The sequence below is a fragment of the Bufo gargarizans genome, chromosome 2 (genome assembly GCF_014858855.1).
Source record: "Bufo gargarizans isolate SCDJY-AF-19 chromosome 2, ASM1485885v1, whole genome shotgun sequence".
NCBI lineage: Eukaryota > Metazoa > Chordata > Amphibia > Anura > Bufonidae > Bufo > Bufo gargarizans.
The window spans coordinates 545850628-545994806 of record NC_058081.1 but is presented as its reverse complement, the minus strand read 5'-3'; the positions used below and the strand labels follow the sequence as shown (position 1 = coordinate 545994806).

The window sequence follows — 144179 nt, the reverse complement described above, 5'->3', positions numbered from 1 at the left end:
AGCTGACGTTCATAAAAATGAACCAGGCATGGATCCCACAGGACCTGTCCGTCCCTTGTCCAGATTAGACATTAACTACCTCCCCATAACCATATATTATTGGACTCCAGGGCACTTCCTCATTCAATCCTATTTTTATTTTCATTTTACCATTATATTGCGATGCTACCCAAAGTTGAATGAACCTCTCCTCTGCCTGTGTGCTAGGCCTAAATATATGCCAATGGACTGTTGCAGTGGTGGCTGACATGAAGCCTGATTCTCTGCTATGACATGCAGACTAATTCTCTGCTGACATGAAGCCAGATTGTCTGTTACGGGACCTCTCTCCTCTGCCTGGGTGCTGGGCCTAAATTTATGACAATGGACTGTTGCAGTGGTGGCTGACGTGAAGCCTGATTCTCTGCTATGACATGCAGACTGATTCTCTGCTGACATGAAGCCAGATCCTCTGTTACGGGACCTCTCTCCTCTGCCTGGGTGCTGGGCCTAAATTTATGACAATGGACTGTTGCAGTGGTGGCTGACGTGAAGCCTGATTCTCTGCTATGACATGCAGACTGATTCTCTGCTGACATGAAGCCAGATCCTCTGTTACGGGACCTCTCTCCTCTGCCTGGGTGCTGGGCCTGAATATATGCCAATGGACTGTTGCAGTGGTGGGTGACGTGAAGCCTCATTCTCTGCTATGACATGCAGACTAATTCTCTGCTGACATGAAGCCAGATTGTCTGTTACGGGACCTCTCTCCTCTGCCTGTGTGTGTGCTGGGCCTAAATATATGCCAATGGACTGTTGCAGTGGTGGCTGACGTGAAGCCTCATTCTCTGCTATGACATGCAGACTGATTCTCTGCTGACATGAAGCCAGATCCTCTGTTACGGGACCTCTCTCCTCTGCCTGGGTGCTGGGCCTAAATTTATGACAATGGACTGTTGCAGTGGTGGCTGACGTGAAGCCTGATTCTCTGCTATGACATGCAGACTGATTCTCTGCTGACATGAAGCCAGATCCTCTGTTACGGGACCTCTCTCCTCTGCCTGGGTGCTGGGCCTGAATATATGCCAATGGACTGTTGCAGTGGTGGGTGACGTGAAGCCTCATTCTCTGCTATGACATGCAGACTAATTCTCTGCTGACATGAAGCCAGATTGTCTGTTACGGGACCTCTCTCCTCTGCCTGTGTGTGTGCTGGGCCTAAATATATGCCAATGGACTGTTGCAGTGGTGGCTGACGTGAAGCCTCATTCTCTGCTATGACATGCAGACTGATTCTCTGCTGACATGAAGCCAGATCCTCTGTTACGGGACCTCTCTCCTCTGCCTGGGTGCTGGGCCTAAATTTATGACAATGGACTGTTGCAGTGGTGGCTGACGTGAAGCCTGATTCTCTGCTATGACATGCAGACTGATTCTCTGCTGTCATGAAGCCAGATTGTCTGTTACGGGACCTTTCTCCTCTACCTGGGTTCTGGGCCTAAATTTATGAAAATTGACTCTTACAGTGGTGGGTGACGTGAAGCCTGATTCTCTGCTATGATATGAAGACTGATTCTCTGCTGACATGAAGCCAGATTGTCTGTTACGGGACCTTTCTCCTCTGCCTGGGTTCTGGGCCTAAATTTATGAAAATTGACTCTTACAGTGGTGGGTGACGTGAAGCCTGATTCTCTGCTATGATATGAAGACTGATTCTCTGCTGACATGAAGCCAGATTGTCTGTTACGGGACCTTTCTCCTCTGCCTGGGTTCTGGGCCTAAATTTATGAAAATTGACTCTTACAGTGGTGGGTGACGTGAAGCCTGATTCTCTGCTATGATATGAAGACTGATTCTCTGCTGACATGAAGCCAGATTGTCTGTTACGGGACCTTTCTCCTCTGCCTGGGTTCTGGGCCTAAATTTATGAAAATTGACTCTTACAGTGGTGGGTGACGTGAAGCCTGATTCTCTGCTATGATATGAAGACTGATTCTCTGCTGACATGAAGCCAGATTGTCTGTTACGGGACCTTTCTCCTCTGCCTGGGTTCTGGGCCTAAATTTATGAAAATTGACTCTTACAGTGGTGGGTGACGTGAAGCCTGATTCTCTGCTATGATATGAAGACTGATTCTCTGCTGACATGAAGCCAGATTGTCTGTTACGGGACCTTTCTCCTCTGCCTGGGTTCTGGGCCTAAATTTATGAAAATTGACTCTTACAGTGGTGGGTGACGTGAAGCCTGATTCTCTGCTATGATATGAAGACTGATTCTCTGCTGACATGAAGCCAGATTGTCTGTTACGGGACCTTTCTCCTCTGCCTGGGTTCTGGGCCTAAATTTATGAAAATTGACTCTTACAGTGGTGGGTGACGTGAAGCCTGATTCTCTGCTATGATATGAAGACTGATTCTCTGCTGACATGAAGACAGATTCTCTGTTACGGGACCTCTCTCCTCTGCCTGTGTGTGTGCTGGGCCTAAATATATGCCAATGGACTGTTGCAGTGGTGGCTGACGTGAAGCCTCATTCTCTGCTATGACATGCAGACTAATTCTCTGCTGACATGAAGACAGATTCTCTGTTACGGGACCTCTCTCCTCTGCCTGTGTGTGTGCTGGGCCTAAATATATGCCAATGGACTGTTGCAGTGGTGGCTGACGTGAAGCCTCATTCTCTGCTATGACATGCAGACTAATTCTCTGCTGACATGAAGCCAGATTGTCTGTTACGGGACCTCTCTCCTCTGCCTGTGTGTGTGCTGGGCCTAAATATATGCCAATGGACTGTTGCAGTGGTGGCTGACGTGAAGCCTCATTCTCTGCTATGACATGCAGACTAATTCTCTGCTGACATGAAGACAGATTCTCTGTTACGGGACCTCCCTCCTCTGCCTGGGTGCTGGGCCTAAATATATGCCAATGGACTGTTGCAGTGGTGGCTGACGTGAAGCCTCATTCTCTGCTATGACATGCAGACTAATTCTCTGCTGACATGAAGACAGATTCTCTGTTACGGGACCTCTCTCCTCTGCCTGGGTGCCGGGGCCTAAATATCTGAGAATGGACTGTTCCAGTGGTGGGTGACGGGAAGCCAGATTCTCTGCTATGGAACCTCTCTCCAATTGATTTTGGTTAATTTTTATTTATTTAATTTTAATTTTAATTCATTTCCCTATCCACATTTGTTTGCAGGGGATTTACCTACATGTTGCTGCCTTTTGCAGCCCTCTAGCTCTTTCCTGGGCTGTTTTACAGCCTTTTTAGTGCCGAAAAGTTCGGGTCCCCATTGACTTCAATGGGGTTCGGGTTCGGGACGAAGTTCGGATCGGGTTCGGATCCCGAACCCGAACATTTCCGGGATGTTCGGCCGAACTTCTCGAACCCGAACATCCAGGTGTTCGCTCAACTCTACTCACCTCCTTGCAAATCAGGAAAGCAGTTTGAGCTCCAAGTCATGCAGCAGTCTGTTATGCTTTTTGATGACGCTGCTGGCAGGGTTTCCGTGGGCCAGCCACATAGCCCTGCACCAGAAGTGGAAGAGATTGAGTGTACTGATGCCCAACAACTTATGTTTCAGGATGAGGACATTGGAAGACCACCACAGCATGTCTCTGATGATGACAAAACACAGGTGCCAACTGCTGCGGCTTTCCACAGTCTGCAGACCGACAAAAAGGGCAGGGCTAAAGAGTGGGTGGATAGGTGGAAGATGATGTGGAGGATGATGAGATACTAGACCGCACATGGAATCAAGGTCATGTGAGTGACCTGTCTAGTTCAGAGGAAGAGGCAGTGATCACACAGAGGCACCAGCACAGCAAAAGAGGGAGCAGGGTGCAAAAGCATCTGTTACATTCTTGGGTGACATTTTACAATTTTTGCTGTGAATAAACCCCTGCTCTACATAGGTGACAGGGACATAAATTTCAAAAAATCGTCTGTTATATTGTCAGGTGACATTTTACCAATTTTGCCGTATACAAACCCCTGCTCTGAATAGGTGATATGGACCTAATTTTTTAAAAATCGTCTGTTCAATTGTTGAGTGACATGAACACAGTTTTGCTGTGAATAAACCCCTGCTCTGCCTAGTTGACAGTGACCTAAATTTTTTTAAAATAGTCTTTTCCATTGGTGGGTGACATCAAATCATTTTTGCCGATGAAAAAACCCTGCTCTGCATAGGTGACAGGGACTTAAATTTCTAAAATCTGTCTTTAATTGACGCGTGCCACCTCCTTTCATTCAATCCTTCCGCTTTAACAACTTGTCCAACATTTCCGCTAGATCACATTTTAGCCATTGACCTCCCTTGGATGTGGTGTCCCTTTCTAACGCTCCCTCTCCGGCCTGGAACCCTGATTTGCCGCTGTGATCAACATGGTAGGCGCAGAAAAGAACAATAAAAGTTGATAGAGAAGATATCCAATTGGATCGTGGACGTCACGAGGACATGTGAAATGGTTGAGCAGTATGTGTGCACACGCCTACACGTACTGACTGATGGGTCTGCCCCTTCAACTTCTGGGTCTCCAAATTGGGCACATGACCTGAGCTTGCCCTTTTACGCCTTGGAGGTGCTGACCTGCCCTGCAGCCAGTGTATTTTCTGAACGTTTGTTTAGCACGGCTGTTCAGCGGTAAACGTACAATGTTTTATATACATTTTTGTGGTGTATTAATAAGAATAAAAGTTTGTCTTATTAGCCGTTTTGCTGTGAACGTGCATTTCTTTATAGACATTTTTGTGGGGTATTAAGAAAAAAAACTAACGTCTTAATAGCTGCTCAGCAGTGAATGTACATTGTTTTATATACATTTTTCAGGTGTATTAATAAGAAAAAAACTACAGTACTTCTTTTTAGCCATTCAGCAGTGAACGTACATTGTTTTATAGACATTTTTGTGGTGTATTAATAAGAAAAAATTTACGTCTTATTTGCCTTTTTGCGATGAACATGTATTTCTTTATAGACATTTTTGCGGCATTAAGAAAAAAAAATTACATCTTATTAGCTGTTCAGCAGTGAACGAACATTGTTTATCCATTTTTCTGGTGTATTAATAAGAAAAAAACTACGTCTTATTAGCTGTTCAGCGGTGAACGTGCATTTCTTTATATACATTTTTGTGTTGTATTAAGATTAAAAAGTACATCTTATTAGCCGCTTAGCAGTGAACATACATTGTTTTATAGATATTTTTGTTGTGTATTAAGAAAAAAACCTACGTCTTATTAGTTGTTTTGAAGTAAACTTACATTGTTCTGCTACCATTTTGGGGGTGTATTAATTTACTTTTAATTGAATTGAATTCTTTTATTTTGCAGTATGTCAGACAGACAAGTAATAAGTCCTTTAAAGAGAATGGGCAGTGGCCCAAATGTTTCTGGCGCAGGCATAAGTAGCTAACACCAACCAGTACCTCAGATAACAATAATCCTGTTCCTAAGGGGTCTAGTAAATCATACAACACAACTTACAATAGAACCAACCAGCAACCCCGCAATGATACGCATGAGATAATGTATAAAATATAACACAAACATTTATTAAAAATGATAATACATATACATTGGTGAAAGCAAATTGTGGGGCGAGAGGTGCTTTCCCAAGACTGCTTTACCAAGAGCTGATCTACAAGAGCATTGGAGATATTCAGGAGATACTCAGGAGGTAATCTGGAGGTGGATACAATCTAAACAAGTAAGATTTGTTTGTTTAAAATCTTTCCCCTCTTTACAATGGCAGACCTGGTTCTGTGCAGGAATTGTGCTTTTATTTCAGGTTCCACTTTTCAGAGGTTTGGATACTGTCTGATCCACTAGACAGCTCTCCATAATGCAGCAGGAAATTACCTTTTTGAGATATGAGATTTTTAAATTAACCACTAAACAAACTCAGGCTGAGAACATTGCAATGCCACTGCCACAGAGCCCCCTAGAAATGGAAGATGGGTTACTGTAGGTTCTGGTAGACTGAGAGTTGTGGATAGAAGGCATGTCCCACAGTCTGTGGCTCTCCATAATTCATTTGCAGCACTTTCAGAGTGCAAGAGCAACATGGAGGATGGCTCAAGCACAGTGGGTGAGAAACAATCATCTCCCATGCCAAGTATGTAAGACTGCAGCCAAAGACAAAAAGGAGAAGGTGAGGATTGATAGTAAGCAGCTGTTGGTGGGCGATTCCATCATAAGAGGTGTGAAGTTTGAGGAGAATGGTGTTGTGAGATGTCTCCCTGGTGCTACCGCTAGCAGGGATAGACGACGGATCCTTAATATTGTTAGGCAAGCAAAACAGGAAAGGGAAGTGGATGTTATTCTCCATCATGGGACAAACGATCTGGCTTGCAATGAGGTTTCAAAGGTGAAAGAAGCTTTTCACACACTTGGAAAGGATATACGGGAGTTTGCATCAACTGTTTCATTCTCTGCAGTTTTGCCTGTGCATAACCTTCAGCATGACAGGAAGATGTGTATTATGGCATTCAATGTTTGTGTCTCATGTTAGCTCTTGTTGGAATGGAAAAGAACTGTACAAGAAAGATGGTTTGCATCTTTCTCTCAAGGGAACAAATGTCCTCGGTGAACAGTTCCAAGTATTTGCTAAGAAGCATTTAAACTAGGAAAGGGGGGCAAAAGAGTGATAATCCAGCAGTATGACTGCCCCCGGAACAATGCCAGAAAAGGCCAGTAGCACAAAGGTTAAGAAATAACAAGCTCAGAGTCTTGTCTACAAATGCTCGCAGTCTAGGGAATAAGATCAATAAACTTGAGGCTATAATGGCATCTGAGAATATAGATGTAGTGGCTGTTACTGAGACGTGGTTCAAGGGGAGTAATGACTGGGATATATCAATACCAGGGTTCTCTCTATACAGGAAAGACAGAGAAGGCAAGAAGGGGGGGAGAGGTGGCCCTGTATGTCAAAGATAGCATAAAATCTAATTTGATACAAGTTAGCAAGAACAATTTAGAGTCAGTTTGGGTTACCCTGCAGCTTGATAATCATAAGGTAACTCGTGTAGGTGTGATATATAGACCACCTAGCCAAGTCAAAGAATTAGATGATCTACTAGTTGAGGAAATAGCTAAAATGACATTGAAGGGGGAAGTTATCATTATGGGACACTTTAATCTTCCAGATGTAAACTGGAAAACCAAAATAGCTAGTTCTGCCAGGAGTACAGATATTCTAAATTCCCTACTGGGATTATTTCTACAGCAAGTAGTGGAGGAGCCAACCCGGAAGGAGGCCATTTTAGATTTAGTATTTGCAAATGGGAATTTGGTATCTGATATTACTGTAGGGGAAAGCTTGGGATCTAGTGATCACCAGTCAGTGTGGTTTACTATAAGTACAATGACTGAGTCACACTACACAAAAACAAAAGTTTTAGATTTTAGAAAAACTGACTTTTCTAAAATTAGATTAGTGGTATACGAGTCCCTATCAGACTGGAACAGTTTCATTGGAGTCCAGGAGAAATGGGACTACTTAAAAGTGGCACTATTGAAGGCAACAGAAAATTGCATTAGGCTTGTCAGTAAAAGCAAAAAAAAGGAAGAGACCACTGTGGTACGCAGCAGAAGTGGCCAAAATAATTAAAAACAAAAAGATAGCATTTAGGAATTATAAAAAAAGGCGAGTGGCGTGGGAGCTGGTGTTGCTGTAAGACATGTACCGGGGTGGGCTCCCCAGGATACAACGAAGTCACTGACAAGAAAAGCGACACAAACTCCAGCTTTTAGTAACCAATAAAATGTTACTAAACATTGACAACCAACATAAAGATGTTGGAATACACAAGGTAATATTCCCCACCCCTGAGTCCTGTCCTAGTCTGGCTAGCCGACCCTAACTCGGTGGTGTGCACAGCAGAGCCTGAAAAGTCGATACTGTGCCGTGGAATAAAACAACCCTGACCGATGGCACCCACAGCAGAGCCTGAAAAGTCGATACTGTGCCGCAAACAATCCCGGGCAGCCTGCCGAATACAAATCCTACCTATCTAATTTCAGGTACAAGCTCAGTTTTTTAGGTACCACCAAAACAGTGCGATGAACACGACAAAACCCGGGTTCACATACCTGATCCCATCTGGTAACAGAGGATGTCTCTCTTCAGGATAGTTCCAAGTCTGTAAGCACACCTGCGGCCTTGCTGAGTAGATGTCCTTTTCTTTCAAAGCTCCAATCAGCTCTGCTGGAGACAATCCCTTCTCCTGAGGATAGGATCTGAGTACAGAACGGATGACAGTCCCTCTCTACTATCACCCCGATCACTGCAGGACACTCCAACGCCGTGATGAGACCGGCTTGTGTCTCACACACACCATCCTCCCAAGATGTCTGACTCTCTCCTTTCTGTTCTTCTCAGAGTAAACAGCCTGTATGAGTCATAAGCATGAGTCATCAGCTCCTTTGCATATTCAAATCCAGCAGTAACTTTAGCTGTGTGGGGAAACAGCAGCTTCTAGTGCCCGAAATGCCAAATGACAGTTCAAATGCAATTATGCACAAACATTATACAGGAAGAGCTGTTCCACAATCTCACATACCACCCCACTAGAGGTTGTCATTGTCGGCAACTCTCCCCATACAAACTCATCCTGTGCATAGCGCTGTGGAGGCACACCAGCATTGGGCCTCGCTGACCTTCTCAGGTTGAGGGGCTCAGAAATACTGGGCAGGCATATTTGACAAGGGAGGAACTGTTCACTGCCCAGCATTGCACCTGGGTGGCAAACCTGCCACGGCCGGAACCTCTGTTGACACCTGGGCAGGGACAACCCACCATTCCTCCTCTTCCTCATCTGAGGGTCTCTCCTCCATACTCTGAGCATGAGGAGGCACCCCCTCCATGCACACCTGCTCATCAAAATTGCAATATCTCACCATATTATGGTGCAGGTTTCATGAGGGTCCCCCTGTCCCTACTAGCTCTACCTCATACCCTTCACTTCACAGTGTATGGCAAAGTTTCCCACTGTCCATCCATCTTCCCAGACGGCTGTTTGGCATCACCCAATGCTTACCCATCTTTCTGCACTGGTCTAGGGTTAGGGTGCACCACCTGTCCCAGTCACTCCTCCACAATCTTGTTAACCACTCTCAGCCGGCGGAGGTGCTCCTGCACCCACATGGTGGTACTTCTCGTGGGGTATCCATCGGGTTAGGCATGTGGCGATCTTAAATCTCCCGTCCGATTCTTCCAAACATGAGCATTTGTGGAGAGTATCCGGTGGTACTGTGTACCCTGTTGTTATAGGCCCACATTAACTCGGGTAGGCACGCGGGTCACCGGGCTTTTTGATTGTCTTCCAGAGTCCGCAGCATCTGAAGCAAGGTGTGATTGAAGCATTCACAAGCCCTGTTTCCTTGTGGGTGATACGGAGTTGTGTGGGAGAGTTCAATCCCATACAGCTGGTACAGTTTGTTCATTAGAGTACCCTGAAAGTATGCTCCTTGGTTAGAATGTATCCTCCGTGGACACCCGAACACCTGTATAAAGTGTTTACAGACAGCTTTAGTGGCTGACTCTGCGGTTTGGTCTCTGGTGGCACAGCCACCGCATACTTGGTAGAGTGATCTGTCATGACTAGACAGTATGAGTGTCCCGAGGGAGAGTATCCAATCTGTATATAATCGATCATCAGAAGTTCTAGGGGCGCTGAGGTGCGGATGGTCTGCACAGGAGCCCATATTCTTATTCAGCCCGCAGGATCGACACTTAAGACATGCCGCGACCACCATGTCAGCCAGATCTGGACAGTATACCAGCCGTTGGAGCCACTTGAACGTTTTGTCGCTCCCGAAATTAGCTCCCTTTTCATGAGCTTCCCTGGCGGCCTCCGGTCCCAACGACATGGGAATGACAATCTGTTGCCGATACTGCAGCTCTGACTGTAAGTATATGGTACAACACAGGAGGCCCTGGGTAATTGTCAGCTTGTTCCACTGCCTCAACAACTTCTAACCCTCTGCGGTTAGAAGGGCTCGTTCTTCTGGCCGAGGCCAGATCTTTCTCCAAACCCATTCTTTCACTTTCCACAAATCCCGGCAGCAATTCTGGATTCTCTCCCAATCAGCCAAGGTTTTCCCCAGCACCAGGGTCATTCCAGATGCCACCCCACTTGAATGTGCCACATCCGGGAACAGAGGTAAGGGACTAAGGTCAAGAGTTTCAGTGTCCTCTAACTCCTCATCGGCTCTCTGAGTCAACTGTCCTACTGGAACTCGGGAGAGTGCATCGGCGTTGCTGTTCTCCCTACCAGACCAGAACTTGATGTGGTATTGGTACTTAGAAAGGCGGGCCAACCATCTTTGCTCGAGTGCACTGAGCTTAGCATTCTCCAGGTGTGCCAACTGGTTGTTGTCCGTCATCATGGTCACTTCTGCACCAGTCAGGTATTCTGCAAACAATTTGGTCATGGCCCACACCAGTACCAGTAGTTCCAGTTTAACCACCTCCCGACCGCCTAACGCAGGAATGCGTCCTGCGGGTGGCCGGGTTATTCCTCCTGGACGTCATCTCGATAGAGGTGAGATTTCCTGTGAACGCGTGCACACAGGAGCGCGCGTTCACAAGATCGGAAGGTAAACCAGTTGATCTACTGCCTGCCAGCGGCGATCATTCGCTGGCAGGCTGTAGATGTGATTTTATTAACCCTTGAAAGGTATATCAGACGCTGTTTTGTTTACAGCGTCTGATATACCTGCTACCTGGTCCTCTGGTGGTCCCTTTTGCTTTGATCGACCACCAGAGGACACAGGCAGCTCTGTAATAAATAGCACCAAACACCACACTACACTACACCCCCCCTGTCACTTATTAACCCCTTATTAACCCCTGATCACCCCCCTGTCATTGATCACCCCCCTGTAAGGCTCCATTCAGACATCCGTATGTGTTTTGCGGATTCACAGATCCGTGGATCAACAGATCCGCGGATCCGCAAAACACGGACGCCGTGGATCTGCAAAACACGGACACCGGCAATGTGCTTTCCGCATTTTGCGGATCTGCACATTGCCAGAACTATATAGAAAATGCCTTTTCTTGTCCGCAATTGCTGACAAGAATAGGACATGTTCTATAGGCTCTACAAAAAATGCAGTGTTCGCCAGATCAGGCCTGATCTTGCGCGCACACTTGCGTTCAGTCCACCCCACCGCAGTGACAGAATTATTATTTTTCTGATCACTTCAAAAATACTGTAAAATCGTTGCGGCGCTATAAAGATCACTTTTGAGGGGCATGGCGAGCTCATAGAAGATTTTTTTTATTTGGCAAAATTTAGCGGAAATTTATTATTTTTTTTGTTTTTTTGTTTTTTCTTACAAAGTCTCATATTCCACTAACTTGTGACAAAAAATAAAATCTCACATGAACTCACCTAACCCCTCACGGAATCCAAATGCAGAAAAATATTTTTGACATTTATATTCCAGACTTCTTCTCACGCTTTAGGGCCCCTAAAATGCAAGGGCAGTATAAATACCCCACAAGTGACCCCATTTCGGAAAGAAGACACCCCAAGGTATTTCGTGTGGGGCATGGCGAGTTCATGTAAAATTTTATTTTTTGTCACAAGTTAGTGAAATATGAGACTTTGTAAGAGAAAAAATATTAATTCTACTAACGTATGCCAAAGAAAAATACATTCTAGGAACTTGCCATGCCCCTCACGGAGTACCTTGGGTTGTCTTCCTTCCAAAATGGGGTCACTTGTGGGGTATTTATACTGCCCTGGCATTTTAACCACTTCAGCCCCGCTAGGTGAAACCCCCTTTATGACCAGGCCACTTTTTACACTTCGGCACTACACTCCTTTCACCGTTTATCGCTCGGTCATGCAACTTACCACCCAAATGAATTTTACCTCCTTTTCTTCTCACTAATGGAGCTTTCATTTGGTGGTATTTTATTGCTGCTGACATTTTTACTTTTTTTGTTATTAATCAAAATGTAACGATTTTTTTGCAAAAAAATGACATTTTTCACTTTCAGCTGTGAAATTTTGCAAAAAAAACGACATCCATATATAAATTTTTCGCTAAATTTTTAGTTCTACATGTCTTTGATAAAAAAAAAATGTTTGGGCAAAAAAAAAAAAATGGTTTGGGTAAAAGTTATAGCATTTACAAACTATGGTACAAAAATGTGAATTTCCGCTTTTTGAAACGGCTCTGATTTTCTGAGCACCTGTCATGTTTCCTGAGGTTCTACAATGCCCAAACAGTATAACTAACCCACAAATGACCCCATTTCGGAAAGTAGACACCCTAAGGTATTCGCTGATGGGCATAGTGAGTTCATAGAACTTTTTATTTTTTGTCACAAGTTAGCGGAAAATGATGATGATTTTTATTTTTTATTTTTTCTTACAAAGTCTCATATTCCACTAACTTGCGACAAAAAATAAAAAATTCTAGGAACTCACCATGCCCCTCACAGAATACCTTGGGGTGTCTTCTTTCCAAAATGGGGTCACTTGTGGGGTAGTTATACTGCCCTGGCAATTTAGGGGCCCAAATGTGTGAGAAGAACTTTGCAATCAAAATGTGTAAGAAATGACCGGTGAAATCCGAAAGGTGCACTTTGGAATATGCGCCCCTTTGCCCACCTTGGCAGCAAAAAAGTGTCACACATCTGGTATCGCCGTACTCAGGAGAAGTTGGGGAATGTGTTTTGGGGTGTCATTTTACATATACCCATGCTGGGTGAGAGAAATATCTTGGCAAACGACAACTTTTCCCATTTTTTTATACAAAGTTGGCATTTGACCAAGATATTTTTCTCACCCAGCATGGGTATATGTAAAATGACACCCCAAAACACATTCCCCAACTTCTCCTGAGTACGGCGATACCAGATGTGTCACACTTTTTTGCTGCCAAGGTGGGCAAAGGGGCACATATTCCAAAGTGCACCTTTCGGATTTTGCAGGGCATTTTTTACACATTTTGATTGCAAGGTACTTCTCACACATTTGGGCCCCTAAATTGCCAGGGCAGTATAACTACGCCACAAGTGACCCCATTTTGGAAAGAAGACACCCTAAGGTATTCCGTGAGGGGCACTGCGAGTTCCTAGAATTTTTTATTTTTTGTCACAAGTTAGCAGAAAATGATGATTTTTTTTTTTTCTCTTTTTTCCTTACAAAGTCTCATATTCCACTAACTTGCGACAAAAAATAAAAAATTCTAGGAACTCGCCATGCCCCTCACAGAATACCTTGGGGTGTCTTCTTTCCAAAATGGGGTCACTTGTGGCGTAGTTATACTGCCCTGGCAATTTAGGGGCCCATATGTGTGAGAAGTACTTTGCAATCAAAATCTGTAAAAAATGACCGGTGAAATCCGAAAGGTGCACTTTGGAATATGCGCCCCTTTGCCCACCTTGGCATCAAAAAAGTGTCACACATCTGGTATCGCCGTACTCAGGAGAAGTTGGGGAATGTGTTTTGGGGTGTCATTTTACATATACCCATGCTGGGTGAGAAAAATATCTTGGTCAAATGCCAACTTTGTATAAAAAAATGGGAAAAGTTGTCGTTTGCCAAGATATTTCTCTCACCCAGCATGGGTATATGTAAAATGACACCCCAAAACACATTCCCCAACTTCTCCTGAGTACGGCGATACCAGATGTGTCACACTTTTTTGCTGCCAAGGTGGGCAAAGGGGCACATATTCCAAAGTGCACCTTTCGGATTTTGCAGGGCATTTTTTACATATTTTGATTGCAAGGTACTTCTCACACATTTGGGCCCCTAAATTGCCAGGGCAGTATACCTACGCCACAAGTGACCCCATTTTGGAAAGAAGACACCCTAAGGTATTCCGTGAGGGGCACTGCGAGTTCCTAGAATTTTTTATTTTTTGTCACAAGTTAGCAGAAAATGATGATTTTTTTTTTTCTCTTTTTTCCTTACAAAGTCTCATATTCCACTAACTTGCGACAAAAAATAAAAAATTCTAGGAACTCGCCATGCCCCTCACGGAATACCTTGGGGTGTCTTCTTTCCAAAATGGGGTCACTTGTGGGGTAGTTATACTGCCCTGGCAATTTAGGGGCCCATATGTGTGAGAAGTACTTTGCAATTAAAATCTGTAAAAAATGACCGGTGAAATCCGAAAGGTGCACTTTGGAATATGCGCCCCTTTGCCCACCTTGGCATCAAAAAAGTGTCACACATCTGGTATCGCCGTACTCAGGAGAAGTTGGGGAATGTGTTTTGGGGTGTCATTTTACATATACCCATGCTGGGTGAGAAAAATATCTTGGTCAAATGCCAACTTTGTATAAAAAAATGGGAAAAGTTGTCGTTTGCCAAGATATTTATCTCACCCAGCATGGGTATATGTAAAATGACACCCCAAAACACATTCCCCAACTTCTTCTGAGTACGGCGATACCAGATGTGTCACACTTTTTTGCAGCCTAGATGCGCAAAGGGGCCCAAATTCCTTTTAGGAGGGCATTTTTAGACATTTGGATCCCAGACTTCTTCTCACGCTTTAGGGCCCCTAAAAAGCCAGGGCAGTATAAATACCCCACATGTGACCCCACTTTGGAAAGAAGACACCCCAAGGTATCCAATGAGGGGCCTGGCAAGTTCAAAGAATTTTTTTTTTTTTCGCATAAGTTAGCGGAAATTGATTTTTTTTTGTTTTTTCTCACAAAGTCTCACTTTCCGCTAACTTAGGACAAAAATTTCAATCTTTCATGGACTCAATATGCCCCTCAGCAAATACCTTGGGGTGTCTTCTTTCCAAAATGGGGTCAGTTGTGGGGTGTTTGTACTGCCCTGGCATTTGAGGGTCTCCGCAATCATTACATGTATGGCCAGCATTAGGAGTTTCTGCTATTCTCCTTATATTGAGCATACAGGTAATGAGATTTTTTTTTCCGTTCAGCCTCTGGGCTGAAAGAAAAAAATGAACGGCACAGATTTCTTCATTCGCATCGATCAATGTGGATGAAAAAATCTCTGCCAAAAAAAAAAAATGGAGGGGAAAGGCGTCTGCCAGGACATAGGAGCTCCGCCCTACATCCATACCCACTTAGCTCGTATGCCCTGGCAAACCAGATTTCTCCATTCGCATCAATCGATGTGGATGAATAAATCATTGCCGGGATTTTTTTTATATATATATATATATATATATATATATATATATACAAAGTGCTTGCCAAAGCATAGGAACGCCGCCTCCTCCTCAGCTCGTATGCCTTGGCAAACGTATCTGTCACTGCAGAGGAGAAAATCCCGTCTTGCAGCGCCGCATACACCGACTTGCGTGTAATCTGACAGCAGCGCAATGCTTCTGTCAGAATGCACATCGGTGCTGCAGCTAGTAGATCGGTTGGTCCACCTGGAAGGTAAAAAAACAAAAAAAAAAAAAAAAAAAAAACAGGCCACAACGCAATAATTTTATTAACTTTGGAACAGAACATGTAACTTTAACTTTTGGAACTAAACATTAACCTGTTTGCTTACCTGTTTTTTTTTTTTTTCACCTTTATAGAACAAACCTCTCCTTCCCCATGGGTCAATGTGCAAAGCGCAAATCGCCCAAAGATGTGGCGAAGTGCGTTATGCACTTTGTCCCATGTGAAAGGAGACGTTTGCAGCAGCAGTGAGTGAATGGGCCCTAATAGCCCTGTGTGCCTGTCCTGGTGAGATGATCCCTATGCTAATAGTGTACCTGTGAGTGGTACTTCCGGAAACACTCTCCAAAGCATAGGGCAGGGTGGTCCGGACAGTCAGGACAGAAATAGCGGGTGTCACGCCTTATTCCACTCCTGCTACAGACACGACATCTTTTTCGGGGTGACGGTTGGGTTGAGGTACCAGGAACGACATTGGGGAAATGTCGCTCGTGTAGACGGCTAACTACACTGGTGGTTGGGGCCACGGAACCTCCTGGATACAGGAGGTTCTCGATGATCTCTTCCTGAAATTTGAGGAAGGATCCAGTTCTCCCAGCCTTACTGTAGAGAACAAAACTATTGTACAGAGCCAATTGAATTAAATATACAGACACCTTCTTATACCAGCGTCTGGTGCGTCGGGAAACTAAATACGGAGACAACATCTGGTCATTGAAGTCGACCCCTCCCATGTGGAGGTTATAGTCGTGGACTGAGAGGGGCTTTTCAATGACACGGGTTGCTCGCTCAATTTGTATTGTCGTGTCTGCGTGAATGGAGGAGAGCATGTAAACGTCACGCTTGTCTCTCCATTTCACCGCGAGCAGTTCTTCGTTACACAGTGCGGCCCTCTGCCCCCTTGCAAGACGGGTGGTAACGAGCCGTTGGGGGAAGCCCGCGCGACTAGTTCGCGCGGTACCACAGGCGCCAATCCGTTCTAGAAACAAATGCCTAAAGAGGGCCACACTTGTGTAAAAATTGTCCACATAAAGATGGTACCCCTTGCCGAATAAGGGTGACACCAAGTCCCAAACTGTCTTCCCACTGCTCCCCAGGTAGTCAGGGCAACCGACCGGCTCCAGGGTCTGATCTTTTCCCTCATAGACCCGAAATTTGTGGGTATAGCCTGTGGCCCTTTCACAGAGCTTATACAATTTGACCCCATACCGGGCGCGCTTGCTTGGGATGTATTGTTTGAAGCCAAGGCGCCCGGTAAAATGTATCAGGGACTCGTCTATGCAGATGTTTTGCTCTGGGGTATAAATATCTGCAAATTTCTGGTTGAAATGGTCTATGAGGGGCCGAATTTTGTGGAGCCGGTCAAAAGCAGGGTGGCCCCTGGGACGGGAGGCGGTGTTGTCACTAAAGTGCAGGAACCGCAGGATGGCCTCAAAACGTGCCCTGGACATGGCAGCAGAGAACATGGGCATGTGATGAATCGGGTTCGTGGACCAATATGACCTCAATTCATGCTTTTTTGTCAGGCCCATGTTGAGGAGGAGGCCCAGAAAAGTTTTAAGTTCGGAAACTTGGACTGGTTTCCACCGGAAAGGCTGGGCATAAAAGCTTCCCGGGTTAGCGGTGATAAATTGTGTGGCATACCTGTTTGTTTCGGCCACAACTATGTCTAAAAGCTCCGCAGTCAAGAACAGCTCAAAAAATCCCAGGGCCGAACCGATCTGAGCCGTCTCAACCCGAACTCCAGACTGGGCAGTGAAAGGGAAAACTACAGGTGCGGCTGAAGTTGGGGACTGCCAATCAGGGTTTGCCAGCACCTCTGGGATTCTAGGGGCTCTACGGGAACGTCTTTGCGGTGGCTGCGACGGGGTCACTACTGCACGTGCCACCGTACCAGCTTCAACTGCCCTTCTGGTGCTCGCCACTTCACCAGGTTGTACGGCAGTGCTGGTACTAGGTCCAGGGAGGGCTGGGCTGCTGGTGTATGCCTCACCACGTAATCCGACAGCACCAGCCCCACTCTGCTGCTCTTGAAGCGGATCCTGCGCAACCTGCGGTCTAGCGACACGGGGCCGGGTACGCCTGGTGGTATCAGGGACCTCAGCCTCCTCGTCCGAACTTTGGGTCAGAGAGCCACTGCTTTCTACAGGTTCGTATTCTGACCCGCTGGATTCATCAGATGAGGGTTCCCACTCCTCATCCGACTGGGTCAGAAGCCTGTAGGCCTCTTCAGAGGAATACCCCCTGTTTGACATGTGGGCAACTAAATTTAGGGGTATTCCCTTAGACTACCCAAGAAAAAAAAAGCAAGCCTGTCTTACAAAGGGGAGGCTAGCGAAGTACCGGAGGCCGCTGCGGTTGATAAAAAATATCAAAACTGATTTTTTTATCGCCGCAGTGCGTGTAAAGTGAATGTGCAGTGATCAAAAAAAAAATTTTTTTTTGTCACTGCGGTGGGGCGGGTGTGGGCGAACGCACGTGTGGGCGACCGATCAGGCCTGATCGGGCAAACACTGCGTTTTGGGTGGAGGGCGAACTAAAGTGACACTAGTACTATTATAGATCTGACCGTGATCAGTTTTGATCACTTCCAGATACTATAAAAGTACAAATGCTGATTAGCGATACGCTAATCAGCGAATAACGGACTGCGGTGCGGTGGGCTGGGCGCTAACTGATCGCTAACTACCTAACCAAGGGACCTAAACTATACCTAAAACCTAACGGTCAATAACAGTGAAAAAAAAAAGTGACAGTTTGCACTCATCACTTTTTTCTTTTCACTTGTGATTGACAGGGGTGATCAAAGAGGTGATCAAAGGGTTAATAGGGGTTCAGGGGGGTGATCAGGGGCTATAGTGTAGTGTTTGGTGTACTCACTGTGAAGCCTGCTCCTCTGCTGGATCCAACCGACGAAAAGAACCAGCAGAGGAGCAGGCAGCCATATAACAGATCATATTTACAAATATGATCTGCTATCTGGCACTTTGATTGGATTTTTTAAAAATCAGCAACCTGCCAGCCACGATCATTGGCTGGCAGGTTGCTGACGAAATACCTCTCGATGAAATGCCGGCGCGAACTGCGCACGCGCGGGCGCATACTCGCGTCATCTCGCGTCTCGCGAGATGACGCGTATATGCGTGACTGTGCGCCAGCCTGCCACCTCCGGAACGCACATGTACGTTAGGCGGTCCGGAGGTGGTTAAGGGCCCTAAAGCATGAGAAGAAGTCTGGAATCCAAATGTCTAAAAATGCCCTCCTAAAAGGAATTTGGGCCCCTTTGCGCACCTAGGCTGCAAAAAAGTGTCACACATGTGGTATCCTCGTACTCAGGAGAAGTAGGGCAATGTGTTTTGGGGTGTATTTTTACATATACCCATGCTGGATGAGAGAAATATCTCTGTACAATGACAACTTTGTATAATAAAATGGGAAAAGTTGTCTTTTACAGAGATATTTCTCTCACCCAGCATGGGTATATGTAAAAATACACCCCAAAACACATTGTCCTACTTCTCCTGAGTGCAGCTATACCACATGTGTGACACTTTTTTGCAGCCTAGGTGGGCAAAGGGGCCCCAATTCCAATGAGTATCTTTACAATTTCACAGGGCATTTTTTACGCATTTGGATTCCAAACTACTTCTCACGCTTTAGGTCCCCTAAAATGCCAGGGCAGTATAAATACCCCACAAGTGACCCCATTTTGGAAAGAAGACACCCCAAGGTATTCCGTGAGGGGTATGGTGAGTTCATGTAAAATTTAATTTTTTGTCACAAGTTAGTGGAATATGAGACTTTGTAAGAAAAAAATAAAAAATATATATATATATATCATTTTCCGCTAACTTGTGACAAAAAATAAAAACTTCCATGAACTCACTATGCCCATCAGAGAATACCTTAGGGTGTCTACTTTCCAAAATGGGGTGTTTCTACTGTCTGGGCATTGTAGAACCTCAGGAAACATGACAGGTGCTCAGAAAGTCAAAGTGCGTAAATTCACATTTTTGCACCATAGTTTGTAAACGCTATAACTTTTACCCAAACCAATAAATATACACTTATTGATTTTTTTTTTTTATCAAAGACATGTAGAAAAATACATTTTGAGGAAAATTTATATAGAAATGTAGTTTTATTTGAAAAATTTTACAACAGAAAGTGAAAAATGTCATTTTTGTTGCAAAAATTTTGGTCAATTTTGATTAATATCAAAAAAAGTTAAAATGTCAGCAGCAATGAAATACCACCAAATGAAAGCTCTATTAGTGAGAAGAAAGGAGGTCAAATTAATTTGGGTGGTAAGTTGTATGACCGAGCAATAAACCGTGAAAGTAGTGTAGTGCAGAATTGTAAAAAGTGAAAGTGGTCTGGTCATTAAGGGGGTTTAAGCTAAGGGAGCTGAGGTGGTTAAAGGAGCTATAGCTATCAGGGTTGTGTTCTGACTCTCTTAAGGACTGGCTCCCATAGGCGATAAATCTCTATAGGCTTCCGTCAGTATACAGCAGGAATGGGGTATCAAACGGGGCGTTGGTCAGCGCCTCTTTTACCGCTTCTTAGCAATTCATTTAATTGGCCCACCAGATGAGCGAATTTGGGTATAAACCTCCTGTAGTAGCCGCCCGCACCTCTCGTAGTGTACTTGGCTGGGGCCACTTCTTAATGGCCTCCACCTTGTTGGGGGCTGGTTTTACCCCATCCTGGGTAACCACATGTACTAAGCACTCTATCTGCTGTCGGAACAGCTGGTACTTTTTCTGCTTGCTTGATCTTGAGCCCATGGTCTCGTAGCCGTCCCAAGACTTGTCGCAGCTTCTGGAGGTGATCTTCAAAAGAGGCCCCAAACACTACTATGTCATCCAGGTATATCAATACTGATTCGAAGTTGAGGTCCCCCAGACAGTGTTTCATCAATCACTGGAATGTCCGCGGAGCATTCGAGAGGCCCAAGGGCATCCGGGTGAACTGGTAGAGTCCCATAGGCAGAATGAAGGCCTTCTTAGCTTTGTCCTTCTTTGCCACCGGCACCTGTCAGTACCCACTAGCCAGGTCAAGAGTCGAGAAGAACTTTGCTTGGCTTAGGGCTGACAATGACTCTTCAATCTGCAGAAGGGGTAGGCATCCCGGACGGTCTGAGCACTCAACTTCCGATAATCCATGCAGAACCGGGGACTCCCATCTTTCTTCCTCAACAAGACTGCCGGAGCAGCCCACGGACTTTGACTCTCCTGAATCACCCGATTCTCCAACATGCTGGCCACCATATCTTTCACCTCCTGGTACATCTTAGTAGGTGAAAGATATGGTGAGTAGCACATCCATAGGCCTCCTCAAATTCCCAAAGGGTGTCTTCCAGCAGCTTTTGTTTCCCCGGGGTAGGGTTCTACAATCCACCCTCATCTAGGCCATGATCACTTGACCGTTCCTCTCCGCTGTCGGGGTTTCCCTTGAATGGATCTCCACAGCATAGGTCCAGGCTGATCTCCTATCAGGCTGTAGCGTGAAGCCCCTTCGTCGAGCGATACCCCCTTTGGACACATAAACTTTGGCCAGCAGGGTGTTTCGAGGGACAGTTAACTTGCAGACCTCAACATTACAGCAGCATACAGGCACACATCTGTCCTTCACAATGGCGAGGGCCCGGGCTACCAGTGGACGAGTCTGCGCTTCTTATTGATAAGCGGGCTCAATCAGGACCTCCTGTCCATTCAGTTGTCGTCCAGCCCCCACCTGCAGCATCAATATTCACTCTTGTTGAAGTGGGATCTTCAACTGAGTCCTCCGTAGCACCCTAACATCTCCAATGGCCCGACCGGACAGGTTACTCTTTTGCAGGCTACAGCTCCTCACCAGCTATTGTCAGACCCTCTGGGTAGGCCGGTGTGTGGTGGCCCTTCCTTGGCATAGAGTTGATGGTCTAGGTCTCTCAGTACATTCATGCCCAGGGTCACGTCCATTCCTTTCCGGGACGAATAGTCCACCAGCATGACCCCTTTCTTGCCGATGTCTTGCCCAAACAGTTGGACCCGCATCCAGACTATCCCTCGAACATTCATCTCTCTGTTATCGTCAGCTGTCAAACTGATGACGCTCCCGTCTTTGGGCTCCATCATATGCCTGAACTGCCTCTCGAAGAATTCCAGAGGCATAAGGGTGCACTCTGATCCTGTATCGACGGGGCAGCAGACCTTCCGGCCTTCCAACTCGGCTTCTAATACGGGGCTGCTAGCATATAGATTATGTTCTTTACGCAGAGGGCTTAACTTCTGGTGCACTCTGCAGAACGCCCAGCTACTGCAGCAGTTGGAAGTTTAACGTCGGCTCAGACACTACCAGTACTTTTGGCAAGCCCAACAGAGGGGCCCTCTTCTGACCGGCCCCCTCATCTGGGTTGTTCTAAGCGGAGTGGCACAAGGTACGGGGACCGTTTCCAGGGGCCGGGAAGGCTCTGCGTTCATCTGGGACACTTCCGGATGAAGCTCTTTCAATTCCGCCTTCAGGGCCTGGACCGCATCCTTTAAGGACTCCGATTCTTCAGACCCCATTCCCTTGTAACATGCGTGCTATTCACTACTCTCACCACCGCAGGTATGGGCTCTTCCTCTCTCTCTACAGTGGCTAAGTAGACACTGTAGAATGTTATGTCGGCCATTGTTCGGGTCATCTTTTGTAATTTATCTTGTAAGAATTTATTGGAGAGCCCCACTGTGGGGAAACAGCGGCCACTAGCGCCCGAAATGCCAAATGACAGTTCCAATCGAATTATGCACAAACATTATACAGGAAGAGCTGTTCCACAATCTCACATTGCGAGCAGTCAGGCTTATGACCCAGAGACAGTTGAGAAGGACATCAGTGATGTGCAGACACTACTCGATGATGATGATGTAGATGATCGCACTTGGGAGCCGGGTGAAGAAGGAGCTTGATCATCATCGGGAGAAGAGGGTGGCAGCTTGCTCGTGAGGCAGTAGCGGAGTCAGCAAGTAGCTAGTGTGGCTGGGAGTCAGTAGGGTGGCAGCAGTGGGAGGTCAGGAGCCAAACGTGCCCGGGGTAGACCAGCCGCTTAGCAGAAGCCTACCTGCCTGGAAAGTAGTGGTGCAGGGGCAAGGGTGCCCTGCATCAACATATGCAATGCCGCCATAAAGTGGCCTGAAAGAACTGTGGTTCCGATGTGGTGGTCCAGCCTGCCGCAGCAACCGCTACATAACCCAGTGGCATGCACCCGATTTCAGGCAGTCAAGGCTCCACCACCTCAGCCGAAGGAAGCTGTCTGTCCTTCCCATCATCTGCTGGTCATCATGCTCCTGCTCCAAGCTCTTCTGCTCCTCCTAGTCAGTCATTCCATCAGCAATCGATCACCGAAGCGATTCCCAAGAGACAACAGTATGCATGCACTCATCCAACGGTGCGGAAGCTGAACCTGCTCCTGTCCAAGTTGCTGCTGCTGCAGTCCCTCCCTTTCCAAGTGGTGGACTCTACACCTTTCAGAGAAACGATAGCTTGTGCCGAGCAAAGGTGGAGAGTCCCAATCCGTCATTTCTTTGCCAAAAAGGCAGTACCAGCCCTGCACACACATGTAGAACAGAAGGTGGGCCAGTCCTTGAGCCTGTTGATGTCTGCCAAAGTGTTTGGCAGCGCCGACGTGTGGAGCTATAACTACGGTCAGGGACAATACATGTCCTTTACGGCCACTGGGTGAATGTGGTTCCTGCACAGCCACACCAGCAACTTGGCCAGGCAATGCCTCTTCTGCCTCCATGGTGCCACGCCGTTGGTCCTGCGACAATGTCCACCTCTGCCTCCTCACCCTCCACCGTGTCCTCAGCCTCCACTGCAGGGACAATTCACAGTGCTCCTCCAGCATACCACATGTGCAGGGCATGGCGGTGTCATGCTGCTCAGTACCTCGTTTGCCTGGGCGAACAGAGTGACATAGGGGAGGAACTGCTCAGTGTCCTTCATCAAGAAATCGAATCCTAACTTTCTCTGCGACAACTCAAAATCGGAACCCTGGTGACCACCAACAGGAAGAACATGGTGTCTGTGCTGCGTCAAGGAGGGCTGAGCCATGCGTCCTGCATGGCACACGTGTTCAATCTGGTTGTCAAGTGGTTACTGAAGTCTTCCACCCATCTGCAAGACATCCTAATAAATGGCCAGGAAACTTTGCATGCACTTCAGCCACTCGTACATCACAAAGCACCCCCTCCTTGAGCTGAAGCGGCAGAACAGCATCCCCCAACCTAGGCTGATATGCGACATTTCCACCCGTTGGAATTCCGCCCTCTGTACGAACAGAGAAAGGCCATAAACGATTTCCTGATGATTCAAGTGGACAGGAGTATTCCCCTGTGTAACTTCGATGTCAGTAGCAGCTCATTAGTGATGAGCGGCAGGGGTCATATTCGAATTCGGGATATTTCGCGAATATTTTTTAGAATATTCGTCGAATATTCGAAAATTCGAAAATTCGTAAAAAAAAATTTCTTGCTAAAAATCGGCAAGGTAATGATTGTGTAATATGCGAATTTTCGCAATTCGAATTTTCGGATTCGAATTTTTATTGCGAATTTTTCAACTTTAAGACAAAGAAGATTATAGCACTATGTTAGCTAAATTGCTCTATATTCGTTTTTTTCGAATATTCGCTATATTGCTATATATTCTTGATTTAGAATATTACAAATATTCGAAAAAACGAAGTTATAGCAATATAGCGAAAATTCGAAAAAAACAAATATAGAGCAATTAAGCTAATATAGTGCTATAATCTTCTTTGTCTAATAGTTGTAAGTTAAAAAATTCGCAATAAAAATTCGAATCCGAAAATTCGCATATTACATTTGCCGATTTTTTTCAAGAAAAAAACCCAAAAGATTATAGCACTATATTAGCTAAATTGCTCTATTTTGGATTTTTTGAATATTCGCTATATTGCTATAACAGTTTTTTCGAATATTCGTAATATATAGCAATATAGCGAAAATTCGAAAAAAACGAATATAGAGCAATTTAGCTAATATAGTGCTATAATCTTTTTTTTATAGTTGTAATTTTTTTCCAATCTGAACTTCAGATGAGAAAAAAATTACAACTATTAGACAAAGAAGATTATAGCACTATATTAGCTTAATTGCTCTATATTCGTTTTTTTCGAATTTTCGCTATATTGCTATAACTTTGTTTTTTCGAATATTTGTAATATTCTAAAACAAGAATATATAGCAATATAGCGAATATTCGAAAAAAACGAATATAGAGCAATTTAGCTAACATAGTGCTATAATCTTCTTTGTCTTAAAGTTGAAAAATTCGCAATAAAAATTCGAATCCGAAAATTCAAATTACGAAAATTCGCATATTACACAATAATTACCTTGCCGATTTTTTCAAGAAAAAAAAATCGTGCATTTTCGAATATGACCCCTGCCGCTCATCACTACTCCTAAAGTCAAGTATATTGCAGCCTTCTTATTGGCCCACAAGCTAGAAGCAGGAAGGGATCATGTGTACTGATTAAAAAAAAAAAAAAATAAATCGGAAAAAACGAATATTCGAAATTACGAATATATATAACTATATTCGAAATATTCGCGAATTTTCGAAGTGGCTATATTCGCGATAAAAATTCGAAATTCGAATATTCGTGATCAACACTACAGCTCATGCGTGACACCTGCCGTTTGCTCAGGCCCTTTGAGGAGGCCACGTTATTTGTTAGTCGCCAGGACTACAGGATAAATGATGTCATTCCACTTCTTCATATCCTAGAAAAGATGCTGGTAAATCTGGCTAGTCAGGGGACTGGAGACGTGGCTCCTAGATCTCATGGCCACATGAGCCCTGTGGGGGCTGAACTGGAAGAGGAGGATATTGGAGCGCAAGCAATGTGTAGTAAAATTTGTGTTTTTTCTACACAGGTGACAGGAGAGGAGGGGCAGGAAGAGCAGGACCAGCCAGTGGAGCTACAGGGCGATGAGGCAGAGGACCCAGACACACAGTGGCAGTATGCAGTAGAGATGGAGGCAGGGAGTCCCTTTGAGTCACTTGCACAAATGGCTCAATGCATGCTCACTTGCTTGCGTAGTGACAGCCGAATTGTCACCATTCGGCAGAGGGGTGACTTCTGGCTCTCCACCTTGTTGGACCTTTGCTACCGATCCAAAATGGGGGCCTTTTTTACACTCGCTGAGAGAGATGACAAACTGAACTGCTATAGAGATATCCTATGTAGTGAGTTGGCCGCTGCCTATCTGCGCCATCGACCATCCTTTTGTAGTTCTGCCTAGAGTCGCTGATGAACAGCCTTCTTATTCCGCCTAGTAAAGAAACTACTCACCAGAAGCAGAAGCAGCTAGACCTGGAGCAGGGCCTGAACCAGCAGGTGGTGGCATACTTACATGGACATAACCCTGCCACCCCATATTGAAGATCCGCTGGACTACTGGGCAGCCAAACTGGATTTGTGGCTGCAACTGGCAGAGTTTGCCCTGAAAAAGCTGTCCTGCCCCACCAATAGTGTGGCATCAAAGCAGGTGTTTAGTGTGGCGGGGGTCACCAGGTCCCTCTGTGGTCTCCTGATGCTGCTGCCACCTCCACACTATGCCACCTTGCCACTCTGTAGTCTCCTAATGCTGCTGCCACCTCCACACTATGTCACCTTGGCACTTTGTGGTCTCCTGATGCTGCTGTTACCTCTACACTATGTCAACTTGCGACTCTGTGATCTCCTGATGCTGCTGCTGACACCTCCACACTTTCATTGTGCCACCCTGTAGCCTCCTCATGATGCCGCCACCTCCACACTGTCATTGTGCAACCCTATGGCCTCCTCCTGATGCTTCCGCCACCTCCACACTTTGTCATTGTGCATCTCTGTGGCTTCCTGATCCTGCCGCCACCTCCTCACTGTCATTGTGCCACTCTGTAGCCTCCTAATGCTGCTGCTGCCACCTCCACACTGTCATTGGGCCACTCTGTGTTCTCCTCATGCTGCTTCCACCTCACCACTATGTCATAGGGCCACTCTGTGGACTTCTCATGCCGTTCCCACCATCCCCACTTCTTGACTGGGCCACTATTTTGCCTTTCGGCCTGGCTGACATCATCATTTATTTGACTCTTTTTCTGATCTGTCAGCGGGAAGGAAAAATGAGATGCACAACGGATCCTGTCTATGTAACAGCTGTAAGGCCTGCATGACAAGGTCCCTATTTTGCATCAGACTTGGCTTATGATTTGGTAGCCAAAAGCAGGATTGGGTACAAAACACAGAAGACATGCAAATATTCCATTCACATGTAATTTCTGTTTTGGATCCACTCCTGTTTTTTTTTAGGCTTTAGCAATACTGATGGATTACTTACCAAATGCTGACCGAGTGAAGGTGTATGCTCCACAGACAGGATCCATTTTTTGTGGGTTATTGTTCTGATGGATCAGAGGAAGGGCAAAATAATCAGTGACGTCAACACAAACTTACTGCTGACACCCTCTCCACTCTGTCGGGGGGCTCTACTTGTATAAGCGTTTAATAGAACAGGTTCTGTAGACAGCTGTGGAATCAGCTTCTGAATGTTTAAAAGGAGTGTGCTTCTTCCTGACGCTAACATTGACTTGTAAGGCTGAGTTCACACTTGAGTTATTTTGTCAGTTTGGGCCCTGTGACTGCCCAAATAAGTGAAGTGTGCAGTGATTCTAAGAGCAACGCCTGTCATCTGCATGTCATACGGACTTACAGTATTGTTTTACTACCACAGAAGACTCCCTATGCAGACTCCCCAAGGCACAGTTTTATACACCATTATAAAGGCTCTCTGCAGCCTGGAAATGGCAGTTTATTAACGCGATTTGCGACAAATAAATTGGTATCGGAAAAACAAATTAGGGGATTGCGGGTGTAATCACGATCCTAAGTGCAGGTTTCAGAGTTGTCTTTAAGTGGTTGTAGGACAGTTCATAACCTTGGAGCTAGTACCGTGTCCCACCCTTTAACTGGTTTGCAGGTTGTTGTACAAAGTCAATAGCCCCGTTGGTTGATTGGTGTAATGCAAAAAGTCTTGGGCAGACAATTACTCTGGCGGTCCACACTTGGACAACAGTAGTATGAGCAGCAAGGCCTTTTTCAGGATGGCAGACCAGTGGTTAAAGTAATTTCTTGCTACGTGGCAAGCAGGTCACCAAAAGCTGCGTTTTATCACACCTAGTGTCTGTCTGGGCAGCACTTCTAGGGTTGTCATTCCTGGCTCTGCTAAACAGCTAATACAGCCTGCACTTAGGGAAGTTGTAATTAAAAACAAGCAGTTCCACATATTTTAGAGGAAATAACTCCATTTCAAAATAAAGTCCGTTCAGTATTGCTCAGTCCATGGATTTTAGCTCAGTCCATAATAACTCAGTCCATGGCAATTTAAGCTGTTGATGGGGTGGAATATGTTTTAAAACTTCCCATCAGCCCCTCATCAGATGGATTAAACCAGGGATGCTCAACCTGCGGCCCTCCAGCTGTTGTAAAACTACAACTCCCACAATGCCCTTCTGTAGGATGATAGCTGTAGGTTGTCAGGGAATGATGGGAGTTGTAGTTTTACAACAGCTGGAGGGTCGCAGGTTGAGCATGCCTGGATTAAACAAAAGAAACACAATCACCCATTATGACTTTTGTCCGTCCAAAACCTCTTATAAATAACATTGCCTAATGGAATCAAGAGGTCCCCTGCCAAAGTAAAATGCATTTTTCTAATACCTATATCTTATCTAGTTGTCTCTATATTAAGAAATAAACACATATTCTCAACATATAATTGAATATAATTCTTCAAACAAAAACAAACTGAGATATTTAACAATTAACACTTTATGGATAATACACTTCATCTTCATTCTTGATACATTAAACAATGGCAATCAATATTTTTTTCCAGTAGCCTTGGATGGCCTTTATCTCATGATAAGAATGTAACATATATCACTTCCTTTTAGTTCTATTACATCTTTATACTCATAACTTGTGATGTAAAAAAAAAAAAACACATTTGCCTTGATATCGTTTCCTTTGTGATTATCTTCTTCAATGTAAACCTTTTTACCAATAATATCAGTTTCATTTTATGCCTTTTGATTGTTGATAATAAAACTCAACACCATTACTATCAAATTTATTCATAAATCTACCCAAATTTGATTGTTGTATTTTAGTTTACCATATAATTCATACCCTTTGGTGTTTTGTTTGCTAATGTACCTAGCTTTCCCTTTATTATATAATTCATTTAAATCTTTGTCCGTTTCCATAAGAATACATATAATATAAAATGTAGTCCAAATGATCAGAAACTATATTGTCACACTTTGACCCCAAAGACTCACTTACATCAAGGGCACCCTGAACCACAACCAGGCAGGAAAACCCCAATACCAAGTTGGGCCCTGAGGTAACAAGGGTGTGCCCTCCCATCACTGTACAGTCCACGGAGTGTCCGAGTGGGAACTGCCAATGTGAGTACCAATACTCCTATCCTAAATACCACCACCACTTTTATCCTCTCCACTCTCCCCCGCAGCTTGCTGCAGATGCATCAGAATTATAAGAGATTTGTGCCTCTATCACTACTGCATCTCTGCATATGTAGAATGGTAGAATGATGTAGGGTAAAAGTCATTGTACACAGTGAACAGTAGGCAAGTACATTCATGAACTCTCATGACCTGCAATAATTATTATAACCACATACTGCTGAGTTAGCTTAAAGGCTAATGCAGTTCAGGTTGCAAAACTTTTCACAGCTAAATAAATAAATTGGTCCTTTGAGCATTTTATCTATCACAGCACTGTATTTAGCTACATCATCTCTATTTATAGCACCCGCCCTAAACCTAGAATTAAAATATACATCACCACATAGACAGTAATGTGGGAAAGTCAGAGACCATTCTCTCATTTATTTACATTCTGTTCAAAATGACCTTTAACCCCTAAAATGGATTTCTGATTGCGTTTTACTGATGACCTAACCTCAGGGTGGGGGTGGGGGTCCAACACCTGGGACCTCTGATGAACAGTTCAGGCAGCAGAGAAAGAGGCAACAGACTGAAGAGAGGCTACAGACCATCAAACATACATTGGTATACAGTAGTATGGATAACAGAGGAGCCAAGACCTGCAGTCAAGATTCAGTTTAAGAAAAAAGAACGATCATTTGATGACAGCAAGTTTGCATCTTAGACACAGAGGAGGACTTAGGGTGCATCTCTAATACCTCTACCAAGACATTTTAATCCCACTTAATAGCTTAAGTCATGCAAATGCAATTAACACCTTACCTCCATGAGTGAGAAATGAGTATTTAATGCAGGCCAATTTTCGTACAAGCCATTCTAATTGAGAAAGCAAGTTGGGTGACTAGTAAAACATCTTCAAGAAAATATAAATTCCTTTTGATTCTCATTCATTTGATTTGTCAAGATGTCAGCTTAGATCTGTGTCCAGGCAGCAGAAAGAGGGACAACAGACCAAACACAGGCTGCAGACCTATCAAACATACATCGGTATACAGTAGTATGGATAAAATGTGTCAGGTGCTCAGATTGGAAGCTACTGGGTTTGAACCTTAAATATATTTGACAGCATCTATCACTTCACAGGTAGTATTAGCCAAGTCAAGTAGTACTGCTAGAATTTAGTGATGCAATACTGGAAAATTAGATAGATTTTCATAGGTTGGGAATGGTCATTTAGTCAACAGAGTTTCACTAGTTATTGTTCAGATCAACCATTATTGGCAGCACTTATTACTATGAGTTTTTTTTATTGGAAATTATATGCCAAAGAATATTATAAAGTAACAGAAATTGATAAGTAATTGGAGTATTAAATAAAAATTGAGAACAGTTTCATACAGATGAGGTAAAGACAAGAACATGGCCTTGAAACAGTAATCACATTTGATGGTACCATGCAGTAATAAATAGTTGGTAGTTTATATCAAAGCATAATATCCATGTCTAACTGTCCAGGTGCTGTGGTTTCACTAGACAAAATGAGTAGATTGTAAGGAAGATAGAAAAGTGATATATATATATATATATATATATATATATATATATAAAAATCATGATAAAAATCTGGTAAGAAGCGTCATGCTAAGGGCTGAAACATTGAATCTGAATTTGTTCTTATTTCAGATAAAATGTCTTTTAAAAAATTTTATTACAAAGGAACCAAATTTGCTGTTGGAGTACACACAGAGGAATCTCTGGCCTATGCAGAAAATGAATTTGAAGTCCTTGATGATGACGTTTATAATGTTACCTATCCAAAATCAGGTAATTATATGAGGTATTATTGTTATATCTTTTCATAGTTCCTTTAAATTACACAATTTTAATAGTTTTCGTTTTGTTTTCGTTTATTTTCACTTTAGGCATCTACTTTTTCCCTTTATTTTTTGATTGCGCGCATGCCCTAATTCTTCCCCTGGCTGTCCCAGAGTATTTAAGGCATCTTTCCCAGTGGGAGGGCTTTAGGTTGTCTAGCTTGTTAGTTCCAAGTGAAGGCATGCTATTCCTGTCTGCCTGGCCCTCTATTGAACCCTGCCTGTCTACCAATTCTGTCTCTCTGCTGCTTGACTCCACCACTGCATGTTTACCGTACTTACCCTTGCTGCCTGCTCTGAGCTCAGATTAATTTCATTGATTTGCATGTACACTGCCTGCCCTGACCTCTATCTGTTTTCTGGTTAAGAGTATTGCTTTATCCCATGGTGCTTCACAGAGGTGTCTCTGACTCTCGTGGGTCAGTAGCCAACCACACTGAGACTATTCCAAAAGTAGCAGCCAGGGGCGGACTGGCCCTGAACCCTAAAAGGACATTTCCAGGTGGGCGGACACTTGGTAGTCCACTTGAGCCCTCTTCACTACGGCAGGCTTGGTACATAATGGTCTGATGCTTCCAGAGTTATTAAACATTGGGAGCATCAGGTACGGTACTTATGTACCTGGCCAGGGGACCACAGATGCCATCTTGCTGTTTACCCTCATAGACCACTATATGAGGCAGTGTATAAAATATGAATGGTGCAGGGACTCTGGCATCTCAAGCCTCAGGCTAGAAGGGGCCTATGGCCTGCACCAGACAGCAACTAGGACTTAGATCTAATATTTTTTCTTTCCCATTCTTTGGGGAACATACTTCTGGGAGCACTATAAGGGTCATTACTAGGGTATGTGCAGGCAGCGTGCAGAAGGTAGGGGTGGCTTGGAACTGTGACCCACATCTCACGTCCAAAGCACCTGGCTCCATATCTTAATTAGAGACACTTGGAGGAGGACAGAGCGTATCAACTCTTATCACCTTATGATTAGAGTTGAGCGAACACCTTGATGTTCGGGTTTGAGAAGTTCGGCCGAACTTCCCGGAAATGTTCGGGTTCGGGATCCGAACCCGACCCAAACTTCGTCCCGAACCCGAACCCCATTGAAGTCAATGGGGACCCGAACTTTTTGGCACTAAAAAGGCTGTAAAACAGCCCAGGAAAGGGCTAGAGGGCTGCAAAAGGCAGCAAAATGAAGTTAAATCCCCTGCAAACAAATGTGGATAGGGAAATTAATAAAAATAAAATAAATAAAAATTAACCAATATCAATTGGAGAGAGGACCCATAGCAGAGAATCTGGCTTCATGTCAGCAGAGAATCAGTCTTCATGTCATAGCAGAGAATCAGGCTTCACGTCACCCAACACTGGAACAGTCCATTGTCATATATTTAGGCCCCGGCACCCAGACAGAGGAGAGAGGTCCCATAACAGAGATTCACGCTTCATGTCAGCAGAGAATCAGTCTTCATGTCATAGCAGAGAATCAGGCTTCACGTCACCCACCACTGGAACAGTGCATTGTCATATATTTAGGCCCCGGCACCCAGGCAGAGGAGAGAGGTCCCATAACAGAGATTCAGGCTTCATGTCAGCAGAGAATCAGTCTTCATGTCATAGCAGAGAATCAGGCTTCATGTCACCCAACACTGGAACAGTCCATTGTCAGATATTTAGGACCCGGCACCCAGGCAGAGGAGAGAGGTCCCATAACAGAGATTCAGGCTTCATGTCAGCAGAGAATCAGTCTTAATGTCATAGCAGAGAATCAGGCTTCATGTCACCCAACACTGGAACAGTCCATTGTCAGATATTTAGGCCCCGGCACCTAGGCAGAGGAGAGAGGTCCCATAACAGAGATTCAGGCTTCATATCAGCAGAGAATCAGTCTTCATGTCATAGCAGAGAACCAGGCTTCACGTCACCCACCACTGGAACAATCCATTGTCATATATTTAGGCCCTGGCACCCAGGCAGAGGAGAGAGGTCCCATAACAGAGATTCAGGCTTCATGTCAAGAGAGAATCAGTCTTCATGTCATAGCAGAGAATCATGCTTCACGTCACCCAACACTGGCACAGTCCATTGTCAGATATTTAGGCCCCGACACCCAGACAGAGGAGAGTTTGTCTGTAATGACGCCCCCTGCCGTGCTGAATACACGTTCAGACAAAACGCTGGCCACCGGGCAGGCCAGCACTTCCAAGGCATAAAAGGCTAGCTCTGGCCACGTGGACAATTTGGAGACCCAGAAGTTGAATGGGGCCGAACCATCAGTCAGTACATGGAGGGGTGTGCACACGTACTGTTCCACCATGTTAGTGAAATGTTGCCTCCTGCTAACACGTTCCGTATCAGGTGGTGGTGCAGTTAGCTGTGGCGTGTTGACAAAACTTTTCCACATCTCTGCCATGCTAACCCGGCCCTCAGAGGAGCTGGCCGTGACACAGCTGCGTGGGCTTCCACTTGTTCCCCTGTGACATTTGGGAATGCTCTCAGTAGCGCGTCTACCAACGCTTGTAGTCGCGCATCTTCCTATCACGCTCCAGTGCAGGAAGTAAGGTGGGCACATTGTCTTTGTACCGTGGATCCAGCAGGGTGGCAACCCAGTAGTCCGCACACGTTAAAATGTGGGCAACACTGCTGTCGTTGCGCAGGCACTGCAGCATGTAGTCGCTCATGTGTGCCAGCCTGCCCAGGGGTAAGGACAAGCTGTCCTCTGTGGGAGGCGTATCGTCATCGTCCTGCGTTTCCGCCCAGCCACGCACCAGTGATGGGCCCGAGCTGCGTTGGGTGCCACCCCGCTGTGAACATGCTTCATCCTCATCCTCCTCCACCTCCTCCTCATCCTCGTCCTCCTCGTCCTCCAGTAGTGGGCCCTGTCTGGACACATTTGTACCTGGCCTCTGCTGTTGCAAAAAACCTCCCTCTGAGTCACTTCGAAGAGCTGGCATGAAAGTGCTAAAAATGACCCCTCTTCCTCCTCCTCCTCCTGGGCCACCTCCTCTTCCATCATCGCCCTAAGTGTTTTCTCAAGGAGACATAGAAGTGGTATTGTAACGCTGATAACGGTGTCATCGCCACTGGCCATGTTGGTGGAGTACTCGAAACAGTGCAACAGGGCACACAGGTCTCGCATGGAGGCCCAGTCATTGGTGGTGAAGTGGGGTTGTTCCGCAGTGCGACTGACCCGTGCGTGCTGCAGATGAAACTCCACTATGGCCTGCTGCTGCTCGCACAGTCTGTCCAGCATGTGCAAGGTGGAGTTCCACCTGGTGGGCACGTCGCATATGAGGCGGTGAGCGGGAAGGCCGAAGTTACGCTGTAGCACAGACAGGCGAACAGCGGCAGGATGTGAACGCCGGAAGCGCGAACAGACGGCCCGCACTTTATGCAGCAGCTCTGACATGTCGGGGTAGTTGTGAATGAACTTCTGCACCACCAAATTCAGCACATGCGCCAGGCAAGGGATGTGCGTCTAACCGGCTAGTCCCAGAGCTGCAACGAGATTTCGCCCATTATCGCACACCACCAGGCCGGGCTTGAGGCTCACCGGCAGCAACCACTCGTCGGTCTGTTGTTCTATACCCCGCCACAACTCCTGTGCGAAGTGGGGCCTGTCCCCCAAACATATGAGTTTCAGAATGGCCTGCTGACGTTTACCCCAGGCTGTGCTGAAGTTGGTGGTGAATGTGTGTGGCTGACTGGATGAGCAGGTGGAAGAAGAGGAAGAGGAAGCCGAGGAGGAGGAGGCAACAGGAGGCAAAGAATGTTGCCCTGCGATCCTTGGCGGCGGAAGGACGTGCGCCAAACAGCTCTCCGCCTGGGGCCCAGCCGCCACTACATTTACCCAGTGTGCAGTTAAGGAGATATAGTGTCCCTAGCCGTGCTTACTGGTCCACGTATCTGTGGTTAGGTGGACCTTGCCACAGATGGCGTTGCGCAGTGCACACTTGATTTTATCGGATACTTGGTTGTGCAGGGAAGGCACGGCTCTCTTGGAGAAGTAGTGCCGGCTGGGAACAACATACTGTGGGACAGCAAGCGACATGAGCTGTTTGAAGCTGTCTGTGTCCACCAGCCTAAATGACAGCATTTCATAGGCCAGTAGTTTAGAAATGCTGGCATTCAGGGCCAGGGATCGAGGGTGGCTAGGTGGGAATTTACGCTTTCTCTCAAATGTTTGTGAGATGGAGAGCTGAACGCTGCTGTGTGACATGGTTGAGATGCTTGGTGACGGAGGTGGTGGTGTTGGTGGTAAATCCCCTGTTTGCTGGGCGGCAGGTGCCAACGTTCCTCCAGAGGCGGAGGAAGAGGCCGAGGCGGCAGCAGCAGAAGAGGCCGAGGCGACAGCAGCAGAAGAGGTAGCAGGGGGAGCCTGAGTGACTTCCTTGTTTTTAAGGTGTTTACTCCACTGCAGTTCATGCTTTGCATGCAGGTGCCTGGTCATGCAGGTTGTGCTAAGGTTCAGAACGTTAATGCCTCGCTTCAGGCTCTGATGGCACAGCGTGCAAACCACTCGGGTCTTGTCGTCAGCACATTGTTTGAAGAAGTGCCATGCCAGGGAACTCCTTGAAGCTGCCTTTGGGGTGCTCGGTCCCAGATGGCGGCGGTCAGTAGCAGGCAGAGTCTCTTGGCGGCGAGTGTTCTGCTTTTGCCCACTTCTCCCTCTTTTGCTACGCTGTTGGCTCGGTCTCACCACTGCCTCTTTCTCTGAACTGTGAAAGTCAGTGGCACGACCTTCATTCCATGTGGGGTCTAGGACCTCATCGTCCCCTGCATCGTCTTCCACCCAGTCTCGATCCCTGACCTCCTGTTCAGTCTGCACACTGCAGAAAGACACAGCAGTTGGCACCTGTGTTTCGTCATCATCAGAGACGTGCTGAGGTGGTATTCCCATGTCCTCATCATCAGGAAACATAAGTGGTTGTGCGTCAGTGCATTCTATGTCTTCCACCACTGGGGAAGGGCTAGGTGGATGCCCTTGGGAAACCCTGCCAGCGGAGTCTTCAAACAGCATAAGAGACTGCTGCATAACTTGAGGCTCAGACAGTTTCCCTGATATGCATGGGGGTGATGTGACAGACTGATAGGCTTGGTTTTCAGGCACCATCTGTGCGCTTTCTGCATTAGACTGGGTGGGAGATAATGTGAACGTGCTGGATCCACTGTCAGACATCCAATTGACTAATGCCTGTACCTGCTCAGGCCTTACCATCCTTAGAACGGCATTGGGCCCCACCAAATATCGCTGTAAATTCTGGCGGCTACTGGGACCTGAGGTAGTTGGTACACTAGGACGTGTGGCTGTGGCTGAACGGCCACGTCCTCTCCCAGCACCAGAGGGTCCACTAACACCACCACGACCATGTCCGCGTCCGCGTCCCTTACTAGATGTTTTCCTCATTGTTACCGTTCACCACAATAAGAAAAATATTATTTGGCCCAATGTATTGAATTCAAATTCAGGCCTTTTTTTACAGACACCTAACACTATCTGGCTATCTATTTAGGTACCGTATTACACTAATACAGGCACAGCAGTAACGACAGATTTAGCTGAATATAAATTGTAGACCTAGTATTTAGGCGCTGGATGACAGGTATACGTTTACAGACAGAATTAGACTTGGAAATGCACGGTAGCGTGTGAAGTCATTGTGGATGACCCTATCAGCACCTTGAATCTAATATACCCTTTTATGGATAGATTTAAAGTAGGCCTGATACAGCAGAAACCACTAATTTAGGGAATTGCTAAGTTGGGAATTATATTTCAACCCAGAACAAAAACTGTGCTTTGACGGACACAAAATAACTTGACCAGCTACAGCAATAACCACAGATTTAGCTGAATATAAATTGTAGGCCTAGTATTTAGGCGCTGGATGACAGGTATACGTTTACGGACAGAATTAGACTTGGAAATGCACGGTAGCTTGTGTGTGAAGTTATTGCGAATGACCCTATCTGCACCTTCAATCTAATATACCCTTTTATGGATAGATTTAAAGTAGGCCTGATACAGCAGAAACCACTGATTTAGGGAATTGCTAAGTTGGGAATTGTATTTCAACCGAGAACAAAAATATATCCTTTGCCAGACAGCAAACAGTATTACAATTGGCTGGCCACAGCTGAAACACCAGATTTAGGGTACTGCTATTTTGGTAATTGTATTTCACCCCTCAATAAAATAGCAAGCACAGCCAAGCCCCTGATGTAGGATATAGCAAAAAAATAACCACACTATTGATGGTTAAATGGACTTGGTGGCAGCTTGCCCCTGATGTAGGCTATAGCAAAAAAATAACCACACTATTGATGGTTAAATGGACTTGGTGGCAGCTTGCCCCTGATGCAGGATATAGCAAAAAAATAACCACACTATTGATGGTTAAATGGACTTGGTGGCAGCTTGTGCTGGTGCACCACAAGACACAAAATGGCCGCCGATCACCCCAGAAAAAAGTGACTGAAAAACGCTCTGGGCAGCCTAAAAACAGTGAGCAATTGAATAGCAGCAGTTCAATGATCCACATCTGTAGATCGATCACTGACTTAAGTGTTTTTGAGGAGTTAATCACTGCCTAATCTCGCCCTAACAGTCGCAGCTGCAACCTCTCCCTACACTGATCAGAGCAGAGTGACATGCGGCGCTACGTGACTCCAGCTTAAATAGAGGCTGGGTCACATGCTGCACTGGCCAATCACAGCCATGCCAATAGTAGGCATGGCTGTGACGGCCTCTTGGGGCAAGTAGTATGACGCTTGTTGATTGGCTGCTTTGCAGCCTTTTAAAAAGCGCCAAGAAAGCGACGAACACCGAACCCGAACCCGGACTTTTACGAAAATGTAAACAGTTCGGGTTTGCTCATCCCTACTTATGATCACCATAGAAGGGAAACTTCTGGGGAAGTATTTTGTGCTGCACTATGATATTTGGTTCTGCTTAGACTGTATTTTTTGCTGCACTATGGTATTTCTGATTCCACCTACTTGTGTTGCCACGCCTTCTGTCAATTTGGACCCACCTGTAACATGGGGTCACTTTTAGTTTTTTATCCAGGGCCACTTTAAATTCTCAGTCCTCCCCTGGTGGCAGCGAAGACCAGATCCCTGTATAGGGTGAAAAACCAAGGAATTGCCAGGATAACACCCTTAGGACTAGCCCAAAGTTAAACAGGTTGGTAACTTGGCACAGTGGGTCCACATCCACTGTCCTTTTTTGCCACGGACCCACTGAAGAAGATGTGGGGAAATATCCTTATTAAAATATAACTTTTATAAGATATGCAATAAAATACAATACACCAGAGGATGCATCAACATTACAGACATACAGACAAAAAGGGGGGTTCTATGATAGATACCCCACTGCTGGTAAAGCAAAGGCAAGTAATGAAACTGCTGCGCCTGTGTAGACGCAAGCAGTCTTACCTGACCAACCAGTTAGCTAGGATCAGATTAGCAGACGTGGTGCCTGGGTATGACGGAGTCCTGTGTAGGCGTGCAGTCAGGGAAGATGATGCTGTGCCCTATCTCACCGTATACTTGGGGGAAGGGGGCTGCTCCCATACTGCCTGTCTACACAGCGCACTCGCCCTGGAAAGGGCAACCCCATCAGGATACCTGTCCCTAGTTATGGACCTGATCACTAGTACTAAAAATATTCAAATTCTACAGACCTCCCGACGTGGCACGTTTCTGTCGTGTCGACTCCTCAGGGGAAATGAGTACATGTAGGAAAAAACAATATGTACCATATGTACCCGCAGGTAAGAAGATGAAAACACTGCAGTCATATGGTTACAAAAAAGTCAGGCTCAACTAGTTAAAATTAAAGCCCAGAAATATGACATCCATGGTGCAGGACTGCCATGCTGCAGAAGGAGAGATGTTCCTCTGCTCGTTGGTGTGTGAGGATTTGGTGGTCCTCGCTAAAGGTAATGTCCCTATAGTTCAGGGGGTTCCTCAACCAATACCAGCCACCGTGATAATACATTCACATTGATAGGTTAAACAATATGATTTTATACTACATGTTTGTTACTATTAGGATGTATAATTTATGTCACGGGTGAGGATGTTTGTGCAGGTGTCTCGCATGAGCCTAATTGTCTTTGTGTCCACCCTACCTCTCAAAACTCCTCCTGGGGGGCGGAGAGATTGGAGCTGGACCCTATTTTAACTTGGAACATGTCAAACATCTCAGATCATGACTAAGAACACTATTGTTCGAAACGCGTTGATTCTCTGGGATTAAGTGGGAGACAGTACCACTGATTGCTGTATCGATATGGAACATGTTGATGAATAAAGATTGGGATTGTTGAGGTGTCTACGCTTGGTGCTGGAGCTTCCTTTTTTACCTGAATTTACATCAAGGACTGGCTTGAGTCCGCCCCGCGCACCGCTACATAGGACATCGGAGGTGAGCTGGCTATTACCCCCATTTTTTCCTACTTTTTATGAACACTGGTGGAGGTAGTTTCTCGTCTCTGGACTGAAGATCACTATCACTATTACTAATATATATATAGTACTACAATTATGTATATTACCAATATGTATATACTCTTAGGGGAATATATCTATATATATAACCTAAAATCTCACAAAAATATTGTGCCTATATTCACACCATGAATTATGAATGCGTGATAGCTGAGTACATAGTAAAAAGCTGAATACATATAGCTTAGTGCATAAAAGGCCAGTGGCGGATACAGGACGAGTCCCTCTATATACTGTATACTCAATCTAATGTTCGGCACTACAAGACTGTAATAAATTAAGGCAATATTCCCATTGAATTACAATAGGAACAAACGGCACTCCACGAACAGAAAGAGCACGTGACCTATGCCTACATCACATGATCGGTGCTATACAACGTGAGACGTCGTCTGTGTAGCGGGAACCACTACACAAATCCATCGGGGACAGAACAGCAGTGCTGCGCAGAGAAACAAGGACGGGATGGGACGCGACTGCCGCCAGCCTGCATACCAAAAGTTCTCTTGTGAGTAGAGACATAACGAACGATTAAGCAACTAATATACTCACCATACTATCCACTATATACTAACCTGTGGAATACAGCAACCTATTTACTCTGCCGAATTAGTCAGCCTAATTGCATATACTGTATACTCAACCTATGAGTACTGACAAATAGAAAGGTATATCAAAGGTTCACACTGTATAACACAGAGACTACAACCCTACCTCTTTTAACAAAGGGAAGGGTGTACTCACGTACGGTGGATTCAAGTGACATTTTTCAGTTTTTTTTTGGGACAAACTTTTTTTAACCTTTTTTTAACCTTTTTAATTATTTGTGGATATACTATTTACCGGTATGTATTTATTCTATGTATTCAGCCTTTGCCTTATGCACAATATAAGCAAATAGATTTCAATTATGTACCCAGCTATCAAATACTACTAATTTACGGTGTATATACTTAGTTTTTTGCACATATTATTCTTATTCAGTTTTTTAACTATGCACTCAGCTATTCAGCACTCATAATTCACAGTGAATCTACTCAACCTTTTATGCTCTAAACTATATGTATTCAGCTTTTTACTATGTACTCAGCTATCAAGCATTCATAATTCATGGTGGGAATATAGGCACAATACTTACAAGATTTTAGGTTATATACCTAGATATATTTCCCTAAGAGTATATACATATTGGTAATATACATAATTGTAGTACTATATATATATATATATATATATATATCAGGAAAAGATTCCACGGCACCTCCAAAGCGTAAAATAAATTCAGGCTTTATTTACCAGACACACAACTTTTCCATCCGCTCCCTGGGATCTTTCTCAAGCAGTGGCAAACTGCTTGAGAAAGATCCCAGGGAGCGGATCAAAACGTTGCGTGTCTGGTAAATAAAGCCTGAATTTATTTTACACTTTGGAGGTACCGTGGAATCTTTTCCTGCTTATTATCTGATGGGGGATCACCTTCTCAGCCGCTGGCACTCCGTCTATACTCAATATACAGCGGTGCTGCCCCAATCTCTTTATTTAGTGCTATACATATATATATATATATATATATATATATATATATATATGAAATAGTGATCTTCAGTCCAGGGATGAGAAACTACCTCCACCAGTGTTCATAAAAAGTAGCAGTAGCTCTATATTTTAATTTTTATTTTATGGGAAAAAGTATAATAAAGATATCTGTACATTTTAACTTAAAATCCAGATGGTGAGTGCCTGTTTTTCTTCTTCCTTTTTAAAAGCATTTAGTGGCCTATTTCAGTACAAAAAGAAAAAATATACGCACTTCACCGGTGCACTTATTTGTGGCAAAAGCGTTTAGTGGCCTATTTCAGTACAGAACAATTTTGTGGGCTAGAGCCTGCTACTGAGCTGACCATCTAAAAAATGTTGTGAGTGAGGGCCTGCTTCTGAGCTGCCCAGCTAAAAAAAATTGTGGGCGAGGGCGTGTTGCTGAGCTGACCTTCTAAAAAAAATTGTGGGCGAGGACCTGCTGCCGAGCTGACCCTCTAAAAATTTTGGGGTGAGGGTCTGCTGCTGAGCTGACCATCTAAAACAGTATGGTTGAGGGCAGGCTGGTGACCCTCAAAAACATTATGGGTGAGGGCCCGCTGCTGAGCTGACCCTCTAAAACATTAGGAGCAAGGGCAGCCTAATAAGCATAATGCGTTTTAGTAGACTGCGCGTATTTCAAGGTAACCACACGAAATCAGAGTATCCATTTATGCACTTATGGGTAAAGTATTAGTCTCCACAGAAATCTTTCTTCCTCCACTGATTGCTATGGAATACCAAAATCACACTGATAGTGAAGTACTGCTACTGTCGGTTGTAAGCACACCTGATATTATACTCACAGGCACACAGTAGTATGCAGGCACCTCAAACAAGCTCTATAGCAGCGAGTGCATCAAAGTCTTTTTGCACGGCTCCTGCTGTTTACCTTTGAATTGCTTAATTAAATCACTTGCGGAAATGGGCACACACGTGGCGCACCTTCACCGGTAGCTCAGGCAAATTGGGGTAGGTTTTGAGAAACCACTGAACCACTAGGTTGAACACGTGGGCTAGGCATGGTATGTGTGTGAGCTTGCCGGAAAAAAAAATATATATATTTGCCGTTCAGCGGTGCAGTTATATGTTCTAAAGCCTTTTGTGGCGTGTACTGTATTAGTGGCAAAAGTAAAATATATTTAGAACAACACATAATGCAACAGCACTCTACAAACCAAATAAAGTACTGTATTGTATTGCAAAGGCTATGCAAAAAAAATTGAGCTGCTTAGCAAATACATTTTGTAAAAAATTATTTGAGCCAAGGCATCTCTATAAGACGGGTCCTAACACTAAACTCCCCTGTTGGGTGCCATACCAGCGACCATGAAACTCAGGATGTGTAGGTCCCACATGCATGCTTGGCCCCTTTTGGTTTATGGCAAAAGTAAAATATATTTGACGTTCAGCGGTGCAGTTATACGTTCTAAAGCCTTTTGTGTTGTGTATAAGTGGAAATAGATTCTATATTTGAGTGTTATTGTGATTTTTAGAATCAGGTCACAATTGTCAGTTTCCATATATTCAGTTTCCACACGGTTGGAATTATATATATTTTTGGGGATTTGTTCAATATAATTATGGGATTTTACTAAAGTATGACGTAAAGTCATGATTTTATTAAAGACACGGAGGCGAGTATTGCTTTAACCTTTCTTTACTTCTACCATAGCAGCAAAGAGAAAAAATGGTATACAAAACGGAAACCATAGTAACAGACTCCTCCCCCTTATCCCAGTATATCCTTCCTTGTCTGTCTGAGCTCTTCCTCTTTCTTTGCGTCTCAACCAGCGCTGGTCAACCGGAACAACAGACGCCGAAACAACCGGGTAACGAAAAAAACCCTTGAACTCGTCGGCTTGGACCGCCACAACTGGACCTCCGACCGGAACTGTGGAACTCCAAAACATGAACTCGTAAGCCTCTCAACCTAGGAAAAAGGAAATAAAGAGAAAAAATCCTCTAAGAGCAAAATCCAGTGCATTAGAAACATAGGATCCACTAACTGGAAAAACAGTAATAACTTCAAAATTCTGACCATAGGGTAAATCAACATTACATACTTACGTCAAACCCCAAGGGTGGGTCCAGGGAGGGCAATACTCGCCTCCGTGTCTTTAATAAAATCATGACTTTACGTCATACTTTAGTAAAATCCCATAATTTTATAACAAGACACGGAGGCTCCTATTGCTTGTTTAAAGTTGAGCCACTACAGAACCAAAAGCATGCGAGACCGGTCGGAAATAAAACTCTCGGAAAGTGGAAGATCTGGACCAATCCGCCAACTTCATAACATCTTCCAAGCGAGCCCCAGACAACGTCATGGAAGTAGCTGTGGCACTGCGGACCGAATGTGCCGTGAAGATAGACGTATCAATCCCGGAAAGGGAAAGAATCCACTTGACCCAGCGAGATAACGTAACACTGGTAACCGGAGCAAACGGGCTGCGAAACGAAATGAATAAGTGGGGAAGAGAAAGAGACCGCAGTGGACGGGTTCTGTCCTCATACTCGCGTAAGCACGCTACAGGACATAGTTGTGGTGAAGACGGAAAACGGGGGTAAGAGACCGACCGGATACTGGTTTTCGTGCGACGGGAAATGTTGAAGTGGACCCCCTCCGGGGTGAAGGATCTAGCGTCCCAATCCAAAGCACGCACATCCGAAACCCTCTTACAGGAGATTAAACAGAATAAAGTGACCAATTTGGCCGATAACTGACGTAACGACAAAAGATCATTTGAGGGCCAACTGATTAGAAATTGCAAGACATCCGACACATCCCAGGTAGACGAAAAGCTGGGCCGAGGTGGTCGGGCCAAACGTGAACCTTTGAGCAAACGACAGACCAGGGGGTGTTGACGGCCGTCCTCACTTTTCGACGGCTGGACGGCCGTCGAAACCGTTATGTCTGGAGGAAATTGCTGACCTAAAGACATTGATGGTGCGGTAAGCCTTCCCTGCCTCGAAAAGTGAGGACAAAAAGGCTAAGATTGAATTGACAGGGGCCGCAACGGGATCCAGAGTCCGGTCGACGCACCAGCGAGACCAAGAACCCCAGGCGGCTCGATAAGCCCGTCTCGTCCCGGGCGCCCAAGCGCAGTCCAATAGAAACCTTCCTGAAAGTCCAGCGCCTCCTTCTGGACTCCCGATATCTTGCAAGCCAGGAGGCGTAGCGACCCGTCCTGCAGGAGTGGGTGAAATTCTCCTGCAGGTCCTCGGAGCAGTGACACCTGAGTGGGAAGGAGAAGCGGAAAGTCCACTAGAAGTTCCAGGATTTGAGGGAACCAGGACTGGGTTCTCCAAAACGGAACAATCAGAACCAGGTTCGCCAACTGCTGACGAACCTGGAGGAGCACCCGTGGGATGAGCGCGAAGGGAGGGAATGCGTACATCCACGCTCCTCCCCAATGTTGAAGCAGAGCGTCCACTGCCTCCGCCAAGGGATCCGGCCTCCAGCTGAAAAACCTGGGTAGTTGGGCATTCAACCGGGAAGCAAATAGGTCGACTGCAAAGGGACCCCATAGAGAAGAAATAGCAGAAAAAACCGTCTCGTCTAACTTCCAGTCGCTGGAGTCCGATATGTATCGAGAACTCCAGTCCGCCAGAGTGTTGTGAAGGCCTGGAAGGAACTCGGCCACCACAGAGATGTTCCTGTCGAGACAGAATTCCCAAAAATCCTTCGCCAAATGGGTCAGAACCACCGACCGTGTGCCACCCATACAATTGACGTACCTGACCGCAGATATGTTGTCCATGCGGAGTCTGATGGCTGAGCTGACCACACCATTGGCAAAACTGCGAATGGCAAACGACCCTGCTAGGAGTTCCAGGGCGTTGATGTGAAGGTGGGATTCTTCTGGAGACCATGGACCGCCTGTGGACACACCACTGCAATGTGCTCCCCATCCGTGCAGGCTCGCATCGGATTCTATGATCAGATCCGGTTGGGGACCCACGATCACTCTGCCATTCCACACTGACAGGTTGTGGATCCACCATCTCATCTCGTCCCTTGTCTCTGCATCCAATGAGACCAAATCTGCGTAAGAGGCCCCCGACCGAAGGTGAGCAATTTTGAGGCGCTGCAACGCCCGATAATGGAGGGGGGCTGGGAAAATGGCCTGTATTGAGGAGGCCAGAAGTCCGATTATCCTTGCCAAGTGCCGTAACGACATCTGAGGTAGGCGTAGAGCATGCTTCAACTCCTTGCGGATAGCCTTGATCTTCGAGAGTGGAAGACTGAGGGACAATTCTTCCGAGTTCACCTGGAACCCCAGGAACTCTATGGATATGGAGGGGATCAAACAGGATTTCTCCTGGTTGACAATGAACCCTAAGTTTGAAACGAGCGACACCGTCAAATGGAGGTGCCTCAACAAGAGAGCCTGTGATTGGGCCATGATCAAGATATCGTCCAGGTAGACGATCAGACGAACACCTCTGCTGCGAAGCCAAGCCACCACAGGGCGCATGATCTTGGTAAAGCACCAGGGGGCGGAGGACAGGCCGAACGGAAGGCAGGTGAAGCGCCAGGCCTGACCGTTCCACAGGAACCGCAGCAGGTCTCTTGAAGAGGGAGACACTGGGACCGTGAGATAGGCGTCTTGGAGATCTATCTTGGCCAACCAATCGCCTGGAAGGAGCAGATCCCTCAAAAGATGGATGCCCTCCATCTTGAAATGTCGGTATTGTACAAAATTGTTCAGGGCTTTCAAATTGATCACCGGGCGCATTTGGCCCCCTTTCTTTTGCACCAGGAAAATACTGCTGATGACACCCCCTCGATTCTCCGGTGCGCGTTCGATCGCGCCCTTCTGCAGAAGGTCTGACAATTCCCTCTGAAATTGGGACCGTGCCGCATTGGACAGTGGTATCGTAGGGGGGGCTGGGATGGAGCTCGGATCGGCAATCAGATCTATTGTGAACCCCTGCACAGTAGAAAGGACCCATTGGTCTGAGGTTATGCCTGACCACACATGAGAAAAGAATCGGAGTCTGCCTCCGACTAAATGGTCTAAAAAAGGAGGGGGACGAAGAACATAACTTACCGAATGGTCGACGGGAGCCTGGATTTCCTCTGAAACCTCGTGACCTGAAGGGAGCGCCTCGTGATGGAAAAAAGGACGGCTGGTGTCTCTGATCCTGGAGGGATGCTCTATAATTAAAGGAGCCTCTGCCGGAACCTCTGGCATGAAAATTGGCACGGCCGGACAGTCGGCCCCTAGAACTGCCGGCCCTGTTGGAAAAACGCCCTTGAAAGACTCGACGCATCGATGTCTGGGCTTTATCAAGGGCCGTGAAGGCTCCTACATATTTCCCTAATTCTTTAATAAAAGAGTCGCCAAATAGCAACCCCTGGGCATCCTTGCCCGCCTCAGTCAATGCCAAGTTCGAGAGCTTTGGCTCGATCTTAATTAGTATTGCCTTCCGCCTTTCAATGGCGAGCGAGGTATTGGTATTACCCGCTACGCATATGGCTCGCTGGGCCCAACCTCTCAACTCTATCGGGTCTACCTGGCTACCTGCCGCGATAGCGGACTCAGCCAAATCGAAAATTTTTGCTAAAGGACCTGTAATGTCCAGTAGCTTGTCTTGGACTGCCTTTAAGGCCGCGTCCAGCCCTTTACGGGGGTTAAACCCCGTCTTCGCCAGAAACTGGACCATCTTCGGATCCACTGATGGCGTCTCGCAGACTTTGTGGGGAATTAAAGGACGAGGGCACTCCGCCCGCAACTTATTACGCGATTCCTTACTAAGCGGATTGCGTATGCGAGCCTCCATATATTGCGCCACATGTGTGGCGGGCATCCATTCCGCGGAGCGGGGATGATGCAGCTCCTCGGGATTAAACAACGGTTCCCCAGACGGATCCAATAAGAGATCCTCTGCCGACCCCTGCTGTAATAACGGGGTTTGCGGGTCTACATTAAGAAGCGGATCCACCGCAATATCCGCCAAATCGTCCTCCACCTCATCCGTCAATTCATAGACGTAGTCATGAGTCTCCTCCTCTGACTCCCTATCAGAGTCTGACCTTGGCTCAGGTAGAGACCTGGCAGTCTTCCATGCCCGCGTTTTCTCTGCCTGGCGGGTACAAGCTCGTTTACGCGACCGAAGCGCGTTGTCTTGGGATGGGGATGGCCCATCAATCTGAGGTGTTCTGGAGACAATAGGAGGTGGTCCTGGAGGTGGGACCAAAACCTGGGCAGTAGTAGTAGGGCACGCCATAAGGGCCTGAGATATAGACTGGGTCAATGCAGATGACATCGAACCCATGGCGGTTATAATGGCATTTGATATGGATCTTTGTAGGGCCACCTCATGGTCGTCCGGGTGAATCACCTCGGACCTCCTATCCTGCGCAGGGGAACCCTGATCTACTTGGGGGGCTTCACTAGGGGCCACAGAGGCAACAGAATTTTCTCTGACAGACATTGTGAAGAAGCAAAGGCAGGGGTTAGTCACCCCGACCGGAGCAGCAAGAATAGCACTAAAGGAAAAAAGAGAAAAAAGGAATCATGAAGCCAACATAGCCAGCTAGTGGAAAGAAAGCGGAATAAAACCGAACTTACAAGTATCAAGAGCAGTGGAGATAACGCCAGGAGACGCGCTGAGCAGAGTGGAATGTCCGGTGCGTGCAGAGCGGGGAATGCAGAGAGATGGCGAAATCTCGCGAGATCTCGCCGTCAGCAGCAGCCGAATAGGGAAAGAGCGCCCGAAATCTCGAACTCGCGAGACTTCGGGCGGGAAGGAGAGGAAGAAGGAACAGAAAGCGCGCGCAATGGCGGCGCAGCCTGAGGTAACGAGGGACAAGGATGAGAGGGCAGAGAACTGACACGCGGGGGGGGGGAAGCGGAGAAGCCGCAAGAAACGTTAAACGGGCAAGCGCCTAAGCAGACGGCCAAAAAAGGTACCTGAAGGAAGAAACATATATATATATATATACGTACACTAGATAAATAAATATATACATGAGAGAAAACGCATCTCCGATAAGAGTCTAATAAGAATCTAATAGAAACCGAACGAAGGTGAAAATCCCATTAACCCAAGCACATATAAATACAAATACACCAGACCCTGAGCAACGCCACAGAGCTGGAGAGTACTTATCTGCCTGGTAGCAGCAAAGAAAGAGGAAGAGCTCAGACAGACAAGGAAGGATATACTGGGATAAGGGGGAGGAGTCTGTTACTATGGTTTCCGTTTTGTATACCATTTTTTCTCTTTGCTGCTATGGTAGAAGTAAAGAAAGGTTAAAGCAATAGGAGCCTCCGTGTCTTGTTATAAAATTAAATCTGCATATATACATGATTACTACAGCAATATATACGGTAAGGCAGCAATCTACCTCTGTGAGGCTTGACTATTAATCGTCTGTTAATGTTCATTTATTTCTTCACACTGTTAAAATAGTATTTTATGGGGGGGACTTCAATTTAATTAAACCAGCACATAGGGGATAAGTACAACAGTAAACAGACTAGGACAGCATTTTACCTGTGATTGTTAATGTGAAATTGACTGTGAGGCTTGGCCCTTAATCATTTGCTAATGCTCATTTATTTTTTGGGATTTGCTCAATTTAATTAAACCATCATTAGTGAAGAGCAGCATGGGAAATAATCATTTTCGTGATATTTCGCAAATTTTTTATCTAATATTCGTGATAAATTTGCAAATTCTAGAATTCATGATCGCCAGTCATTATTTTCTTGATTGCAATAATCTGCAAAGTAATATGCGCGGATTGCGCGTGCAATACAGGCGTGGCTCACTTTTGCTACATTTTTCAAGCTGCTAGAAGTTTCCTGAGACTGGAGAAAATGCACAGTACAGTAATTCCTATCACACTACCTAACACCCTGCACTGGAACCTATCAGCTACACTATCTGACCTACACTGACTATCTCCCTTTAACTATCTGTATTATATATACAGGTGAAACTCGAAAAATTTGAATATCGTGCAAAAGTCCATTTATTTCAGTAATGCAAATTAAAAGCAATTGCATTAATGCAGCTTAAAATTAGAATTTAGTGAAAAGGTTTAATATTCTAGGCTCAAAGTGTCACACTAATAAAGTGTCAGCTAATAAATCTATACCTTCTGAGCAAAGCTTACCTCAAAATTGTGACTTTGGGGTTTAATCCTTCATAATCATTCAAATTATAACAAATAAAGGCTTGATATATCTCGGTTTGCATGTAATAAGTCTATCTCATATGTTAGTTTCACCTTTTAAGTTGCATTACTGAAATAAATGAACTTTGCACGATATTCTAATTTTTTGAGTTTCACCTGTATATATGAGCTAACTATCTAATGTAATTGAATAAGAATCCAGATGACTCAGCAAAGCACAGAGCACAGCAATGATACACTCTCTCTCTCTCTCTCTCTCTCTCTCTCTTAGAACTGCAAAAAACTGCAGAAAATGGCTGCTAGGAAGATTCTTATATAGTAAGGGGTAGGCAACTTTCCAGTTGGTTGCTAGAGATGTTGCTAAGCTCAGACAAAGATATTGCAGCCTTCTCATTGGCCCACAAGTAAGAAGCAGGAGGGTTCTGATGAAAAAATCTAGAATATTCGCGATTACGAAGATATAGCACTACATTCTACATTTTCGCGAATTCTCGAAGTGCCGATATTCGCAATAAAATTTATGATTCGAATATTTGCGATCAACACTAACCATCGTATAGGTGATCAACAACAATACACAGGCCAGCCCAGCACACAAAAGTATCTGTGAGGCAGGGGCGTTGCTAGGGTCTCTAAAGATCTGGGGCCCAAGCCCCAATGGATATGGGCCAGTTCTCTAAATCAACCCTCCCCCCATACTTTCCTGTACATGCTATACAGAAGCACATACCTGACACATCCAGTGTCTCCCAGGTGATGTACCCTATGATGTAGATCTTCTCTGTCATTATCTTCTCCATTCGGTTCGGGCAACTTCTCTCAGCCGCCTCGTCTCTGCAGAGGGTGACACACAGACGTCTTAGCTTCCTCACGTTTCTATCATAATCCCCCAACCTGGAGTCCCCACAGTATCATCCTGCTGCTCGCTGTGTTCCCCAATACCCCCAAATACTATCCTGAAGAAAAATAAATGACTGTCCCCTATAGTAATAGTGCTCCTCATAGTCCCACTAATAGTAATTCCCTTCTAGAATGCCCTCATTAGTAATACTGCCTCCTACAGTGCCCCCAACCGTGATAACGCTCCCCAAGAATGCCTCCATTAGTAGAAGAGCCTTCCAGCATTAATAATGCCCTCACAGAGTCCCTAGTAGAAATAAGGCCCCCTATTCTTTCCCCAGTGGTAAAGAATCTCTCTACAGACCCTTCAGTAGTAATAAGGCCCCCCATAGTGCTCTTAGTAGAAATAAGGCATATCTATAAGTCCCGTCTATAGAGCCCCCCAATAGTAATAAGAATGCCTATAATGACCCCCGAATTTATAATACCCCTACAGTGCCCCCAGTATTTATAATGCCACCTACTGTTATAATGCTCACTCTGAAGTGCCCCCAGTATTTATAATGTCCCCTGCAGTGCCCCCTGTAGTTATATTCCTCCCTCCACCATACAGTCCCATGTAAATACCATCACACCATCTCTCTTGCCCTTCCAAAATACAGTCCCATGTAAATAACATCACTCCCACTCCTCTCCCTTCAGCCCCTCCAATATATAGTCCCATGTAAATAACACTATTTCCCTCCCTCCACCATATAGTCCCATGTAAATAACATCACACCATCTCTCTAGCCTACTCCAATATACAGTCCTGTTGGTTGACAGTTTAGCTTATCTGTGTCGCGTAGTTACCGTGATGGTTGCCGCCGCGTCATAATACGTGCCACCCTAGTTCTCTGTAATATATTGTGCCTACTATGATTGATCCTTCAACCCGCTGATTTCATTGTGGTGTTGATCTAGATGGTCCCACTGATGTTGTTTTTCCTATTTCTAAGTATAATAAATAAACAATTCTTGGTCACCACGGTGACCGGACACACCCCTGATGTGTATTGCAGATGCAGAGTCACATTGTCTGCTCCTTCCCCCTCTTATGCGAGTGACGTGTTCTCAGTCATCACGTCCCAGATCACGTGGATAGGAGTTCGGAGCTGAGCTGCTCGTGCCGGGGAGGATGGGGCGGGTTGTCTGGCTCTGCGCCTGCGCAGTGCACATGCAGGGACGCCAGATACATGCGGTCACACTGAACCACCAATGGTAAGATATTTTAATCAAACAATATTCTAAGTTGTAAATTCTAAAAAAATTTAACCCCTTAGTCACCAGCACGAGCACTTTAGCACTGAGACACAAGTCTACAAATCTATTTTTATAAAGATGTGATACGAATAATATGCATTCACTGTATGTATGAACCTTTCACAGTATGAGTTATTTGGTTTTTAATGTATTTATGCACTTTTGTACTGAGAATATTTATAATGCTTCTGATGTCATGTGATCATGCGTTATATCCATTATGTGTTCAATTATCCACTTAATTTGCACCATGTGATTTGTTTGCACTTTTGGCATTTGGGTATATATACCCAATTTTAATGCTATTGCATTGCTTGAAAAAGGCCTCATTAAGTAGGCAGAAACGTTGCCTGGGAAATAAATTTGGGTCATCACCCCCTCACGAGAATTTGGAGTGCTGCCTCGTTCTTTGGACGTATCTACAGTCGAGGAGAAGCCAGCCTTCCCTGAGGAGTTGCGCCCTATTCACACAGTCTGACTATGCTGCTGCTCTATCTGTGTTGTTTATATATATATATATATATATATATATATAAAAAATATCTTTTTTTAGTAATTACACATTTATTTTGTGCCATACGTTTTTCACAATTACTAAAAAACATAAAATATATAAATTGAATCTCTATTTCAGAAAAGTTTCTGCTGGTATTTGACCTCCCAAGCTTGCACATTAGCGGCAAAGACGTTAAGCACTACACTATACAGCTACATGTTAACCTGCACAGAAATTTAAAATAAGTTTTCTGCTGAATAGGAATACTCACTAAATCAGAAACTACTATGAGGTTTTTCTGTCACAGTTTTAAATTCAGCTTTATAGATGGGTGGATAAGGTTCTTGCCTCTAATGTACAAGCTTGGGAGTTTGAATCCTGGCAGAATTGTTTTAGAAATTAGATTTAAATACACTGGGGTGTCCACAAGAACTGACTCCTTATATGGATATAGCTATATATGGAGTCAGAGCCGAACTCCTAAGCCGAACTAGAGTCCCGACACCCTACCCTCTTCAGAGCAGGGGGTGCCTGGGGTTCTCCCATTGACTTCCACCCAAGCATCGTGAAGTGTTCTACTCGAGCACACAAGCACTTTGGTACTCGCTCAAAACTAGTCACCACCACTGTGTTGGTGTTTTTAACCGTTTTTAATTTATTTGTGTATGCCAATCATGTCTGTGATACATGTTTTATAAAAATGTTATACTATAATCATGATAGATGTGTGATTTGCTTGTTATTTATTGTTGAACCACATATACTTCTATTAGTGTTCTTTGCCTTCAACATACAGTCCCCTGTAAATAGCATCACTCCCTCCCACAGCCGCCATCAACATACAGTCGAATGTAAATAACATCACTCTCTCACACAGCCGCCTCCAACATACAGTCCGATGTAAATAACATCATCCCCTCCCACAGCCGCCTTCAACATACAGTCCCATGTAAATATCACCCTGCCAAAGCCCCCTCCAACATTCTGTCCCATGTAAATAACATCAGTCCCTACTATAGCCACCATCAATAAACATTCCCATTTAAATAACATCACCCTCTCCGCAGCCACCTCCAACACACAGTTCCATGTAAATAACATCACTCCCTTTAGCACTAACATGCAGTCCCAGTTAAATAACCACAACTCCTAGCATTCCTCTGCCTATCCTTCCCTCACATCATATCATGTGGCAGACATCACCTCAGCTTCTTACCCCGGGACTTCTTCTCTTCACTGACCTCCTCTCCTGCGCTGGTCACATAATGGTGACATCATTGCAGGTTCTTCTCAACCACTGCCTGTTTTACTGATCACATGACCTGTGATGTCATCACAGGTCCTTCAGATTTTCCTCAGGACGGCAATACAGCTGTATCTAGCAGGCAGACAGGACATTTGGGGCCTTTTTCACACGAGTGTGTCAGATTGGCTCCAGAAGCGTTCAGTGAAACTCGCAACAAGTTCAGTCAGTTTTGTCTGCAATTGCGTTAAGTTTTTTCCACGCAGGTGCAATGCATTTTTCACTGAAGCCCCATTCACTTCTATGGGGCCAAGGCAGCGTGAAAAATGCTGAAAATAGAACAACGCAGAACTGATGCGTGAAAAAAAAATCTCATGTACACAGACCCATTGAATTGAATTGGTCAGGATTTAGTGCAGGTGCTATGCTTTCACGTAACACATTGCACCTGCGCAGAAAATTCGCTTCTGTCATAGGGGCCTAAGGGTATGTTCGCACTGCTCTTTTTTTCAGCATGGTTTTTGATGCATTTTTATGACACTTTTTTTTAACCAGCTGGTGTTTACTTCACTACAAAACCTCACTTTCAATTTGTGGTTTTTGGAAGGAATATGCACCAATAAAAATGCTGAATATGCGCAAAAAACTTCCATGTGGAACAAGTGCTCCTTCCCATTGAAACAAATTGATGTTTTGAGCCGTTTTTTAGGGGCTGAGTTTGAGGCGGAAATGCTCAACAATAATTGCCAAAAACTTCAGTGTGAACTGACCCTAACAGTACTGTAAAACTTAAAGGGACACTGACAGGCCCAATAAGCATATTTAGATATATATATATATATATATGACTGCACAGGTCTTCTAATGTGTATTAAAATCATATAAGTATACCCCCTGTCCACCTTATAAATACAGTAAACTCATGTTTTATAACCTGAAGTAATCGCTCTTCTTTCTGCCCAAGGGACGGAGTTTCAGCTTCACTTGCGCCCAGCCAGCCTCGCCCCAACCACCGTTTTGAAGCGCCGCCCAGCTCATCAATATTCACTTCGCTGGGCGGCTTCTGCTGTCCCCGACGTTCCGAGATCCCATAGCTTTCTATTGGGCATGCGCCGGATCTCGGAAGGTCAGGGACAGCAGAAGCCACCCAGCGAAGTGAATATTGATGAGCTGGGTGGCGCTTCAAAACGGCGGTTGGGGCGAGGCTGGCTGGGCGCAAGTGAAACTGAAACGTCGCCCCTTGGGCAGAAAGAAGAGCGATTACTTCAGGTTATAAAACATGAGTTTACTGTATTTATAAGGTGGACAGGGGGTATACTTATATGTTTTTAATGCACATTAGAAGACCTGTGCAGTCATATATATATATAGCTAAATATGCTTATTGGGCCTGTCAGTGTCCCTTTAAAGCATCACTGAGTGTTCGTAAAACTTTTGATATAACATATCTAAGGTTTTTATCTATGGAATTCTAAGTGCTAACACTCCCACAAATCACTAGAATGAGGAGAAAGATGCACTCAGGAGACGGAATCGAGATGGGTTCATAAACTTTCAATTGAGTCTGTCTCCTCCAGCGAGAAGAGAGAGTGTTCTTTCTCCTATCTCCTCATTTATCTGTGGGGTTTTAGCATTGAGACCCCTCTCCCAAATCACAACCTTTGATATGTCACTACGCATATCAAAAGTTTTTTGAAAGCTCAGTGACCCTTTACCGAAATATCTATCTGGCCAAATGTGCACATTTATACAATGTTTTGTGTTAACTATTGCAGGTACTAACTGGATGATTGAAATCTTGAATTTAATTAAACACAAAGGTGATTGTGAAAAAAGTAATACTGTACCTATCTATGAGAGATCACCATGGTACGAAACGGTTGGCTCTCTAGAACTAATCCAAAAGATGGAATCTCCAAGAATATTATCTTCCCATCTACCGCCTCACATTTTTGCTAAATCTTTTTTCAAATCGAAGGCAAAAGTAAGTAAAACACGAAACTCTGCTTTGTGAGTCTAGATCCATGATTTTTTTGTTTAGGATAATAGAAATGACATTTATTGGGTATACAAATAGGAAATGGAATACAATACTGAATTCCAAATGCTTCCTTTTCATTTGAGCTCTGTATTGTTTCTTACTGGACTTAGAACCACAAATGACTTGGCACAAACTAAACTGAGCTTCAGAGGTACCAGGTGTAAAGCCAAAGGGTCAGGACCAGGTGAAGTGTAGTAGAAATTGAGGCACTCAGGTTTTTGTTGCAGTTAAGAGTTTTTTTTATTCATATGCATTATTTTCATATTCCAGTTGCCCAATTTATGCTGAAATCAGAAAATAGACAAAGCTGACCGGACGTTTCGGTCTCAAACAGACCTTCCTCAGCGGTTATAAATTATTTTATCTGTGAACAACAAGTACATAGGATATATCGTCATTGACAACCGGTATGAAAAACATAGAAAAATAAAAAAGCAAATAAAAGAATCGATGCATAATATAGACATTACAAAAAAGAAAAAACTATATACAGTGCATAGAGGAACAATCTGATATGTGTCAGGAGGTATATCATATATACATGATTGCAGGTGAATGCAGACATGATTGTAAACAAAAATTGATTGAAATATAATGCACATGATTAAGAATAAAGATATGCTGATGGCAATCAACTTGTACATGATTAAAGATAATAGCAGGTTCTGGTATCTAATCGATAGTATTTTCCATGATCATAACGGACTCCTCCTCTAATATGTGATATACAGGAATACGATTAAGTACCTGTGTGGCATATGTGGTAATCGGCAGGGCGCTGGAGGTGCGGCTTGCAGGCGTGCACGCCTTGATTTTAGAGTGTGTAGGCCGGAAATCATTCCGGTCATGTGATCGAGCCTCACGTGACATCCGGGACGCCAGGATGTGTTCCAAGAGGATGTCATGTGTGCGTAAGTGGCCCGGATTTGCGTTCCACCAGCGAACCCTGTTTGCCAGGGATGATATTCGAATGTGGACATTGTGGATACATACAGTATATTGGCTACATCACGGCGTCCGGGACCTCGGCAGTAAGCAGGGGGACAGTGGTGTACAGCAGCCACTGTTACATCAGATTAATTATATTAAGGAAAATTATCACTCTTAGTGTAATATACGCTGTCCACTAGTCAAATATAGAAATAAATATAGAAATAATTGTGCCATGTGTCCTACCTCCATTAAGGGTGTTGTCTAAGTGAACCCCTCGTTCTTCACAGTACCCCTGATGGTGGGTATAGGCTTTCCCAAGGGAAACACCAGGTCTCTACCTCTTGAGGAGGATTGGCACACGAGGCAGCTAGTCCAGACGGACCAGTAGGTACTAGAGCAAGGTACCAGAGGTACCGACGTATTCAGCACCCTGAGTCATGACTAAGAGCAACAGTGCTGCACTGAAGGATGAGGCAAAGTCAAACAAGCAATAGGTAAGGGAAGGCGGCACAGGTACAGGTACAGGTCAGGCAATTCGGATCGGCAACAGGAGAGTCAAGGCAAGCAGGCAGGGGATCAAGCAGGTAGCAGAGTCCATGTACACAAGCACCGGTCAGGTAAACAGGAACACAAGCAGACATATCAGCAACCTTTGCAGGACACTAGAACCTTGACACTCAGGCATCTGGGAAGGGGCTGAGCCACTTATATATGTGCAGGAGGGCTAGGATTGGTCAGCGAGGTCACATTATCTAACCCATAAAGCACACAAAGTGATGTGCGCCGGCCCTTAAGGAGATGCTACTGGGAACAAGCAGCAAGCATTCTGGGCCAGGGCTGAAAGGAAACTGTGGAGCGGATCCCAGAACAAACAGTACTTGCAAGGACAGAGCCTAGGACTGCAGCGGTGAATGGGGAAGCACTGAACACGGCGCCCGGGACCTCGGCAGTAAGCAGGGGGACAGTGGCGTACAGCAGCCACTGTTACAATTGTCAAGAAACGGCCAGAATGTAGGAGAGGCTGGGGTAATTGCTGCAAGAGCCATCGCACACAGACATATCTGAGACTTGGGCTACAACTGTCGCATTTCTTGTGTCAAGCCACTTATGACCCAAAAACAACATCAGAAGCATCTTATCCGAGCTAAGGATAAAAAGGGTTGGAATGTTGCGCAGTGGTCCAAAGTTCTATTTTCAGATTAAAGTAAATGATGCATCTCGTTTGGAAATCAAGGTCCCAGAGCCTCAGATGAGTGGAGAGGCACAAGTTGCTTGAGGTTCAGTTTGAAGTTTTTACAGTCAGTGATTAGGGATGAGCGAACCCGAACTGTATAGTTTGGGTTCTTACCGAATTTTGGGGTGTCCGTGACACGTACCCGAACCCGAACATTTTAGTAAAAGTCTGGGTTCTGGTTCGGTGTTCGTAGCTTTCTTGGCGCTTTTTGAAAGGCTGCAAAGCATCCAATCAACAAGCGTCATACTACTTGCCCCAAGAGGCCATCACAGCCATGCCTACTATTGGCATGGCTGTGATTGGCCAGTGCAGCATGTGACCCAGCCTCTATTTAAGCTGGAGTCACGTAGCGCCGCACGCCACTCTGCTCTGATCAGTGTAGAGAGAGATTAGGCAGTGATTAACTCCTCCAAAAGACTTAATTCAGTGATCGATCTACAGCTGTGTATCATTGAACTGCTGCTATTTAATTGCTCACTGTTTTTAGGCTGCCCAGAGCGTTTTTCATTCACTTTTTTCTGGGGTGATTGGCGGCCATTTTGTGTCTTGTGGTGCGCCAGCACAAGCTGCCACCAAGTACATTTAACCATCAATAGTGTGGTTATTTTTTGGCTATATCCTACATCAGGGTCAAGCTGTCACCAAGTGCATTTAACCATCAATAGTGTGGTTATTTTTTGGCTATATACTACATATGGGGCAAGCTGTCACCAAGTGCATTTAACCCTCAATAGTGTGGTTGTTTTTTGGCTATATCCTACATATGGGGCAAGCTGTCACCAAGTGCATTTAACCATCAATAGTGTGGTTATTTTTTGGCTATATCCAATATATGGGGCAAGCTGTCACCAAGTGCATTTAACCATCAATAGTGTGGTTATTTTTTGGCTATATCCTACATCAGGTTCAAGCTGTCACCAAGTGCATTTAACCATCAATAGTGTGGTTATTTTTTGGCTATATCCTACATCAGGTTCAAGCTGTCACCAAGTGCATTTAACCATAAATAGTGTGGTTATTTTTTGGCTATATACTACATATGGGGCAAGCTGTCACCAAGTGGATTTAACCCTCAATAGTGAGGTTGTTTTTTGGCTATATCCTACATATGGGGCAAGCTGTCACCAAGTGCATTTAACCATCAATAGTGTGGTTATTTTTTGGCTATATCCTGCATCAGCGGCAAGCTGTCACCAAGTGCATTTAACCATCAATAGTGTGGTTATTTTTTGGCTATATCCCACATCAGGGGCAAGCTGTCACCAAGTGCATTTAACCATCAATAGTGTGGTTATTTTTTGGCTATATCCTACATATGGGGCAAGCTGTCACCAAGTGCATTTAACTATCAATAGTGTGGTTATTTTTTTGGCTATATCCTACATCAGCGGCAAGCTGTCACCAAGTGCATTTAACCATCAATAGTGTGGTTATTTTTTGGCTATATCCCACATCAGGGGCAAGCTGTCACCAAGTGCATTTAACCATCAATAGTGTGGTTATTTTTTGGCTATATCCTACATCAGGTTCAAGCTGTCACCAAGTGCATTTAACCATCAATAGTGTGGTTATTTTTTGGCTATATACTACATATGGGGCAAGCTGTCACCAAGTGGATTTAACCCTCAATAGTGTGGTTGTTTTTTGGCTATATCCTACATATGGGGCAAGCTGTCACCAAGTGCATTTAACTATCAATAGTGTGGTTATTTTTTGGCTATATCCTACATCAGCGGCAAGCTGTCACCAAGTGCATTTAACCATCAATAGTGTGGTTATTTTTTGGCTATATCCCACATCAGGGGCAAGCTGTCACCAAGTGCATTTAACCATCAATAGTGTGGTTATTTTTTGGCTATATCTTACATCAGGGGCTTGGCTGTGCTTGCTATTTTATTGAGGAGTGAAATACAATTGCCAAAATAGCAGTACCCTAAATCTGGTGTTTCAGCTGTTGCCAGCCAATTGTAATACTGCTGTCTGGCAAAGGATATATTTTTGTTCAGGGTTGAAATACAATTCCCAACATAGCAATTTCCTAAATTAGTGGTTTCTGCTGTATCAGGGCTACTTTAAATCTATTCATTAAAAGGGTATATAAGATTCAAGGTGCAGATAGGGTCATTCTCAATAACTTCACACACACGCTACTGTGAATTTCCAAGTCTAATTCTGTCTGTAAACGTATACCTTTCACCCAGCGCCTAAATACTAGGCCTCAAATTTACATTAATCTAAATCTGTGTTTATCGCTGTGGCTGGTCAAGTTATTTAGTGTCCGTCAAAGCACAGTTTTTCTTCTGGGTTGAAATACAATTCCCAATTTAGCAATTTCCTAATTTAGTGGTTTCTGCTGTATCAGACCTACTTTAAATCTATCCGTAAAAGGGTATATTAGATTCAAGGTGCAGATAGGGTCATTCTCAATGACTTCAAACACACGCTACTGTGCATTTTCAAGTCTAATTCTGTCTGTAAACGTATACCTTTTACCCAGCGCCTAAATAATAGGCCTCAAATTTACATTCATCTAAATCTGTGTTTATTGCTGTGGCTGGTCAAGTTATTTAGTGTCCGTCAAAGCACAGTTTTTGTTCTGGGTTGAAATACAATTCCCAATTTAGCAATTTCCTAATTTAGTGGTTTCTGCTGTATCAGACCTACTTTAAATCTATCCGTAAAAGGGTATATTAGATTCAAGGTGCAGATAGGGTCATTCTCAATAAGGATGGTAAGGCCTGAGCAGGTACAGGCAATAGGCAATTGGGTGGCCGACAGTGGATCCAGCACGTTCACATTATCTCCCACCCAGTCTTCTGCAGAAAGCGCACAGTTGGCGCCTGAAAACCAAGCCCATCAGTCTGTCACATCACCCCCATGCATACCAGGGAAACTGTCTGAGCCTCAAGTTATGCAGCAGTCTCTTATGCTGTTTGAAGACTCCTCTGGCAGGGTTTCCCAAGGGCATCCACCTAGCCCTTCCCCAGCGGTGGAAGACATAGAATGCACTGACGCACAACCACTTATGTTTCCTGATGATGAGGACATGGGAATACCACCTCAGCACGTCTCTGATGATGACAAAACACAGGTGCCAACTGCTGCGTCTTTCTGCAGTGTGCAGACTGAACAGGAGGTCAGGGATTGAGACTGGGTGGAAGACGATGCAGGGGACGATGAGGTCCTAGACCCCACATGGAATGAAGGTCGTGCCACTGACTTTCACAGTTGGGAGGAAGAGGCAGTGGTGAGACCGAGCTAACAGCGTAGCAAAAGAGGGAGCAGTGGGCAAAAGCAGAACACCCGCCGCCAAGAGACTCCGTCTGCTACTGACCACTGCCATCTGGGACCGAGCATCCCAAAGGCAGCTTCAAGGAGTTCCCTGGCATGGCACTTCTTCAAACAATGTGCTGACGACAAGACCCGAGTGGTTTGCACGCTGTGCCATCAGAGCCTGAAGTGGGGCATTAACGTTCTGAACCTTAGCACAACCTGCATGACCAGGCACCTGCATGCAAAGCATGAACTGCAATGGAGTAAACACCTTAAAAACAAGGAAGTCACTCAGGCTCCCCCTGCTACCTTTTCTGCTGCTGCCGCCTCGGCCTCTTCCTCCGCCTCTGGAGGAACGTTGGCACCTGCCCCCCAGCAAACAGGGGATGTACCACCAACACCACCACCTCCGTCACCAAGCATCTCAACCATGTCACACGGCAGCGTTCAGCTCTCCATCTCACAAACATTTGAGAGAAAGCGTAAATTCCCACCTAGCCACCCCCGATCCCTGGCCCTGAATGCCAGCATTTCTAAACTACTGGCCTATGAAATGCTGTCATTTAGGCTGGTGGACACAGACCGCTTCAAACAGCTCATGTCGCTTGCTGTCCCACAGTATGTTGTTCCCAGCCGGCACTACTTCTCCAAGAGAGCCGTGCCTTCCCTGCACAACCAAGTATCCGATAAAATCAAGTGTGCACTGCGCAACGCCATCTGTGGCAAGGTCCACCGAACCACAGATACGTGGACCAGTAAGCACGGCCAGGGACGCTATATCTCCCTAACTGCACACTGGGTAAATGTAGTGGCGACTGGGCCCCAGGCGGAGAGCTGTTTGGCGCACGTCCTTCCGCCGCCAAGGATCGCAGAGCAACATTCTTTGCCTCCTGTTGCCTCCTCCTCCTACTCAGCTTCCTCCTCCTCTTCTTCCACCTGCTCATCTAGTCAGCCACACACCTTCACCACCAACTTCAGCACAGCCCGGGGTAAACGTCAGCAGGCCATTCTGAAACTCATATGTTTCGCACAGGAGTTGTGGCGGGGTATAGAACAACAGACCGACGAGCCTCAAGCCCGGCCTGGTGGTGTGCGATAATGGGCGAAATCTCGTTGCAGCTCTGGGACTGGCCGGTTTGACGCACATCCCTTGCTTGGCGCATGTGCTGAATTTGGTGGTGCAGAAGTTCATTCACAACTACCCCGACATGTCAGAGCTGCTGCATAAAGTGCGGGCCGTCTGTTCGCGCTTCCGGCGTTCACATCCTGCCGCTGCTCGCCTGTCTGCGCTACAGCGTAACTTTGGCCTTCCCGCTCACCGCCTCATATGCGACGTGCCCACCAGGTGGAACTCCACCTTGCACATGCTGGACAGACTGTGCGAGCAGCAGCAGGCCATAGTGGAGTTTCAGCTGCAGCACGCACGGGTCAGTCGCACTGCGGAACAGCACCACTTCACCACCAATGACTGGGCCTCCATGCGAGACCTGTGTGCCCTGTTGCGCTGTTTCGAGTACTCCACCAACATGGCCAGTGGCGATGACGCCGTTATCAGCGTTACAATACCACTTCTATGTCTCCTTGAGAAAACACTTAGGGCGATGATGGAAGAGGAGGTGGCCCAGGAGGAGGAAGAGGGGTCATTTTTAGCACTTTCAAGCCAGTCTCTTAGAAGTGACTCAGAGGGAGGTTTTTTGCAACAGCAGAGGCCAGGTACAAATGTGGCCAGACAGGGCCCACTACTGGAGGATGAGGAGGACGAGGATGAGCAGGAGGTGGAGGAGGATGAGGATGAAGCATGGTCACAGCGGGGTGGCACCCAACGCAGCTCGGGCCCATCACTGGTGCGTGGCTGGGGGGAAAGGCAGGACGATGACGATACGCCTCCCACAGAGGACAGCTTGTCCTTACCTCTGGGCAGCCTGGCACACATGAGCGACTACATGCTGCAATGCCTGCGCAACGACAGCAGAGTTGCCCACATTTTAACGTGTGCGGACTACTGGGTTGCCACCCTGCTGGATCCAAGGTACAAAGATAATGTGCCCACCTTACTTCCTGCACTGGAGCGTGATAGGAAGATGCGCGAGTACAAGCTTACGTTGGTAGACACGCTACTGAGAGCATTCCCAAATGTCACAGGGGAAAAAGTGGAAGCCCACGCAGCTGTGTCACGGCCAGCTCCTCTGAGGGCAGGGTTAGCATGGCAGAGATGTGGAAAACTTTTGTCAACACGCCACAGCTAACTGCACCACCACCTGATACGCAACGTGTTAGCAGGAGGCAACATTTCACTAACATGGTGGAACAGTACGTGTGCACACCCCTCCACGTACTGACTGATGGTTCGGCCCCATTCAACTTCTGGGTCTCTAAATTGTCCACGTGGCCAGAGCTAGCCTTTTATGCCTTGGAGGTGCTGGCCTGCCCGGCGGCCAGCGTTTTGACTGAACGTGTATTCAGCTCGGCAGGGGGCGTCATTACAGACAAACGCAGCCGCCTGTCTACAGCCAATGTGGACAAGCTGACGTTCATAAAAATGAACCAGGCATGGATCCCACATGACCTGTGCATCCCTTGTGCAGATTAGACATTAACTACCTCCCCTTAACCATATATTATTGTACTCCAGGGCACTTCCTCATTCAATCCTACTTTTATTTTCATTTTACCATTATATTGCGGGGCAACCCAAAGTTGAATGAACCTCTCCTCTGTCTGGGTGCCGGGGCCTAAATATATGACAATGGACTGATCCAATGTTGGGTGACGTGAAGCATGATTCTCTGCTATGATATGAAGACTGATTCTCTGCTGACATGAAGCCAGATTCTCTGTTACGGGACCTCTCTCCTCTGCCTGGGTGCCTGGGCCTAAATATCTGACAATGGACTGTTCCAGTGTTGGGTGACGTGAAGCATGATTCTCTGCTATGATATGAAGACTGATTCTCTGCTGACATGAAGCCAGATTCTCTGTTACGGGACCTCTCTCCTCTGCCTGGGTGCCTGGGCCTAAATATCTGACAATGGACTGTTCCAGTCTTGGGTGACGTGAAGCATGATTCTCTGCTATGATATGAAGACTGATTCTCTGCTGACATGAAGCCAGATTCTCTGTTACAGGACCTCTCTCCTCTGCCTGGGTGTCTGGGCCTAAATATCTGATAATGGACTGTTCCAGTGTTGGGTGATGTGAAGCATGATTCTCTGCTAAGACATGAAGACTGATTCTCTGCTGACATGAAGCCAGATTCTCTGTTACAGGACCTCTCTCCTCTGCCTGGGTGCCGGGGCCTAAATTTATGACAATGGACTGTTACAGCGGTGGGTGACGTGAAGCATGATTCTCTGCTATAATATGAAGACTGATTCTCTGCTGACATGAAGCCAGATTCTCTGTTACGGGACCTCTCTCCTCTGCCTGGGTGCCTGGGCCTAAATATCTGACAATGGACTGTTCCAGTGTTGGGTGACGTAAAGCATGATTCTCTGCTATGACATGAAGACTGATTCTCTGCTGACATGAAGCCAGATTCTCTGTTACAGGACCTCTCTCCTCTGCTTGGGTGCCGGGGCCGAAATATATGACAATGGACTGTTACAGTGGTCGGTGACGTGAAGCATGATTCTCTGCTATGATATGAAGACTGATTCTCTGCTGACATGAAGCCAGATTCTCTGTTACGGGACCTCTCTCCTCTGCCTGGGTCTAAATATCTGACAATGGACTGTTCCAGTGTTGGGTGATGTGAAGCATGATTCTCTGCTATGACATGAAGACAGATTCTCTGTTATGGGACCTCTCTCCTCTGCCTGGGTGCCGGGGCCTAAATTTATGACAATGGACTGTTACAGTGGTGGGTGATGTGAAGCCTGATTCTCTGCTATGACATGAAGACTGATTCTCTGCTATGACATGAAGACTGATTCTCTGCTGACATGAAGCCAGATTCTCTGTTACGGGACCTCTCTCCTCTGCCTGGGTGCCTGGGCCTAAATATCTGACAATGGACTGTTACAGTGGTGGGTGACGTGAAGCCAGATTCTCTGCTATGGGACCTCTCTCCAATTGATATTGGTTAATTTTTTTTTTTTTAATTTTTTTTTATTCATTTCCCTATCCACATTTGTTTGCAGGGGATTTACCTACATGTTGCTGCCTTTTGCAGCCCTCTAGCCCTTTCCTTGGCTGTTTTACAGCCTTTTTTAGTGCCGAAAAGTTCGGGTACCCATTGACTTCAATGGGGTTCGGGCCGAAGTTCGGGTCGGGTTCGGATCCCGAACCCGAACATTTCCGGGAAGTTCGGCCGAACTTCTCGAACCCGAACATCCAGGTGTTCGCTCAACTCTCAGTGATGATTTGAGAAGCCATGTGTTAAAGGAAATATTAATTATTAATATTATGTGTTAATATCAATAATTAATATTCATAAATAGGCGTTAGGTATCTAGTGATGACTCTGCCTATTTATACTAAAAATACTAACTAACTTCCTTGCAATCACTTTCAACTGAACTACGTGTGAATTACTACTACGTCGGCGACTACTACATTAAATGACTATACGCTGTACTAGGAATAATAACGTATTTATTACACAATAACAAGTTTACAGTCTAATTATTGCTATAACTATATATATTTATATCAATGGCCATATAAATATACAGGGAGTGCAGAATTATTAGGCAAGTTGTATGTTTGAGGATTAATTTTATTATTGAACAACAACCATGTTCTCAATGAACCCAAAAAACTAATTAATATCAAAGCTGAATATTTTTGGAAGTAGTTTTTAGTTTGTTTTTAGTTTTAGCTATTTTAGGGGGATATCTGTGTGTGCAGGTGACTATTACTGTGCATAATTATTAGGCAACTTAACAAAAAACAAATATATACCCATTTCAATTATTTATTTTTACCAGTGAAACCAATATAACATCTCAACATTCACAAATATACTTTTCTGACATTCAAAAACAAAACAAAAACAAATCAGTGACCAATATAGCCACCTTTCTTTGCAAGGACACTCAAAAGCCTGCCATCCATGGATTCTGTCAGTGTTTTGATCTGTTCACCATCAACATTGCGTGCAGCAGCAACCACAGCCTCCCAGACACTGTTCAGAGAGGTGTACTGTTTTCCCTCCTTGTAAATCTCACATTTGATGATGGACCACAGGTTCTCAATGGGGTTCAGATCAGGTGAACAAGGAGGCCATGTCATTAGATTTTCTTATTTTATACCCTTTCTTGCCAGCCACGCTGTGGAGTACTTGGACGCGTGTGATGGAGCATTGTCCTGCATGAAAATCATGTTGTTCTTGAAGGATGCAGACCTCTTCCTGTACCACTGCTTGAAGAAGGTGTCTTCCAGAAACTGGCAGTAGGACTGGGAGTTGAGCTTGACTCCATCCTCAACCTGAAAAGGCCCCACAAGCTCATCTTTGATGATACCAGCCCAAACCAGTACTCCACCTCCCCCTTGCTGGCGTCTGAGTCGGACTGGAGCTCTCTGCCCTTTACCAATCCAGCCACGGGCCCATCCATCTGGCCCATCAAGACTCACTCTCATTTCATCAGTCCATAAAACCTTAGAAAAATCAGTCTTGAGATATTTCTTGGCCCAGTCTTGACGTTTCAGCTTGTGTGTCTTGTTCAGTGGTGGTCGTCTTTCAGCCTTTCTTACCTTGGCCATGTCTCTGAGTATTGCACACCTTGTGCTTTTGGGCACTCCAGTGATGTTGCAGCTCTGAAATATGGCCAAACTGGTGGCAAGTGGCATCTTGGCAGCTGCACGCTTGACTTTTCTCAGTTCATGGGCTGTTATTTTGCGCCTTGGTTTTTCCACACGCTTCTTGCGACCCTGTTGACTATTTTGAATGAAACGCTTGATTGTTCGATGATCACGCTTCAGAAGCTTTGCAATTTTAAGAGTGCTGTATCCCTCTGCAAGATATCTCACTATTTTTGACTTTTCTGAGCCTGTCAAGTCCTTCTTTTGACCCATTTTGCCAAAGGAAAGGAAGTTGCCTAATAATTATGCACACCTGATATAGGGTGTTGATGTTATTAGACCACACCCCTTCTCATTACAGAGATGCACATCACCTAATATGCTTAATTGGTAGTAGGCTTTCAAGCCTATACAGCTTGGAGTAAGACAACATGCATAAAGAGGATGATGTGGTCAAAATACTCATTTGCCTAATAATTCTGCACTCCCTGTATATACTTATAGTAGCATACAGTAATGTATTAACAACATTACAATAAACCTAACTACACTAAACACAATACAATATCTTACACAATTCCACCCCAAACTCTACCTAAAAATACACTTACACACACACTATTAGCAGCTTCCACCCACCTAGCTCTATATTGTCCCTACGGAAAACAATGGGTTAATTACAATATATGGGCAATGAGAATATGGTGGCGAGGGTTAATGATCTGCAGGGCATGGATTTCAGGGGTACAGGGATTACAGGGGTTAATCTGTAGAGCTAAAATAGGGCAGGGGTTACAGCAGGGGTTACAGGCAGGGGCGTTACTACCATAGTGGCAGACAATGCGACTGCTATGGGGCCCAGGGCAAGAGGGGGCCCAGTTGGGATCATTTCCTCTTCTACTGGGAGGTTAAAATTTGGTCAGGACTCTACCCTCTAAAGGAACAACTTTTAGTAAATGAAGCAGTGGAAACAAATGACCCAAGGGTCATTGAGAGGCGTTTAGGTGGAAACCCTTCTGTCCTGTATGTGTGGGGGAAGGGAGGGGGTGGCTGGTTTGATCCTTGCTATGGGGCCTTTAGTTCTCTATATACGCCACTGAATATAAGTCCTGTGGAAAATGTTAAATTGAACCAATATGTGGTTAAAACCATGAGAAACTAAACCTAAATTCCCCATAATGTTATCCCAGTCTGATTGAATCATTGGGCAATCCCTTGCACACACCTTTCCCCCCGAAGAGTGTATATTATTAAATTGTGCTTTAAGTAAAGCTTTATAACAGTGAGAAATCCTAACGCTCTGTGCTGAGTTTACTATCAAATCATTCAAAAATGTGAAAGTATCTATGTGAAGCAAAGATTTTTCTTTTATACTAGAAAGAGCAGAACGTAATTGAAAATACCTAAACTAGGACAGATTCAATATATTTTCCTTTGTGCTAAATCTAAAAAACTAAAGACTATGTCCATTTTTTGAACCACCTGGGTAACATAAGAAATATTGTTCTTTTGCCAATACTGATTTGCAGCCAGTGCAACTAAGTCCTGTAAGTAATATTTATACCATAGGGGTGTACTAAAAAAGAGATCCCTTTGTTCCTAACCATTCTCTAATAGTACCCCAGGACTTACTAAATAGCTTTGCAGCGACTCTATAGTGCTGTCGGGGACTAATTAGTTGGCCAGATTACAATAAAGTAAAAAAAATATTATGGAGAAATCTTCACCAGAGTCTTACAAAGTGGACCTTTCTCCCATTCACAATATATCTATAGCTGTGATGCTAAAAAGTATCCCTTGAAACAAGGAAGGTTTAACCCTCCCTGTTCCATGGGCTTGTAGTAATACTCCAATTTAATCCTAACTCGTTTCCTCCCCCAAAGTATATAGTTAATGATTCTTTCGATAAGTTTTAAAAACTTATCTTCAATCCATACTGGGGAATTTCTGAGGATATACAATAATTGGGGCAGGATTACCATCTTCACCAGGGAAATTCTATCGGCTCTAGATAATGAAAGTCGGAGCCATATTGCAGTTTTTTATCTCAATTTAGATATCAATGGAATTAAATTCAGCTGCAAAAAAATCAATCTTAGGTGAAATAGAAATACCCAAATATTCTAATGAATCAGAGATTATCAGATTGCTAGAAAGGTCCTCAATAAGAGGTGCAACTCTATCTAATTCTATCATAAAGATAGTTTTGGACCAGTTGAAATCAAAACCCGAGTCTTCACCGAACAAGTTGACCACCTGAATAACATTCGGGAGTACCCTGTTATTATGTTGTATATAAAATAAAATGTCATCAGCATATAGAGAGATAGGATCTTCTAATCCCAGTTTTCCAAACCTTTCAATAGTGGTATCCTGCCTAATACTAGCAGCAAGAGACTCAATATATAGGTCAAATAGTAATGGGGGGAGTGGACATCCTTGTCAGGTACCTCTCCTCAAGGGAATACACCTTGTCATAATCCTATTAATATTTAATCTGGCCTTGGGGGATTTGTACAAAAGCCTAACCATATTTTTTAACTTGCTACTAAATCCCATCCTTCCCAATACCCTCCAGAGGAATCTCCACTCGACCCGGTCAAAGGCCTTGGAAGCGTCCAATGACAGAATGGAGCGAGAAACCCTCCGGGGGGACTGAATATTAGCAAAAAGATGATGTAAATTATAATGAGTTCCCTTATTGGGGATAAACCCATTTTGATCAGGATGTATAATAGATGAAATTACTTTAGGCAGCCTTGTAGTTAGAATTTTTGAGAGAAGCTTAACCCCTTAGTGACCAAGTCTGTTTGGGCCTTAATGACCAAGCCAAATTTTGGAAATCTGACATGTCATTTTAGCTTAGAATAACTTTGTAACGGTTTTGCACATCAAAGTAATTCTGACATTGTTTTCTCGTCACATATTGTACTTTACGTAGGTGGTAAGTAAAATATGTGTATCTTTATTAAAAAAAGTGAAAATTTATGAAAATTTTTAAAAATTGGCACATTTTCCTATTTTCAACTGCAATATTTCACATACATACATATATACTATTCAATATTTTTATCAGAAATATATTTCCACATCTTTACTTTATTTTGGCTGCACATTACAAAAAATGTTAACTTTTTTTATTTTATTTAGGAGACTTTTTAACATAAATTTCTAAAAAATTTTAAGTACATATTTTTTCCTGCAACAAGCCAAGTGTCAGAATAATAGAATCCCCCAAAAGTGAACCCACTTTAAAAACTAGGCCCCTTAACGTATTTATCTATGGGTGTAATGAGTTTTTTGACTCACTAGTTTTTTAAAGAAATTAATGCTAAGAAGGTGAAAAAAAAATTTTTTTTCATTTTTTTACACAAAACTATTAATTTAAAGACATATTTTTCCTACAGAGCACATTATTATTGGTCCCTGATGGTTACTGTGCTGAAGGCAGATCTTCAGCACAGTAACCAGTGCGCATGTCTGCGCCATATTATATATATTTTTAAGTAGATGTGGGGGGGCGCCCTAATAACTTTATTTAAACATATCTGGGGGCCATATTGCTGGGGACCCGATCAGGGCATAATTTGAACTTCTCTCTCTCCTCTCCTGAGGAGAGAGACCTTACTGTGAGCAGCGGTGAACGGCTTTCAGTCTGTGCATGCGCCGGGCTGCCGCCATCTTTCTTGAGGGTAAGGGGGGTGGGCGGTGGGGATCGGGACCCAGCTTAGGCCCAGAAGTGCTGGGTGACCCGATCGCTGCATCGGAGACTTTCTCCCTCCTCTCTTACATGAGAGGAGGGAGAAAGTTTAGTGCGGGCAGCTCCGCTGCCGGCATTTTCTGTGATCACAATGATAAAGTGTATCACGGTGATCACATGATCAGAGACCACTTGTCACGGTCTCTGATTACTGCCCCGAGCCCTCAGCTACCTCCGGTAGCTGCGGGCACGGAGCTACAGCGATTGATTTTATCGCTAACTTGGGGTGCAGTGCCGCCGTAAAAAGGCGGCGCTCCAGCCCAAGGCCCCTTAGTGACCGCCGTAAAAACATGTATGGGTGGTCACTAAGGGTTTAATATCAGTGTTAATTAAAGAAATCCGCCTGTATGAGTCCATATCTAAGGGGTCTTTGCCTTTTTTCAATATCAACACTATTAATGCTTCTGTCATTGACTCCGGAAGATTACCATACTCTAGTTTCCAACACAGGTTTTCAAAGCGGCCTCCAACTCGTGCAAGGATAGGTCCGCATCCAGGGATTATTTTTGAATATCTGTAAGAACTGCAAGGGAGATGGAGTCCAAATATGAATCAATCGAGACACTATTATACAGTGGGATGCGAAAGTTTAGGCAACCTTGTTAATCGTCATGATTTTCCTGTATAAATCGTTGGTTGTTACGATAAAAAATGTTAGTTAAATATATCATATAGGAGACACACACAGTGATATTTAAGAAGTGAAATGAGGTTTATTGGATTTACAGAAAGTGTGCTATAATTGTTTAAACAAAATCAGGCAGGTGCATAAATGTGGGCACTGTTGTCATTTTATTGATTCCAAAACCTTTAGAACTAATTATTGGAACTCAAATTGGCTTGGTAAGCTCAGTGACCCCTGACCTACATACACAGGTGAATACAATTATGAGAAACAGTATTTAAGGGGGTCAATTGTAAGTTTCCCTCCTCTTTTATTTTTCTCTTAAGAGTAGCAACATGGGGGTCTCAAAACAACTCTCAAATGACCTGAAGACAAAGATTGTTCACCATCATGGTTTAGGGGAAGGATACAGAAAGCTGTCTCAGAGATTTCAGCTGTCTGTTTCCACAGTTAGGAACATATTGAGGAAATGGAAGACCACAGGCTCAGTTTAAGTTAAGGCTCGAAGTGGCAGACCAAGAAAAATCTTGGATAGACAGAAGCGACGAATGGTGAGAACAGTCAGAGTCAACCCACAGACCAGCACCAAAGACCTACAACATCCTCTTGCTGCAGATGGAGTCACTGTGCATCGTTCAACCATTTGGCGCACTTTACACAAGGAGATGCTGTAGGCGAGAGTGATGCAGAAGAAGCCTTTTCTCCGCCCACAGCACAAAAAGTGCCGCTTGAGGTGGGCTAAAGCACATTTGGACAAGCCAGCTTCATTTTGGAATAAGGTGCTGTGGACTGATGAAACTAAAATTGAGTTATTTGGCCATAACAAGGGTTGTTATGCATGGAGGAAAAAGAACACAGCATTCCAAGAAAAACACCTGCTACCTACAGTAAAATATGGTGGTGGTTCCATCATTCTGTGGGGCTGTGTGGCCAGTGCAGGGACTGGGAATCTTGTCAAAGTTGAGGGACGCATGGATTCCACTCAGTATCAGCAGATTCTGGAGTCCAATGTCCAGGAATCAGTGACAAAGCTGAAGCTGCACCGGGGCTGGATCTTTCAACAAGACAACAACCCTAAACACTGCTCAAAATCCACTAAGGCATTTATGCAGAGGAACAAGTACAACGTTCTGGAATGGCCATCTCAGTCCCCAGACCTGAATATAATTGAAAATCTGTGGTGTGACTTAAAGAGAGCTGTCCATGCTCGGAAGCCATCAAACCTGAATGAACTAAAGATGTTTTGTAAAGAGGAATGGTCCAAAATACCTTCAACCAGAATCCAGACTCTCATTGGAACCTACAGGAAGAGTTTAGAGGCTGTAATTTCTGCAAAAGGAGGATCTACTAAATATTGATTTAATTTCTTTTTTGTGGTGCCCAAATTTATGCACCTGCCTAATTTTGTTTAAACAATTATAGCACACTTTCTGTAAATCCAATAAACTTCATTTCACTTCTCAAATATCACTGTGTGTGTCTCCTTTATGATATATTTAACTGACATTTTTTATCGTAACAACCAACGATTTATACAGGAAAATCATGACGATTAACAAGGTTGCCCAAACTTTTGCATCCCACTGTATAATTTATATAAATCCGAAAAGTATTTCAGAAATTCTTCTTTAATGCATTCCCGAACTTGAGTAATTATACCTTCTGAGAATCGAATAGCAAGTATCTCTTTTTTTGGATCTTGATTAGTGATCACCCTGGCAAGTAATTTCCCTGGATGACCTGATTCAGAAAAATATTTTTGTCACCTAAAGAACATCCTTTGCTGAGCCTTATCCAGAAGAAAGTCAGAAAAAGGGCTTGTTTTGTGGTCCGTTTTTAACAGATTCGTTTTTCAGTTTTTTGTTTCAGTAGTGTTTCCGGTTCCATTCCATTTTTCCATTCCGTTTTTCCATATGGCATATACAGTATACAGTAATTACATAGAAAAAAATTGGTCTGGGCATAAAATTTTCAATAGATGGTTCCGCAAAAACGGAACGGATACGGAAGACATATGGAGCACATTCCATATGTGTTCCGTCTTTTTTTGCAGACCCATTGACTTGAATGTAGCCATAGAACGTCATTTGCGGGCAATAATAGGACATGTTCTATCTTTGAACGGAATGGAAAAACGGAAATACGGAAACGGAATGCATTTCATTTTTTTGCGGAACCATTGTAATGAATAGTTCCATATGCGGACCGTATATGGAACTCAATAAACGGCCCCTATATGGAACGCAAAAAACGTTTGTGTAAATGAGCCCTAAGTCTGACTTGTCCTCTGCATAGTCTCTCTAGCATTGTTACTGGAGAAATCGTCCATAGCAACAACTACTGCTTTTTGCAGATCTCTCTTTTTCCTGGCATAACTTTTTCTTAAATTGGAGATATTGCTAATAAACACTCTCCTCATAAAGGCCTTAAACTCATCCCATACCAAATAGATTTTTGCTGTGTTATAGTTACAATCCCAAAAGAACTCTATCTCCTGTTAGATTATTTTATGGTTATCCATTATAGAAATCCAGTGGGGATTTAATCTAAATGGGGGCCTAATCTTAAATCTATCATCCACCATACATAACTCAATGGAAAGAGGTAGATGATCCGATCGAGACCTAGCCTCGCATTTCATACGTTTTATATAGTTCAAATACTTTTTATTTATCAAGGTTAGATCTATCCTAGACATGGACTTACGCGATTTACTAACACAAGAATATACATGTTTCCCCCGCCCCAAATGTCCCCATACATCCACAAAACCAGATTTCTGGCAAAACAGGACAAAGGGGAGCACGAGCATGGAGTACAAGCATCCCTTTCCATAGAGATCCTATCCTTTTCTGGATCAATGACACAGTTAAAATCTCTGTTCACTATGGAAGGGCATTCAGGCCACCAATCTATAAAGGTTAGCAAACAGTTGAGTACATAAAAAGTGAAAGGAGGTGGAATTTAAATAAAGGCTAAAATGCAAGGTTTCCCAAATAAATTTCCATACAGGAAAACAAATCTCCCTTACTTATCAATGGAGGATGCCCGGCAGACAAAACCAATCCCTTTATGAATTAGCATTGTTACTCCTCTTGAATAACTAGTGAAAGTAGAATGATAAGTCTGCGCGGCCCATCTCCCACCAATACATAGGATCTCCCCCTCAGTAAAATGAGTTTCCAGTAAGCTAACAGTCGCTGGGAGACATCTATAAACTCTATCAGAAACTGCTTGTCTTTTTATTTTATCACCTAGACCCCGAACATTCCAAGTTCGAATTTTAACCGACATCAATCAACCTGGGGAAAAAATAAAAATTCTTCCCTAAGTGAAGAAATTAATTTTCCTACCTTTTCCTCCTCCAGCCTGGGAGATGCATCGCAACCCACCCCTTGGAAAAAATCCCACCCCTCCCTCCCCCCCAACCCTCCCAGAAAAGTCAGGAAAAAAAGACGTTATATTTCCATTATATAAGATAGGGGGGCACTCTCTTTTCAAAATCATATCCCTATCTCGTGAGAGTAGTTACTTTGTAAGAAGTGTCCGCGGATGTCTTCTACACAGAATAATGGAGAGAAATGCTCTATCCCAAATTTCTCCAAAATTAAAGTCTGAATCATATCTCCAGGGTTGTCTCCTTCCATGCCTTCTGGTAATCCCAGAATTTTCACATTACTTCGCCTGGACCTATCTTTTAGATCCACCATTTTTTTAAAGGATATTACCTTCAGATCAATGTGTCTCCATCTGATACAGAATCTTAAATATAATCCCTGTTATGGCCAAATCCCAGAAGTCTAAAGTGCAAAAGTCTTTCACATAATATTTAAACATCAAGATGTAGTCAAGCAGGGGAATAAATATACTAAATTAAAGTATATGTACCAGATACAAGCGGAAAAATAGATAAGCAAGACCATCAAAAAATATGTCTCTACAACTGATATATTTAGATATATTAAGATTAATGATATGTTCTGATGTCTTTAGTTCACTATGGTAATACTCGCTATATATTATTTGTTATATATGTCAACTATTTAACTTAGGATTCGTCTTATATTGTATATGAGTCTGAGGATCCATTCCATCTTTTAGCTGTATCCTATAGAGAAATCTTGATCCACCCAAGAATTTAGTATAAATAGTAGAGGATTACATGTAAGAGTCACTAAAGAAGGAGCCGGCAGCTCCGAAACACGTATGGTGTAATTACTGTAATCCAAGACATCCCCAGTATCATTATAGCTGCGATATATGAGAGCAGAAATAAATTGCTGGACACAGAATCCAATACTACTTAACAAACAGCGCGCTGTATCGGAGGGTAAGCGAGGAGCTCCAACATGTGGGACACCACATGGAACGCCAAGTAAAGGCATTGCACAAGTCAATACATGGGGAGCCAGGAGATCTGGCTGAGAGCAATACACAGCGCTCGCACAGATGATAAAACCTGGGAAGACATTGATGCGGTAAAGACTAACTGTTAGCAGTAAAAGAAAGTCACACTCTCTATATGTATTCATACTATACTGATAACAACCACTCTAGTTACCGACCATAACGCTATATGGGAAACAAATAAGAGACATATTTGCACCTTAAAAAAAGGAAATAAAAAATAACAAATATATTGATAATCATGAACACTGATTCTTAAATGAAATTATTTATATAATTTGGATCAAGTACAATCATTAACTGTCTACAATCATGAACACTGATTTATAAATGAAATTGAATCATGAATAATAGTGTTGAGCGAGCATGCTTGGCCGAATGCCAGTTCAGCTCGAGCATCGCTATGCTCGGCACATGGCGGTACTCGGCCAAGTACCGCATGTGCTCGAGTGCAATGCTCGAGTCTCCTACGCGTGTTCAGCTCATTCTAAGTCAGGGAGGGCTGAGGATAGGAAGGGACAGAGAGTGTAGGAGTGTAATTGTAATTTTTCAATAGACGGTGTCCACTTCTGACAGTGACCTGACCAGGCCCACATCTGAAGTGTAACGTGTGAGCTTTTAAAAATGTTCTGTGACATAAAATTTTATTTTTGAATAGACTGTGTCCTCTTCTGACACTGACCTGACCAGACCTATATCTGCTGTGTAACATGTGCGCTTAATTTTTTTTTCTGTGACATTTTTATTTTTGAATAGACTGTGTCCTCTTCTGACAGTGACCTGACCAGGCCCACATCTTCTGTGTAACGTGTGCGCTTCAAAAATAATTCTGACATAAAATTGCATTTTTCAATAGACGGTGTCCTCTTCTGACGGTGACCTGACCAGGCCCACATCTGCTGTGTAACGTGTGCGCTTCTAAAAATTTTCTGTGACATAAAATTTTATTTTTCAATAAACTGTGTTCTCTTCTGACAGTCGAGAGTTAGTAATTTGCATGCACCCCTTGCCTTCCTTGGATGTGGTAGCAGTTTCTCAGGCTTCCTTTCCGGAATCAAACACTGATTCCCCGATATCCGTGGTCACCATGTTTGGCGAATAAAAGAACATCCAAAGTTGATAGGGCAGACATCCAAATGGATCATTGACGTCACGGGTGATCAGGCAGCAGTTATCTACAGTCAACAAAGCAGCAACAGGCCCTCGCCCCATAATGTTTGCAATGGTCAGCTCACCTGCAGGCCCTCAACCATAATTTTTTCGATGGTCAGCTATGCAGCAGGCACTGCCGACGGAGGTCACGTAACTAATTAGCAAGGTGGAGTTTTGTTGGTTATCGGAAATTAACCAGACAAATTGCTCCACCAACTCAGAATGGCCATGCACCATAACCCACAGAATCGAGAAAGAGCTATCAATCAGTCAATCCTTTCCGTGTCCGGGCTGGGTGAGGTTTGCCGTGTTGTGTCAAATAAAGACGCAGGCTCCATTCCTGGTGGTGCCCTTCCGTCAATTAGTTTAAGTTTCAGCTTTGCAACCATACTCCCCCGGAACCCAAAGACTTTGGTTTCCCGGAAGCTGCTCGGCGGGTCATGAGAATAACGCCGCCGGATCGCCTGTTGAATTGTCTTAGAACCTCCGACTTTCGTTGTTGATTAATGAAAACATTCTTGGCAAATGGTTTCACTGTGGTTCATCTTGTGTCAATCCATGAATTTTACCTCTAGCGGCGCAAGAGGCCGTCCCTCTTAATCATGACCCCAGTTCCGAAAATCAACAAAATTTTGGGCTGAACTTGCACTTTATATACAAGTGAATATATAGGAAAGAATGTTTCCTAACAATTTTGCCTCTAAAATCGATTTCATCTTCGGTTTTGTGTGTATTATTGTCAGTCTGTAAAAGTGGCATACTAATCGGACAACATAATTCAAAGATGCATCCAGACATCCTCCCCATGCTGTTCCAGAACCAATTCGGTGGTGTTTCCATCAATTTCTGACATTTTCCTATGAACCAGGTACCCTGGTTTAATGCTCGGGTTCTCCCATTGACTTCTATTATACTCGGGTGCTTGGTTACACACATTGACGACGGGGATCACATTAATATCTCTTTTATACTATAATTCCGGACACAAAGTTATAAAGAAACATGATAGTGAAACATTTATATTAAATAAAAAAAAACACTAGAGATGAGGGAATCGAAGCTGACGAAGTGGAATTCATTACGAATTTCAAGAAAAATTTGATTTGCACCGAATGCGAATTTCCTTGCGCTTCATGGTAACGAATCACATTTTTCCTAAAATGGCTGCTGCACGTTTGAGGACATGGAGAAGGGAACTCTGGGAAGGCGGAATCACCCATACTGACATGCATGCAGCTAATCAGCAGCCATCCCTGTGATGTCACAGACCTATAAATACGGCAGCCATCTTAGATTCTGCCATTGACCAGCGTACTTTGTGCAGGGAGAGACGTGTCTGCAGGCAGTGGGACAGTGATAGAAAAAACTTCACTGTGCTAAAAAAAATTGATTTACAAGTGCAGGGAAAGATAATTCAAGGTGTAGGGAAAGGATTGGGAGGAATCATTCCACAGCATTTCTGTTGAACAGGGTTCAGTCAAGGAGGTGACAGCCTGGGTCATAAGAACATTCCTATTAGACCTTGCTGCACTGACTGAGCACCCAAATTTCCATTATACAGCTCTGTAATTCCAGAAAATCGTTCTTATTAGGGTGCAAGTGCTTTTTGATACAAGCATTAACAGGGGTTATTACAAGGAAATATTTCTACATCTTATTTGCCCTTGTGCAGTGCACTTATCTGTAGTAAAGACTTTTGTGGGGTCTTTTAGCAGAAAAAGAAAAATTACATTTGCCATTGTGCGGTGCAGTAATCTGTAGTAAAGACTTTTGTTGGGGTGTTTTACCAGAAAATAAAAAAATATATTTGCCACTCAGGGGTGTAGTTATTTCTTGTAAAGACTTTTGTGACATGTATGAGCGCAAAAAGAAAAAAATCATTTGCCGCTCAGCGATACAGTTATTTATTTTAAAGCCTTTTGTGACGTGTATTAGCGCAAAAAGAAAAAATGCATTTTCCGCTCTGTGGTGCAGTAATCTGTAGTAAAGGTTTTTGTGGGGTGTTTTAGCGGAAAACGAAAAGATATATTTGCTGTTCAGTGGTGTAGTTATTTCTTGTAAAGCCTTTTGTGAGGTGTATTAACTCAAAAAGAAAAAAATAATTTGCTGCTCTGCGGTGCAGTAATCTGTACTAAAGGCTTTTGTGGGGCCTTTTAGCAGAAAAAGAAAAAAATACATTTGCCGCTTTGCGGTGCAGCAGTCTGTTTTAAAGGCTTTTGTGGTGTGTTCTATTGGAAAAATAAAAATAAATTTGCCGCTCTGCGGTGCAATAATCTGTAGTAAAAGCTTTTGTGGAGTGTTTTAGCGAAAAAAGAAAAAATATATTTGCTGCTCAGCTGTGTAGTTATTTCTTGTAAAACCTAAAGCCTTTTGTGACGTGTATTAACACAAAAAGAAAAAAATACATTTGCCGCTATGTGGTGCTGTGACTTATATTAGCACAAAACTAAAAAATACATTTGCCGCTCTGCAGTGCAGTTATCTCTTGTTACGTTTTTTGTGACGTGTATTAGCACAAAAAGAAAAAATACGTTTGCCTCTTTGCGGCGCAGTTATTTATTGTTAAGCTTAAAGCACAAAAATACAAAATACATTAGACACTCTGCGATGCAGTAATCTGTTGTAAAGGCTTTTGTGGGGTGTTTTAGCGGAAAAAGAAAAAAAATACATTTGCCGCTCTGCGGTGCAGTAATCTGTTGTAAAGGCTTTTGTGTGGTGTTTTAGTGGAAAAATAAATAATATATTTGCCACTCAGTGGTGTACTTATTTCTTGTAAAGCCTTTTATGACGTGTATTAGCGCAAAAAATTAAAATACATTTGCAGCTCTGCGGTGCACTTATCTGTAGTAAATGCTTTTGTGGGGTGTTTTAGCAGAAAGGAAAACATATATGTGCTGCTCTGCAGTACAGTAATCTGTTGTAAAGGCTTTTGTGGGGTGTTTTAGCAGAAGAAGAAAAAATACATTTGCCGTACTCTGCGGTACATTTTTTTCTTGTTTAGCTTTTTGTGACGTGTATTAGCACAAAAAAAAAAAAAAGCATTTGCCATTCTGCATGCAGTAATCTGTACTAAAGGCTTTTGTGGGGTGTTTTAGCAGAAAAATAAAAAACATTTTTGCCCCTCAGCGGTGTAGTTATTTTTTGTAAAGCCGTTTGTGATGTGTATTAGCACAAAAAGAAAAATTACATTTACTGCTCAGCAGTGCAGTTATTTCTTGTTAAGCTTTTTGTGACGTGTATTAACACAAAAAGAAAAAATACATTTGCCGCTCTGCGGTGCAGTAATCTGTAGTAAAGGCTTTTGTGGGGTGTTTTAGTAGAAAATAAAAATACATTTGCCGCTCTGCGGTGTAGTAATCTGTAGTAAAAGCTTTTGTGGGGTATTTTAGCTGAAAAAGAAAAAATACATTTGCTGCTCTGCAGTAGTTATTTCTTGTTAAGCTTTTTGTGACTTATTTTAGCGCAAAACGAAAAAATACATTTGCCACTCTGCAGTGCAGTTATTTCTTGTAAAGCCTTTTGTGACGTGCATTAGCGTAAAAAGAAAAAAATACATTTGCTGCTCAGAGGCGCAGTTATTTCTTGTTACGTTTATTGTGATGTGTATTAGCACAAAAATAAAAAATACATTTGCCTCTTTGCGGTGCAGTTATTTCTTGTTAAGCCTTTTGTGATATGTATTAATGCAAAAATAAAAAAAATTATTTGCCTCTTTGCGGTGCAGTTATTTCTTGTTAAGCTTTTTGTGACATGTATTAGCGCAAAAAGAAAAAATACATTTGCCGCTCTGCGGTGCAGTAATCTGTTGTAAAGGCTTTTGTGGGGTGTTTTAGCAGAAAAAGAAAAAATAAATTTGCCACTGAGTGGTGCAGTTATCTGTAGTAATGCTTTTGTGGGGTGTTTTAATTTTCTTTTTATTTATTTGATCCCGTAACAGTATGTCAGGCAGAGGAGTGCCAAGCCCTGCACAGGGGAGTAGCAGAGGCCTAAACGTTTTTGGCACAGGCAGAGTTCGCAGCAGAGTAAAAGGGCGTGGCAGCAGGGGTCACTTCAAGAGGCCTGAGCTCCCAGTCTCAGCTAGCGGTTGTGTTGTAACCAGCAACCCAACGGTTCTTGAGTGGTTGACTCAATCTTTGACTTCGTCACAAGTGACATCAGACACCCCCAACCAAGAGTTAGTGGGTTCGTCAGACACAACCCTTAGTTGTCATGCCCCAGGAACAGGCCCTGCGCCCTCACCTGTCCTCAACCTGCCTCTGTCCTTTTCTGTTGCCAGAGCCACAGAAGTAATGTATGCTGTGGGCTCAGCTCCACTATACAGCGAGGATGAGGTATTAGAAAACAGTCAGCAGCTACTTCCCAGCCAAGATCTGGAGGAGACATCCGCCGCTTCCTCTACTAGGCGGGCAAGTAGTTATGAAGAGAGTGGTGTGGGAGCTGGTAATGCGAGTGGTTAGGCTCCTGACCCAGAGACCATTGAGGAGGACATCAGTAATGTGCAGACAGTACTTGATGATTAAGATGTAGCTGACGTGACGAAGTTTGCCCATGAGCCAGTAAGTCACTAGCATGGCCGGGAGTCAGCAGGGTGGCAGCAGTCGATAGTCGGGAGCCAAACGTTCCAGAGGTAGACCACCAGCTTCACTGAAGCTTACCTTCCAGGGAAGTAGCCTGCAGGGGTCCACGGAGGCAGCAGCGGTAGCATTCAGACAGTGCGTAGTGTTGGTGGTAAAATCACCTACTCGGCAGTGTGGCAGTTTTTTTCTGGTGCTGTAGTCCCTCCCTTTCCACCTTTCAGAGAACTGATGGCTTGTGCTGAGCCGAGGTGGAGAGTCCCAACACGTCATTTCTTAGCCAAAAAGGCAGTACCAGCCCTGCACAATCATGTAGAACAGAATATGGGCCAGTCCTTGAGCCTGTTGGTGTCTGCAAAAGTGCACACCAGCTCCGACGTGTGGAGCTGTAACTACGGTCAGGGACATTACATGTCCTTTACGGCCCAATGGGTGAATTCCCGCACAGCCACACCAGCAACTCGGCCAGGTGACGCCGCTTCCGCCTCCAAGTTGCCATGACGTTGGTCCAGCGACAATATCCGCCACTGCCTCCTCAGCCTCCACCGTGTCCTAAGCCTCCACTGCAGGGACAATTCACAGTGCCCCTCCAGCATACCACATGTGCAGGGCACGGCGGTGTCACGCTGTACTGCACCTCGTCTGCCTTGGTGAACGGAGTCACACAGGGGAGGAACTGCTCCATGTCCTTCATCAAGAAATCGAATCCTCTCTTTCTCCACGACTACTGAAAATCAGAACCATGGTGACCGACAACAAGAAGAACATTGTGTCGGCACTGCATCAAGGAGGGCTGAACCATGCACCCTGAATTGCACACGTGTTCAATCTGGTTGTCAAGTGGCTCCTGAAGTCTGCCATCCATCTGCAAGACATCATAAAAATGGCCAGGAAACTTTGCATGCATTTCAGCTACTCGTACCGCAAAGCACACTCTCTTTGAGCTGCAGTGGCAGAACGGAATCCCCCAACATAGGCTGATATGCGACCATTCCACCCGTTGGAATTCCACCCTCCATATGTTGGATCGACTGTACGAACAGAGAAAGGGCATAAGCGATTCCTTGATGATCCAAGCAGACAGAAGTGGCAGCCCCAGTGTGACACCTGCCATTTTCTCCGACCCATTGAGGATGCCACGTTATTTGTAAGTCGCCAGGACAACGGGATGAACGACATCATTCTACTGCTTTATGTCCTGGAACAGATGGTGCTAAATATGGCTGGTCAGGGGACTGGACATGTGGCGCCTAGATCTCATGGGCCACATGAGCCATGTGGGGGCTGAACTGGAAGAGGAGGAGGACAGTGTAGCGAAATGGGTGATTTTTCTACACAGATGACAGGAGAGGAGGAGCAGGAGCAGCTGGAAGAGCAAGAGGCAGATAACCCAGGCACACGGTGGCAGTATGCAGTGGAGATGGAGGCAGGGAGTCCATTCGAGTCACTTGCGCAAATGGCCCGCTGCATGCTCACTTGCTTGGGTAGTGACAGCCGAATTGTCACCATTCGGCAGAGGGATGACTTCTGGCTAGCCACCTTGTTAGACCCTCGCTACCAGTCCAAAATGGGGGCCTTTTTACGCTCGCTGAGAGGGACGAAAAACTGAACTACTGTAGAGGCATCCAATGAAGTAAGTTGGCCGCTGCCTATCTGTGCCATCGTCCATCCTCTCGCAGGTCTGACCGGGGAGGCCCCAGGGAGTGCCAGCTCCATAAGCAACATCCTGAGTCTAGAGTTGCTAATGAGCAGATTCCTTCACCCGCATAGTGAAGAAACTAATCACCAGCAGCTAGACATAGAGCAGGACCTGAACCAGCAGGCGGACAGCACCCTGCCAACCCACATTGAAGATCCACTGGACTACTGGGCAGCCAAACTGGATTTGTGGCCGCAACTAACAGAGTTTGCCCTGGAAAAGCTGTCCATTCCCGGCCAGTAGTGTGGCATCAGAGTGGGTGTGTAGTGCGGCGGGGGCCATACTTACCCTAAGAAGAACTCACCTGTCCCCCCAAAATGTGAAGAGACTGACCTTTGTCAAGATGAATCAGGTGTGGATCAGCCACGATTTCCACCCACTAATCCCTGATGCATAAGACTAGATCATCCATGGTGCCACACCAACACTTTGACAAAAGAGACCGGTTTCTTCTGGCTACCTGCCTCAGCTACTATTCTGATGCTGCCACCTGCCTGATGCCACACATATCATGCCAAGTGCTCCTTTTTTCACCCACCATCTTCATCGGGTACTGGTATTGCCACCCACCTCCACACTATGTCACCCTGCCACTCTGTGGCCTCCTGATGCTGCCGCCATTTCCAGACTCTGTCATTGTACCACTCTTTGTCCTCCTGATGCTGCTGCCACCTCCACACTCTGTCATTCGGACACTCTCTGGCCTCCTGATGCTGCCGCCACCTTCAGATTCTGTCATTGGGCCACTCTGTGGTCTCCTCATGCTGCCCCCACCTCCACACTCTATCATTGTGCAACTCTGTGGCCTCCTGATGCTGCTGCCGCTACCTCCACACTGTCATTGTGCCACTCTGTGGCCTCCTCCTGATGCTGCTGCCGCCACCTCCACGCTTTGTCATTGGGCCACTCTGTGGCCTCCTGATGCTGCCGCCACCTTCAAAATCTGTCATTGGCCCACTCTGTGGTCTCCTCTTGCTGCCGCCACCTCCAGACTCTGTCATTGTGCCACTCTGTGGTCTCCTCATGCTGCCGCCACCTCCACACTTTCTCACCTAGCCACTTTGTGGCCTCCTGATGCTGCCGCCACCACCACACTCTGTTATTGTGCCACTCTGTGGCCTCCTGATACTGTCGCCACCTACAGACTCTGTCATTGGGCACTATGTTGTCTACTCATGCTGCTTCCACCTCACCACTATGTCATAGGGCCACTCTGTGGACTTCTCATGCTGTTCCCTCCATCCCCACTTCATGGCTGGGCCACTATTTAGCTTTTTTGGCTTGGCTGACATCATCATTTATTTGACCCTTCTTCTGTCAGAAGGAAGGAAAAATGAGATGCACAATGGATCCTCTCTGTGTAGCAGCTTTAAGGTCTGTAGTGTCCCATGATATGGTATCCAAAAGCAGGAGTGGGTACAAAACACTGAAGTCATGCGACTATTCCATTCACGTGTCATCTCTGTTTTGGATCCACTCCTCTTTTTTTGGGCATTAGAAATACTGATGGATTACTGACCAAATTCTGACCGAGTAAAGGCAGATGCTCAACAGACAGGATTGTGTTTTTTGGATTATTGTTCTGACGGATCATAGGAAGGGAAAAATCATCAGTGAAGTCGACACAAACTTACTGCTGACACCCTCTCCACTCTGTCGGGGGCCTCTACTTGTATTAGCGTTAATAGAACAGGGTCTGTAGACATCTATGTGTAATCAGCTGATGACTGTGTAAAAGGAGTGTGCTTCTTCTTGGCACTAACATTGACTCTTAAGGCATACGTGAGTTATTTGGTCAGTTTTGGCCCCGTGACTGCCCAAATAACTGAAGTGTGCAGTGATTCTAAGAGCGACGCCTGCATGTCATACGGACTCACAGTATTATTTCACTACCAAACCAGACTCCCTATGCATGTTACTGCAAGGCACAGTGTTCTACACTACTAAAAAGGCTCTCTACAGCCATGAAATAGTCGTTTTTAACGAAATTTACAGCAAATTTATTCGGATCAAACCAAATTTTTCCCCAAAAAGTAGGCGAACCGGCGAATCGAATTTTTGAAAAATTTGCTCATCTCTAAAAAACACAATTAATATGTAAAACACCATAGATTTCATTTATATTGCTCTGTGAAAGGTATAGCAATCAATTTTTATACATGGTGACAAGATGTTACCTGCAAAATGAAAAGTGCTAAAGTGCTAGTGCTCAATCAGTGCGCATGCAAGTGAGAATCAACCGTGCAAAAGGACAAACAATAAAACCAATATATTTAATTGCATAGCCAAAGACACTTTTGCAAACCAATTATAAAACACTTAAAACAACCTGTGACCAATACATACTACATCACTAATTTACCCACTGTATCACCAATATTAGATGATGGTTGAACTAAATAAAGTGTAGTGTTATCCATCATTCTGGTAGGTCCACATATCCACTTGATTGATAGATCCTGAAATTACGTGTCCTTTCTTATTATCCATCAGCCTCCATCGTTTTAAAGCGCCCACATCCTGCAATGTGCAGGGAGCGCCCGCAAATTCCTGTTTCAGCATTCTAAATAAATAATCGTAGGGAGAATTAATCAAACAAATACTAACTATAATACATACAGTTAAAAACACATTGACAGTCGTGTTAAAACCATTAAAACCAAAAGTACTTATGAGTGACGATCAGGGCCAAACAAACGCCACCACAGGAGAAATTTACAAAAATTGGGCAAAAACCAGAAATTGTTGCATCTGATAATGGCCGTAACTTGGCAGCGGCTTTGGAGCTTGGCAAGCTCACACACATACCATGCCTAGCCGACATGTTCAACCTAGTGGTTCAGTGGTTTCTCAAAACCTACCCCAATTTGACTGAGCTAGAATAGGTAGAAGAGTAGGAAGAGGATGAGGAGATTGAGAGTCATCCTCCTGATTAGGACAGCAAAGTCTTGTCTGTTGGGACTCTGGCACACATGGCTGACCTTATGTTAGGCTGCCTTTCCCATGACCCTCATGTTGTACGCATTTTGGCCAACACCGATTACTGGTTGTCCACCATTCTCAACCCCGGCTACAAAGAGAACTTCTCATCCCTCATTACTGTAGTGGAGAGGATGAGCAAAATGGTGCAATACCAGAAGGTCCCTGTGGAAAAATTGCTCGAAACATTTCCAGCTGACAACGCTGGTTGCAGAGTACGTAGTTCCTTGTCCAATCGAGGAGGGGAGTCGAGGGGAAAACATAGCAGTTCCAACAGAGGCAGGGCAACACTCTCCAAGGCCTGGGACAGTTTTATGACACCCCACCAGCACCCTCAGTCTGATGCGCGGCCTAGTGTCACAAGGTGGGAAAATTTTGGGAAGATGGTGAAGGAGTATGTAGCAGACCGTGTCAGCGTCCTCAGTGATCCCTCTGTGCCTGACAGCTATTGAATGTCCAAGATTGACACGTAGCATGAACTGGCGCTCTACGCCTTGGAGGTGCTGGCGGCCTGCCCCACCGCCAGCGTTTTGTCAGAGCGTGTATTTAGTGCTGCTGGGGCATAATAAGTCATAAGCGCATCCGCCTGTCAACTGAAAATGTTGACAAGTTGACTTTTATAAAAATGAACAAGGCCTGGGGGCGGAGCCTGCATCAGAGCTGAACGGCAGCATGAAGTAAAGCTCTGCTACAATCGTATCCCTCTCAGCCTTAATTTAGCAGCACTTAAACCTCAGAATGGTCAAGATAGGTGTCCCTAGACCCATTGAAGCCCAAGGAATCGCTAAAGTTCCAACAAGTGGTGAATCTATGGAGAAATTCATTAAAAAAGCAGCCCAGATGCATGTGGCTAAAGAAATCAAGATGGCGCCTGAAACGCCGAAAGCTGCGCTCAGAAACATACAACAGCAGTTGAGAAGGTAAGGGAGGTCTCCCCTGGGGCCGATACCCTGCCCATCTCCAGAGCATTCTTAAAAGATGCCTTACTAGAAGCACTGGAACCGCTCAGGTCAGACCTCTCCTCGATAAAAGAGGACATGCGCCACATTGGGAGGAGGGATGAGACACTCGAGGACAATCAATCTGCTATTGTTACACACCAGAGTGCTGTCTCTTCCATACTAACCCTGCATCAGGCGCACATGAACTCTCTTTACACGCTCCTTGAAGACCATGAAACTAGGAGTAGGCGCAATAATCTGCGTTTCAGGGGCATACCTGAATCTGTGGGCCCTGCTGAGATACCAGAGGCTGTTACGAATATTTGTGTGCAACTACTCGGGCCGGACTCCCCTCATGAAATCATCGTTGAGAGGGCTCATAGAGTCTTACGTCCTAAGCCTCAGCCTGCAGAACCTCCAAGAGACGTTATTTGTAAATTTCTGCATTATCCGGTTAAAGATGTGATCCTTAACAAAGCAAGGAATTTTCAACAGCTAACCCTGGAGGACAGCCCAATCACCATATTCCAAGATTTAGCCCAATCCACATTGAAAAAGAGGAGGGCATTGAAACCACTTACGGATTGGCTTTGCAACAAAAAAGTTCTCTATAAGTGGCTATTTCCCTTTGGGCTGTCGTTCTTATATGAAGGTCAGCGCATTTCCATCTCTTCCTTCACCGACCTGCCCAAAGCATATGATATTCTACAAATTGACCAACTACCCATTGAGAACTGGGACTACATCCAGAGTAATAACCCACTTCCAGAACTTCCATCAGCTGATCCTTGGGAGACACCTCGTCCAGGCAAACCCCAAAGAACCAGAAGAGGAAGACACTCCAAGACGCCTCCCACTTCTTGATTCTTGAAGGACTCAAAGCTTAATCCTGGGATCTGTTACATGTTCAATAAGTTTATATTGAATAGTCTTTTCTCTTCTATAATGCTTAAGAAAAGCTCCTATCTATTTTGGGGCATAACACTTTATAACCATTACTAATTTTTGAGCTATGTTATACAGTTTAGGGTTCTTGTCCCTCTACTAAGTGCCTAGTAGAAAATTATTACGAGGGTACAGCTATTTGTCGCATTATAAATGTGCACAATTTCCCCCCTATCACACTATTGGAGTAGTATCACTCTAATATTAATGTTCTACATACTTGAACAATATCTTATACTGTTCTCACTGTTGTTTTTATTTTATTGTTGGTTATATGACAGGTATCATAGGAAGATTACCTTGTATCCTCAATATGAAGGACGCTTCCGTAACCCTGTAGCTCCACCCTGGATGGCTAAGTACAAAAAAATTGCACCCACACATTTTCTGTTAAAAACTTTCAGCGGTACACACTCAGTTATTCTTTTACCAGATGGCTGACATGTGCATTGCTTCATTTAACGTTAAGGGTTTTAACGCACCATCGAAACATAGTCAAATATTCTCCCTTGCTAAAAAAGAGGGATGCTCAGTCTTGATGCTCCAGGAGACTCACTTTAAGTTTAATAAATATCCCGACCTATCCCGTTCCATGTTCCCACACTGGTACCATTGTAGTTCAAATTCAGCAGCATCCAGAGGTGTGAGCATAAAATTCGAGAGGGGTCTCCCTTTTATATACATATCACATGTCCAAGATGTAGATGGCAGGTATATATTACTGAAGGGTAAAGTGGCAAACCAAGTTTATACCTTTGCGAACGTTTACGCCCCAAATGTCAACCAAATTACGTGGCTGAGCGAAACGCTTGACCTTCTGGAGTCATATAAGGAAGTAGTAGTGGTGCTTGGAGGAAATCTGAATGTGGCAATAAACCCTTCTTTGGATTCATCGTCTAAAAAATCAGCTTTATCATTAAGAGCAATTAGACATTTGAGGAATAAATTACATCAAAGTGCTCTCTATGATATATGGCTTCTTCATAACCCCTCCAAGCAGGACTACACCTTTTTCTCCCACCCTCACAATTCATATCATAGACTTGACTATATATTTGTCAAAAGAACATTTACATTTATGTTCCCAAGCCTACATAGGAGATATACTTTTATCCGACCATGCACCAATATTCACTAAAATTCAAGCCCCCTCATTAGAACCTAAAGCCTTCAGGTGGCGACTTAATGAACAGCTGATTTCCACAGAAGAGAATAGGAATCACACTCAAAAGATTCTGGAGAAATTCTTTTTATTAAACTCCCTCCCTGAAACTTCCCCTCACATATTATGGGATACCCACAAGGCCTACATGAGAGGTCAGTTTATTAGTATGGGGTCAAGAATCAAAAAAGAAAGGAAGAAGAAAGTAGAGGATCTATTAGCCCAGATACACAGGCTAGAAGCTGTACATAAAAGATCCTTACTAGATTCTCATCTGAAGGAACTTACAGAATTGAAAAACTCCTTAAAAAATTAGCTCAATGCAACTTCTGCTAAGTATTATCTCCATGCGCAATACAAATACTATGCGCATGGAGATAAACAAAGGAAATCTAATAATTATATTCACAAAATTAGAGTGTCCGGGAGGGAAGAAGTATATTCCACACCAGAGATAGCCAAACAATTTCAAAGGTGTTACTACTCCCTATATAACATAAAAGATGAGGAAAAGAAAGCTGATACCCCCTCTCTTCACCTCCCAAAGGAATCAATAACCTCCTTCCTGAATTCCCTTGCCCTACCAGCTCTGTCGGATGCCCAAGCTCAAACTTTACAGGCCCCCTTTAAGATGGAGGAACTTTTGTCGGCAATTAAACAACTTCCTAACGGAAAAAGTCCTTGACCTGATGGTTATCCGGCCTTATGTTATCGCACTTTCCAGAATATAATAGGACCATATCTCCTCTCCATATTTAATAGCTCCCTGTCTGATGTCCCATTATCCATAGATATGACTAGAGCACATATCACACTGATCCCGAAGGAGGGGAAAGACAGTTCCCATTGCTCTAATTATCGCCCAATTTCCCTATTGAATTTAGTTTTGAAGTTACTAGCCAAGATGCTCGCCAATCGCCTGTCCTCTTTCCTCCCAAATTTAATTAAAAATGAACAAGGCCTGGATTGCCCCTGACTTCTCTACTCCACCAGAGGAAAGCGGTTGAACATTACGGCACTCTAAATGTGGCATTTGTGGTGTATTGAATACACTGTATTCCCATGCACCCCTTCCACCACTAAAAAGGTATATGGTTCAATGTCCCTTTTCTCGTCCTGCTCCTCCATCATATCAACTTGTTTATTAGGCTGCCCTCGCTCCTAATGTTTTAGAGGGTAAGCTCAGCAGGGGGCCCTCACTTATAATGTTTTAGAGGGCCCTCACCCATAATGTTTTTGAGGGTTTCCAGCAGGCCCTCGCCCACAACATTTTTTAGATGGTCAGCTCAGCAGCAGGCCCTCGCCCACAACATTTTTTAGATGGTCAGCTCAGGAACAGGCCCTCGCCCACAAAATTTTTTATATGTCAGCTCAGCAGCAGGCCCTCGCTAACAATTTTTTTTATATGGTCAGCTTATCAGCAGTCCTTCACCAACAAAATCTTTTAGATGGTCAGCTCGGCAGCTGGCCCTCACCTATAATGTTTTAGATGGTCATCTCGGCAGCAGGCCCTCACCCACAATTTTTTTTAGATGGTCAGCTCTGCAGCAGTCCCTCGCCCACAGAATTTTTTGGATGGTCAGCTCAGCAGCAGACCCTCACCCCTAATGTTTTAAATGGTCAGATCAGAAGCAGGCCTTTGCTCCTAATGTTTTTGAGGGTCACCAGCAGGGCATCAATCATAATTTTTCAAGGGTGTGTATGATGCCCTCCTTTATGTGTAACAAAGGGTGTTTTGGAGTGCCGGTTCCTTGTAATTTTTGGTAGCCCTTTCCCTTAGCGCATAGGCTTTATGAGTGTAGGAGTCCCACTACCTGAACAATTGTACCTTTAACACCCCAGAGTTGTGTTACTACACGCCTCTACCCCACTATTATCTCTTAAGAGCCTTTACCTTGTCATCTGATATGATTTCACATTATGTCATTCACAAATGTGCATAAACCATGTTAAATACAATTATTGTTGTAATGGATTGGTAAGGAACTAATTTCCCTTTAGTACATCTGTGGAGGTGTGGGCAGTTCCCACATCCTGCACCTTGGGTGGAGAAGGGAAGGTAGATTGAGTGTAGCCCACTCAATGGTCTATAATGTATCTATAGGATGGTGATAATTGTGTCTCCTATCTGGGTACGGCTGGACTCCTGGCTCACTTGCAATAAATTTGAGTGTAGTGATAGTAGGAATAATAGTGGAATTTTGCAGCAGAAATGATGTCCAGACCTTTAGATGAAGTTCAAATGTTTCTTTACTGAAGATAACTTGTATCCAAGCAGTATACATGTCATGGAACCATGAACCGGACGTACAACAGAGATAAGTGGAAATAAGAAGGCTTTATTAAAAATCAAGCTGTAAGGCGAAAGTCCAAACGGATGGCTAAACCGAAGCAGGGTCTTGCGAAGCCAGAGGTCAGGAACCAGAAGGGTGGTCAGACGAAGCCTGGATCAGGGACCAGCAGGGTAGTCAGACGAAGCCTGGATCAGGAACCAGCAGGGTAGTCAGACGAAGCCAGGATCAGGAACCAGAAGGGTAGTCAGACGAAGCCAGGATCAGGAACCAGAAGCAGCAGCAGTCTTAGAAGCATGTGAACACAGGAGGACCAAGCAAGGAACTGAAGCCACAGACCTCCTATATATATGAGCTGGGCATCCAGCTCCTCCCAGTGGGAAGGAGAAGCCGCAGGGTGGGAGGCTACAAGAAACCCAGAAACCAAGATGGCCGCCAGCACATGTCAAACGAAGGGGAACAGAAAGAAGGTAAGACCATGACAGTACCTCCCCCTCAAGGGCCCCTCCTCCGCGGAGTAAAGAACGGTTTCTGAGGGAAGCGTACGTGGAAGGCTCGGAGCAAGGCAGGAGCATGGACATCTGCGGAGGGAACCCAGGAACGCTCCTCTGGACCATAACCACGCCAATGGACCAAAAACTGCACCCGACCGCGGACCAGGCGTGAGTCCAGGATATTGCTCACCTCATACTCCTCACGATTGCCCACTTGGACCGGACGAGGCCGAGGAACCGAGGAAGTGAAACGATTACACACCAGTGGCTTCAACAGGGAGACATGAAACACGTTGGAGATCCGCATGCCAGGAGGAAGCGCAAGGGCATAGGCTACCGGGTTTACCCTGCGAAGCACTCGGAAGGGACCAACAAAGCGAGGCGCCAGCTTGGGAGTGGGCACTCGAAGGTTGAGGTTGCGGGTGGACAACCATACGCGGTCTCCGACCTGGTAGGAAGGAGCGGGCGCTCGTCTGCGATCAGCCTGGAGTCTCTGGCGCTGCGCAGAGACCTCAAGGGACCTCTGGATCTGTACCCAAGAAGCACGTAGGACGGAAAGGTGATCCTCCACAGCCGGAATATCCTGTGGAGAGAATACCTCCGGTAACACGGCAGGTTGGAACCCATAATTGGCCATGAAGGGAGACGTCCCAGAGGAAGAGTTCACCGCCGTGTTCCTGGCAAACTCAGCCCAAGGCAGGAGGTCAACCCAATTGTCTTGGTGATCGGAGACATAGCAACGAAGGAATTGCTCCAAGGCCTGATTGGATCGTTCTGCGGCCCCATTGGACTGAGGGTGGTAGGCCGAGGAGAAAGAGAGATGAATCCCCAACTGGGAGCAAAAGGCGCGCCAGAACCTGGACACAAACTGACTCCCCCGAACCGACACAATCTCCTTGGGCAACCCGTGCAACCGGAAGACCTCCGTGGCAAAAATCGTGGCCAACTCTTGTGCAGAGGGTAACTTCTTGAGAGGAACACAGTGGCACATTTTGGAAAACCGATCCACTATCATGAGAATGACTGTATGGCCTCGGGATGCAGGGAGGTCCACAATGAAATCCATCCCCAGGTGTGACCATGGACGCTCCCCGGTGGCTATGGGTTGCAAAAGGCCCAACGGAAGGTGCCGAGGGGACTTACTCTGGGCACAAACGGAGCATGCCGCTACATATGCGGCGATGTCGGAACGTAGAGAAGGCCACCAGAACAGACGTGAAACAGCCCAGGACAGCTGATTCTTTCCAGGATGCCCCGCGGCCTTGGAGTTATGGTAGGTTCGCAACAACCGAGTGCGCAACTCCTCAGGCACAAAACATCTGCCGTTGGGTCTCCCAGAGGGAGCACCAGATTGAGCCGCCAAAATCTGCTCACCCAGGGGAGAGGTCAGGCTGGTGCGAATGGCAGCCAGGATCTGATTCGGAGGTATGACCGAAGTCGGAATCGACTCCTCCCCGGACAGCTCGGAGTACTGCCGTGATAAGGCATCCGCTCTGATGTTCTTGGAACCAGGTAGGTAGGAGACCACGTAATTAAAACGTGACAAGAACAGAGCCCATCTGGCCTGACGTGGTGTCAATCTCTTGGCCTCAGAGAGGTAGGTCAGATTCTTGTGGTCCGTCAGGATGAGAACCGGAACCACCGAGCCCTCGAGCAAGTGCCTCCATTCTTTAAGGGCCTGCACGATGGCCAATAACTCCCTGTCACCAATCTGATAGTTGCACTCCGCGGAAGACAGTTTCCGGGAGTAAAACCCACAAGGAAGCAGAGGGCCCTCTGGTGTTCTACGCTGAGACAGGAGGGCGCCTACTCCCGTCTCAGACGCGTCCACCTCGAGGACGAAAGGCAACCCAGGGTTGGGATGCGACAGAATCGGAGCCGACACAAAGGCGGACTTTAGAGCCTCAAAAGCTCGGATGGCCTCGGGCGGCCAGACCTGGGGATTACTGCCCTTCCTGGTCAGATCCGTGAGAGGCTTGGCTAGCATGGAAAAGTCCCTGATGAACTTCCGATAATAATTGGCGAAGCCCAAAAAGCGCTGCAGGGCACGAAGACCACTGGGCTGGGGCCACTGTAAGACAGCCGAAACCTTCTCAGGATCCATGGAGAACCCCTCAGCGGAAATGATGTAACCTAAGAAGGTTACCTGGGATCGGTGAAATTCGCATTTCTCAAGCTTACCGAACAGCTTGTTCTCTCGTAACCGTTGCAACACTCGTCTGACATCCAGAATGTGGGCCTCCATGGATTCAGAATATACCAAGATGTCATCCAAATAGACCACCACACACTGCTGCAACAGGTCACGGAAAACATCGTTGATGAATTCCTGGAAGACTGCGGGCGCATTGCACAACCCAAAGGGCATAACCAAGGATTCATAATGACCGGTCCTGGTGTTAAACGCGGTCTTCCACTCATCGCCCGCCTTGATCCTTACCAGGTTATATGCCGCCCTCAGGTCGAGTTTGGTAAAGACCGTGGCCCCTTTGAGGCGATCGAACAGCTCGGAAATCAAGGGTATCGGGTAAGCGTTCTTGATCGTGATGCGATTGAGACCCCTGTAATCGATGCAAGGCCTCAACTCACCGCCCTTCTTTTTCACAAAGAAAAATCCAGCCCCTGCCGGGGACGAGGATTTGCGAATGTGTCCGCGTGAAAGCGCCTCCCTCACGTACTCCTCCATGGCCTCATTCTCCGCTACCGACAGTGGATAGACTTTGCCACGAGGAGGAACGGCACCAGATTGTAACTCTATGGCACAATCGTATGGGCGGTGCGGAGGTAGGGCAACCGCACGCACCTTATCGAATACATCCCGGTACTCCTCGTATTCAGGAGGCAACAGAGAGTCCGAGGAAGTACACAGCAACTTGACAGGCCCATGGATGCAACTAGCCCCACACTGCGGTGACCACGAGAGGATCTCGGCCGATTTCCAATCGAAAGTCGGATTATGCTTCTGGAGCCAGGGGTACCCCAAGACCACCGAGTAGTGTGGAGACTAAATAACCTGGAGACAGACCGACTCTCTGTGAACGGCACCAATGGCCATCCCCACTGGAAGGGTCTCATGAGTCACGTGTGGCGGCAGAAGGGGTCTGCCGTCTATCGCCTCAAGAGCCAGTGGTGAACCTCGAGGCTGCAGAGGAATGGAATTGGCGGCAGCGAACACACTATCAATGAACAAACCACCAGCACCAGAGTCCACCAACGCCTGGGTCGTCACCGAGCCCCCGACCCAGGAGAGGACAACAGTAATCAGTGGTTTGTCAACACGGGAAACCGGGGACGAGGAAACTCAACCCAAGATCTGCCCCCGACAGGATCTCAGGTGCGAGCGTTTCCCGGACGGTTCGGGCATGCCAACCGAAAATGCCCACCGAGACCACAGTACATGCATCGGCCCTCGCGTCTCCGGAGTACCCTCTCCCCCTCGGACAGGCGAGCAAACCCCAGCTGCATGGGTTCACCCCCAGACAAGTCATCCCCAGGAGGCGTGGGAGGAGAGGGAGGCACGGGTGGGACAGCAAACGTAGGCGCCAATCTGTTAGAAGGCCTCCGCAGGCACTCCTTAAAGGAAGGTCTCTCCCTGAGTCTGGTGTCAATCAAAATCAGGAAAGAAATAAGAGACTCGAGCTCCACTGGTAGGTCCTTAGCTGCAACCTCATCCTTCAAGGCATCCGAGAGACCATGAGAGAAAGCAGCGACCAGAGCCTCATTATTCCAGCCCACCTCTGCTGCCAGGGTACGAAACTCAATGGCGTATTCAGCTACGGATCGTGAACCCTGTCTGATGGACATAAGGAGCTTCGCAGCAGAGGCAGCACGAGCCGGCACATCGAATACCCTCCGAAGAGAAGCAACAAAACCGGAAAACTCGGCAACCACCGGATTGTTGTTCTCCCATAAAGGGCTGGCCCAGGCCAAGGCCTTGTCCGAGAGCAGCGAGATCAAGAAGCCCACCTTTGATCTCTCAGTGGGAAAGGCATGTGGCAGCAACTCGAAATAAATGCCCACCTGGTTAAGGAAACCTCGGCACTGAGTTGGCTCTCCCCCAAAGCGCTGTGGAAGGGGGGCAGAACCGGTCATACCCCGAAACACCGCAGGCGCAGCAACAGGTGTCGGGGTAGACTCTGGCGCAACAACCGGAGCGGCAGTAGGAGCGGGCCCAGGAGCGACAACCGACCCATCGGCAACGGAAGCTAAATGAGCCGTGCATTCAAGCAGGGTTTGCAACGCCACAGCGAACCGACCCAACAGGTGATCCTGCTGATCAAGTCTGGCAACCAGCGTAGGTAGCGAGGATGGCCCTGTACCGTCAGAATTCATGGCTTGGTCCTAATGTCATGGAACCATGAACCGGACGTACAACAGAGATAAGTGGAAATAAGAAGGCTTTATTAAAAATCAAGCTGTAAGGCGAAAGTCCAAACGGATGGCTAAACCGAAGCAGGGTCTTGCGAAGCCAGAGGTCAGGAACCAGAAGGGTGGTCAGACGAAGCCTGGATCAGGGACCAGCAGGGTAGTCAGACGAAGCCTGGATCAGGAACCAGCAGGGTAGTCAGACGAAGCCAGGATCAGGAACCAGAAGGGTAGTCAGACGAAGCCAGGATCAGGAACCAGAAGCAGCAGCAGTCTTAGAAGCATGTGAACACAGGAGGACCAAGCAAGGAACTGAAGCCACAGACCTCCTATATATATGAGCTGGGCATCCAGCTCCTCCCAGTGGGAAGGAGAAGCCGCAGGGTGGGAGGCTACAAGAAACCCAGAAACCAAGATGGCCGCCAGCACATGTCAAACGAAGGGGAACAGTAAGAAGGTAAGACCATGACAATACAGCTTTGGTCTCTGGTCCCACCCAGCAGGTTTTAGCAATGATTGGCAGGAAATGAATGCTTCTGCTTTAAATGTGAGTATAAGTCATCTGCTTAGTAGCTCTGCAATTGTGGCAGTGATTAATCTTCTGCACTTTTCTATTACTTCTGCTGTATGGGGACAGATTAGCTGAGGAGGAATGGCTTCTCCTAGGTCTCTGGACTTAACTCACATATAGATTTTTAGGGGATGCTTTTTTCCTAGAACTCTGGAGGTTGTAGTTTCTGCTTCTTGTCATCCAGCTGAGGCTGCAGGTGCTCAGACTGGGGATGCGATCAAGTCTCAGCCGAGACAAGATCCTTGCTGTCTTCCCTATGCAGGGGATCTCCTGAACGCTATCACACAGCCTTCCCCAAGCAGGGGGGAGGCTACACTAACTCTAACTTCCTTCTCCACCCATGATGCAGGATGTGAGAACAGCTCACTTCGCTCACAGAGGGGGAGCTAAGCTGGAAGAATCCATTCCAGCCTGGATTCACTAAACTAGGACTAGTACCTTGCCAATGGAGTTGCTGCAACTTGCTGGCAAACCTGGAAAATTACAAGAACAATGGAATTTAACATGGTTTTACATGCACTTTTGTGAAGACATAATATAAATTACAAGCTCTTAGAAGATAGTAGCGGGGTAGAGGTGTGTAGTTACACACCTCTGGGGTGTTACATAAGCCATTTTAGGGTCTTGCAGGGACAGTGTAGGGATTATGAAGATTTATTTAGTTGGCTAGATTTAATTACTAGATAGCTAGAAAGCTAGGTTTTATCAATAGGGACAAGGTAGGTACAGTTAGAGGTTTGTCTGTAACCAGGGCTGTGGCTGTTCATAGCTTCATGTGTTTCACCACAGTAGACACATGAGCTTTTAAAGAGACAATACTATTTTTATGTGCAAGAGCCAGCATTTTTAGTCCAAATACCTATTGCAAAACTTCTATAGCTTTTACTTGTGCAATAAGAGAATTTTAGTTGTGTCTACAGCAGTGCATATGTTGGTTGCACCCAGGGGACGCCCTATAGCGCCTGTCACAATTTTTCTGCTATTTAAAAGTGAGAATAGTGTACTATATATTTTGGTTGCTCCCAGGGGACATACTATTGTGCCTGTGTTATTCTTCCCAAAATCTTGTTCCAATATTTATACCATTTATACAAAAACTTACATAAGCATGTTTAAGTGTGTTAACAGCAGTGTATATTTTGGTCCCATCCATATCAGTGTCACTCTGATTTACTTAAAATAGGAGCGATAGAGAGAGAAAGAAGGAGGGAGAAAAAACAAACAAACAAGAGACAAAGAGAAGAGAGAATACATATGAGTCCTAGGAGAATTTTAGAGTGTAAGGCCTCATGCACACAACCGTAGTTATGGTCCGCATCCGAGCTGCAGTTTTTGTGGCTCGGATGCGGACCCATTCACTTCAATGGGGCCGCCAAAGATAGCAAAATATAGCATGTCCTATTCTTGTCCATTTTGCGGACAAGAATAGGCATGTCTACAATGGGCCGCCGTTCCGTTCTGCAAATTGTGGAAGGCACATGGGCGGCTTCCATTTTTTGCGGATCTGAAGTTTACGGACCGCAAAAACAGACATGGTTGTGTGCATGAGGCCTAATGCAGACCTTTTCAGGGCAATTGGAGCACTTTTGATTCAAGTAGAATTTTCTAACTGATTCATTAGAATCGGCCTTGAATTGAATTTCAAGAAACTTAGGGCTGTTTCACATGAGTGAGTCCATTGTGGGAATCACGCTCCGTGTGTGAGTGTGATCCTCCACTCTGGACTTGCAGGAGCGCACGGCATTATAATGCTATGTGTCTCTGCATGGCCTTTTTCCCACAGAATCATAGTGACATAAAGCTGTCAGTATGATCCTGTAGAAATAAGGTCAAGCAGAGGCACATAGCATTATAAATCATGATAATTCCGTGCGCTCCTGCAAGTCCAGAGCAGAGGATCACACTCACACACGGAGCGTGATTCCCGCAATGGACTCGCTCGTGTGAAACAGCCCTTAATGTCAAGCTGTCTGCACAGGGGAGTTTGCTTTCTCAGGGGATGAGACCTTTCTGCTGCAGCTGTTGGCAGTTGAAGGATGTAACTGAGCATGTGCTTCCATCTCAGTGAGCAGGACAGAGAAATTAGAACATCAAACAGCAGGTGGTGCTATACAGATTGCTTTGAATACCTCAGTATCTATAATACATTTTTAATTACATGCAAATACAAAAGTATTCGGATCCAGATGCTGGGACAACCCCTTTAATGTAAATGTATTTGCATATTAAAATGAAAGTTAATTTGTTATAAATAAATAAAAAGACTCTCTTGTGGTGTGCAATGCACTATGGGGGAGATTTATGAAAACTGATGTAAAGGAAAACTGGCTTAGTTGCTCATAGCAACCAATCAGATTCCATCTTTCATTTTCCAAAGGAGCTGTAATGAATGAGTAATGAAAGGTGGAATCTGATTGGTTGCTATGGGCAACTAAGCCAGTTTTCCTTTATACCAGTTTTAATAAATCCCCCCTCAGTTTTTTGTTGTTTGTTTTTTCAGATTATTTACACTATGCGAAATCCAAGAGACATCATTGTATCTTTGTTCCATTTTACCAAGATTCTCAAAATCTTTGAACCTACTGAAAATTTCCAGAATTTCATTGAAGACTTTATACAGGGAGAAGGTGAGATATTTTCTTAAAGCAGTATAAAATAAAAAAGACATTATTTAAAATAGATTTTTATTAAAAACACGTGTTTTTTACTTTTCATTTGAATATCCACATAAAAAATCCTAAAATATGGCAGTTTATTTCACCCCCCCCCCCCCCATGGAAGCATACACTACGAAGGGAATTCTTCAGTCTTTGACATCCCTGTCTCTGCCAGAATATACGTCCAATATATGACGCGGTCAAGGGCGGACCGGCCATAGTCCCTACAGGGAAATTTCCTGGTGGGCCAATGCCCAGGGGTGCAGCTAGATACTGCCGGGTTTGTAACAATCGGATGCTATCAACATTATTGGGAGCATCATGTACTTATCTACTTAGTTGGGTACCACAGATGCCCTCCTGAATTACCATTATCAAGATGGCTATACAGTTGAATACCGCGGCGGGCACAGAGCCTCATGTCTTCCTGCCCTGCTGTTCACCCCATCTGTGCACGAGTGTGCTTTGCATAGGTGGCATGCTGGAGGACCACTCTGAACTGTGCCTACAGTGTAATCTGTGAACAAGGTGGAGGATGAGGAGGACATTGGCACAAAAATCCCACCATTACAACACAGAGGCCGCATTGCCTTCACCTGGCTAAGTTGCTGGTGTCCCTGGGCTGGAACCACATTTACCCAGTAGGCTGTAAAGGACTAGTGATAAGCAGCAGGGGCAAAATTCGAATTTGCGATATTTCGCGAATATTTAGGTGAATATTCGCCATATATTCGAGAATTTGTGATCTCCAGAAAATTTGCATTACGAAAATTCGCAATCAACACTACTCCTAAAATCAAAGATATTGCAGCCTTCTCATTGTCCCACAAGCTAGAAGAAGGAAGGGATCATGTGTACTGTTTAAAAAAAATCTCAAATATTAAAAATTACAAATATATCACTATATTCTAAATATTGGCGAATTCTCGAAGTGCAAATATTCGCGATAAAAATTAGCAATTCGAATATTCGTGATCAACACTATAAAGGACATATATTGTTCTTGACCATAGTTACAGTTCCACATGTCAGCGCTGGCATGAACTGTACCAGATGCCGACAGGCTCAAGGACTGGCCCACCTTCTGCTCAACATATTTGTGCAGGACTGGTACAGCTTTTTTAGAAAAGAAATGATGACTTGGGACTCGCCACTTTGGGTGGGCACAAGCCATCAATGTTCCAAACTTCCATGAGTCCACGATATGGAAATGGGGGGACTTGGCCAGGTGCACATACAGTGCACGCATACTATTGTCTCATTGCAATCACCTTGGTGTTCAATTGCTGGCCAGAGTAGCAGACATTCTACCTCGGGCACGTTTGGCTCCAGATCTCCCACTGCTTCCACCATGCTGGCTCATCGGAACGCTGCCACCCTGATGCTATCTCACCAACATTCTGCCACCCTCACCCTCTGATGATGATGCTCCCTCTTCACCTGGCTGCCAAGTGCGATCGGCTACATGATCATCCACTACTGTCTACTCGATACTTATGTCACCCTCACCAGTCTCATGGCCACGCCCCTGACCGCTCGCAAAACACATGCTCCCACCCAACTGTCATAATTGCTAGTTGTACACCTAAGGGAGGATGCAGCGGGCCTCTCCTCCAAGTCTTTGCTGGCCTGTAGCTTCTGACTGTTGTCACTAAGCCTATCCTCGCTGAAAAGTGGAGCAGAATGCATCCTGCATTATTCCCGATCAGAAGGAGTAGAAAAAGAGAGAGGCAGTTTCAGGACATGTGAGGGCACAGAGATTGTTTCTGAGCCATGCCAACTAAGTGTGGTGTCAGAGGAACCCACCGATTCCTGACTGTGTGTATCTGTTGTCACCTGAGATGATGTTGAAGAGCGAGTCAACCATTCCAGTACACGACCACTGGATGACAGTGGCAACTCTGGCCTGTTGCATTAGACTCATTACACTAATGATTCAGTTACTTTACACTATTGTTAACAGACAGTTGCTTGGGCCCTCAAAAGGAACAGGCAGTGGCAAAAATCTGTTCTACATATATCTTTAGCACCACCTAGCGGTGACTGATGCGAAGTGGTGGTTTACCAGCCTGTTATAGGAATTATAGCAATATACACAGCAGAGAATGACATTCTGCTAATACCCTTAAACATACAGGGCCCCATTACCACTGAGTGGGACACTGCAAATTCTTATTGCCTTTTGCTTACTTGAGGGCAGGAGGAACAATGAACACACAACAGGATATCAGACCTGACACCAACCATATGTTTTAACATATTTTTCGATTTCCAGGTTCTGGGTCAGAGTGGTCTAGCCGTTCATTAGACAAATTCCTGCTTTTTAACTAGACAGTTAGCTAATAAGACGACAAGTACCATGAATTTGAATTTGTTCATTGTCGTATAATACCTGTTAGGATAACCCCATCTGACTATTTATTCAAGCCTGTGCCAACCAATGTTAGGTGTCAAGTCTCACTCTTCTTGTTTAAGAGATAAATAGGGATAAACAAACTTGTGTTTTCAAGTTTGGTGTGCAAGGTTCGGGTTATCTAAGAATTCCATTATGGATTCCGCTACCATGGTCCATAATGGAATTCTTAGATAACCCAAACCTTGTACAGCAAACTTGAAAACACAAGTTCCCTCAACACTAGAAACAAACTCTCATAGCTGTATCCACATGGCCCAGAAGGACCCCAAGGGTTTATTTCCTTTTCTCCAGAAATTGACTCTTTTGTAGCCAGTATCATACAGGCATTTTACATATTTAGTTCAATAACAATATAGTTTGGAAAAAAAATGCTAAAAAGGCTTAACCTTTGTTGTCTTTCAGCTCCGTATGGATCTTGGTTTGATCATGTAAAAAGCTGGATGCAGATGAAAGATGACAGCAGATTCTTCTTTATTACATATGAGGAGCTTATACAGGTAATAATAATACGACTGTATAGGACACCATGCAGTGCCAGTATGCAAGAGGTTCAGCTCTGTGTATGGGGCCTAGAACCAGGTACAGGATCTCATCTGAGAATGCACCAATAAAGAGGCAGACACAGGGCAATGAACTGCTAGTTTGACACTAGTGGCACAACTTTCCAGCAGGCTGTTCGGCACAGAATCCCAGGAATCGTCCAAACAAAAAACGCTGCATGCTGCGGTATTTGTCTGGCTGATTCTCAGCATATTTGCCCGGTTGCAGCTGGACCTCGACTGGACCCTATTATAGTTATTGGGGCTGGATGGCATTCTGGCAGTATCTGCATCTGTAAACACTACTGTAAAACTAGCCTAACAATTTTAATCCAACAGGAACCACAACGCTTGATGGTTTCAAGTAGAATAAGTACAAGGCTTTTTGGCTGCAGAGCCAATTACACTCACAGGGCTTGAAGTTTCCTAATGAAAATAGTACAGGTTCTCATAGAGGTAACACAGAATACTAGTTGTAGTCTCTCATCAGAGGAAGGATGGCCTCCCAATACAATCGTAGAATCAATATGGAACCCCTTTAAGACCTGTCCTTCTGTCTATCTGGCAACACCCCAAAAAGCCCCCAAATGCCCACTTTAGGGCAGTGCTTGCATAAGTCCCATTCTTTTTGCTGCATGGTTTATGTGATTGTCCCGGTTCATGTGGACCTGTCCCCATATACATTAGCCTTGTACAGATCAGCATAGCGTTGTGACAGTTATGCATTAACAAGTAAAAACAGCGACTAGTGTTGAGCGAAGCACGCTTCGGATGCTTCATCCGAAGTAACTTCATTCAAAACTTTGGAATAATACTGCATGGAGAGCCATCTCCGTACAGTATTAGAATGCATGGGCTCCAATGACCTGAAGTAAGTTATACGTGAAGTCGCAAGTGACTTTGTTGAATAACTTCAGCAGTTGATTATTAAAGTGGAAAAACACATTAAAACTTGAAACCGAACTTGGCTTCTGTTCCAACTAGTACCTCGGTTTCAAGTTTTACAGTGGTTTTCCACCGAAGTTCTTTAATGAAGTCACATGCAACTTTGCGGATAACTTACTTCGGGCCCATACATTCTAATACTATACGGAGGCGGATCTCCGTGTAGAATTATTCAGAAGTTTTAATTGAAGTGACTTCGGATGAAGCATCTGAAGCGCGCTTCGCTCAACACTAACAGCAACATCCATCTGTAGAGAGAACTGTTTTGGAGTTGTTTCTCCTCATTAGTACAGAGAAGGTTTCTGGTAGAAACTAGGGCTAGATATTGGATTTCTGACATAGATCTGCCAACGGATCCAAACATGGATTAGCCTCATTGGTATTTAATGGGACTAATCAGCAGTTTTTCCATTTTTAATCTGCGGCAATAATTTCAGCATGCTGTGGGTTTTCATTCTGCACAGAATTTTTTCTACTGCATATGTATAAGGTTAAAAAAAAACTGCATTCACCTCTATTAACTGCAGCAGTCTTAGGATTTATTTTAGTACAGTTTTACAGGTTAAATAGAGTATATTTAATAATTTCTAATGATGAGGAAGCTTTCTCATTACTTGTCTAAAAAATTAGTACATTGATGTGCGTTATACATTATATATGTCTGTACATAAATATGATTTATTTCAGGATCTCCGTGGCAGTGTGGTGAGAATCTGTAAATTCTTGGGGCAGGAGTTAGACGATGCCCAGATTGACCTAGTTCAGTTGCTGAAAATGCAACCTTCAAATCCATGAAGGAAAACACAATGTCAAATTGGAGTCAAATGTCAACTGATGTAATAGACCAATCAAAAGGATCATTCATGCGTAAAGGTACATTGCATTTTCCCATCGCATCGCTGTCAAAATATTGTTTAGTAAGGAGATTTTAGTGTAGATATGATTAGGAATAGCATCTCAAATTTTTTATTCCCTGACAATGCTTGTGCAAGACACAGTGTTGTTGCTGAGGTCTATAGTCATATAGGTTTCCCCTCTATCCCCCCGGGAAAACTCAAGACCAAACTTAAGAGTTTACACTGATTGTGCAGTTGTAAATACCAGTTTTAGGCCTTGCGGACCATGGTGTGTTTTGTAGTCCGCAAATCGCGGATCTGCAAAACACGGATGGCGTTCGTGCGCATTCTGCAATCTGCAGAATGGCATGGACAGCTTTTAATATAAATGCCTATTCTTGTCCGCAAAGCGCGGACAAGTATAGGACATGTTATATTTTTTTAGCGGGGCCACGGAACGGAGCAACAGATGCGGACAGCACACGGAGTGCTGTCCGCATCTTTTGCGGCCCCATTGAAGTGAATGGGTCCGCATCAGAGCTGCCAAAACAGCGGATCGGATGCGGAGCAAAACAACGGACGTGTGCATGAGGCCTTACATAGGTGTTTTGCAGGGTAGATTATAGTAGATGATGTCTCTGATGTCACTTTCCTTTTTATTCCCCATCTGGCCCAGACCTCCATAAAGACTTCTTCCAGCCACAAGATCTGTCAGTAGAGTTTAATGCACAGAGACTTTTGTCTCATTCGTTTTCAAGTATCCTTCCAATCTTCCCACGTCTCATCCTAAAGCAGACTGTTGCTTACCAGAGTAAATAGCTGATCAGAGAGCATCCTGAAACTGCCACGTGCCTGGGGATGTGAGCGATTGCATCCTCTGTCACTGCAGTTGTTACACCACTGCATTAATGCCTTTCTGCAGTATGACATAACTATGTCTAGTGTGTGAGTGATTTATTGCATCTCAGCGTACAGTTACTGTGTGGTCAGCGTAGGATTTGGAGATTAGTCTACACTATCCACAATCCAGCTGTACAGCAAGACTCCTATACTATTGCTGTGATAGGAGACAATGCTGATCCCTTAGGTACCATGGTCAATCGCAATCATGGAATCTATGTGGTTAGACAGATGGGTAGTCATGTCAGCCATGGGCCTAACACTGTTTACAGATGGATGTCTCTTTCTTTTGGAGGAGTCTCTGGTTTGGTTGGTGTGAAGTACTTTTCTTTCTTTTAGAGGAAACTAGTTTAGAAAATAATCTGTGTATATAAATTATGAAAGAAGAAAGTAAAGTGGAGAAATTTCAAAAAAGTTCATACTTCTAGGCTAGAGTTTGAAACTTGCTAATATACAGTAAGGTTTAGGAAAATTTCAGTCCATTATATACATAATGAAATATTGTAAAATCAGATGGATCTCTTAGGCTACTTTCTGGATCTGGCAGGGTTCAGCAAAAACGCTTTTGTTACTGATAATACAACCATCTGCATCTGTTATGAACGGATCCGGTTGTATTATCTTTAACATAGCCAAGACGGATCCGTCATGAACTTCATTGAAAGTCAATGGAAGACGGATCCGTTTTCTATTGTGGCAGATTGTGACAGAGAAAACGGATCCGTCCCCATTGACTTGCATTGGGGGTCATGCCGGATCCGTCTTGCTCTCCCAGGACAGAAAGCAAACTACAACATTTTGCGGTTTGCTCTCCGATATAGGAACACCACTAAACGGAACAGAATGCATTTTGGAGCATTCCGTTCTGTTCAGTTCAGTTTTGTCCCTATTGACAATGAATTCGGGGGGGACAAAACTGAAGCGTTTTTTTTTTCGGTATTGAGCTTCTATGACGGATCTCAATACCGGAAAACTAAAACGCTAGTGTGAAGGTAGCCTTATCAGAAGGACAAAGCAAAAATAAATCACAGATTCTACCAATTAATAATAATAACATTTCACCTACTATGTGCTGGAGTCTACCCCAATTAGAATCTGCTGCTAAACAGTGTCTGCATGACTTGTGTAGTGAGTAGGGTTGAGAGAATTGAAGTATCCAAGACGGACTTCGATCCGAATTTCAGGCCATCTTGGTTGAAGACCATAAATTGGATATTGGATTTTAACCTGCACTAAGAAAATAAATACTTTTTTGGAGAAGCTGGACTCTTTCTTTATTTTTCAGTTTAATGAAAAGGAAATAAAAAATGTCATTATTTAGCATAAAATTCATTTATTGTGCACACAGTAAATACAAATATAAAAAAATACACATATTAAATATTCACGACCATAATAATCGGACAGATTTATTAGTGATGAGCAGGAGGTGCCATATTCGATTTCGCGATATTTCGCGAATATTCGATTGAATATTCTTAATATATTCGTCGAAATCGAATATTCGTAATTTTTCCAATTATCGCGAATAATATGCGATTTAATTAATTGCGTATTGCGATTTTTTTCTTTTAATAGTATAAGGCAACGGTATTTTACGAAAATTTGTAATATTGCTCTAACTTCGTCTTTTAGAATATGACGAATATTCTAAAAGACGCAGTTAGAGCAATATTACGAAATTTCGTAAAATACACATATAGATTGTAATTTAGCTAATATAGTGCTATAATCATTTTTTTCTCAATTTTTTTTTGCCTCTTCTGAACTTAAAGGGGTTCTGCACTTTCAATTAACTGATGATCTATCCTCTGGATAGATCATCAGCTTCTGATCGGCGGGGGTCCGACACCCAGGACCCCCACCGATCAGCTGTTTGAGAAAGCAGCGGCGCTCCAGCAGCGCCGCGGCCTTCTCACTGTTTACCGCCGGGCCGCCCGCCCACGGACATCACGACTTGTATCAACTAGAGTGGGCGCGGCTAAGCTCTGTTCACTTGAATGGAGCTTAGCCGCGCCCACTCTAGTTGATACAAGTCGTGACGTCAGTGGGCGGGCGGCCCGGCGGTAAACAGTGAGAAGGCCGCGGCGCTGCTGGAGCGCCGCTGCCTTCTCAAACAGCTGATCGGCGGGGGTCCTGGGTGTCGGCGGGGGTCCTGGGTGTCGCCGATCAGAAGCTGATGATCTATCCAGAGGATAGATCATCAGTTAATTGAAAGTGCAGAACCCCTTTAAGTTTTGTAAAATATGTACACTGTTAAAAAAATTACTATAGCAGTATATTAGCTAAATTACAGTCTATATGTGTATTTTACGAAATTTCATAATATTGCTCTAACTTCGTCTTTTAGAATATTCGTCATATTCTAAAAGACGAAGTTATAGCAATATTACGAATATTCTAAAAGACGAAGTTATAGCAATATTAAGAATATACGTAAACAGTTGAAATCGCAATTCGATTATTATAACTTGAATTAATCGAATTGCGATTTCAACTTGGACCTGTTTTACTATGGTTGCTGCTATATTCCATATTCGTTAATTCTAGCCTAATATGGAATATAGCAGTGCTAAGTTGAAATCGCCATGCGATTACTTCAAGTTATATTAATCGCATTGCGATTTCAACTTAGCACTGCTATATTCCATATTAGGCTAGAATTAACGAATATGGAATATAGCAGTACTAAGTTGAAATCGCAATTCGATTAATTCAAGTTATAATAATCGAATTGCGATTTCAACTTAAGCACTGCTATATTCCATATTCGTTAATTCTAGCCTAATATGGAATATAGCAGTGCTAAGTTGAAATCGCAATGCAATTACTTCGAGTTATATTAATCGCATTGCGATTTCAACTTGGACCTGGTTTACTATGGTTGACTTCAATGGCTTGGTAGAATTAGCGAATATGACGAATGTATTCGTCATATTCCACAAAACGAATATACGAATGTATTCGTCATATTCCACAAAACGAAGATATTCTCCATCTTCGTTTTAGCTACCTATTCATCAACTTCGTGAATTCTAGCAATCATATAGGAAAGTTGACTATAGAGACAGCTAAGTTTAATTCGCTATGCGATTATATTACTTCGCTTTTTTTTTTAAATAAATAGAATAATTATAATACCTCATAATTATTATAATTATTCTATTTATAAAAAAAAAGCTAAGTATTATAATCGCATAGCGAATTAAACTTAGCTGTCTCTATAGTCAACTTTCCTATATGATTGCTAGAATTCGCGAAGTTGATGAATAGGTAGCTAAAACGAAGATGGAGAATATCTTCGTTTTGTGGAATATGACGAATACATTCGTATATTCGTTTTGTGGAATATGACGAATACATTCGTCATATTCGCTAATTCTACCAAGCCATTGAAGCCAACCATAGTAAACCAGGTCCAAGGTGAAATCGCAATGCGATTAATATAACTCGAAGTAATCGCATGGCGATTTCAACTTAGCAATGCTATATTCCATGCTCATGGAGCGTCCCCATCACCATGGGAACGTCTCCATATACTAGAATGTACTGTCGGATTTGAGAATTACGTTGAAATCGCAATTCGATTATTTCAAGTTATAATAATCGAATTGCGATTTCAACTTAGCACTGCTATATTCCATATTAGGCTAGAATTAACGAATATAGAATATAGCAGTGTTAAGTTGAAATCGCAATTCAATTATTATAACTTGAAATAATCGAATTGCGATTTCAACGTAATTCTCAAATCCGACAGTACATTCTAGTATATGGAGACGTTCCCATGGTGATGGGGACGCTCCATGAGCACGGAAGTCGGCAGAAGCGGCAACGGGCACTGACTGGAGCATAAAAAAAATATATATATTCAATTTCGCGAATATATAGCACTATATTCTAAATATTCGCAAAATCTCGAAATCGCGATATTCGAGAAAAAAATTCGCAGTTCGAATATTCACGCTCATCACTAAGATTTATCAAGTTGCTGTCACGGCGGACGTACACTTAGTATCAAAGATAACACACCAACCAGGCTCTGGACGAGAGACAGGGGAAGGGTCACCTCCTAGCTTATCCCTGACCTCTTTCCCTGCACTGCTCAGCCCACAGTTGACCTTGAAGGTAGGTGTACTAGTGTCCTCCAGCCTGGGCTAACAAAAACCCTGAACTCCCTAAGATGGTGAAGTGGGGAGATAGGAGCAGTCTGCTCGCACAGAACCTGGATGGACAAGAAGACACAAACAACCGAACAAGCAATGACACTTATCTCTGAGAGCAGGAACAGACAGCCAACCTTCTCTCCAAACTTCCCAGACAGAATGAACAGTATAATCCGCTCAGGGCACTGGGCAGTGTGCTATTTAACCTAAAGACCCCACCCAGTGCACCTGAGAGAGGCGGATCCAGCACGGCTCCAAAGCAATCACTAAACTCGTGCTGCTATCCTGGCTGACCTCCGCACATGGTCAGAGTGGAGCATGACAGTTGCATATTGTGAAACATTAAAAAAAGCCAAATGTCACCCTTTCTATGTTTCTGCAGCAAAAAAATTACATAAATGACGCCATTAAAGATGTGCGAATCGAAGTTGACGCACCGAATCCGAATTTCCTCACACTTCATGGCAATAAAGTGCATTTTTTCCTAAAATAGCTGCTGCACGTGTTAGGACATGGAGCAAGGAACTCTGGTAACGAGGGATCACCCACAATGCCATGTATGCAGCCAATCATCTGCCAGCCAGCACTGTAAATTATAGCCCTATAAATAGCTTCAGCCATCTTGGATTCAGCCATTTTCCAGTGTACTTAGTGCAGGGAGAGACGTTAGCAGGCGCTAGGGACAGTGGTAGAAAATACTTTAAAACTTTTATTTTGCTATATAGAAGTTCAGGGAAAGGATACGGAGGAATCATTCCACAGTATTGAAGCAGAACAGCGTTCAGTAGGGGAGGTTACAGCCTGGGTAATAGGAACAATCCTATTACACCTTGGTGCACTGACTGGGGATCCAAATAGCCGTTATACAGCTCTGTAACTCCAGCAAACCGTTCTTGTTATTGGGGTGCAAGTGCTGTTTGATACAGGCATTAACAGGGTTTATTACAAGAAAAAATTTCTACGTGTTATTTGTGCAGCGACCAGGTCCGGAGGGGCAACACGTGAGGCTACGGTGGACCGATGAGGGTAGTAGTAGTTTTTGGTACTCACGGTTAGCAGAGCCTCCCTGGGCTGGGCACTAAATCCTCCGGGGCACTCTCTATTGCAGGGAACACCAGCCAGATGGAAGTTGAGGTGCCCTTGATGTAATGGGTATGCTTAAGGTGTTTGGTGGCTGGACCCCTGTGTTCGTGACGCCAGCGCTGTTAGGTGCAATAGAAGTTGGTAGAAAGGATAAGGAGTCAATTGTAGTAAACAACAGAACTTTTACTAAATCACTTGTCTTCATTTAGTCAGTACAGTGCACGTATATGGCAAAGCAATAAATCCAAATAGTGGTTCAGCTGTTTTCCTTATACCAGGCTTGACAATTGTAAGTTGATGAGTTTTCCTTCCTTCTATAGCTTTCTATTCTAAGTCCACATTCTAGTACTCAGGTACTGAATATAATAAACTTCTTACTTTGTTGAGCAATCCAAAAAGGGCGTTCTCCCTCGTGGCAGGCAAACTCTCTTCTACGTTATTTATGCAGGATGCTCCTATGAAAAGGTTCAGGTCCACTATGTCCATAGAGGCATGTGATAAAGGAGAATTCTGTGCACTAATCATCCGGTTGTGTCCAGGTACCTTTAAGTTCCTCCGAGTCACTGTTGCTTGTGAAATCCATTGGATAGTTTTAGCTCTAATCTCCACTAGACTTTCTCTATATTCAGACATAGACTCACTGGTCTGTGCTGTTCTGCTGCAATACTGTTCTTGGTCTCTGTACTCCCTTGGCCTGGCCAAAGCCAAGGGGATAAGATGACTGCTACATTGTGGAATGCTCTTGTTCACCTCCTCCATTACCCTCCTCTCCTCACTTTCAACCTTTCCCCTTCTTCACTAACTTTTTATTAGCAAACCCCAGGATATACAGGTGAAACTCGAAAAATTTGAATATTATGCAAAAGTCCATTTATTTCAGTAATGCAAATTAAAAGGAATTGGATTATTGCAGCTAACTAATCCATATCCCATGAGCAAAGGGTACCTCAAAATTGTGACTTTGGGGTTTCATAAACTGTAAGCCATAATCATCCAAATTATAACAAATAAAGAATGAATGGTGAGGAGGTAAGTAAGGAAATACAGCGGCACTGCTCCTGTATAGATGACACTCCCACCTCCTGCAATCCGGAACTCCTGAACTTGCGGCTGTATCGGGGGACCCAGATGCTGTGGTGCTCAGCGTGGTGAAAGTAGTACAAAGCAAGGAATGTAGATAATAGACACGCGACACTCACCAGGGTCGATGCTTCATGGATGCTTTATTTGCTGGTAAGCAAGATAGCGTGGGGTGCACAGGCTGGGGAGCAGACAGGCCCGGGTGTGGTTAGGCGGTAACAAATAAAGTTTTGAAATATCTCGCTTTGCATGTAATGAGTCTATACAGTGGCATCGCTACAGGGGGGCAAGGGGGGTCATTCCTCCCCCCCCCCCGGGTGCCCACCCCGCTGATTTTCTAATCGCTGCTGTGCCTGGCCGGCCGCACTATTGAGTGACTAAGTGATTCAAGTACACACTACAGACAACAGAGATCAGATACACAGACATGAGTCACATGACAGATGGGGGTGGGGCGGCGTTCGGACCCAGCAGAGGCAGACCGTGCAGGGCGGGTGCAGACTGGGAGTGCGGCAGCAGCAGAGACGAGTTGACGTCACCACGTAAAGCTGCGTGCCTGCCCGCCCGCGCGAACGCTTGCTTCTTCGGCTACTGCATCTGCTGCTAGTGAGCCTGTCTCTGTCCACTGCCCATCCCAGGCCCCAGCTTCGGACTGTCGGACAGGAGAGGAGGACTACAGTGACTGTGTGTGGCAACTTCCCAACTCTGCCTGGCCCTGCCCTGGCCGGCCCCGGCCCTAGGCAAGCTAAGAGAAAACAAAGTAAGAATAAAAAGTTTTAAAAAAAGTATGTACCCCCACTACCTCGCCTCATGGCCTGCCTGCTTGCGCCCAGCCCCTCCTCAACCCTGATACCCCTATAACTTAGGGGTATCAGGGTACATTATACAGGGGTAATATAACTAAGGACCCCTGTATAATGTCCCCTGATAGCACTGAGTCCTCCTCTGTTATATTACCCTTGTATAATGTACCCTGATACCCCTTAGTTATAATATTACCCATAATGTCCCCTGATACCCCTCAGTTATATAACTGAGGGTAATCAGGGTACATTATACAGGGGATAATATAACTTATATTACCACCGTATAATGCCTGATAGGCCTTCTGAGTAACTTATATTACCCTTGTATAATTATGTACCCGGATACCCCTTAGTTATATGATCCCGGCGGGGTCATATAACTAAGGGGTATCAGGGTACATTATTATACAGGGGTAATATAACTCAGGAGGCCTATCAGGCATTATACGGTGGTAATATAGCTTACATTACCCCTGTATAATGTCCCATGATAGCCCTCCTCAGTTATATTACCCTTGTATAATGTACCCTGATACCCCTCAGTTATATTACCCCTGTGTAATGTACCCTGATACCCCTTAGTTATATAATATAACTAAGGGGTATGAGGGTGCATTATACAGGGGTAACATAACCGAGGAGTGCTATCCTATCAGGGACGTAATACATGGGTAATGTAAGCTATATTACCCCTTTATAATGTCTGATAGCCCTCCTCAGTTATATTACACCCAATGTACCCTGATACCCCTTAATTATATTACCCCGGCACCAGGGGCGTAGCTGCAGGGGAAGAGGCTGCTTTGGGGCCCTGACCTAGAAGGGGCCCATCCAGGAGGAGGAGGACTAAAAGATTTTGTCAGGGCCTCCTCAACAATATTACACTATGAAAAAATATACAGATAGTACAGACAGAGTAAGAAAAGGATGGAACATCTGCCGGGCCTGGTCTGTGAGAGAGATCTTTACTAGCCACAGGAATGGGGGCGGCATGAAAGGAAGGAGTTGCAAAAAAGTTAGTGGGGGAGGGGTGCCTCATTCAAAAAATTGCTGTGGGGCCCAGTCATTTCTAGCTACGCCACTGCCCGGCGGGGTCATATAACTAAGGGATATCAGGGTACATTATTATACAGGAAAATTATTAGTGCCCCCCCCCCATTTTTGACTGTGTATCTTCTGTGCCCCCCTATATATTGATCCTAGAGTCGCCACTGAGTCTATCTCATATGTTAGTTTCACCTTTTAAGTTGGATTACTGAAATAAATGAACTTTGCACAATATTCTAATTTTTCGAATTTCACTTGTATATATGAGTGATGCCAGCACCACCTAGGGGCAAATAGATGTAAAGACACTAAACAGCCTTATAATAGGAATTACAGCTTGATACCACAATACATTAATATGACAGTTCAAAAGTTTAAAGTGCCCACATATAACACATAGTCGGACACTGCATGTGCCCTTGTGCAGTGCAGTTATACGTTCTAAAGCATTTTTTGCCTTGTATTAGTGGGAAGTAAAGGGCTTATTAGCCATTGTGAGGTGAAGTGAGAAAATTACAGCCCTTTTTGGTGTGTATATATATTTTTTGCTGTTCTGCAGTGCAGTTATATGTTCTACAGCCTTTTGTGGCATAAATAAGTAGAAAAAAGTAAGGGCCTATTTTCCATTCAGTGGTGCAGTTATATGTTCTAAAGCTTTTTGTGGAGTGTATTAGTGGCACAAAAAAAGTATTTGCCGTTGTGTGGTGAAGTGAGATAATTACAGCCCTTTTTGGCATATATAAGTGACAAAAAATATATATTTGCCTTTTAGCGGCGCAGTTATATGTTCTAAAGCGCTATTTGGCGTGTATAAGGCCTCATGCACACAACAGTGTTTTTTCACGGTCAGTGATTTGGCTTCAGTGGTCCGTGTCCAATTTTGCTTCAATTGTGTTTCCTTGTGTCTTCCTTTTTTTTTGTCTGACAGGGGAAAAAAAAGGAAGGTTAATGAAAAGTGTAATTTTATTGCACCAAGGTCTTGTAGAAAAAAAACGGACACGGAAGTGGACACGGATGACATACCAGTTGTGCATCCGTTTTTTTTGACGGACCCATTGACTTGAATGGGTCCGTCCTCCGTTTTCCACTGACAAGAATAGGACAGGTTATATTTTTTTGACGGACTGGAATCACGGATCATGGACGCAGAGAAAAAACTGAGGACTATCAGTTTTTTTTCACAGCTCCATAGAAATGAATGGGACCTCCACTAAACTGTGAAAAATGACGGAACGGACGCAAATGAATACAACAGTCGTGTGCATGAGGCCTTAGTGGCACAAAAAATAATTTGCCGTTATGTGAGGAAGTGAGAAAATTACAGCCCTTTTTGGTGTGTATTAGTGGCAAAAAATATATATTTGCTGTTCAGCGATGCAGTTATATGTTCTAAAGTCCTTTATGGTGTGTATTAGTGGCATCATTTTTTTTTATTGTGTGGTGAAGTAAGAAAATGACTGTCCTTTTTGGCATGTATTAAAATATATACAGTATATATATTTGCTGTTCAGTAGTGCAGTTATATGTTCTAAAGCCTTTTTTGGTGTGTATTAGTGGCAAAAAAAATAAATATATTATTTGCCGTTCAGTGGTGCAGTAATATGTTCTAAAGCCCTTTTTGGGGTGTATTAGTGGCACAAAAAAAGGATTTGCCATTGTATGGTGAAATTATAAAATGACAGCCCTTTTTTGGCGTGTATTAGCGGCACAAACATATATTTGACGTTCAGTTGTGCAGTTATATGTTCTAAAGGCCTTTTTGGTGTGTATTAGTGGCAAAAAAATATATATTATTTGCCGTTCAGTGGTGCAGTTACCGTATATGTTCTAAAGCCTTCTTTGGCATGTATTAGTGGAAAAAAAGGACTCATTAATTGTTGTGTGGTGAACTGAGAAAATTACAGACTTTTTGGGGTGTTTTAATTTTCTTTTTATTCATTTATTTGATCTAACAGTATGTCAGACAGAGAAGTGCCATGCCCTGCACAGGGAAGTGGGAGAGGCTGAAATGTTTTTGGCGCAGGCACAGTTCGCAGTAGAGTAAGGGGGCAGGAATCGCAGTGAGAGGCCTGAGCTACCGGTGACATCTAGTGGTTGTGTCTTGACCAGCAACCCAGCGGTTCTTGAATAGTTGACTAGGTCATCCACCTCATCCCAAGTGACATCAGACACCCCCAACCAAGAGTCTGTGGATTCGTCATACACAACCCTTAGGTGGCGTGGCCTGGAATCAGGCCCTGTGCCCTCACCTTTCCTCAACCTGCCTCTGTCCTTTTCTGTTCCCTCAGCTATAGAAGTATTATATGCTGTGGGCTCAGGTCCACTATACAGCGAGGACAAGTGTAGTGTCCCACTACGTAAAGGTGGGCACAACTCAAGGGTCAATTGGGTCATGTTGTTCTCCACCTCCTGTGGAACATGGTCATGGTATTATGTATTGCATTGTAATGTGTATTTTCATGATTATCTCCTGTGTACCAGGCCTGTTAGGGGTGTAGGTTCTCCTCCCAAGCTGTAGAGGGAGCTAGGGAACCCCCTAGTATATATAGTTAGGCCCAGACAGGAAAGAGTCAGTCCAGTCTAGTCCAGGAGGCTAAGAAGGTCATTCTAGCCTGCCTGAAGTGCTGAGCAAGTGAAGCTCAGAAGTTAGTCCAGGAGAAGAAGTTTCCTCCTGAAGTTATCCTGCATCTTGCAAAGTACAGAGCAGTGCTAATTCTACACAGCCAAGTGGAAAGCTGAAAGGCAGAAGGTTATTTACAGCGAGTGGATTTAGACCAGAGGAAGGTTTCCCTTCCAAGGATAAAGCCAGCTATTAGGCATCCGGGCCTTGGAGAAAATCAGAGAGGATTCTGCAGAAAGTACAGCCTGATCTGTGAGTTTATTCCCTCTGAGTTATCTTGCTAAGATTCTACCTGCCATTTATGTAAAGCCTGCCTTATACCATTACCCTTCATATGGAACTAACTGAAGCCTGTACATAGTTTAACTGTTCAGTAAAAAGGAGTTCTGGTTCACTACAACTGTTAGCGGCACTGGCATCATGAACTATAAGGGATCTTGCCACAGGCACACTAAACCTGCAACACCCAGGGCACCTCACCTACCACCCGGCCTGGTCCCTATATACAGAGAGTGCCCCCAGAGGATCCATGTGCCAGCCTCTCCATCACTGCTGTACACCTGCCCAGGGTATCCTACAAATTGTGAGTACCAAGATCAACCCTCGATCTGTTAACTGACTCCCGTGACCTCATATTCGCTCCCCCTGAAGGACTGGCAGACTGCACAAGCTATTAGAGGACAGTTAGCAGCTACTGCCCAGCCAAGATGTGGAGGAGACATCCGCCACTACCTCCACTAGGCGGGCAAGTAGTGATGAGGAGACTGCCGTGGGAGCTGGTGTTGCGAGCAGTCAGGCTCCTGAATCAGAGATTTATGAGGAGGACATCAGTGACGTGCAGACAGGACTCGATGATGATGTAGCTGATCGCACTTGGGAGCCAGGTAAATTAGGAGCTTCATCATCATCGGGAGAAGAGGGTTGCAGCTTGCCTGTGAGGCAGTGGCGGAGCCAGCAAGTCGCTAACATGGCCGGGAGTCAGCATGGTGGTAGCAGTGGGAGATCGGGAGCCAAGCGTGCCTGGGTAGAACACCAGCTTCGCACCACCAGGAAGGTAGTGGTGCAGGGGTTCATGGAAGCAGCGGTGGTAGCAGTCAGTGCGTAGTGTTCGGGGTAAAATCACCTACACGGCGGTGTAGCAGTTTTTTGTTAAGCTGCTGTAGGAGGCCATTTGTAGAATCTGTGGGCAGAAGGTGAAGCGTGGCCAGGGTGCCAATGTTGGCACCATAGCCCTGCATCAATATATGCAGCGTGACCATAAAGTGGCCTGGTAGAACCGTGCCTCTAATGTGGTGGTCCAGACTGCCGCAGCAACCGCTGCATCACCCAGTGGCACGCACCCGATTTTAGGCGCTCACCCGATTTCAGCCGAAGGGAACTGTCTGTCCTTCCCATCATCTGCTGGTCCTGATGCTCCTGCTCCACCTCCTACTCTTCGTTAGTCATTCTGTCAGCAATCGATCACCGAGACAAAAGTATGCGTGGACTCTGGATCTTTGAGACAACTGATGGCTTGTGCAGAGCCGAGGTAGAAAGTCCTAAGCCGTCATTTCTTTCCCAAAAAAGGAGTACCAGCCCTGCACACGTATGAACAACAGAAGGTGGGCCAGTCCTTGAGCATGTCGGTGTCTAACAAAATGCATGGCAGTGCCGACGTGTGTTGCTGTAACTATGGTCAGGGGCAATACATGTCCTTTACGGACCACTTAGTCAATGTGGTTCCTGCACAGGTACATCTGCAGCAACTTGGCCAGGTGAAGCAACTTCTGCCTCCACGTTTTCACGTCGTTGGTCCTGCGACAATGTCTGCCTCTGCCTCCTCATGCTCCACTGTGTCCTCAGCCTCCGCTGCAGGGACAATTCACAGTGCCCCTCCAGCATACCACATGTGCAGAGCACATCGTTGTCATGCTGTTCTGCACCTCGTTTGCCTGGGTGAACGGAGTCACACAGGGGGGGAACTGATCCGTGTCCTTCATCAAGAAATCAAATCCTAGCTTTCTCTGCGACAACTCAAAATCGGAACCATGGTGACCGACAACGGGAAGAACATGGAATCGGCGCTGCGTCAAGGAGAGCTGATCCATGTGCCCTGCATTGCACACGTGCTCAATCTAGTTGTCAAGCGGTTCCTGAAGTCTTCCACCCATCTGCAAGACATCCTAAAAATGGCCAGGAAACTTTTCATGCACTTCAGCCTCTTGTACACCGCAAAGCACACGGTCCTTGACAGTGGTGTAGGGATCGCCATAGCAACCATAGCAGTAGCTATGGGGCCCTACACCACTGGGGGCCGATCCGGGCCGCCTTCTGTAGATTTTTTTTTATTTATTTTTTTATTTACACACACACACACTACACACAGGCAGCCAGGCCCGAGCTGCGAACCGCCGCCCACTACACTAGACTAGTGTAGTGGGCGGGGCACAGGCGGTCCGCGGCTCGGGCCTGTCTGGGGAGAAGGAGTCAGGACTGGAGCAGGGTGCACAAGCAGCAGATGAGGTAGGCGGTGGAGGGGGCCGGAACGGGGGCATACCTGAGGGACGGAGGCGGAGCCAGGCACCAGAGCTGCAGGCCCGGCACCAGCACAGGAATCCTAAGTTCCGGAATCTATTGTGAGCTTCAGGGCAGGCTAGGGGAGGGCCAAGGGCGGGCACAATTAGTGGGCGGTCCATCCGTGGCCCAGGCCGGCTCGGGCCTGGCTTGGGAGGAATCAGGAGCAGTCAGAGCAGGCGAGCAGCACAGATGAGGTAGGCATTGGGGGGGACCGGACTGGGGGCGTACCTGAGTGGAGGGACTGGAGCCAGCCAGCCACCAGGTTGGAGAAGCAGCAGAGGGAGGCGGACTCAGGTGGTGGAGGGGGCCGGGCCGCACTGGCGACAGTCAGATTCCCACTCTCTGACTGCCGGAAACCAGTCTGAGCAGCTCAGCAGTGTCTGACTGAGATTGACTGAGTGAGAGTGTAACAGTCTCAGTCTAGCACTGCTACGGCTGCCAGCCTGTGCCTGCCTACGCTGTACTGGACCGGTCCTCTTCTCTCTGCTCAGTGCTCCTGCCTCCTCCTCAACTGGTCTCCACTCCAACTTGGGTGTCACACTGACACTCTAGTTCTGGGGTTTCTTTTCTTCCCTCCCCTGTCTGATGGTGGACACTACAGGGGTGTGTGCTGTAATTAGTAAGTGAGAGTCTGATGATCTGAAGTTAAAAAGAGATGCCAGCAGTGATAAGGAGGGCGCCCCTTCCTTCTTTTGGGGGGCACACTCTAGTTCTGGGGTTTCTTTCCAACCCCCCTTATATGACAGACTAAGAGTACTTTTACACTTGCGGCAGGACAGATCCGGCAGGTTGTTCAGCCTGTCAGATCCGTCCTGTCGCTATTTCGCTGGACCGCTGCTCCGTCCCCATTGACTATAATGGGGATAGGGGTGGAGCTCCGGCGCAGCACGGCACTGGCGGGGAGAGGCCACCGGACGAAAAAGTCGGACTTGCAGTACTTTTCGGCCGCCAGCCTTTCACCGCACAGTGCCGCGCTGCATCGGAGCTCCGTCCCCGTTCCCATTATAGTCAATGGGGATGGAGTGGCAACAAGGCGAAATAGCGGCAGGACGGATCCGACAGGCTAAACAGCCTGTCGGATCCGTCCTGCCGCAAGTGTGAAACTACTTGCAAGTGTGAAACTGCTCATGGCGGTGGGAGATCTAGGATGGGTGTTTGGGTGGGAGCTCTGGAAGGGGTGGGGGGAGGCCTGATAGATATGTGGGGGCTGGGGGGGCCCATACATTTTTTTTGCTATAGGGCCCATGCATTTCTAGCTACGCCCCTGCTCCTTGAGCTGCAGCAGCAGAATGGCATCCCCCAACATAGGCTGATATGAGACGTTTCCACCCATTGTAATTCCACCCTCCGTATATTGGACCGACTATATGAACAGAGAAAGGCCATAAACGATTGCTTGATGATCCAAGCATACAGGAGTAGTCCCCTGTGTATCTTCGATGTCACCCAGTGGCAGCTCATGCGTGACACCTGCCGTTTTCTCAGGCCCTTTGAGGAGGCCACGTTATTTGTCAGTCGCCAGGACTATGGGATGAACGTCATTCCACTGCTTCATGTCCTGGAACAGATGCTGGTAAATCTGGCTGGTCAGGGGACTGGAGACGTGGCGCCTAGATCTCACGGCCACATGAGCCCTGTGGGGGTTGAACTAGAGGAGGAGGACATTGGAGCATAAGCAATGTGTAGCGAAATGGATGGTTTTTATACACAGGTAACAGGGGAGGAGGAGCAGGAGCAGCCAGAGGAGCTACAGACCGATGAGGAAGAGGAGGCAGAGGACCGAACACATCATGGCAGTATGCAGTGGAGATGGAGGCAGGGGGTCCCTTCGAGTCACTTGCACAAATGGTGCAATGCATGCTCACTTGCGTAGTGACAGACGAATTGTCACCATTCGGCAGAGGGATGACTTCTGGTTCTCAACCTTTTTGGACCCTCGCTACCGGTCCAAAATGGGGGCCTTTTTTATACCCACTGAGAGGAAGGACAAACTGAACTACTATAGAGACCTCCTATGTAGTCAGTTGGCTGCTGCTTATTGCGTCATCCTTCATCCTCTCGCAGATCTAACCGGGAGGGGCCTTCTGTGCTCACGTTCCTCTGCCATGGCTGATGTGGCAGGGTAGAGGGGTAGGAGCAGTTCCAGCTATAAAGGCTATCTGCAGCCAGGAAATAGCAGTTTTTAAAGAGATTCGCCACAAATAAATTTGGATGGAACCACATTTTTTTCAGAAAATTCTGCGAACTGTCCGAATCGAAATTTTTGAGAAATTCGATCATCTATAGATGTCATTATTAATATGTAACCCAGAATGCAAAAAAAATGAACATTTCTTCCCACAAAAAACAAGGCCTCAGACAGCAATGTCAATGAATAAATAAAAACTTATGGCTTCAGAATTGCAGAGAAGTATCAATAGACACTAGATATGCTGCTATATGGTGCTCCATGTGTTGCTGTATTTTGTATACAGGGAATAACAGCTGATGGAATATAGCGTAACTTTTTTCCATCATAATATGCAGTCATAGCGAGTACAGTAAGGCCTCTTTCACACGAGCGTGTTCGGATGCATGGCGGAAAACCTGTGCGAGTAGGTACACAATTGCAGTCAGTTTTGACTGCGATTGCGTTCCTCATTGTTCGGTTTTTATCACGCGAGTGCAATGCATTTTGCACGCACGTGATAAAAAACTGAATGTGGTACCCAGACCCGAACTTCTTCACAAAAGTTCAGGTTTGGGTTCCAGGTTGTGTAGATTGTATTATTTTCCCTTATAACATGGTTATAAGGGCAAATTAAAGCATTCTGAATACAGAATGCATAGTACAATAGGGCTGGAGGGGTTAAAAAAAATGTTAAAAAATTTAACTCATCTTAATACACTTGTTTGCGCAGCCGGCATCTTTTCTGTCTTGTTCTGTGAGGAATAGGACCTTTGATGACTTCACTACGCTCATCACATGGTCCGTCATACCAGGGTGATGGATCATGTGACGGACCATGTGATGAACGTAGTGACGTCATCAAAGGTCCTATTCCTCACAGAACAAGACAGAAGAGATGCCGGCTGCGCAAACAAGTGGATTAAGGCGAGTTAAATTTTTATTTTTATTTTTTAACCCCTCCAGCCCTATTTTACTTAGCATTCTGTATTCAGAATGCTATTATTTTTCCTTATAACCATGTTATAATGGAAAATAGTAATGATCGGGTCCCCATCCCGATTGTCACCTAGCAACCGTGCGTGAAAATCGCAACGCATCTGCACTTGCTTGCGGATGCTTGCGATTTTCACGCAACCCCATTCATTTCTATGGGGCCTGCGTTGCGTGAAAAATGCACAAAATAGAACATGCTGCGATTTTCACGCAACACACAAGTGATGCGTGAAAATCACCGCTCATGTGCACAGCCCCATAGAAATAAATGGGTCCGGATTCAGTGCGGGTGCAATGCGTTCACCTTACGCATCGCACCTGCGCGGAAATTTTGCCCGTGTGAAAGGGGCCTAAGCTCGATAGAAGTCTGTAGCACCTCATGTGTATTATAAAATATAATAATAGTAATAATAAATTATAATAGTGAATTATAAAACAATGCCATAACACAATAGATGCAAACATTATATATGGACTAAGTGTTTACTCTGATATGATAAAATCTTATACTCTCAGTCAATCTTTTTTGATCAAAACACATCTGTGTCTGCCTACCAGAGCCAAGGTGGTCTCAGTCAGGCCGGTTCTACTCTAAACCTTCCTATGCCATTGGGCATCTTTGTTTGGGAGAGCAGGTAAATAAAGTGTGCTGCTCCTAGTCCCCTCTATGTACATCCAGCAACCAATGAGAGGAGGAGCACACACAGCTATATGTACCACCTATTCCAGGTCGCCTGTGGGATAGGTGGGGCAAAACGTGCACAAGAATGCTACTCCCAGGATAAAATAGGAGCACATTCACACTTGAAGGTGCCACTTCTTCAAGTGTATACTACAGACTAAACAAAAATCACAGAAAAAGATAACAAATAATCTGCAGGATATAATAAATGAATATGTGGATGTGCAAGGCTACATTTTTTCAAAGAAAAAATCAAAGAAAATAATGCACACACATAATAAAACACAATAGATGCAAACATTGCATATGGACTAAGCCCTCATTCTGATATGTTAAAGTTTGAGCCAAAATACAGTATTTTGATCAAAACACATCGGTGCAATGTGTTATGGCTACTCCAAGGTTTATGGGGCCTTAGTCCTATAAGTGCATTCTGCAAATTGTAACAAATTGGAAATATACTTGGAAATAAGAAAGAACAGAAACACACCTTTCTAATGGAGCCTGAGAAGGCAATTTAGAAAATCAATATTACTCTATAAAGGCATTCTATAGCCATGTAGACAACCAGACAAATAATTCAAGATGTTCTTATCATTGCAGGAATATCTGGTGATTGGAAGAACCATTTTACAGTAGCTCAAAGTGAGTACTTCGATAAAGTCTACCAAGAGAAGATGAAAGATGTCAATATAAATTTTTCCTGGGAACAATTATCATAAAGTTATCAAGTTGTGCCATAATTTTTTTTTAAATCAGAGGTACCTGCTTGATTAAACTTGTTTTACCAAGGGTGGCCTACTGTCCATAAATTCAGAGTTGTCCCTTAGAAAAAGAGAACTATGTCTAAAAAATAAAAATTTATATATATATATATATATATATATATATATATAATTACACACGCACAAACACACTATCTAGGGTTTTTGGCCAAATTGTCCACAAAAGGAAGGTTGGCCATGCGGAAATTTTGATTATTTATCAGATTAAGGGCTCCTATACACTCCCCCAAGGAGTAACAGGAGTTTATATAGTGAAGAGTCAGCAGTACACTGTAAGCTTTTTGAAGCTCTTGGGAGTCTGGATGCAGTGTGAACAAGCTAGGAGTTTGGTTTGGCTGGTATACTTTATTCTTGTCAGTAGTGATGAACACTAAAATTTGATTTGGCTGCTTTGCCGAGCTCCTACAAGAAATTCAACTGGTTACAAAGCACTTTGTCACGAATTGCATTCCATTGTATGTAGCGTGTGCAATGATCGGAAACGGCGATCGCGCCATTCCCCGTCATTGAACCTCCTCAGATGCTGCTGATTGTGGCATCTAAGAGTCACATTGAAGCCTTTCAGGGGTTAATCAGTGGTTAAGTACATACTCCCCAATCAAGATGGCCACAACAGCTTCTCCACTATCAAATGGATGAGGTGAGCATGTGTTTCAGGAAAAATTGATTTGTTAGGCTACTTTCACACTAGCGTTCGATCGGATCCGTTCTGAACGGATCCGATCGTAATAATGCAGACGGAGGCTCCGTTCAGAACGGATCCGTCTGCATTATATTAGCAAAAAAAAAGCTAAGTGTGAAAATAGCCTCGGACGGATCCGTCCAGACTTTCAATGTAAAGTCAATGGGGGACGGATCCGCCTGAAGATTGAGCCATATTGTGGCATCTTCAAACGGATCCGTCCCCATTGACTTACATTGTAAGTCTGGACGGATCCGCACGGATCCGCACGCCTCCGCACGGCCAGGCGGACACCCGAACGCTGCAAGCAGCGTTCAGCTGTCCGCCTGTCCGTGCGGAGGCGAGCGGAGCGGAGGCTGAACGCCGCCAGACTGATGCAGTCTGAGCGGATCCGCTCCATTCAGACTGCATCAGGGCTGGACGGCTGCGTTCGGGTCCGCTCGTGAGCCCCTTCAAACGGAGCTCACGAGCGGACCGACGAACGCTAGTGTGAAAGTAGCCTTACCATGATGCGCAAGGAATTTTGCCTTCATGACGAATCAAAATTTTCATGAAATTTGGATTGAAGTCCATTTCGAATACTTTGATTCACTCAACACTAGTTGTCAGGAACAGCACAAAGTATACTTTTTGTTACACTATGGAACAATGCAGAATTAGTACTAATAACTATCCCTGCATCCCCCCAGTTGGTTCCCCCTTTCTATATACCAACTTACTGTCAATGACAGCAGAGGGCTAGGAATCCAAGTGGCTAAAGATAGTGGACCACAGCTTGATGTGCTCACTAATAGAGGAACATCAAGAGCAAGCTGGAGCTGACCACTGTTCTCTATCAAGTCAAGAACTTGGTTAACTGACAGGGGAGAAGTAAGAAGCTGAAGATCTTGTCAAGCACATAGGAAAGGATTTAGTAAGTCAATCAGTAAGCTGTGCCTTTAGCCTCCCCTTTATAGTTTTAGCATGCTAAGATCATTTATAATTACATCATTAGGCTCATGCACACAACCGTATATGTTTTGTGGTCTGAAAACTGTGGATCTGTAAAATACGGATACCATCTGTGTGAACATCGCAATTTCAGTACAGAAATACCCAGAAAAGAACAGGACATGTTCGATGAATGAACATGTGGCCATAACTCAAATTATCATCATTTTTGCGGACCAATAGAAATAAATTGATCAGCATGTGATCCTCAAAAAATGCGTAATGCACGTGGACTCAAAATACAGTCGTGTGCATGAGGTCTTACATATAGAAATTGAAATTAAGAAGTCAGAAGCATACACTAGAAACTCAACATGGACACCTAACTAGCATGAGCGTACAAACTTGACATGGCTGTCTGTTCCTGATGATGCAGATAAGCAGAGAATCATACAATCACAAATATGGGAGAGCTCAGAATATAAATCCTATAACCTTTATTTGATATGCATTAAAATGCCAGAAATGACAGAAAGCTCTGAAAGGACTAAAAATAAAAGCACCATTTGTGACAAGCAATGTATGGTAATCCATTCAGAGCTTTCCGATGACAAAAACACAGCTTTCTAAAGTAGGGATTAAAAGAATAAAAATGACAGATCAGAGGTCGGTATAAAGTGTACTACTCATGGTGTCAAGTCACAGCAAACACTTGCACCCCACACACACAAACATCAATAAAGTTTAAATTTTGCATTGTTTCACCTGTACATATCCTATCTTTACCACACAATATGTGTGCAGCGAGCCCCGGAGGAGCCGATGCAGAGGATGAAAGTGCCTCTGATGAAGTCTTGTTGTGTCACAGTGTCCTACCTCAGGCCGTCACTCCCTAGGGTTCGGTGCAGTCAATAAGTGATGATGGAGAAGCCAGGCAGAGATTGTAGAACAGGAAATGTCTTTCTTTACTAAGTGCAAAAACAAATAGCAGCATACTCAGCAGTAGTTCGTACAAAGTGAAATTTCTCCTTCCAGATAGTAAGGCATGGTGGCTGGCAATATGGCAGAAGATGACACTCAGAAGTTTGCTAGCTGACACTGTCTTTCAGTGGATTCCCTTCCCTATGGCTTTTCTGTGACACATGTGTCTACAGTGATAGTGTAATGCCTGTAGGTAGGGGCAGACAAGGACAGTGAGTCCTAATTAAAGCCTAGACCACTTTCCCTACCTACTTGCAGTATAAGCCCTAAATGGCAGAACTGCAACTGGATGACGGCAGACAAACACAATAGCAGAGTAATACCTAAACAGGTGAGGTACAAAGAGTCAAGCCAAGGTCAGAAACACGAGATATCAAATAGCGATCAGGAACCAGAATAAAAAAAAACAAGCTAGTGAGCCCAACGACAATTACTGGCATTGGTGTATGGCCAGGAGCGGATTTAAATAGAATACGAGTCCCTGGATCAGAACCTGATAGATCTATTGACTCAGTACTCCATTGATTAGAAACTTAAAGGGAACCTGTCACCAGTTTTATGGTGTCCTAACTAAGGGCAACATAAATAAGTGACTGATTCTCTTCAAAATGCTGGGTCACTTTCTTTAAATGACCCAGTCAATCTGCCAACATCTTGTATTGGAAATCTCCAGCTGATAATGATGAGTCCTGAATATTCATGAGCTCCTGACTCTCCCCGCCCACCTGCTTCTGAGTGACAGTTATTTTCCATATGAATCAGCAGCAGGTGGGTGGGGGAGTGGCTATAACTCTGAATTAAATATACGCTGGACTCAATGACATCACGCCGGACTCAAATCAGCTCATTAGCATGCGGCATCTTTGTGTGTATATTATGAGGTAACCATCTGTCACACCAGTAAGTGAATACATCTAAAGCACTTTTTAGTAGTTAATGATTGTATATAATTAGTTAGATTATAATCAAATATCCACATGACAGGTTCCCTTTAACCACTTCAGCCCCCCTAGCTGAAATACCCTTAATGACCAGGCCACTTTTTACACTTCAGCACTACACTACTTTCACCGTTTATTGCTCGGTCATGCAACTTACCACCCAAATGAATTTTACCTCCTTTTCTTCTCACTAATAGAGCTTTCATTTGGTGGTATTTCATTGCTCCTGACATTTTTACTTTTTTTGTTATTAAACGAAATGTAACTAAATTTTTGCAAAAAAATGACATTTTTCACTTTCAGCTGTAAAATTTTTCAAAAAAAACGACATCCATATATTAATTTTTCACTAAATTTATTGTTCTACATGTCTTTGATTAAAAAAAATGTTTGGGTAAAAGTTATAGCATTTACAAACTATGGTACAAAAATGTGAATTTCCGCTTTTTGAAGCAGCTCTGACTTTGTGAGCACCTGTCATGTTTCCTGAGGTTCTACAATGCCCAGACAGTAGAAAACCCCCACAAATGACCCCATTTCGGAAAGTAGACACCCTAAGGTATTCGCTGATGGGCATAGTGAGTTCATAGAACTTTTTATTTTTTATCACAAGTTAGAGGAAAATGATGATTTTTTTTTTCCTTACAAAGTCTCATATTCCACTAAGTTGTGACAAAAAATATAAAACTTCCATGAACTCAGTATGCCCATCATGAAATACCTTGGGGTGTCTTCTTTCAAAAATGGGGTCACTTGTGGGGTAGTTACACTGCCCTGGCATTTTAGGGGCCCAAATGTGTGGGAAGTAGTTTGAAATCCAAATCTGTAAAAAAATGGCCTGTAAAATCCAAAAGGTGCTCTTTGGAATGTGGGCCCCTTTGCCCACCTAGGCTGCAAAAAAGTGTCAAACATCTGGTATCGCCGTACTCAGGAGAAGTTGGGGAATGGGTTTTGGGGGGTGTCTATTTACATATACCCATGCTGGGTGAGAGAAATATTTCGGCAAAAGACAACTTTTCCATTTTTTCTTTTTACAAAGTTGGCATTTGACCAAGATATTTATCTCACCCAGCATGGGTATATGTAAAATGACACCCCAAAACACATTCCCCAACTTCTCCTGAGTACGGCGATACCACATGTGTGACACTTTTTTGCAGCCTAGGTGGGCAAAGGGGCCCACATTCCAAAGAGCACATTTCGGATTTCACCGGCCATTTTTTACACATTTTGATTGCAAACTACTTCACACGCATTTGGGCCCCTAAAATGCCAGGGCAGTATAACTACCCCACAAGTGACCCCATTTTGGAAAGAAGACACCCCAAGGTATTCCGTGAGGGGCATGGCGAGTTCATAGAATTTTTTATTTTTTGTCACAAGTTAGTGGAATATGAGACTTTGTAATAAAAAAAAATAAAAAAAAATCATCATTTTTGTGACAAAAAATAAAAAAGTCTAGGAACTCGCCATGCCCCTCACGGAATACCTTGGGGTGTCTTCTTTCCAAAATGGGGTCACTTGTGGGGTAGTTATACTGCCCTGGCATTTTAGGGGCCCATATGCGTGAGAAGTAGTTTGAAATCAAAATCTAAAAAAATCCCCTGTGAAATCCGAAAGGTGCTCTTTGGAAAGTGAGCCCATTTGCCCACCTAGGCGGCAAAAAAGTGTCACACATGTGGTATCGCTGTACTCAGGAGAAGTTGGGGAATGTGTTTTACGGGTGTCATTTTACATATACCCATGCTGGGTGAGATAAATATCTCGGCAAAAGACAACTTTTCCCATTTTTTTATACAAAGTTGGCATTTGACCAAGATATTTATCTCACCCAGCATGGGTATATGTAAAATGACACTCCAAAACATATTCCCCAACTTCTCCTGAGTACGGCGATACCACATGTGTGACACTTTTTTGCAGCCTAGATGCGCAATGGTGCCCAAATTCCTTTTAGGGGGGCATTTTTAGACATTTGGATCCCAGACTTCTTCTCACGCTTTAGGGCCCCTAAAAAGCCAGGGCAGTATAAATACCCTACATGTGACCCCATTTTGGAAAGAAGACACCCCAAGGTATTCAATGAGGGGCCTGGCGAGTTCATAGAAATTTATTTTTTTTGGCATAAGTTAGCGGAAATTGATTTTTTTTTTGTTTTTTTCTCACAAAGTCTCAATTTCTGCTAACTTGAGACAAAAATTTCAATCTTTCATTGACTCAATAAGCCCCTCAGCGAATACCTTGGGGTGTCTTCTTTCCAAAATGGGGTCATTTGTGCGGTATTTGTACTGCCCTGGCATTTGAGGGTCTCCGCAATCATTACATGTATGGCCAGCATTAGGAGTTTCTGCTATTCTCCTTATATTGAGCATACAGGTAATGAGATTTTTTTTTTCCGTTCAGCCTCTGGGCTGAAAGAAAAATGAACGGCACAGATTTCTTCATTCGCATCGATCAATGTGGATGAAAAAATCTCTGCCAAAAAAAAAGGAGGGGAAAGGGGTCTGCCAGGACATAGGAGCTCCGCCCAACATCCATACCCACTTAGCTCGTATGCCCTGGCAAACCCAATTTCTCCATTCACATCAATCGATGTGGATGAATAAATCATTGCCGGGATTTTTTTTTTATATACAAAGTGTTTGTCAAAGCATATGAACACCGCCACCTCCTCGGCTCATATGCCTCGGCAAACGTATCTTTTACTGCAGAGGAGAAATCTCGTCTTGCAGCGCCGCATACACCGACTTGTGTGTGATCTGACAGCAGCGCAATGCTTCTGTCAGAATGCACATCAGTCCTGCAGCTAGTCGATCGGTTGGTCCACCTGAAAGGTAAAAAAAACTAAACAAAAAAGAAAAAACCAGGCTGCAACGCAATAATTTTATTAACTTTATAATAACCTTTGAACAGAACATATAAACTTTATTTAACTTTTGGAACTTAACGTTAACTTTTTTGCTTACTGGTGTTTTTTTTTTTTGTTTTTTTTTACCTTTATAGGACAAACCTCTCCTTCCCCATGGGACAATGTGCAAAGCGCAAATCGCCCAAAGATGTGGCGAAGTGCGTTATGCACTTTGTCCCAGGTGAAAGGAGAGGTTTGCAGCAGCTGTGTGTGAATGGGCCCTAATAGCCCTGTGTGCCTGTCCTCTGAGATGCAATCCCTATGCTAGGTGTACCTGTGTGTGGTACTTCCGGAAACACTCTTCAAAGCATAGGGCAGGGTGGTCAGGGCAGTCAGGACAGAAATAGCGAGTGTCACACCTTATTCCACTCCTGCTACAGACACGACATCTTTTTCGGGGTGACGGTTGGGTTGAGGTACCAGGAACGACACTGGGAAAATGTCGCTTGTGCAGACGGCTAACTACACTGGTGGATGGGGCCACGGAACCTCCTGGATACAGGATGTTCTCGATGATCTCTTCCTGAAATTTGAGGGAGGATCCTGTTCTCCCAGCCTTACTGTATAGAACAAAACTATTATACAGAGCCAATTGAATTAAATATACAGACACCTTCTTATACCAGTGTCTGGTGCGTCAGGAAACTAAATACGGAGACAACATCTGGCCATTGAAGTCCACCCCTCCCATGTGAAGGTTATAGTCATGGACTGAGAGGGGCTTTTCAATGACACGGGTTGCTCGCTCAATTTGGATTGTCGTGTCTGCGTGAATGGAGGAGAGCATGTAAACGTCACGCTTGTCTCTCCATTTCACCGCTAGCAGTTCTTCGTTACACAAGGCAGCCCTCTCCCCCCTTGCAAGACGGGTGGTAACGAGCCGTTGGGGGAAGCCCGCGCGACTAGTTCGCGCGGTGCCACAGCAGCCAATCTGTTCTAGAAACAAATGCCTGAAGAGGGCCACACTTGTGTAGAAATTGTCCACATAAAGATGGTACCCCTTGCCAAATAAGGGTGACACCAAGTCCCAGACTGTCTTCCCACTGCTCCCCAGGTAGTCAGGGCAACCGACCGGCTCCAGGGTCTGATCTTTTCCCTCATAGATCCGAAATTTGTGGGTATAGCCTGTGGCCCTTTCACAGAGCTTATACAATTTGACCCCATACCGGGCGCGCTTGCTTGGGATGTATTGTTTGAAGCCAAGGCGCCCGGTAAAATGTATAAGGGACTCGTCTACGCAGAGGTTTTGCTCAGGGGTATACAAATCTGCAAATTTCTGGTTGAAGTGGTCTATGAGAGCCGAATTTTGTGGAGCCGTTCAAAAGCTGGGTGGCCTCTGGGACGGGAGGTGGTGTTATCACTAAAGTGCAGGAAACGCAGGATGGCCTCAAATCGTGCCCTGGACATGGCAGCAGAAAACATAGGCATGTGATGAATTGGGTTCGTGGACCAATATGACCGCAATTCATGCTTTTTGGTTAGACCCATGTTGAGGAGAAGGCCCAGAAAAATTTTAATTTCGGAAACTTGGACTGGTTTCCACCGGAAAGGCTGGGTATATTAGCTTCCCGGGTTGGCGGATATAAATTGTGTGGCATACCGGTTTGTTTCTGCCACGACTATGTCCAAGAGCTCCGCAGTCAAGAACAGCTAAAAAAATCCCAGGGCCGAACCGATCTGAGCTGTCTCAACCCAAACTCCAGACTGGGCGGTGAAAGGGGGAACTAATGGTGCGGCTGAAGTTGGGGACTGCCAATCAGGATTTGCCAGCACCTCAGGGATTCTAGGCGGTCTACGGGCCTGTCTGTGCGGTGGCTGCGACGGGGTAACTACTGCACGTGCCACCGTACCAGCTTCAACTGCCCTTCTGGTGCTCGCCACTTCACCATGTTGTACGGCAGTGCTGGTACTAGGTCCAGGGAGGGCTGCGCTGCTGGTGTATGCCTCACCACGTAATCCGACAGCGCCAGCCCCACTCTGCTGCCCTTGAAGCGGATCCTGCGCAACCTGTGGTCTAGCGACACGGGGCCGGGTACACCTGGTGATATCAGGGACCTCAACCTCCTCGTCCTAACTTTGTGTCAGAGAGCCACTGCTTTCTACAGGTTCATATTCTGACCCGCTAGATTTATTAGATGAGGGTTCCCATTCCTCATCCGACTGGGTCAGAAGCCTGTAGGCCTCTTCAGAAGAATACCCCCTGTTTTACATTTGGGCTACTAAATTTAGGTGTATTCCCTGAGACTACCCAAGAAAAAAAGCAAGCCTGTCTTACAAATGGGAGGCTAGCGAAGTACCGGAGGCCGCTGCGGTTGATAAAAAATATCAAAACTGATTTTTTTAGCGCCGCAGCGCGTGTAAAGTGATTGTGCAGTGATAAAAAAATATATATTTTTTGTCACTGCGGCGGAGCGGGCGTGGGTGAACGCATGTGTGGGCGACCGATCAGGCCTGATCGGGCAAACACTGCGTTTTGGGTGGAGGGCGAACTAAGGTGACACTAATACTATTATAGATCTGACTGTGATCAGTTTTGATCACTTACAGATACTATAAAAGTACAAAAGCTGATTAGCGATACGCTAATCAGTGAATAAGTGACTGCGGTGCGGTGGGCTGGGCGCTAACCGATCGCTAAACTACCTAACCAAGGGGCCTAAACTATCCCTAAAACCTAACAGTCAATACCAGTGAAAAAAAAAAAGTGACAGTTTACACTGATCACTTTTTTCACTTTCACTAGTCATTGACATTGACAGGGGCAAGAAGGGGTGATCAAGGGGTTAATTGGGGTGCAGGGAGGTTATCTGGGGCTATGTGTGGTGTTTGGTGCTACTCACTGTGATGCCTGCTCCTCTGCTGGAACCAACCGATGAAAAAACCAGCAGAGGAGCAGGGAAGCCATTTAACACATCATATTTACTAATATGATGTGTTAGATGGCTTGTGATTTGTGATTTAAAAAATCGACAGCCTGCCAGCCACGATCATTGGCTGGCAGGCTGGTGACGTGACCCCCCTCTAACTTTTGCCGGCCCGCGATGCGCATGCGTCTCATGTCTCGCGAGATGACGCGTATATGCATGACTCTGTGCAGAGCTGCCGCCTCCGGACCGCGATCCTGCGTTAGGCGGTCCGGAGGCGGTTAAGCTGCACAGTAATAGAGCAGCAGAGCTGGCCATCAGTCTACTACTAATCTCCTCAGCACATACTCACTGCTGGGTGAAACAGAGCATTGCATCCTATTACTAAGAACGTGGTGGCTCTGAAGTGCATCTCTCCTGGCGCGGCCATGCAGAGGCTTAGGAATGTGTAGCTGGAGATGGTGTCTTAGCATGTTAACCACCACCTTGCAGCATAGTTTTGATAGCTTGATTGCTTGATCACTCTGCCAACACAACTATGCCATATCATACAAATCTTCTATGGCCTAGTACACTGCAGTCTCTCTGGGGCAATTATTTTCTCCCAGATGAGCCACTTCTATCATCCACATGGCCTAAATAAGCGGGAGCTATATCACGTGCTCTCTCACTACTCAGTTTCTACATCCTGAAACAAATCTAACTAGCTCTACCCCACCCTAGGCAGGAAGTCAGACTAGCCTATTCCTATCAAGAAGGGAGAAATTAGATGGTAAGTTCCATTCCTGTTGCCAAACACTGCCAACCATACCCCATGTCCTGGTGAACAAGGTATATAGCATGAAATGTGACATAACATTACCTCTACAAAGCATTACATTACAAACCAATTGTAGTTACAAAAGTAGTACCCCCAGGTCTGGGATACTACATGTGGACAGCATCTCTTGAAATATCTATTACAAGTTATAGCAATAACAATTATTACTAGAGAAGAATCGAATCTAAGGACATACATTTGCCATCATCATACTCGCACTGTCCCTCAGAATAAAGTTATCACACTAAATGAAGACTGTAAAAATAAATCCCACAAAATAATGTTAAAAATTGCTTTTTTTTAACTCTTCCTCCAAAAACTAAAATAATAAAAGCTATTTAATGCACTATATGTACACCAAAATGGTGCCTAAAAACTACAACTCGTCCCACAGAATTCAAGGTCTCATATGCTAAACTGAGGGAAGAAGTTGTTACTGGTCCTTAAAGGAGTTATCTGGGAGTTTATATTGATGACCTATCCTCTGGATAGGTCATCATTAATATCGGATTGGCGAGGGTCCGACACCTGGGATCCCTGGTGATCCAATGTTAGAATAGCCCAGTGCACAATGGGTGCTGCAGCCTCATTCTAGAACATGTGATGTCACTGTACTTTGGTCACATGACCTAGTTGCAGCTTAGCCCCATTCAAGTCAATGGGGCTGAGCTGCAATACCAAGCACAGCCTCTGTACAATGTGCTTTTAAAGCTGCTGGGAGCTGCTGTGCTCACTAGACCTCTGGTGAGCGCGGCAGCTCCCTGAAACAGCGGATCGACGGGGGTGCTGGGACTCAGACCCACGCTGATGTGATAACGATGACCTACCCTATTGGGTTACATTAGAATTGGCTGGAAACCGGTGACGCTGCAGATCTCTGTGACTGAGTTGTCATTAACTGCAGTCACAGTAAGTATCCTGGAGACCAGCAAATGGTCTCCCTGCATGGCATCACTATAACAGGGTGTTACAGTGATTCATTGCACTGTAGAGTAAAAAAGCTGTCAGGCTGTAAAATTAACAGTGAGCCTGCACTGTGGAAATTAACTCCTCCCTGCCTTAAATGAAAAAGAAAAAAGTTATAGCTATAGTTACTGGCAGTGACTAGTACCACATATTTATACTGCTTTGGCCTGGATTCAAATGCACTTTTTGGGTATTAATTGCACGTTCTGGACCGCATGATTCTTGGATTGTTGGAATAGTTTTAGTCCTCTGTACAGTATACAGAATCCTTTGTGTTTATATGTAGATATGTGATGAACTTTACCATGGCACCAATTATTTTTTGTCCACCAGGTGTCCCTCCTAGTTTAGAAATGTTTTGCCTTGAAATCTTTAGTAACAGAAAAAAATTATAAGAAAGGAAAAATATAAATTTTTGTTTATTTTGTTCATAATTTTTTTCCTTAAATATTTCTATCTAATAGTAGATGAGAAGGGTCTAAGGTGTTCTGTGAAAAAAAAAATTAAAGTACATGTAGGTAGGCTCAGAAACTTGCAGTTAGATGGGCCCATTACTAAAAAGGAAAAATTGGCCTAGTAAGAAAAGGGGATAAACGCTCCGGTTAGAGATGAGTGAACCAGTAGAGATTAATTTTCATGTCCGTTTCCTTGAATTTTTGAAAAAGTTCGGTTCAGACCTGATGCGATTCGCCCAATTGCCCTGAAAGTTGGCATATAACCCCCTCTAGCCTCCTCGGACTCATAATTTTTAGGAAAACTTGTTATCTCTTTTCGTTTATTTTTTATTTATTTTTTATTCCCTCCACCATCCCCCTCCCCAAGCTCTGGAACGCAATGACAGCAATAGTAAAAGATATCTGAGTGACACTGACATACAGAGCTGTGCACTAACCTGCATTTGACAGTGTTAACATACAGCACGTTTAAAAAGACACAGCGCCGGCACATATTGTTCATATTCCAAAGCTTCCAAAAATTTCTCCTTATCAAGGGCAGTTGATGTTTAAACACATAAATACAACATAAAACACACAAATAAAAAAGTGTATTGGAGGAAAGTGATGTTGGGAAGTGGCATGATGCAGGCTACAGCAGCAGCCATACAGAACGTGATGGTTGTAAAGTGGCATGAATGACATGATGCAGGCCGCAGCATGTAGCAGCCGTACACAGCATGATGGTAGGTTAGCAGACAGACAGCAAGAGTGGCAAGATGGGTGTCACAGCAAGAAGAGGTCTATTGATCGCATTCAGCCTGCCTGGACTGTGAGAACATTTCTGTACAGTAATCACATACGGTACATATGTCGCCTCATAACATTTAAACCCTGTTAACCACTCCCCCCAAAAAAATAAAAAATAAATGTTACATTTCAATAATGTTAACAATCACAACAAAAAAATAAAAAAAATTCAACCATGTGGAAAGTGGGTAAGTGGAAAATGACGCTCAGGCATTAGTGGCGTGATGCAGACCCCAGCATTGCCTGGACTGTGAGAAAATGTCGGTATTGAGGCAGTAATCATGTACATTTATGCTGCGCTTTAAAAAAAAAAAGAAATGTAACCCTCCCCCCAATTTTTTTATTTTACTCAACCATGTGGAAAGTGAAACTGACAATTGACAGGCATTAGTAGCATTATGCAGGCTGCAGCAGCCGAACAAAACGTGATAATGGGCAGACAGACAGCAACAGTGGCAAGATGGGGCACTGCCAGAAAGGCAAGGTGGAAGTAGTCTATAAATTGGAATCAGCTAGAGGAGTGTGAAAACCCTCCTGAATTCAGGCTTGGTTCATTTTGACAAAAGTGATATTTTGGATACTGGTGGAGGACAACTTGGTCCTTTTGATTGCCCCTCACAGTGCTGAAAACCCTCTCTCCGAAATGACACTGGAGGCAGGGCAAGAAAGAAGATAGTGTGTTGTGCTAGTTCAGGCCACTCTTCCAGTCTGCCTGCCCAAAAATCCATTGTGTCAGGGAACTGGGTATGCGAGAGAGACTGGCCATAATTTAGGTACTGTAGGCCTGAACTTACGTTGAGGCGGGAGCTGTTGGCTTGCTGAATGCCCTCAGCCATGCGCGGCATATGGAAAACTGCTCCATCATGTTGAGGAGGCTGAAATGGCTGCTGCTCAGGGAGGAAAGAGGGGGCTGACTCTGCGGGGGGGGCAATCATCTGCTTGCTGTAAGTTGCGGCAAGCTGTATACACAGTGTTTCCTGGTAGTAACGTAATTTGTCCTCCCTTTCTGCCAGAGGAAAATATTCCCTCATTCTGCCTTAGTAACGAGGGTCTAAAAGCATGGCTATCCAGTAATCATCAAACCTCTTGATGTCAATGATACGCCTGTTACTGTTCAGCAAGCCAGCATGCAGGTGTCCATTCAGGCCAGCATGCCCGAGGAAACTCTTATTTTTGTCTCTGCTCCCCACTGAGACAATGGGTGTATTGGTCAGTGATATCCTCATCATTGTCCTCTTGCTCCTCCACCTCCTCCTTTTGCTGTGGCATCTTCTTCATCCTCATCATCCTCCTCCTTCATGGAAGATTCCCTTTGTGTTACCCCAACTGCTATAGAGTGGACAGCAAGTTGCTTCAGCTGCTCTTTTTCTGCAGTAGTTCCCTGCTGCATGAGCATAATCGTCTGTTCTGACCTTGATGGCCTGACCTGAGGCTGTCTGGTGCATGACAAAATTGTTCATGGCTTTCCGCTGCTCGTACAAATGTTTGAGCATGTACAACGTTGAATTCCATCTAATTATCACGTTTCGGAGTAAGAGGAGTAACAGCAGGCTGTTCTGTCGCTGCGGGTCCAGGAGCGCGTTTCTCACCACATAAGAATGGCTGAAGTGCTTGGACAGTCTCCGGGACATTGCCACCACCTTGCACAAGCCAGTGTACTTATTTAGAAAGTGCTGCACCACTAGGTTGATGACGTGCACCATGCAGGGAGCATGTGTTACTTCGTCAACGTTCAGGGTAGCCCATTGTCATTGACCATCTTGCCCAGTTGGAATTGGTGGGGTAACAGCCAGCGGGATGCTTGCTGCTTGATGTACTTGAGCAACTGCTTGCTGGTGTGGCTACTCCTTCCAGGCCAATCAGCTCCAACACTGCGTGACAATGCTTGATCTGACACATGTGATAGGAAGGAGGGGTAGTGCTAGAGATCCTGTGCCCTGCTGCTGCTGGGGACCGAAACATGTCCATGGAGAAAAAGATGGATAAGTGCCTGGTGTGGGAGCCAGGCCGACACAATTGTGGAGGGGCCAAAAGAATCTAGCCTCCTTGTTTGGGTGCTGCCTCACTGCTGCCGGAAAAAACATTGACCTAATGGGCCATGAAAGACATGTACTGTCCCTGCCCATAAGAGCTGCTCCAGGTGTCCACCGTGGCGTGAACCTTGCCATACAGCGAGAATCGCAGGAGGAGGCCCAAGTTGTCCGCCACATGATAGTACAAGGCCGGGATGGCTTTATTTGAGAAATAATGGCAGCTAGGAATCTTCCAGGGAGGCTGAGGCACGCCTTTAGTTACCTAAAGGCAGCAGACTCGACTAAATGGTACAGCAGCAACTGCACCTCCAGTGACTTGGTCAGGTGGGAATTAAGCTTGCACACCAACGGATTGCTGGGCGTGTTGTTACCTGGCCACTCATTCCATCACTGTTTGTCCAGAGGGGTGATGCTGCTTTATATGGTTTAATAGAGCTGTGGTGCCCACGTTTTATTTTGCTCTTGCACATATGGCACAAGTCAATGCTTTTGTCGTCCAGCTGCAGTGGCCCACTACATATTAGAAGTGGGGCCCTGTATGTTTAGGGGTATTTGCAGTAAATCCTGCTATGCTATGTAGTATATTCCTGTAATTCCTTCTAAAAGGCTGTTTACGCCTTACACGTCATTACATCTAATCACCCCTAGGTGGTGCTCTGGCACTATATATATATATATAGAGTGAGTGGAGAACAGTCCAAATTAAGTTCCGTGAGAGAAGTGCAACAAGGGCTGCACAAGTTTAGCTCCCAGTTGAAGAAGGCTACCTACAGCATCAGACCTACAGAAGTCAGATGCCTCAGCCAGACTGAAAGGGACAGATAACGGAAGTGGAGGACCAAAGCTAGGGCTGGACCTGCTGGACCTGGAAATAAGCTAACATTTAGCTACCCTTCTGAGTTGTGTCCAGCACAAGGTTAGGCCTCAAAGGATGGACAAACGTGATCCAGTGTGTAAGAGTGTATAAGGAGAGCCTAGTGGAGGTGAGAGTGTTACCTTAGCCCAGTGGCGTACCAAGGGGGGTGCGGGGGGGGGGTGGGCCGCCCCGGGTGCCACTCACAAGGGGGGTGCTGACGCCGGAGTCACCCGTCCCCGGCTCCATCCACTGCAGCGACCGTGCGACGCGACTCTGCGCCAGGCGCCGGCTTCGGTCCGGTGGAAGAAGGATTATTGCGGCGGCGGGCGGCGTGCAACATGACGTGACGACGTCACGACGCTGACGCCGCGCCGCCGCCTTCACGGATCAGAAGGATCCCATCCATGCTCGATCTATTATACCAGCGCAGCGGTCGGACGGCCGGACGGCGGGGGGCATCATCAAAATAAATGTGAGACACACACAAGTAAAGTTAAGTAAATAATTGTGTAATTAAGGGGGGGGGGGTCGGGGTGTACCGTGTAATTAAGGTGGGGAGGGAGGGAGGGGGTGTAATTAAGGGGGGGGTTTGTTATTAAGGGGAGAAGAGAGGGTGTAATTAAGGGGGGGGTGCAGAATTTGTTCATTTTATTGATGGGGATTTGGATTTTTTTTCTTTTTGGTGCAGATGGAAAGTGATTTTTTTTAAGGGGGTGCAGCCTGCACCCCCTTAAAAAAAAATTACTTTCCATCTGCACCAAAAAGAAAAAAAATCCAAATCCCCATCAATAAAATGAACAAATCCTGCACCCCCCCCTTAATTACACCCTCTCTTCTCCCCTTAATTACACCCCCTCCCTTGATAACACCCCCCCTTAATTACAACGGAAGGTAAGAGAGTGGATCTCCAGCCTGCCAGCGGCGATCGCTCGCTGGCAGGCTGGAGATGTGATTTTTTTAACCCCTAACAGGTATATTAGACGCTGTTTTGATAACAGCGTCTAATATACCTGCTACCTGGTCCTCTGGTGGTCCCTTTTGTTTGGATCGACCACCAGAGGACACAGGCAGCTCTGTAAAGTACAACAAAACACCACTACACCCCCCCCTGTCACTTATTAACCCCTTTTGAACCACTGATCACCCCTGATCACCCCATATAGACTCCCTGATCACCCCCCTGTCATTGATCACCCCCCTGTAAGGCTCCATTCAGAGGTCCGTATGATTTTTACGGATCCACTGAAACATGGATCGGATCCGCAAAACACATGCGGATGTCTGAATGGAGCCTTACAGGGGGGTGATCAATGACAGAGGGGTGATCACCCATATACACTCCCTGATCACCCCCTGTCATTGATCACCCCCCTGTAAGGCTCCATTCAGACGTCCGTATGTGTTTTGCGGATCCGATCCATGTATTCATGGATCCGTAAAAATCATACGGACATCTGAATGGAGCCTTACATGTAAAAATATTATTGAAAACATTGAAAAAAGTTTGTGCATGTTTTCTTAACTTTCTTGGGGGGGGGGGGCCAAACAAAGGGTTTGCCCCGGGTGCCAAATGCTCTAGGTACGCCCCTGCCTTAGCCTATGGACCCCTCTAGCAACCATTGTGAGACAGGAGTTAGCCTCCAGTGCCTGTTCACAGTCTACAGTGAAGTGCTAACTGTATAGCCGCATTCCGTATTCCAGTGGGGACAATGCTTATGCAAATTGTGAGTAAACCAGGAAGGCAAAACATATCTATTACTGTTACTTAGATTGCAGCCACAGCTAACTTAAATGTGCATTGTGTGGATTACAAACTAACTCCTTTTTATTTACACACTTCATTTGCACCCAAGGGTGCTAGTATCACGAACCTCAGGGACCCTGCCTTCCCTGCACCTAAAGCCCTGTACCATCAAGGGCACCTTCACTACCATCTGGCAGGAGATCCCTCAACACCAGAGTGTACCCCAAAGGAATCCAGTGCTATCCTTCCCATCACTGCTAGTGTTGAGCACAAATATTCAAATAGAGAATTTTTATTGTGAATATCGCCAGTTCGAGAATTCGCAAATATTTATAATATAGTGCTATGCCGTATATTTGTTATATCGAATATTCAGCATTTTTTTTTTCATCTGAACACATGATTCCTCTCTGCTTCTTGCTTGTGGGCCAATGAGAAGTTCACAACAATACTTAGTGCACCAATCAGTAATCTGTAGCCAGACCTGCTAAAATGTGAAATATTCTAATTACTGCTGCTCATCACTAATAACTACACGACAGCCCAGGGAGCTGCAGAAACGTGAGAACCAACTACTACACCCATCAGGACACTGCACTCACACATTGCGCCCCTGCGGTCCGGTCACTGCACAGCAACATGGAGAAAAACTGACCAATGGGAGATACTCACACAGAAGTAGAGGCAGCCGAGCTGGGCTTACCTCCGGCATTTTTGGGCCTAACCCACCCACTGCATCCCCAGATCCCGTCAACAGCATCCCCAGATCCTGAAGAATACGTGGCCAAGGATATTCCTTGGGAGGTACGTGGCCTCTGATCTTTATTGCTTCTGCCAACACCCTCCTCCTTTGATGTTGCCTTCTCCTCAGCACCCTGATACGGCTCCCAGGTCCCTCACCCTTTTGCTTCTATCAGACTGTGGGATATAATGGTGGGTTCTTTGTCCCCCTTCTCTTCCCCAACTATCACTGTTGCTGCCCCCAATGCCAATAGTGAAGCTATGGGGGCAACTACTACTACCACCACCAACATGGTTATGCCTGGGGTCTGTAACCTCCTCCTCCTCAGGGCAGTATAAACGCTGACTGCTATCACACAAGTCGTCAACAGGGTGATTCTCTTGACTATCTGCCGTAGGGCGTGGTGGGGCTTTCTTGCCAATTCTTAGGAAAAAGGAAAGCGCCCCTCTAGACAGGGGCAGTGCAGACTGGGAGGACTCCACTGAAATCCTTCTTTGGGATTGCAAGGAGGAGGACCCGGAGGAACCCTGTGACCCCTGGTTCCATGGCATGGTGTCAGACTCTGAAGTCACCTCCACATTATCAAGCCGCGATTGAGAGGAAGAATGAGCCATCTAATCCACAATCTCATCCTCATTCTCCTCAACTATAATGTTTCCGAATCCAACAGGAACAACTGTGGATTGGAATACTACTACCACCACTGCTTCTGGTCAGATAGATGGTGCTGCTTCTACCCACATTCTGGCTCTGGGTCTTTCGTTTGGAACCCTTCTATAGCCCAGACATTTTTGGGCTTCTCAGATAATGTCCTACCCTGTGCACTACCCTAGTGCACTACCCTGTGTATTGGTGTAGTTAACACGTTCATATGCTGCTAGTTTGAATATAATTAACAACACCCCAATTTTTTTTTTTTATTACCGTATTTTTCGCTTTATAAGACGCACTTTTCCCCCCAAAAGTGGGGGGGAAATGGCAGTGCGTCTTATAAAGCGATCTTGTCATTTTTACATGGCTGACACTGATGTATCGCTGGCCTGTATGCTGCACTGCAGTCACTGTATTACGCCAGGCCCCGCGGACAGCAGTCTGTTTGTATGTAAAGTTAATTTTTTTTATGCTGAAGCAATCGCTCTCCTTTGATAAACTAGCCTAATCGCCTATAACAGTACTCACTCTATGAATGCAGCGGTCCGGCTGGCGCATGACGTCAGTTAGTCTTTCGCGCTCCTGCTTCATTAATGAAGTGGGAGGAGCGTGACTGACTGAGTGACGTCACGCGCAGGCTGGACCGTTGCATTCATAGAGTGAGTACTGTTTCAGGTGATTAGGCTAGTTTAACAAAGGAAAGCGATTGCTTCAGCATTAAAGAAATAGACTTTACATACAAAGAGGCTGCTGTGCGCAGAGTGTGTAGTGTCCCACTAGGTAGGAGTGGGCACTACACAAGGGTCAATTGGGTAGCGTGTACTTCTACTCACAAGGGACAGTGATATTGTATTGATCTATGCATTTAATGTAATTGACTGTGTGTTTTACATGCAATGGTTTTCCCTGTTATATGCTTTGCAGGCCTAGTGGGGTGTAATTTAGCATTCCAGACACTAGAGGGAGATAAAGAGCCCCATGTATAAATGTCCAGGCCCAGACAGGGAGTGGTTAGGTCATAGTCAGGAGTCTGTGGAGACAGAAGTGAGAAGGCACCAGCCCAGGATATGCTGAGGGCCTCCTCCTGACATGCAGCTGGATAGTCCTGGTTTCTAGCTGCACCAAGGGGCTAGATGGAGTACAGCCTGCTTGGAGACCGTAGTGTATTCCAGGGGACTAGAGGAGTTACCTCGTCAGCCTGAAGCTCCTGAGGCTAAGGATAGCTCAGTTGAGATACCCCAGTAGTAGGACAGCACCTCCTGGGAGAAAACCTGCAGTTACCCTCAAGCCAAGCAGAGACAGTGTCGTCGGCTCAGATAAGTAAGCTAATGGGCAGAGGAACTATAAAAGTAAAGCAAGAATCCATACGGGAGGAAGATATATTTTACCAAGGATTTAAGCCAGCATTTAGGCATCCGGGCCTTGGGGTAGAAACCAGACAGGAGTTCTAAAAGAACAGTGTACACTATTTCTGAGGAAAGGTACAACCTGATTCTGAGTGTATTGTGGATTTACCCTCTGAGTACATTGCACCGAATTATACCTGCCAGTGTTTGTATTGAGGCCTGCTTGTGAAGTACTTGATATAAGGAACTGCATTGCCATCTTGATGTACAAAGTTGGACTGTTTAAGTAAAGCAACGTTTGGTTCACTATACCACCTGTGTACCTCACTTATTGCTACTGAAAACCGGTGTGCCACCATTACAGGCACTGGCGTCACGAACCTTAAAGGGACCTTGCCTCAGGCACTCTAAACGCCTGCAACAACCAGGGCACCTCACCCAACATCAGGCCAGGTCTCTACACCCAGAGTGTGCCACAGAGGAATTAGTGTCTGCCTCTCATTCACTGCTACATGCCTGCCCAGGGTCCTCCAAAAAGTGAGTAACCCTCGATTGCCCATACCGTGACCTCACTGTCGCTATACCCTGCAGGTCTGGCGTGTTGCAAGTGTAATGGGACACATATTAATAAAGTAATGCTGTGAAACATGGAAACATAGGGCCATGAGGGGGACCAGCATAAGATGCTATATGTGTCATTAACACATATAGCGTCTTATGCTGGTCCCCCTCATGGCCCTATGTGTCACAGCACACATCCCCCATAACAGTGCATCATCCACAGATCCCCCATAACAGTGTGTCATCCACAGATCCCCATAACAGTGTGACATCCACAGATCCCCCATAACAGTGTGTCATCCAAAAGTCCCCCATAACAGTGCGTCAGCTACAGATTCACCATAACAGTGCATCAGCCACAGATCCCCCATACAGTGTGTCAGCCATAGGTCCCCCATAACAGTGTGTCACCCACAGATCCCCCATAACAGTGCATCAGTCACAGATCACCCATAACAGTGCATCAGCCACAGAACCTCCATAACATTGTCATCCACAGATCCCTCATAACAGTGCGTCATGGGGGGGCGGAGCTTGCTCCAGACGGAGATGGACGCATAGTCACTACTCTGCTAGGAGGTTCGTCTCTAACACGAGCATTTTTCAGCACAAACAAGCGAGAATGGTGAAAATCGGGAACCCTAAGCAAGGAGAACATCTTGCTACCCCCAAGGGTCAGATCGCAGGCAGAGATATGGAGAAATTTCTCAAGAAAGCGGCCACAGTCGCATCTAGAGAATCCAAAATGGCGCTGGTTTCACAGCCCAAGGCATCGAAGCGCGCTCCTGCTCACTCAGAGGGAGAAAGCGAAGCGGAAGATATCCAGGCCAGCTCCGATCTACCCCTGACAAGAAAATACCTAGATCGGGCCCTTAACAGGGTAATGGAACCTATTCTCACGGAGCTGTCGGCATGCAGGCAAGAGGTGAGACACATTGGGGAACGGGTGGAGACACTGGAATCCCACCAAATCACATCCTTAAATCACCAAACTGCAGTATCGGCCTCACTCCGCCGTTGCACTGCCCACCTAAACGAGCTTCATAGTGCCCTTGAAGATCAAGAAAACAGGGGGCGCTGCAACAACTTAAGGTTTAGAGGGGTTCCTGAGTCGGTACCACCGAGCGATATACCTCCGGCTATCCTAACCATATGCGGCTCGTTACTGGGTCCCGCCTTCCCGCAAGATGTGGTCATTGAACGGGCTCACAGAGCCCTTCGCCCTAAACCCAAACCGACTGAACCACCCAGGAACATTATTTGTAAGTTTTTGAACTTTCCCGTAAAGTCCGCCATCCTGGAAGCCGCGCGTAATCACCCTGACCTATTGGAAATTATTCTTCATGTTTGGATCATTTTGGCAATACCATTTTAGTTTTTGGGGACGTTACAAAGCTTAGAAGTAGAAGCAAAACCCAGTTTTTAGGGACCAGTTCAGGTCTGAAGTCACTTTGTGAGGCTTACATAATAGAAACCACCCGAAAATGACCCCATTTCAGAAACTACACCCCTCAAGGTATTCAAAACTGATTTTCTAAACTATGTTAACCAT

General features: G+C 45.0%; 1 pseudogene; it reads left to right on the top strand.

Moving 5' to 3' along the window:
• Positions 1-30578: 30578 nt before the first annotated feature.
• On the top strand, positions 30579-122295 carry LOC122926133 (annotated as a pseudogene).
• The last annotated feature ends 21884 nt before the right edge of the window (positions 122296-144179 follow it).